This window comes from Pelobates fuscus, chromosome 4, assembly GCF_036172605.1.
Source record: "Pelobates fuscus isolate aPelFus1 chromosome 4, aPelFus1.pri, whole genome shotgun sequence".
Taxonomy (NCBI): domain Eukaryota; kingdom Metazoa; phylum Chordata; class Amphibia; order Anura; family Pelobatidae; genus Pelobates; species Pelobates fuscus.
The window spans coordinates 311,135,565-311,279,743 of NC_086320.1; the positions used below are offsets into that span (position 1 = coordinate 311,135,565).

The 144,179-nt window shown below is 42.3% G+C and overlaps 1 protein-coding gene across 1 annotated transcript; it reads left to right on the top strand.

Annotated features, from left to right (window-relative positions):
* Positions 1-20,581: 20,581 nt before the first annotated feature.
* EFHB (EF-hand domain family member B) lies at positions 20,582-94,143 on the top strand. The gene is made up of 13 exons (XM_063450694.1): positions 20,582-20,733; positions 25,177-25,239; positions 33,641-33,784; positions 39,495-39,675; positions 41,218-41,328; positions 43,145-43,274; positions 49,945-50,028; positions 57,541-57,608; positions 65,528-65,679; positions 68,272-68,479; positions 90,349-90,561; positions 92,966-93,147; positions 93,919-94,143. Exons 1-13 carry the CDS (start codon positions 20,647-20,649, stop codon positions 94,081-94,083), a joined length of 1,788 nt encoding a protein of 595 aa, XP_063306764.1. The 5' UTR covers positions 20,582-20,646; the 3' UTR covers positions 94,084-94,143.
* The last annotated feature ends 50,036 nt before the right edge of the window (positions 94,144-144,179 follow it).

The window sequence follows — 144,179 nt, forward strand, 5'->3', positions numbered from 1 at the left end:
CCATATTGGGGAAAAAAGTTCAACAAGCAGGATAGGTCCCTCAATATATCATTAATAACGTCCTATAATTATGTCAAAATAATACAGAACTATACAGGTAGAATTATATTATATATGTAAGTGTGTGTATATTTATTTAAATGGACACTATGGGCACCCAGGCTACTTCAGCTCATTGAAGTGGTCTGGGTGCAGTGTGCCCGGTCCATTAAAGGGACTCTCCAGTGCCAGGAAACTGTTTTGATGGCACTGCAGGTCCCCATCCCAAGTTGCTGAAGGGGTTAAAACCCTCGGCGCTGGGTCAGGCTCCGCCTACGCTCCTCCCCCATGGCGGGGAGACCTAATGCGCATGCGTGGCAATGCCGCGCACGCGCATTAGACCCCCCGTGGGAAAGCATTGAATAATGCTTTCCTATGGGGATTTCGGCGATGCTGGAGGTCCTCACGTAGCGTGAGGACGTCCAGCGTCGTTATAACACACTACCGTCACATACTCCCCCCCCCCCCCCAAAAGTAGACTAACCAGGTACCAGACCTCCAATGAGTTAGTCGGGTAACAAGTCCCAAAAAGTCAATCCATCCTGGCAGCCTCCTCGACAAAGTTCCACATAGGTTCTAAGTTTGTTCGTGGATGTCTGATTTGGGCAGGCTAGACTGGGCTTCCTGGTCACCCTGTGCCCCTAATAAGTACAGGGTGACTTAGACATAAGAGGGGACATGGAAGTGGAGAAAGGGAGTTCCCAGTAAATCTGCCATGGCCCCCCTCCCAAACTCAATCCTATCCACAAATGACTTCACTCTTAGGGGGCCACCATGACACCCACACATCCCAATAGCAAATCTGGAACTTTTTGGAAGAGGACCAATATAGGAAACCCCAGATGGGTTGACTCTGAAGTTAGTCAGTACATCCAGCCCACCAAGGCCATCACCAAATAGGTACACCAAACAAATTGCCCATGCAAGAGCAGCACTCACCCAGCCAACCTCTGCATCTCCTAAAGCATATACCTGCCTCTGGCGATGCGTACCCACTGTCCCGTCTCCTTGGATTTCTCTCAGCCACTGGAGGGAAGGCAGGGTGGCTGGGCCCCCTCTGACATGGGGTTGGGGATCGGAGCTCACTATGCTGCCTCCCTGGGGACCACAGATAGAGACCATAATCCTAACCACCTGTACTGGATAGAGATCCCCCAGTGCTTGTGGAGAAGGGATGAGGTTAGCTGTGCTTTGCCCTGGTATCTGCTCTTCCGTGGGGCCAGCTATATCTGATGCCTCAGGCTCGTGGATTACCAGTGGGTTTGGGCAGAGGCCAGTGGCGCTCTGCCTTGATGCCAGCGCTTCAGCTGGGGGAATTTGCGCACTCCTCGAACTCCACCTTCATCAGAAGGTTGATCTCCTTGCTCTCCAGCATTGGCGTCACTGCAAGTTGGGGGCAGAGGCCAGCGGTGCTCTGTCCAAATGCCAGCGCTTCAGCTGGGGCAGTAGTGTACTACGCTAGCTCCACTATCACCAAAAGGCTGTCCTTCCCGCTCTCAATTTCTGGCATTGCTACAAGTTGAGGGAAGAGGCCATTGGCACTCTGTCCCAATGCCAGCGCTTCAGCTGGGGTGGAACTTTGCCGCTGGGGAGGGAGACAAACTACCTCTATTCCCAGTAACTCAATCTGCTGCTGGGGGGGAGGGGGGCTGACAACCTCTACGCTCCTTGGGTTTTCATGCCAGGGGCTTGGGGATCAGGGCTGCATGCCTATTATCCCTGTGATTAAGATGTGGAGAATACAGTTCCTTCCACATCTACATGACCAACATACTCAGATATAAGGTCTATTAAATCCCCAGTCTCTGGTACCTGCTGCTGTGCATGTCACGATTCGGGAACCTAACACGCTAACAGGTCACAGAAAGTAAAGGGTGCAATACCGGTCCTTAGAATGGCCGGGTTAAGCACACTAAGAATAGTCAGGAGACAAGCTAAGCAAAGGGAGCCAGAAAACAGGAGAACGAGAAACAAGCCGAGGAGGAGGACGCGAGCGGCGCATAGAGCTGAGAGGACGCCGCTCGCCGACAGGTAGGGGAAGGGGAGACCGCGGGCGGCGAAGGACTGAGGGTGAGTGCTGCAAGTGGATTGCAGCCTCCCCTTACAGCCACCTGCGGAGCCCTGACAGTGCAGAGTCAAACAATTCCCTGTAATCCTGTTCAAGCTCCTACTCCAGGGTGGCCAGGTAGGTCAGATCAGGTTCCAGGTCAGTAGCTTCAGAGAGATCCATGAGGTCTCTCCTAAGTTCCTGGATGTCCCTGAGTCGGAAAACAGCAGGGCTCCCAAAATCAGTCCCCTCATTAAAGGCCTCGCACAATAGGCCAAGGACAACATAGTCCTCATCCTCTGGAGGGTTGTCACCTGCTAGCCACGGGTAATGCTGGACTGCATACCATCGTAAGACCCCGTAACCAATGTCCACCCACAATTCCATCCAGACCAATCGCTCAAGTTCAACCACCCATTCCTCCTGGGGCTGCTCTCCCAGGAAATGTATCCGAAGATCCAGTTCATCCTGAAGTTGTTGTTCTGGGGTTGGGAAGTCATGCCACCGCTGCCAACCAAATTGGACGCAGCTCTAGTACTCCAACTGAGTACCTCTGCCAAGTCCGCTCCCTCATAGCTATCAGGGACCCTGGAGCACTTCAGACCCAGTCGGCGAGGCTTGACTGGGATCACTGAGAGCCTTTTCCACCCTGTACCAAACACCAGATGACACTTGGTGAAGGTTAAAGCAACAACTAACTTTAATAGACATAGGACACACATTTAAGCCCCAAACAGCCTCTTTTACATACAATAGGGTACATAGAGCACTATAGTACAAGGAAGGGTGGGGTCAGACAATAGCAAAGGCTGATGGGATAATGATAAAACGTTGAAATTTGTGTCACTACTGAGACAAGTGGACCCTGTATCATTTCATCTCACAAGGTCTTTTTCAAGATTAGGTCTACTTAATATGCATATCATCTAACTACATAGAGAATTACATATCACTGTTCAAGGGTCAGTGTAAAAACGGTAACTTTTCAGTATTGCAAAGGTTTTGATGTTGAAAAGTATCCTGTACCGACTATCAATGCTGAGATTGTCTCTCTAAAAACCACTACAACAAAAACTGAGTCTTTATTTACTTCTTTCACTGTGTTACGTCTGTGTACTACAATAAGATGCCCTCCGAATGTAAAGCGGCACTGTCATGACCACATCAGCTGTTTTTTTTTTTTACCCCTCTCCTATTTACTGTACTCTTCATTATGCCTAAATCACTTTGCCATTTCAATTTTTTCAGTTTTTTTACTCATTTAAGGTCTGGATCTTTTATATTGGCACTGTCATTTCAGTATTCAGTGAAATTATGATTACTGGATCATCTTCTTCTGCCCACACTGCCTCCCCATGGTCAAACTCTCATGCATGCCCACTTCAGACCACTTCTCTAGTGTGATAGGGACTGCCTTTAATCTTATCATCACCATGTGATGTTTAGCACTCTCAGCTGCACTCACTGAGTGTTGCCTCCTAAGTCCCTGGTCTTCCTCTTCGAAAATGAGAAATGTAAAAACTGTGTTCAAAGCTACTTGACAAACAGTGGCCACAATTGACTAATACACCACAAATGGTGTACCTGTTGATACAAAGTATTGTATTATTATTATTGTTATTATTATTATTTTTACTGTTTATCTACTTGGCCTTTTCTTGCAATCTTTTGTGTCACATTGTACATGGAGTGTTCCTTTAAATAATTTCATTCATGAATGAAATTTGGAAAAAAAACGAATGTATTTTTAACCCCTCACCGATTGCAGCAGGAGGGTTGTTTCCTTACAGCATTTGACAAATTGTGTGCACAATTTTGCGAGTGTGTTAGTAAACAGTAGATTGTATCTATCACAGCTGAGCATTCGTAGGATAGGCATAAGACTATCCTAGATATAAGATAAGGCCAGGGACTATAACAAATATTTAGAAAAATTGACAGACTAGATGGGCTGAAGGTTCCTGTCTGCTGTCACATTCTATGTTTCTATGAAGCCAGTGTGCTTTCCAAAGGAACCTCGGTGCATCAATGTCCTCCTGAGTCCAGTGCCATGAGGGGTCTTCAACCTGAACTCAGTCCACAATCTCCTGGAGTTTGTGAGCACCATACTAGGTTGGCTGAGAGTGGGGGCGACCAGTGGACAAACATAGAAACATAGAATGTGACGGGCTTGGGCTCTTACCAAGGCTCAAGGGCCAGAATTGTGGAGCTCTGACTTTCTCTTGTGACCCTCCAGCTGGAGCCCTAAGAATTCCAACTTTATTACCACACCCCAGGAAAGGTCGGCTGAATTTGGTCTGACCAAAGCTGTGCTCACTCTTACTGACAATGGCTACATGATTCTTATTTTTGTTATCATGTCCATAGTTTTCTTGCTATGCATACACTTACCTCTCCGGTGGTTATATTTCTACTTGTGTTTGATCCCTGTGCATATTGTCCTGACTACTTATTCTGTGTTGATATTGGTGCACTGTATACTTTACCGTTTCATAAACAAAAAATAAGGTATAACTAATCTTTACCACAACTGAAATGCAATACCGTATTTGTGAACATATGTTCTGCATTCTATGTGCAATATTTCTATTGTATATTTTTCATTGTTTTAAGCATGCCTCAATAAAAAAATTGATTGACAGAAAAAAAAAACATTAAAGCAGCTAAAATGTGACAGAGATCTGGCCAAATATCCCCTCGCCATTAGGAATGAAAGGACAGTTGGGAGAGAGGCTGACAAAACCTTGCAAAAAGTGGAGCCTACACTGCCAAAATTTGTCAACTCCCACAGTTACTAAAGATGACTGTAAAAAAGATCTTATTGCACATTGCAGGAGTAGATCTATGGAGGATCCCACAACCTTGTAATGTTAAATAAAAACTTGTATTTAATGATATCCTTTGTATATTTTGTACTGAATACATATACAGTTGTGCTCAAAAGTCTGCATACCCTTGGAGAATTGGTAATATATGTACCATTTTTAAAGAAAACATGAGTGAGCAGGCAAAACACATTTCTTTTATTTCCTATGGGTTTCATATTTAACAGTAAATTATAACAGAATGGCACAATCATAAAACAAAACATGGCAAAAAGAAAAAAATGAAATGACCCCTGTTCAAAAGTATTTATACCCTTAGTTCTTAATACTGTGTATTGCCGTCCTTAGCATTAATGACCGCGTGCAGTCTTTTGTAATAGTTGTCTATGAGGCCCCTAATTCTTGCAGGTGGTATAGCTGCCCTTACATCTTGGCAAAATGCCTCCAGGTCATGCAAAGTCTTGCACGTTTGAGATCTCTCCGGAGTGGCTCGATGATATTAAGGTCCAGAGACTGTGATGGCAACTCCAGGACCTTCACCTTTTTCTGCTGTAACCACTGGAGAGTCAACTTTGTGTCACGGCTATTAGTGTGGTCCAGCACGCAGAAACTATGTAAACATATACATAAATAAGGAAAGGAAAATAACAGGATAGAGCGTAAACCGGACCTTAGAATGGCCGGACTAATAAGCTAGAGACAGAGAATGGTCAAAGGGAAAGCCGAGGTCAAGGAAGCCAGAAAATACTCAATACCGTTTAAACAAGCCAAGTCAGGGAAACCAGAGATCAGAATAACCAGGGAAAAGCCAAGATCAGGATACCAGGAAATCAGAAACACGAAAATAGCACTCTCAGGAAACCAGGAAACGGAAACCACGACAGGGCAAAGTACTGGGGTGAATTAGGGGTTTAAATACCCCTCTCTATGCTATGATTGGTCAGAGGGCGACCTCTGACCCCAAAACGTGCGTGCGACCTCTGACCCCAAAACGCACACGTTGGTATAACTCTCGGGGGCGGGGCTATCCATAGACGCGACCACGTGGTCGGCGCCATGTTGGATTCGGGCGTGATGCCCGGAAGAGCTGAGTGAGCGGTTCCCGGCTCGCCGACGAGCAGGTAATCTCGTGTTGTCGGCGCGGTCGTGCCGGTCGGGCACGGCCATGAGGCTTGGCGGGCCGGTGACCGCAACAGTACCCCCCACTCGAAGACCGCGCACCGGGCGGGAAGGACCCGGCTTAAGAGGAAAGCGGTTGTGAAACGACCGGACAAGACGGGGCGCATGAACCCGGTCAGCAGGAACCCAACAACGTTCCTCGGGACCATAACCCTTCCAGTCAACAAGATAGGACAAGACACCTCTGGACATTTTGGAGTCCATGATAGAACGAACTTCGTATTCCTCTTGGTCACCCACTACCAAGGGTGGAGGAGGTGTGGAAAACCTGGTGTATCGATTGCAAGTAAGGGGCTTGAGTAGAGACACATGAAAAGTATTCACAATCCTCATATGAGCCGGAAGTGCCAAGGAATAGGTCACTGGATTGATACATCGGATGACTCGAAAAGGACCTATGTATCGAGGGGCAAATTTCATGGACGGAACCCTAAGTTTGATATGTCTTGTGGAGAGCCACACCCTGTCACCTGGAAGATAGACAGGATTAGCACCCCGTTTCTTGTCAGCTTGGACCTTTGCACGTAATGAAGCCTTTTGCAGAGCCGAATGGACGGAATCCCAAGTATCATGAATCGATTCTAAACGGGTGTTCAAAGCAGGGATGTCCGTGTCTGAGAATTCAGAAGGGAAAACAGTGGGGTGATAACCCTGATTTACAAAGAATGGGCTATGAGTAGAAGATTCATGAGTGGTGTTGTTCCTGGCGAACTCAGCCATGGGTAAGAGCTCATACCAGTTAGACTGATTGGCATTGATAAAGCAACGTAAATAGGCTTCTAAAGACTGATTCGCCCTCTCTGCTGCTCCATTTGTTTGAGGGTGATACGCTGACGAAAAGGAGAGTTCGATGCCCAATTGTTTACAAAAGGAACGCCAAAACCTAGAAATAAACTGGGTACCTCTGTCAGATACTATGCTTTTGGGTACACCGTGCAACCGAAAGATCTCTCTCAAGAATATTTGAACTAGATCTTGAGCAGATGGTAGTTTTTTAAGTGGGATAAAATGTGCCATCTTCGAGAATCTATCAATAACCATAAGGACTGTATTAAACCCGTTTGAACTGGGTAGATCCACAATGAAATCCATGGCTAAATGGGTCAATGGAGCATTAGGTATGGGCAGTGGTTGTAACAGTCCAGGGGGCGATCTAGGAGGAACTTTAGAAACGGCACATATTTGACATGCCCCAACATAATCTTTGATATCGTTTCTAAGAGCAGGCCACCAAAACCTCCTGGAGATAGCAGAGAGTGTTTTATGGACTCCAGGATGGCCCGCTGTGAGGTTGTCATGGAACATATCTAGTACCTTTTTTCTGAACGGAGGTGACACAGTTTGTCCGGAGGTTTTCCCATGGGTGCCTGAGTTTGGTCTGCTATTATGGCACAGAAGAGTGGAGAAGACACTTCGGAAACTGTAGTGGCAATGAGGCATTCAGGAGGTATAATAGGATATATCTCCTGTTCAGGAACTTCTTCTGTCTCAAACTGCCTAGAAAGTGCATCTGCCTTGGTGTTTTTAGTTCCAGGCCTATACGTAATTACGAAATTGAATCGGGAGAGGAACAATGACCATCTAGCCTGACGAGAGGACAATCTCTTAGCGTCCCCAATATAAGCCAAATTCTTATGATCAGTAAAGATCAAAAGTGGCTCTTTGGAACCTTCCAAGAGATGCCTCCATTCCTTAAGGGCAAGTACAATGGCCAAAAGTTCCCTATTCCCTATGTCATAATTCTTCTCTGCAGGTGTGAGTTTGCGAGAGTAAAATCCACAGGGATGTAAAGGCGTATCAGGACTTTCTCTCTGAGACAGAATGGCTCCAACTCCTGTCTCTGACGCATCCACTTCTAGGATAAATGGTTTGGTTGGATCAGGATGAGTCAGGACAGGTGCTGAGGAAAATAAAGATTTTAACTGTTCAAATACCTATTTTGCTTCTTTGGGCCAAGATATACAATTTGCTCCTTTTTTGGTTAAATTGGTTATAGGGGAAATCACGGAAGAAAATCCCTTTATGAATTTGCGGTAGTAATTCGCAAAACCTATAAAGCGTTGAGTAGCTTTAAGGCCCTTGGGCAATGGTCACTGTAAGACTGCCTCCAGCTTGCGGGGATCCATCTGGAAACCAGACGGAGATATAACGTATCCAAGGAATTGTATCTCCGTTTGGTCAAACTGGCATTTCTCCAGTTTACAGTAAAGACCGTTCTGTAACAAAGTTTTAAGTACAAGTCTCACATGTTCGTGATGTGTCTCTAGGTCTGGGGAATAGATGAGAATGTCGTCCAGGTACACTAGAACGAACATGTGAAGGTACTCTCTTAGGACATCGTTAATAAAATCCTGGAATACCGCTGGAGCGTTACATAATCCAAACGGCATAACCAGGTATTCGTAATGTCCCATTCTTGTGTTAAATGCGGTCATCTATTCGTGACCGTCCTTAATCCTGACTAGATTGTACGCACTTCGGAGATCGAGCTTAGTGAAGACTCGAGCTCCCTTCAATCTGTCAAACAGCTCTGATATAAGGGGAATAGGGTAGGCATTTTTTATGGTAATCCTATTCAAACCCCTATAATCGATACAGGGGCGTAGGTCTACCTCTTTTTTAGAGACAAAGAAGAACCCAGCCCCGGCCGGTGAGGATGACCTTCGGATATGACCCTTTCTGAGAGCATCCTTTATATATTCTTCCAAACAAAGATTTTCCTGGGGTGACAAAGCATATACTCCTCCCTTGGGAGGCATAGTCCCAGGTAATACATTTATGGTACAGTCATAAGGTCTATGTGGAGGTAACCCCTCTGACTGGGCCTTATTAAATACCTCTTTTAAATCCATATACTGCGGCGGTATCTGTGTGGTCAAGGGAGGTGCAATAGGAACATTAATGGTACCAATTGGTTGTGGGATTTGCTTAAAGCAAACACCTTTGCATCTCTCACCCCAACTCACAATCTCTCCTTCAACCCAATCCAAACATGGATTGTGTTTCAGGAGCCAAGGGAAACCGAGTATTATCGGACATGTAGGTGAAGATATGATTTGAAAGGTCATCTCTTCAGAGTGGAGAATACCCACTGAGACAGTGATTGGCCGAGTTTCGTGTGTGATGAAAGGCTGGGTAAGAGGCCTTCCATCAATGGCCTCGACTGCTATAGGATTCTCTTTCTGTCTTAAGGGCAGGAGATATTTTGCAGAGAACTCTTTGTCTAGGAAATTCTCCGTTGCCCCAGAGTCAATCATAGCCTCACACTGAACAGTGGTCTTCTTAAAAGACAAGGTAACTCTGACAAGGAAACGGTTCTTAGTCAATTTAGGGGACATATACATCACACCTAAGGTCGGTCCCCGTACGTGCCTTAGGTGTGCAAGTTTTCCGGCCGAACCGGGCATGACAATCTTTGATGTCCCTTCTTGCCACAATACATACATAGCCCTTCGTTACGTCTGTGTTGTCTCTCTGCCTCAGTGAGTTTAGCGCTACCCAATTGCATGGGTTCAGGTTCTGGAAGAGGCGCTTGGCTACTCACCACTGGGTTAGAGAAACGAGGAGCTATGGACAAATTAGAACGTCTATTACGTTGTTTGTTTTTCTCTCTTTCTCTGAGCCGGTTATCAATGTCTATCATGTAGGCAATAAACTCATTAAGATTAACCGGAAGGTCTCTAGCTGCGGTCTCATCTTGTATACTCTCAGCTGGACCTTCAGAGAAAGCAGCCACCAGACCACTATTGGTCCAATCAACTTCAGATGCCAGTGTTCTGAACTCTATGGCGTAATCGGCTACAGAACGACTGCCTTGTTTTATTCTCATAAGGGCTTTGGCCGCGTTCTTCTCCCTGCCTTTAGGTTCAAACGTAGCCTTAAAAGCTGTGAGAAAGGCGCTGTAATCACGGGCTACTGCGTCTCCACTTTCCCATAAGGGGTTAGCCCAGGTTAAGGCTTTTCCAGTTAATTGGTTCATCAGATAGCCTATTTTTGATCTATCTGTAGGGAATGAACCTGGGGAGGCCTCAAAGTGGTATTCAATTTGGTTTAAAAAACCTCTGAATTCTTTAGAATCACCTCCATAACGAGGGGGAGGTGAAAGGGTTATGGACGGTGGTTTATGTGGTACGGGAACCACTACAGGTGGCGGAACCACAGGTGGTACAGGAGGGACCTCTAAATAGGCAGTCCTCTGGAGCAAGGTCTGAAATGCCTGGGCAAATTGGTCTAACCTGTGGTCCATATCCTCCACCCTATTTTCACAGGCAATCATATGTTTGCATAGTTCTGCAGGATCCATGGCCCAGTCGTAATGTCACGGCTATTAGTGTGGTCCAGCACGCAGAAACTATGTAAACATATACATTAATAAGAAAAACGTTACCTGCGCTTTCTCCTTAATCCCTATGTATATTTAGACAAATGGAGGTCATTTAGTTGCTCCAATGGCCATTGGAGGGAATGCCCGCCTGCCAACGTCAAGGCAGACCCCCCTAAGCGGGTCCTAACACTGACCCTTCAGCCTGCTTCCTTGAGCTTCTGGCAAAGATATCTCTAATGAGACAGAAAGGGGTATTTTTTATATACACCCCTATACTTATTAACCCTTAATAGGGAACACATGGGATGGGTAGCAGCATTGTAACCAGGCTGTGTGATACAAAGTAAATACAAATACAAAAAGAGAAGTCCTGCGCTTAAGCAGCAAGGACTACAACACACATCAGCCCCAATATATAGTAAAAACCAAAGAAAAGAAAAATGTTACCTGCGCTTTCTCCTTAATCCCTATGTATATTTAGACAAATGGAGGTCATTTAGTTGCTCCAATGGCCATTGGAGGGATGCCCGCCTGCCAACGTCAAGGCAGACCCCCCTAAGCGGGTCCTAACACTGACCCTTCAGCCTGCTTCATTGAGCTTCTGGCAAAGATATCTCTAATGAGACAGAAAGGGGTATTTTTTATATACACCCCTATACTTATTAACCCTTAATAGGGAACACATGGGATGGGTAGCAGCATTGTAACCAGGCTGTGTGATACAAAGTAAATACCTGCGCAGGTAACGTTTTTCTTTTCTTTGGTTTTTACTATATATTGGGGCTGATGTGTGTTGTAGTCCTTGCTGCTTAAGCGCAGGACTTCTCTTTTTGTATTTGTATATACATAAATAAGGAAAGGAAAATAACAGGATAGAGCGTAAACCGGACTTTAGAATGGCCAGACTAATACGCTAGAGACAGAGAATGGTCAAAGGGAAAGCCGAGGTCAAGGAAGCCAGAAAATACTCAATACCGTTTAAACAAGCCAAGTCAGGGAAACCAGAGATCAGAATAACCCGGGAAAAGCCAAGATAAGGATACCAGGAAATCAGAAACACGAAAATAGCACTCTCAGGAAACCAGGAAACGGAAACCACGACAGGGCAAAGTACTGGGGTGAATTAGGGGTTTAAATACCCCTCTCTATGCTATGATTGGTCAGAGGGCGACCTCTGACCCCAAAACGTGTGTGTGCGTTGACGTCGTGACGTCACGCACACGTTGGTATAACTCTCGGGGGTGGGGCTATCCATAGACGCGACCACGTGGTCGGCGCCATGTTGGATTCGGGCGTGATGCCCGGAAGAACTGAGTGAGCGGTTCCCGGCTCGCCGACGAGCAGGTAAGCTCGTGTTGTCGGCGCGGTCGTGCCGGTCGGGCACGGCCGTGAGGCTCGGCGGGCCGGTGACCGCAACACTTTGCCTTGTGCTTAGAGTTATTGGCATGCTAGAAAGTCTATGAGCGTCCCATGCCCAGCCTTCATGCAGCAGTCTGCCAGTATTTTCTGAACAGGCTGCATTCATCTTGCCATCAATTTTCACAAGATTCCCCATGCCGTTGAAGCTCACCCTCCCTTCCCCCCAAAAAACATCAGTGTGCCACCACCATGCTTCACAGTGGTGATATTCTTTTCACTATAGGCCTTTTTGACCCCTCTCTATACATAGCGCTTAGACCATAAAGAGACCATAAAGCTGTATTTTGGTTTTGTGTGCCAGAAGCTGTGAGATGTGTCAAGGTGTTGTCGGGCATATTGTAACCGGGCTTTTTTGTGGCATTGGCGCAGTAAAGGCTTCTTTCTGGCAAGTTGATCATGCAGCTCATTTTTGTTCAAGTATCGTCATATTGTGCTCCACAACAACACTGTCTTTTTCCAGAGCAGCTTGTATTTCTCCTGAGGTTACCAGTGGGTTTTTCTTTTTATCCTGAACAATTCTTCTGGCTGTTGTGGCTGAAATCTTTTTTGTTCTACCTGACCTTGGCTTGTTATCAAGAGATCACCGAAATTTTAACATCTTAATACGTGATTGAACAGTACTGACTATAATTTTCCCGGCTTTGGATATCTTTTTATATCCTTTTCCATCTTTATAAAGTTCCATTACCTTGTTACACAGGTCTTTTGACAGTTATTTTCTGTTTCCTACAGCTCAGTATCCAGGGCCGGACTGGGAATTAAAAGCAGCCCTGGAAAAAAAATATTTACCAGCCCCATAATGCGTTGCGCCAGCATAGTGTGCAGATAGAAAAGATAACTTAAAATTAAAAATTATTACTCCAACGCGGAAAAAAAGCACACATAAGCTTAAAAAAAAACAAGAGTGCAGATTTATTTTAAGCAGACGTGCCTTTGCATGTAATCAATGTTTCAGTCCAACTACCATGACATATTAAGGGAACCTTGGTAATGGGACTGAAATGGTGAATGTATGTAGGGCACAACTGTGAAAAATTGACGTTCTCTTGTTTATTTTGAAGTCCTGTGGGTGCGCTCTTCACTTTAAATATGGTATTGTGCTGGAGTATGCACCTAGCAACAAGACTCGGCCAATATCTGCTCATTACATATAGTACATATCAATGACATTTCTCTGTGTATTATGCATATATAAATGTACATTAATATATGTGTAAATATTAAAGGCATAATTATTATATATATATATATATATATATATATATATATCTTTCTCTCTCTCTTGTGTCTCTTTCTCTCTCTCTCTTGTATCTCTTTCTCTCTCTCGTGTCTCTTTCTCTTGTGTCTCTCTTTCTCTCTCTTGTGTGTCTCTCTCTCTTTTTCTTGTGTCTCTTTCTCTCTCTTTCTCTTGTGTCTCTTCCTCTCTCTCTCGTGTCTCTTTCTCTCTCGTGTCTCTTTCTCTCTCTTGTGTCTCTTTCTCTCTCTTGTGTCTCTCTCTCTCTCTCTCTTGTGTCTCTCTCTCTCTTTCTGTGTCTCTTTCTCTCTTTCTGTGTCTCTTTCTCTCTTTCTGTGTCTCTTTCTCACCTTTCTGTGTCTTTTTCTCTCTCTCTTTCTGTCTCTTTCTCTCTCTTTCTGTGTCTCTTTCTCTCTCTTTCTCTGTCTCTTTCTCACCTTTCTGTGTCTCTTTCTCACCTTTCTGTGTCTCTTTCTCACCTTTCTGTTTCTCTTTCTCTCTCTCGTTCTGTGTCTCTTTCTCTGTCTCTTTCTCTCTCTTTCTCTGTCTCTTTCTCACCTTTCTGTGTCTCTTTCTCACCTTTCTGTGTCTCTTTCTCACCTTTCTGTGTCTCTTTCTGTGTCTCTTTCTCACCTTTCTGTGTCTCTTTCTCTCTCTTTCTGTGTTTCTTTCTCTCTCTTTCTGACCTTTCTCCTACCTCCCCCCACCCCCCACTTCCCCATTTACCCGAGAGGAGTCAGGGGGGCCGGCCGTGCTCCACGCTGGAGCTCCTGGGCTGCAGCCTCGCCGGTCCGGCGGCACTCTTAATGTTGAGGACTGAAGGAGGAGGGAGCATGTCTCTCTACCATGCTCCCTCGCGGTTCCCACAATTCACAGCGGCTGCTGTGAATTGTGGGAACCGCGAGGGAGCATGGTAGAGAGACATGCTCCCTCCTCCTTCAGTCCTCAGCATTAGGAGTGCTGGCGAGGCTGCAGCCCGGCTGCTCCAGCGTGGAGCACGGCCGGCCCCCTCTAAGTGTGCCACCAGACCGGCCACCCGGTGGCACATACCTGCGCAGCCCCCAGATGCCGCGGCCCACCGGGAAATTTCCCGGTATCCCGGTGGCCAGTCCGGCACTGTCAGTATCTACATTGCTCAGTACATCCGGGTGAGAGCTAACAAACTCATTGACAATCTATACAAAGAAACTAATAGAGATTTGAAAAGCCACAGGTGTGGGAAATTAACCTTTAATTGCCATTTTAACCTGTGTGTGTCACCTTGTGTGTCTGGAACAAGGGCAAACATTCAAGGGTATGTATATATTTGGTATGGGCTTTTTGGGTTATTTCTGTTATCATTATGATTTACAAAGGAGCCAAACAACTATGTGATGATACATGGCTTCATATGATCACTATCCTTCCATAAAAGAACACAATCAATGCCACAATTTCACAATTTCTGCCAGGGTATGCAAACTTTTAAGCACAACTGTAAGTAATCACCTTGTGTCCATGTAGCTCCCTTATGCAAGTAATAAAGATCATATGTGTGATTGTGAATTCTGTCATCAAGTGCAGGTACCATCCACATATATTATATATAGTTTATAAAGGACACATTATATATATATAACAAAACATTATTTCTAAATAAAAGAAACAACATTTTTGATAGTTTGGCTCATAATACATTCAATATAACTATTGCAATTAAAACAATACTGAAAACAAATTAAATCAGTCTTGATTGTTGAAATGCTTCATATGCCTATTATTTTTATTTTATTATTTATATAGCGCCATCAGATTCCGTAGCGCTGTACAATGGGTGGACTAACAGACATGTAATTGTAACTAGACAACTGGACGTACAGGAACAGAGAGGTGGAGGGCCCTGCTCAATGAGCTTAAATTCTAGAGGGAGTGGGGTATAGTGACACAAAGGGTAAAAGTAGGGGTATGAAGTAAGGTTGTTAAAAAAGTATTCACTGAGGGCTTAGTAGGTAATTTTGACAGTTGCAGGAGAGGAGTCATGGGGGTGGTGGATAAAAACCTGCTAACAGTTTAATTGATATGCTTTCTTGAAGAAGCGAGTTTTCAATGATTTTTTGAATGAGCGGAGAATGGGTGAAAGTCTTATGGAGAAGAGAAGGGAGTTCCACAGAAGAGGTGCAGCCCTGGAGAAATCTTGGAGGCGAGCATTAGAGGTGGGAGTACGGACAGAGGATATACGGAGCTCTTTGGCAGAGCGCCGGGGCCTCAACAGGACTTGTGTATTAGGGAGGATAGGTAGGTTGGAGCAGCATTATGTAGGGACTTGTAAGCAAGCGCCATAATTTTAAATTGAGCCCTATATCTAACTGGAAGCCAATGCAGGGACTGACAGAGCGCGGAAGTGTGGGAGGTGCGAGCGGGCAGGAAAATGAGCCTTGCCGCCGCATTCATTATAGAATGCAGCGGTGCAATCCGGGAACACGTAAGACCACTGAGAAGGACGTCAATACATTTTTGGAAGAATAGGGCAAAATATTGCAAGTAGTAAATTTTGATTTTGAAGCTAAACTTTTTCAAAATTTTGTATGCTAAGACTTTGACTTTAATAACAATTACCGAATACAAAATAGTTACACAAAAGTATATATTTATAGAAAACAGACCTCCCAAGAAATCTAACTCAAAGCATTTTACCACTTTTCATTTAAAGGGGATCTATCACTTTTAAATATTAAACTGAAGAAAAGAGTTAGGCTTACACCTAATGGCCATTGGAGTGAAAAAATACCCTCAATTTATTTAAATATGCATATGGATTTGGGCTAGTGCACACGTAACTCTTTTCTTTGTATTTTTTTATTGTATGTATTGGGGCTGATGTGTACTATGATCATTGCTGCCGCGCTGGAGTAGTGAAAATTTTAGTGTAGGACTTATATTTGTGTATATGTATTTACTTTGAAGTAGTTCACTAGTATATATATTCATTATGAAATACTGATCCAGACTGCATTGGAATTTCACTGTCTCGTGGTCAAGCCAGACATTGACAGCTGGTCAAGCCAGACGTTGAAAGTTGACAAAAGACTCCCTCATGGAGAGAGGTGGAATTTCAAATAGGATACCAGCAATTAATGGAGAAACAGGTATATAGAAATCTTAACATGACAAATATACACACCAAGATATGGGAACCCTGGATAACCGAGACAACCATTAACCAATAATGTAGAGCATACTAATAAAAACTGGTCCTTAAAGTTATAAACTTTCCTCAGATATTCTCTTATAGCTTTGGTGCACTGTTTGAATGAGTAGTTTGTCTTGTATGTATTATATGTTAAGTTTTATAAGACATGACTATAGAGGAAGCAAGGTCTCAACATACTGGCTAATATAGATTACGAAGGTAGAATAGGATAGATACTGATACCCTATATCCGGTCTTACATCCAATAAAATTAAGTAAAATTTTAATAGAAATGTAATTATATATAACAACATATGATGAATTGGTATTTATTATATTACTAAGATACAATGGCGCAAATTTATAGGATAAATACCTTTCTGATGTTTAAAGAAAAAAATAAAAAAAGTTGACAAAAGACAGAGCTCCGCAGTCAACTTTTCCCAGTAGTCCCAGTACACATCCCAGTAGACATCACAAGTGTGGGATTTAGGCAGGGCTCTATGCAGACATGGTCAGGGGCGGACTGACCGGTCGGGCACTTCGGACATGGTCCGAGGGCCCGGCCGGGAGGGGGGCCCGCCATCAGGGGGCCCGGCCGCCCCTTTAAATGCTGCAGCCGCCTGAGCGCTCTCTTAAGAGCGCTCAGGCGGCTGCAGCTTCTCACCTCCCCTCCCCGTAGCGTGGCCGAGCTGCTCTGCGTCCGCGGTGCCGGCCGGAGTGATAGGAAAGTGCACACACACTGAGTGTGCACCTTCCTGTCAGTCCGGCCGGGTACAGGAAACAGAAACTCCTGTTCCGCGCGGAACAGGAGTTTCTGTTTCCTGTACCCGGCCGGACTGACAGGAAGGTGCACACTCAGTGTGTGTGCACTTTCCTATCACTCCGGCCGGCACCGCGGACGCAGAGCAGCTCGGCCACGCTACGGGGAGGGGGTAAAAAGAGAGAGGGAGGGAGGGGGGAGTTAAAAGAGAGAGGGGGGGGGGTTAAAAGAGAGAGGGGGGGGTTAAAAGAGAGAGGGGGGGGGTTAAAAGAGAGAGGGAGGGGGGTTAAAAGAGAGAGGGAGGGGGGGGGTTAAAAGGGAGGGGGGGGGTTAAAAGAGATAGGGGGTTGTTAAAAGAGATGGGTTAAAAGAGGGAGGGGGGTTAAAAGAGAGAGGGGGTAAAAAGAGAGGGGAGTAGGGGGGGTAAAAAGAGAGAGGGAGGGGGGTATGAAGAGAGGGGGTAAGAAGAGAGAGGGAGGGGGGTAAGAAGAGAGAGGGAGGGGGTAAGAAGAGAGAGGGAGGGGGTAAGAGGAGGGAGGGGGGTAAGAAGAGAGAGAGGGGGTAAGAAGGGAGGGGGGAGTAAGAAGGGGGTAAGAAGAGGGGGAGGGGGAGTAAAAGAGGAAGGGGGGAGTAAAAAGAGGGGGAGGGGAGAGTAAGAAGAGGGGGGAGGGGGGTAAGAAGAGGGGAGAGTAAGAAGAGAGGGGGGGAGTAAAGGGGGTAAGAAGAGGGGAGGGGGGAGTAAAAAGAGGAAGGGGGAGTAAGAAGAGGGGGGAGGGGGGTAAGAAGAGCGGGGAGGGGGTAAGAAGAGGGGGAGGGGGGAGTAAGAAGAGAGGGGGAGTAAGGAGAGGGGGAGGGGGGAGTAAGAAGAGGGGGAGAGTAAGAAGGGGGGTAAGAAGAGAGTGGGAGTAAGAAGGGGGTAAGAAGAGGGGGAGGGGGGAGTAAGAGGAGGGCAATTGCCCCCTCCCCTGTCCGCAGGCACCGTGCAGGCAGCCAGCAGGCTAGGGAGGAAGAGAGGACCCGGGAGCTCAGCCTGCAGCTCCTCTGGGTCCTTCTTGCGCGAGCACAGATCGTTGCCGCGGTTACCACGGCAACGTTACGGCTCTTGCGAGAGTAAACTCTAGCCCTGGAGCTACGGGCTAGAGTTCACTCTCAACACTGTGACCACCAGGGATTCCTGGTGGTCGCAGTGGTGAGAGTGAACTTTAGCCCCATAAACACACTGCCCCCACACACCATACACATTCACACACTGCCCCCCATACACACACACTGCCCCCACACACACCATACACATTTACACACATTGCCTCACACACACACACATACACTGCCCACCCATACACACACAGCCCCCCATACTAACATTGCCACACACATACACAGCCCCCTCGTACACACATTGCCCCACACACCCTACACATTCACACACTACACCCCCTCACACACACTGAACCTTTCACACACACTGCACCCCTTACACATTGCACCACTGCTCCTATACCCTACTACAGCCTCATATCCCAGCAGACCCCAGGTAAGTTGTCAAACTGTTCTTAAACGGTTTGACTACTTACTCTGGGAGGGGGGCCCGGCCCTCCTGGCACCATAACGACTACACAGAGTAGTAGTGGTTATTGTGCATGGATTATTTCTTTGAATAATCTACGAGTGCCCCAGTAGCCAGCAAGCCAGCCAACCCACAGGCCAGCCAGCCTACAGGCCACCAGTTAGGCTTAAAGCCAGCAAACCCACAGCCTGCCAACCGCAGCCAGCAAGCCACAGCCTGCCAGCCAGCAAGCCACAGCCAGCAAGCCCACAGCCTGCCAGCCGCAGCCAGCAAGCCCACAGCCTGCCAGCCGCAGCCAGCAAGCCCACAGCCTGCCGGCAGTAGCCAGCAAGCCCACAGCCTGCCAGCAAGCCCACAGCCTGCCAGCCGCAGCCAGTAAGCCCACAGCCTTCCAGCAAGCCCACAGCCTGCCAGCCGCAGCCAGCAAGCCCACAGCCTGCCAGCCGCAGCCAGCAAGCCCACAGCCTGCCAGCCGCAGCCAGCAAGCCCACAGCCTGCCGGCAGTAGCCAGCAAGCCCACAGCCTGCCAGCAAGCCCACAGCCTGCCAGCCGCAGCCAGTAAGCCCACAGCCTTCCAGCAAGCCCACAGACTGCCAGCCAGCAACAGTAATTAAGGTAAGAGGAGCCAACTTGGCCTAGGTATCAGCGAGCTATTTTGTGTTGCTATATTGTGAATAGGAACCAGAGTGTTGGAGAGACCCCCCTCCAGGCCCCATTAGACTCCATTGTAGTCTCTAATGGGACCTGGAGGAAATTCTTCCTAACACACTCTCTAAAGGACACTGCGATAGCCTCTGCTAGAATGCTCCCCCCCCTCCATGGCCCATTAGCCCTCAATTGTAGTCTCTACTGGGGCCTGGAGGCGACTCTTTCCAGCAGGGACACTGAGATGGCCTCTGTTAGAAAGACCCCCTTCCAAGCCTATTAGACTCCATTGTAGTCTCTAATAGGGCCTGGAGGGGATTCTTTCTAACACACTCTCTAAAGGACACTGAGATAGCCTCTGCTAGAAAGACCCCCCTCCATGGCCCATTAGCCCTCAATTGTAGTCTCTACTGGGGCCTTGAAGGGATTATTGCACTTTTGTTCCTTGTGTCTAAAGATTGTGTAGGGTGTGGCTGGAGGCGGTGCATGGAGGCGGGACATGGGTGGCGCTTGCTGCGGAGTATGGGTGGGGCCTGTAAGGGGGCCCTTGATTTATTTTGCCCGGGGGCCCTGAGGGTTCTCAGTCCGCCCCTGGACATGGTTACTGGCAAATGAAGTATCAGGAGCTTACAAGGACCAACAAGAAGACGATGATGGCGACTGTGAGGGACAGCTCCAGATAAATAAAACCTACCTTCCTCTGTATGCTGTGGCCACCAGACCCACATGGAATTGGCCACTTAAGGGGTTCTTTGCAAAATATGAACTTGTCACTCTGAAAATGACAAATTAGTTCTATACTCCTACTGTCCCTGGGTACAGCAATAACCCCATGGAGACCTTTACCTAATTTTTGAGACATTATACGGTTCTGTTTTGAGTTCTTAGACAATAGGGACAGCAGGCAGCAGCATAAAAATGGGAAAGATGAAACTGTAACTGAAAGAACCCCATGTAACTGTAGGAAAAAAAAAAATAAAATAAAAAAAAAATCAGGCATGCAATATGCCAGTCAAAGTTTGTAATAGGATAAAGTATTGCTTTAACAAGGGAAGGAAAAAAAACATTATCTCATTTAAGCAAACATTCACATGCAAGTATGTAACGTACAGCAACTTAGCCTGCTCCCCACCTCCTACCTATACCAGTTACCATAGTCCAATATTTACAATGCGTGCTATGTTTGTACATTAGCCAGTGCAAACGTGATCATGAAGTAATAAAATGATGCTCCTCTATACTATTTGACAGTAAATCCTCCATATCCCATTGTAGCGTGATAGATTGTATGAAGAAGCTGGGAGGGTATCAGGCGCCGTGACGTCACGAGCAGGCTTGGGCTCGCCGGCCGGTAACATTAGAATGTCAATGTATACAGTTGCGGTTGCTAAGAGCTGAGGAGTGAAGGAGACTGAAGCTCTGTTACTGAGATACCATGCTAGCTGATCCTGGGAACACCATGAGAGACCCTAACCCAATCTACCAGGGGAGATACAAAGATCACTTTCCGGACATCCGCTCTGTGAGTACCTTGCAGCCTATGGACCATACTATATATTGATTATATTTGGTGGCAGGGTAACTTCCTTGTAATGGATGGCGATTATGTACAATAAATAATAACCAGAATAAAAACAAACGTCATCGTTAGCCCCCCCCTCCCCCCTTTTGCACTTATTGGCATGCTCCACGGTGGGGTTATGTACTAAACTGGCTGAGATTAATTAAAAACAAAATTGCAAAGTTTAGACAAGAATGGGCATGGTGGAAATTTAAGTGCACTGGGGGATATTTCCTTTTCTGACATTATTGACTTAAAAATGTGCAATTCATTTATCAGATCATCACATTTCACTGTTTATAAAATAAACATGGTAGAAATAGAAAAACTGAAAAAAAAATCATATAATAATTGCACATGAAGCCTTCACTGTTTGCAAATGGCTTTCAGCTATTTGTAATTACACCGTATTCACCCCTAGTTGAGTGTGTCCTTATAGATCAGAGGTAGGTAGGCATACTATACAAGAATAGAGGGCCCAAGGAAAATTAAGAATTGAACAGGCATTCCTTGATGGAGTTGCCCCTATCTTCTGTTACAGAGATAATAGATGAAGAAACATGGAAAACAGGAAACTGTTTAAAAATACAAATGATACACATTTCTTATCTTGCCCAGGTTGCCTAAAATTTTCAGCTTCTTTAGGGACCAGGAAATGAGTTTTCCCAGCCAGTCCCAACTCTTTCACATTTTAAAAACGAAAAAGGAAGAAAGCATATATATATATATATATATATATATATATATATATATATATATATATATATATATATAAATAAATAAGAAAAAACCCTGCATTTATGGAACGTATAGAATATGTAATTGAGCTTCCCAGAGTAGTTTCATTCATGAAAATAAATGAATGAAGCTATTATGCAAGCAATTCAAGCCAGCTACTCACTAGCCAGGGCAAGCTATCGTTTGGCAAAAGTAGCAGGATTATTAACTAAAACTCTAAATTTTTGTGAATTAAATCCGAATGCAAAATACGGGCAAACATAGCTGATTTGGAGAAATTCTAAAATGCAGCTCTAACCATAGATTTTAGTGAATAATTCAGTGGATGTTTCCGTATGGAACTATAGAGACATGACAAAGTATTTGCTCATTTTTGGGCAAATCACTTGGAAGTATAGAGGAATCCCTGTACCTTAAGCCTTAAGGAGCAGCCAGGCGTATCGTAGCTTGCCTTATTGTTTTTTTTTTTCACCATGAATTTGAAGCCACGTGTGTGTTCAGCTGCAGCTCTCATAGAAATCTATAAAGGAGCCTATGTAGGTTGTTAAAGACTTGTTCTGCACTCACATGTTTTGGGTGCACCTGTTGAGCGATTTTCCCTCTAAATTTTCTTTGTTAGTGTGCGCAGAAATTTTCTCTTGTGTAAAATTTTTCCTGATTCAAAATTTTGTGCGCACTGTATGTTTGTGCGAATGTACACATGAAACTTTTACTTTTTCTCGATTGTTTTGGTACAGCGCAGCCTCTCTCTCACGGTTTAGAACACTACATTACAGTATTACTACGTGATAATGTAATATTAGTAGTTACACAACAGTATTACTGTAATGTCAGCCATTCAGACAGACAAGCCTCTCTGGTAATTGCATTTTGGTATGTCAAACAGTACATAGAAAGCAATAGGGGGCAACTGCACAGGAAAGGGTACACAAAATTAAACATTTTCAAGAGCAATTTTCCAGCTTGTTGCCTATATACTTTGCCACAAAGTTTCAGCCCCACCTTCACAACATTAAATAGCAATCTAATCCATAAAATAAAATGACTTTTTACTCAACCAAAAGATAATATTGGTAGATTGTTGACTGTATTTGGGAAAGCATGTTAATTCCCTAACTTTGGTAGAAATAGTGAATGCAGTCCAATAAATGGGGATATATACATAATAAATGCTTCTTACACATAAATCAAATTCATCTAACACAAATATTATGTGGAAAGGAGAAGATATGTCATGTCACCCACAGAATTGGCAAAACGTGCCCAATAAATGGTGAGATATATATTAATGTTTCTCAAAAACAGAAAAATTTAATCTTGATATGATGGGATATGTCCAAAGCACACATGAGAAACCAACAACCCAATTTAGCAGACACCAAACATTATATGGAGAAATGTTGCCCACATATATTTCAAAAGGAACTCTTTGCCTAATAAATGGTATTAAGCACACTCTCACTGATTTGAAACACACACACTAACAGACACACACACACACACACACACTGACAGACACTCACTGACAGAAACACTCACTGACAGACACACTGACACACATTTTCAATGACAGACACACAATCTCACTGATCTGAAACACACACAGGGACACATACAATGACAGACACACTCACTGACAGACACACACACACTGACAAACACGCTCACTGACAGAAATACTCATTGACAGACGCACAGGCACTCACTTTCAATGACATACACACAATCTCACTGATTTGAAACACTTGTTGACAGACACATTCACTGACATACAAACATAATCATTGACAGACATATTTACTGACAGACACACTTACACACAGACACACACACTGACAGATACACGTATGTACTGACAGACACTCACACACTGATAGACAAACTCACTGACAGACAAAATACAGATATACACACACTAACAGACAAACACATTTTGCACACACCTCTAAATAATTTTTTTTCTTGTTATTTTATTTGTTTAGGCCCATCCAGCCTCCCTACCTGGTGTGGGTCCTCTCCCTGGGGCCAGTGGGGATTTTATCCCTGTGGTCCAGTGGAAATTTTATCCCTGGGGTCCAGTGGAGATTTTATCAATGGGGTCCAGTGGGTATTTTGTCCCTGGGGTCATGTGCGGATTTTCTTTATGGAGTACAGTGGGCATCTTCTACTTGGAGTCCAGTGAGGATTTTCTCCCTGGGGTCCAGTGGGAAATGGATCTTCCAGTTTATCTCTGCTCCCTTGTGTGCCCTCTGTAGTGATGCTGTTGCTGAAGTGACGTCATATTCTGGCTCCCGGCATCACTACAGAGGGTATGCGAGGGAACAGAGAGGATCTGGAAACATGTCAGTGCTCCCTCCCCGCTCCCCCGCCCCTTGCCGTCCCCGCCGCCCTCGCCGTCTGCCACTTCTCTCCTTTTTCCTGCTGGTTATATATCAGCAGAGTAGGCATCTGCCATGTGGGGTAAGCATGTACCTACTCTGCCTTGCTGAGTAAGTGTCCATCGTCCTGCTCCCCATGGTGAACCCCACCTTCTGGCGGACACTGCAAGGAGCTGTGGGGAAATCTGGACCATGTATTGTACAGGCGGGGTAAACTTTAATGTCGGTGATATGATGTCACCATGTGAAGAGTGGATTACTTTGCTCCATAGTTGCACTTTATTTATATCAATCAAATTGTGTATCACAAATATCTGAAAGTTTTTAATCAAAAAAGGTTAGATTTCTGTACCATGTAATGTCTGTTTTTTGTACTGCAGCAGGTTTACAAATATAGTTATGTATGCACTGAATTACCTGTCTCATAAATCTCTTAACAGCAGAGGATTGTGGGATATGCCCCCCTAGAAAACTATTGTAGAACATGATTTGTAGTCTGTCAAGACCTTACTACAACTGCTGCAGGCTCGTTATAATGTTTCTTGCGTTTTTCTATGTGCATTAAGTATATAGTGCCATAACTTGCAGAAAAATAAATTAAGAATGAAGAAAAAGTGACAGAGATACAATCCAGTTCTGATGCACAAGTCTGATCACTGTTGGGGTTAAAAATGGAAAGATCCCCATTGATATATCCCTGAAGCTCCTTGTAGGGTTGGTGTTAAGAGTCAAGTTAAGGGTTAGGTCCCTATGGGTTCATATGGGTTTGTACGTCCATGGTCACAGGGCGATTCAGAATAGAGACCAGGGGGCTTGTGATTCAATTTTGTTGGGGTTGGGAGTTCATTGCTGTAGGGACAGATGAAGAAACTAGTGGTATTAGGACAAGGGGACTAAGTTCTCTAATCATTATGCTAAGGGTGTAATCATAGTTCTAAAGGTTATGATAATGGGTAGAGGAAGAGGAAGTATATATATATATATATATATATATTTTTTTTTTTTTTTTTGTATTATATGTAGTGTATTTTACCTTTGGCAATTTGTTGATAATACAAAGCTCTATCGGATTTGTGGCACATGGTAAACTTAAAGAGCCTTCTTAAATTCCCTTGGTAATTATAAAACGGAAGAATATGGATTGGTCCTATGCTTTTTATTTATTTTCTTAAAAACAGTAAATCAATGTATGCATATTTTCATGATCAGATGAATTCTTGCATGTTTGATTACTTTAATTTGCAATAACAATTACTCTTTGTGCTATAACATATGCTTTTCGTTGCAGGCTGGGAAACTTTTCCCCATTGGAGAGAGAGCTTCTGGCTGCTTGACTGAAATTTACCCCAGGGTATGTAAAGTGGCATGTCTACTGAGTTTGCTATTTTTGTTGACTAATTATGAAAACCACTATATTCTTCAGTAGTTTGAGCTCTTATTGTTTTAAAAGATAACACTTTCTAGTAAGTACCTTGTACACTACATTTTAAAGTTTAGATTTTTGAGGGCACCCATGTTCAAGTGCTGAATATATGGATATTTAGGGAATTGGTTGACAATGCTAGATTAGATGACTAAAATGATTTTCTTAGCAGCACTAGAAGCAATAATGTCTCCATCTGTTTTTCAACTAATGTTTGGGTTCTATCATTTGTCCACCTATATTCTTACCTATGTTTATAGGCATGAAAGAAAAGACAGCAAATTCATGATTGTACCATAGGACTGCACATTCCCCTGGCATTATAAGCCTGACAATTGCTTTAGGGTGGGTTTGGACGGTTAATTGCCATGCTGGAGAACAGAAATCACTAATATAGTTATTCGTAGATCCCAAACAAGGGAAATAATATCCAAGGGTTCTATCTTTCTATCTATCTATCTATCTATCGTTTTAAGCAGGTCTAAACGCTTTTCATTTGCTATGAGTCCAAAATCCCAGTTTGGTTCCAGATCCATCTATCTATAAAATGTTTAGTGCTAAATGTATAGTTTTTCTTTGTGCAAAACTTTACTGCATATGCAAAAAAGCCATCTAGCATTAACAGTAGCGTAGTAGAACTGACTTAATTTTATCACTTTGCCCTTATCTCGCACAACACTTGTGTTAGAATAAACAAAAGGATAAAACAGGATCAGTGCTAATACACCTAACTAAAAGATATATATATATATATATATATATATATATATATATATATATATATATATATATATATTTATATTTATATATATATAATTATATATATATATAAATATAAGAAAATTTATGAAAGTAGGTGACACACCTTATAACATAAGGCTCCCTCTAAGCCTTATAAACAACAGAGATAAAGGTAGCACCAGAAAGTATAAAAATAGAGATGTGTTGTTTTATATATATATATATATATATAAAAAAAAGATATATATATAAAAAAGCCTTATATATATATATATATATATATAAAAGCACAATATATATATATATATATATATATATATATAAGCACAATATATATATATATAAAAGCACAAACAAATAAAAAGCAAAATAAATTTCAAATATAGGTCCAAATATGAATCGAAATGAAAAGACTTGCCAGAAGATAAAACCTCAAAGAGTCAGGGTAGTTCCTCTGGAATGGGGTCAGATCAGAGTGTTCTTAGCAGCCATATATGCTATCCCAGGATAGCATAAAAGGAAATAAAAAAGTCTATGGTCCTACTCACAATTGATAGAGCTTAACCTAGCTCTAGTCCGAATGGCGTACAGTGGTACAATCCCCACTTATAGGATACATGAGAAAGTGTAAGTAGGCAGATGTATCATCGGTGTGAACATCATAAAAAATATAAAAGAGACAGCAACAGTGCTCACAGTATAAAAGGTACCAGGAGTATAAGGTTAAGAATAGGTACTCACATTTAATTGGGCAGACCAACTGCTCAATGTGTAGGCGTAAGTGGTAAAACAAAAGGATGGTCACTGTATGCTCTGACGTACACAAAACACCTTAGGTTAAAGTGTTCCCTAGAGACACTCAAAATACAAGTAATACAAAGAAAAAAACAAAAGAAAAGAATTGTGTGTAAAACCACCAAAAGTGATAGTAAATCGTACAACCTGTATAGTAGTTGGTATTATCTACCATAAGCAACGTTTATCTGGTGGAATAAAACACAAATATAGTGCAATACAATAAGCACAAGCAGGGGGTGTGTGGTGGTAGAAAACTCACTAGTAATTAGCAGATTCAGGCATGGTAATTGTGTGATTGTAGGAAATCTTCCAGCCATAGAACTCTTGGTATAGGGCAGGGTTAGGCAACCTTCGGCTCTACAGATGTTTTGGACTACATCTCCCATAATGCTTTTACAGCCATATTGCTGGCAAAGCATCAAGGGAGATGTAGTCCACAACATCTGTAGAGCCGAAGGTTGCCTACCCCTGGTATAGGGGTATCTTCTTGAATAACTCAAAATATAAGGAGAGAAGAGAGATAGTGCAGACTGGATAAAAGTATAACAAATGTATTTTTACAAGTTGCACTTACAGTGTGTCAGCAGACAAACAGCATGTCTCCACAACAATGGTGGTATCCAAAAAGACAGCAGCAAATGTAGCAGCATTCAAAGGCACAGAACAATATTAAAAGCAAATGAAAGTCTGTGCAAAAGTAGGGTTAAAATCCAACGCGTTTCGTCCCATTCTGGACTTCCTCAGGGATATATAGGTTAGATCTGTCGAGTGTCTTCTTATATATCGGCACAGTAACATTTCAAACTCACGACAGCTGTTGGTGTGCATTCCACTGTGGAACGCATTCGGCGCTTTCGTGTGTGTACGTCACTTCCAGTTGGCGAACAACCCGTCCAGCAGTGGAATTATAACGTGTATACAAGAAATAGCATAACAATAAACAATTTTCATGAGAAAATGGAGTCTTATCAAGAAAAAAGACTAATTGACCAAAGAATAATAGACCATAATACAATTATGCATAATAGCATTAAGGCAAAACATGTTGGCTGTAGATACTCTTAAAGAAATATACATATGTAGATGTATCACATTAGATATCTCTTTATAATGAAATAGTTTCACTTTACATTTGTTATGTGTCTAATGGAAAAAAAATTAATATGGTAATTACAAAATAGAAAAAATAATTGTAAAAAAATTTATATTAGACAAAAATAATAATCATGAAAGTAAAAATGAGAATCATGAAAGTAAAAATAAAAATGAAAATAATGAAAAATATATTCTTTAACCATAAATCACAACTGCCATATTAAGCTTTTTACAGAATATATACATATGCATAGATATCAAATACAAATGTACAGTATAAGAACATCTTTTATATAAAAGACCAGAAAATATATATACAACAAAGATTATATATCAATGTAATTTGGAAAAAAGTTTAGTTTCGTCTAATTATACAATAGGAAGTATATATTTCAAAATTGTACATTAAAATAAAAAATGTAAAAAAATAGAAGAATGTATAAAAACTGAGAACTAGTCATCCCAAAGTCCAAAAGAAACCAGAATACCATTATATACCAGAAAAAAAATGGAAGAAAAGTGATAGAATTAAATAAGTCCTGCTACATCTATTTCCTGATTAAGACCACATCTTAAATTTTTCAAATTAAAGATCCATTGGGCTTCTTTGGTGTTAAGTAAAGTTTTAATGTTACCCCCTATCCAATGTCTTTCCACCTTGTCTATTCCACAGGCTAAAATGTGTTCCATTGGAATTGTGGACAAGAAATACAGTGTCTGGGTACACTATGATCTAATTTTTATTTCTTAGATTCTGAAAATGTTCTAACAATCTGACGTGTAATTTGCGGATAGTGCGTCCAATATATTGCGCACCACAACCACACTGTAAATTACGTGGGTTGTGGAGCACTGTATACATTTCTTGATATGGTAAGTTTGATGTGTGTATGAACCTGTAAATTAGTTGATGATTTTCTTTTGAAAAGTACATGTGGAGCATTTACCACAACGGTAAAAACCCTGTAATAATTCTTTAGAAAAAATATGTGTGGGTTGTATGGATATAGTTTTTTCTGAGGGCAATAGACGTGGGGCTAATTTGTTTTTTAGATTGTCCGCTCTTTTATAGATCACTGTGGGTTTTTTGGGTACAATTTTATTCAAAAATATATCTTTCCTCAATATGTGCCAATGTTGATTAATTATATTTTCAATATTTTTAGCTTGGGAATTATATTTGGTTATGAAAGCAAAATCAAATTGATTCTTATTTTTTAAAATGATTTGTTCTGGTTTTTGTGAGTAATTCATTACGATTGGTGTTAATCAAAGAAAACTCAGCGTCTTCGATTGCTTTTAAATCGGAACCTTTTTCTGTGTATCTATTTTTTATGATTTTGGTCTGGGTCTTAATGCTATCTACATCTGAACAATTGCCTCTTAAGCGTGTTAATTGTCCTTTTGGAATATTCCTCAACAAAGAAGGGTGGTGAGAACTAGAATAATTTATGGCCGTATTACAGTCAGTGCTTTTGAAAAAAATGTTAGTTTTAAGAATGTTATTCTCAATATAGATAATTAAATTGAGAAAATCTATACTCTCTGTATGACAAGTAGAAGTAAATTTCAAGTTGTATTCATTATGATTGATATATTGGATGACATTGTCAAGGCTGGTCTGATCCCCCTCCCAAATAATAAGAACATCATCTATGTGGCATCGCCACAGGACAAGACTCCCCCCCCAGCGTCTGACCCAACCCAACATGTCGAGATTCCCAATTGGAGACATATAGGTTGGCGAAGCTGGGGGCGAACCTCGTTCCCATGGCGACACCATATAGCTGCAAATAATATTTGTTATCAAACCAAAAAAAATTCCTCGTTAAGACAAAATATATACATTCAACAAGAAATTCTATTTGCATGTTGGTTTAGAAGATCCTTAATTGCCAATAGTCCCTTTTGGTGCAGGATATTAGTATATAGCGAGACCACGTCTACCGAGGCTAAAATATAACTAGGTTTCCACTCTATTAGTTGTAAATCATTTAATAGATGCTTCGTATCTTTTATATATTAAGGTATAATGGGTACATATGGTTGTAGAAAAGTGGTATAATCCCCACCATGGATTCTTTTGGAGTAATCCTCACTGGAACTTAGAATTGGATGCCAGATAGAAAAAAACAAAAAATAAAATAATAAAAAAGTAGCATGGCACACTCACAGTGGAAAGAGGCCAAAATACCTTTATGAAAATACAATGTAAAAGAAACAGTTTAAAACATCCACAATGCGTTTCACCAAAGTGGCTTTCTCAAGTGGAAGTAGAAAAATCAGACCTGGCAGGCTTAGGTTTATATAGGGTATGATGGTGTGGTATCGTTAAATTTGGCGCCCAAATGACGTCATAATTAATATATATATTTTTTTTTTAAAAAGATGAAAAAAAGGTCTAGAATCGTAGTAGACCATTATGGGGAGTAGTGTAAAATCTGGAAGCAAAACAAAGCTTCTAAAGGTGAAAAAATTAGGAAAATAGCGGGTCACCTAACCGCGGCTATTTTGAATCATTTCAGGCTGTGTCACATGACCGCGCGCAATTGTGCATGGGAAATGTACTGCGGCCGGACTCCGGTCGCATCTACAAACTACAAAAAAGAGGGAAGCTCCTCCTAGAAGGGGCAGGGAGCTAGTAATGAATATCCTCCTATACTTAAATGGAGGATAAGTAGCATTATGACTCCATATGCTAGCAGCCATGTTTTTGGAGTCTATTAATAAGGAAACCATATGTGTAAATGAAGGGGACTTGGCAAATAGAAAAAGAATGTGAATAATACAAACAATATCATATATCAAAAAATAAGAGGGCAATACATAATATAAACAGATAATATATATCTTAATATATATAAATAATTAATAAAAATGTATCACATAGAGACATATCAGAGACAGATAAAGCACATTATTGACGTTGGTAAAAGGGAGAGGATATACATACATAATTGTTAAAAAAAAAAAAAAAAGGCAGTTATAAGAAATTGAAAAGATCAAAATCAACATTAAGACCATCTGGCATAATAGTTTTTAAAAGGAAAACCCAATATATTTATTTTTTGCCAAGAATTTTCTTAAAATCTCCACCTCTCCAAGGAATTTTTAATTTTTGTATACATATACATTTGAAAAGTTTGGGGTTTTTATTATGTTTTAAAAAGGGTTTGGATACGGAATGGTTGGGATAACCCTTAGTAATATTCCGGCAGTGTTAGGCCAATCTTGTTTTTAGAGGTAATTCCTACACATTGGAGGCCGCATGGGCACTCCAATAGGTATTTGACATTTTTGGCGTTTCAGCATATAAGATCTTAGCTAGGATTTTTTTGTATTATTCGATGTAAAGTGAGTGTTTTTTGATCTTATGCTGGGATCTGTTCTTTTACATACAATACATTGATTACATTTAAAAAAACCTTTTGATTTGGATAAGAAGGACCTGGTTGACCCGGTTATTGTTGACCCGTTTTTTTTGTGTAATTCTTAGTAAGGATCGTTCTAAAATTTGGGGCACCTCGAAAAACAACATTGCGTGTATCTGGAATAAAATCTTTTGACCAGTTTACTTTTATCTTTAAAGTTAAATATAACCGGCATAAAGTTGGAATTTTTTTTGTCTCTAATCTTGCATTCTAAAAGTTCTTTCCAAACTTTTTTTGTGATGGTCTCTAGAGTATTGTTGAGATTTTCCAAAGAGTGATTTTTGTTGGTGAATTTGTTTTTTAATTCTAAGGCTTGTTTCTCAAAGTCTGTGATGCGGGAACAGTTTCTACGTAAATGTAAGAATTGGCTTTTAGGAATCCCTTCAAGCCAAGGTTTGTGATGACAACTAGATTGGTCAATTACTGAATTGGTGCATACTTTTTCTAAAAAGTTTTAGTGTTGATTCTGCCATTATGGATAAAAATATGTACATCTAAAAAATTAATACAATCTCGACTGTGTTTTGAAGTTAAAATAATATTATTGCTGTTGTTATTAAAATTATTTTAAAAAAAGTTCAAGATAATCTTCTGGGCCTATCCAAATAAAAAACAAATCGTCCATATATATAAAATAGGAGACCAGGTTTGTCCTCCAAACATGCTGGCCCCTGATGGCCATGTATTCACAATTGACCATGAAGAGGTTAGCATAGCTCTGGGCAAACCTGGTCCCCATCGTTGTACCTTGTTTTTGAATATAAAAGGAATCTAAAAAGCAAAAATAATTATTGTTTTAAGTGATATAAATACCTTGTATAATAAAATGGATCTGTTCTGCTGGAATAGAGTTTTCGGCTGTTAAAATGTTAAAAACTACTTCACAAACCTTATTATGAGGAATCATTGTATATAAGGATTGTACATCGCATGTAACTAAAATGTAGTCTGGGTGCCAGATAAAATTTTCTAAAAATTGAAGAAGTGTCATTGATTCTTTAAGATATGATCTCATACGTTTTACTAATCGCTGGAGAAGGATATTTATATATTCTGATAGGATAGGTAGTATAGAATTTATCCCGGAGACAATAGATCTACCTGGGGGATTGGTCTAATTTTTGTATATTTTTGGGAGGAAATAGATAACGGTAATTATTGGACAAAGGACATTTAAATAATCATATTCCTTTTTAGTTAAAATATTATACTCCAAACCAGTATTTAAAAATGTTCTAAGAGTTTCTGTAATGGTGGGGGTGGGATCTGAGGTTAATTTATTGTAGACGTTTTGATCATTTAGTTGCCTGAGTGCTTCGTCTATGTACATAGTTTTAGATAATATAACTAAGCCTCCACCTTTATCTGCTGGTTTAATAATAAACTCATCAACTGCTTGCAGTTCTTTTAATGCTCACTGTTCTTGATGAGTTAAATTATAGTGTTGATGTTTGTGTTTTTTAATATTATCGAGATCTTTAAAAACTAATTTCTGAAACACCACTATAGGACCAGATATACAACCTGATGGATAAAAAATTTACATTTTTTTAGGTGTATTCTTACTATCATGGATTCATTTGATGTGGTAGGATTGGGAATATCTGAATTGCTCTGGTGGTGTGTGTTGTAATGTCAAATGTGTTCGATTTGCTGATAAAAAAATCTTCAAAATCTTCAATCCTACCACTTCAAATGAATACATGATAGTAAGAACACACCTAAAAAAATGTACATTTTAATCCATCAGGTTTTAAATCTTGCCCTATAGAGGTGTTTGAGAAATTAGTTATAAAAGATCTCAATAATATTAAAAACCACAAACATCAACACTATAATTTAACTCACCAAGAACAGTGAGCATTAAAAGAACTACAAACAGACAATGAGATTATCATTAAACCAGCAGATAAAGCTTAGTTATATTATCTAAAACCATGTACATATACAAAGCACTCAGGCAACTAAATGATCAAAACGTATACAATAAATTAACCTCAGATCCCACCCCCACCATTACAGAAACTCTTAGAACATTTTTAAATACTGGTTTGGAGTCTAATATTTTAACTAAAAAATAATATGATTATTTAATTGTCCTTTGTCCAATAATTACTGCTATTTAGTTATCTATTTACAAAAATTAGACCAATCTCCCAGGTAGACCTATTGTCTCCGGGATAAATTCTATACTGTCTGCTGTATATTAATTTATCATATTGAATAATGCTTTTTGTTTTGACTCATTTTTTTCCCAATTACAGCCCATCACCCCACCAGTGGTTCAGAAGTTTCTAAATACAAGGCGTCCTGGTCCGGGTTCTCAGACTGTATTCTATGGCAGAGCAAATGATCCCAATATTGGAAAATTCATGACACATGGAGTGAGCACTCGCTCCTCATACAGTGTAAGCATTTACAGGTTTATTAAACACAATAATAGGTGAAAATACTTATGTCCTTATTATGAGTGTTGTTTTATATTTAACTTTAATTTATATCAAATTTGGTAATGCTCTGCAGTGTAAAACCATAATAAATTCAAGTAACAGGAAATAGAACATGTAAACAATATAAACAGATATGCTAAAAGTAGCAAATAGCTAACTACTAGTATATAACATAAAGACAATTCATAATATATATTTTACTAACCCTTTAACCAGGCATTTTTAGGCCTTTGGTTTCCTATGTAAAGTACATCCATCTTGCATAATTATCAATTCATTGTAACTAGAAAATACACAAATATAAAGGCACCATGTCATCAGAAAGTACGAGAACTACCCACATATTTGTGAAAGGCAGATAGTTGTACGTTAAAGGGACACTGTAGGCACCCAGGCCACTTTAGCTCATTGAAGTGGTCTGGGTGCTGTGTCCCTTTTGCACTTAGTGCTGCAATATAAAACACTGCAGTTCAAGAGAATTGCAATGTTTACATTGCAGCTCTAAGTCTGCCCTCAGCGGCTGTCTATCAGACAGCCACTAGAGGACTTCCGGAATCGAAACGGACCTTTGGTCTCTTATCTGAAGCTGGACATCCTCACGCTCTGCATGAGGACCTACAGCGTCAGATTTTTCTCCATAGGAAAGCATTGGTTAATGCTTTTCTATGGGGAAATCCTAATGCGAGCGCGGACATTGCCGTGGATGTGCATTAGGTCTCCCCTGACGCCTGACGCGGGATGGGGGGGGGGGGGGGGGGCGAGGGAGGGGTCACCATAGAAATCTATAGTGCCAGGAAAATGGCTCTGTTTTCCTGCCACTTTAGGAACCCTTTAGTTGAGTACAGTTATGGTATGGTATAAATGACATATTTAGCAATTTCACCTACATATTGGATTTATCATGGCAAAGTGGAGAAAGGAGAATGTTCTTTTTGTTTTTTTTTTTTAATCATCATTTTCTTAATTTTGGGATGGCATTGCTTTAAGGTACCTTATCAATTATGTCTAATTTGTCAAAATTTATATTTAAATACAAGTAAGCCTGGAACTGAAGAGTAAGATTGAAGGCACACTACAGGCACTCTAACCATTTAATTGAATTTATTATAGTGCCTGAAATCTGCTGGCACTGTCCCTCCATTCAATCTTAAATCAGTTTTGAGCTATTAATACTGAATAAGGGTCACTGGCCACCCACAGCCTGGCCCCCTCCTGGAGGTATGGCTAAGGCAGAGCTTGCACACTTAGTTCTAGTCATACCAATTCATACCAGCTATGGCAGCTGTGATAGACTAAAAGTGGTCAGACGTCACTCTCAGCCAATCACAGTCTTCCCATTGCTGCTCAAGCTTATTCTTCCTCAATTGCCCAAGCAGCACATAGTGGATGATCTGTTGTGGACTGTCTTTAGTATTAAAACATTTAAAACAGTTGAATGTCCCTTGGCGCCATTGTTATATGCCTTAAGTATAGAACCACTTGCCTCCGCTATCAGACAAGAGGGAAAAATTAAAGGGATTCCTATGGCCGGCAAACAAGTCAAGGTCCTACTATATGCGGACGATATACCGTAATTCTAACATTAACCGAATGTGAACAGTCACTATACGTATTTCTGGATTTAATTGAGAAGTATAGACTTATTTCTAATTATAAAATCAACATAAATAAAACACAGGCAATATACACCAACCTACGTGAACAACAACTTCTATCTTTAAAATCTAAATTCCAATTTACTTGGTCGAGTGAGAGTATAAAATATTTGGGAGTTAAAATAAGTTTTGATCGGAATCAAATAATCAAAATGAACTATTACCCATTATTGAAAGATATAAAAGATACGTTACTTAAATGGAACAATTTATACGTATCATGGATTGGGAAATCAAATGCGGTTAGACACTATTTACTACCTAAACTCGAATACATAATGAGAACCGTTCCCATTAAAGTTCCAAAAATTATATTAAAAGAATACCAAAAAATATTCTCGCCTTTTGGGAAAAAAAATAATCAAATATATAACTAGAAAATGTATAGATGGCGGAATATCGTTCCCAGATGTGTATCAAGTCCATGACACAATCATGCTTTCTCATATACTAGAATGGAATAACTATGACTTTAAGGATAATTTGTGGATAGACCCAAGAACAAATTTCGAGTAATATTTCTGACATTAAATTATTATACTGAATTGATCCTTCAACATTTTATAAATTAAAAATAAGATAATTTTGGATATTTTTTCTAATATGCAAATGCTGAAGAAAAAATTAGAGATTATTGAACAACTAACTATAAATTCACCAATTGAAATTTTACAAATATATGTTGAGGATATTAATATTAAAAAGTGGAATGAGAATGGTTTGGTAAAATTATTTTAAAGTCGGATCTGCAAATAAAATCGTTTCAACAAATTCTTACAGAAACAAAAGGTATTGATAAAGAACAATTCACATATATTAGAATTAAGCATTTTATTCAATCTAACCCAATATATAACACCTCAGTTATAGATAATATCCTTAAGATAGAACATAAGAATAATATGGTCTCAAAAATAAATAAGGTTCTATATAGCAGGTATAATAAGGACAAAATTAAATCTACCGGTATACTGAAGTGGGAAAATTATATTGGAAGTGAGTTTTCATTGGATCAATGGAAGGAATTATTTGATTTGCTTAAAAAAGAAATACATTGTATAAGTTTATATGAACTACAGATTAAATTGGTTCATAGGTGGTATATGGTCCCAGCGAGAGTTGCAAGATTCTATCCCCCTACAGACTCAGTTTGCTGGAGATGTCTTAGATATGAGGGAACTCTGAAACATATTTGGTGGGATTGTTATATTCTTGACTCGTTAAAGCAAGCGACATCTGCAAAAATCAAGAATATTTAAAAAAAACAATGAACCTCTCTCCACAATTATTTTTGTCACATATGAATATTCCTACTAAAAGTAAACATGTAAAATATTTAATTATTCATATATTAATGGCGGTTAAAATTTGCATCGCCAGATATTGGAAAACAGTAAATATTCCCCCATGGAGAGAGGTGGAATTTCAACTAGGATACCAGCAATTAATGGAGAAACCGGTATATAGAAATCTTAACATGACAAATATACTCACCGAGATATGGGAACCCTGGATAACCGAGACATCCATTAACCAATAATGTAGAGCATACTAATAAAAACTGGTTCTTAGAGTTAGAAACTTTCATCAGATATTCTCTAATAGCTTTGGTGCACTGTTTGAATGAGTATTTTGTCTTGTATGTATTATATGTTAAGTTTTATAAGACATGACTATAGAGGAAGCAAGGTCTCAACATACAGGCTAATATAGATTACGAAGGTACAATAGGATAGATAATGATACCCTACGTCCAATAAAATTAAGTAAAATTTTAATAGAAATTTAATTATATATAACAACATATGATGAATTGGTATTTATTATATTGCTAAGACATAATGGCGCAAATTTATGGGATAAAATACCTTTCTGATGTTTAATTAAAACCCCCCCCCCCAAAAAAAACAGTTGAACGCTGAATGGTAGGACAACAAGAGATGTTGTCAATCTTGTCCTTAGTGACCTGAAGATCTTCATCTTTTCAGTCATCCACCAATACCTATTTTACATTTCTCACCTATCAGTGACTTTTCTTATTTTTATTTATATATAATTTGATTGTTATGAAAACATAATGTACTTTACTTATAACAGACCCCATCAAATTCCGTATGTGCTTATAGAAGGTACCGTATATACCCGAGTATAAGCCGAGTTTTTCAGCACATTTTTTGTGCTGAAAAACCCCAGCTCGACTTATATTTGAGTCAATAGTCTGTATTATGGCAATTTACATTGCCATAATACAGACTGGGGGCTGTGGGGGCTGGCAGCGAGCGCTTACCTCTCCTGCAGCTCCTGTCAGCTCCCTCCTCCTCCGCGCCGGTCCGTTCATCACCTCTGTCAGCTCCCAGTGTTAGTCTTGCGAGAGGCGCGGGGTCATAGTGCGGCTCTTGCAAGACTTACACTGGGACTTGCAGAGGTGCTGAACGGAGAGGTAAGTAAACTCTCTGCCAGCCCCCTCCTACACAGTGCACACCACTGGACCACCAGGGAGTGAGAGCCCCCCTCCCTGGCCAGCTAACAAGCAGGGAGGGGGGGACGAAAAAAAATATATACATAAAATAACATTTTAAAATAAAAAAAATAATAATAATTAAATAAAAAAATATTAATAATAAAACAAACAAATTAATATTAAAAAATAATAATAAAAAAGGCCCACCCCCATCAAGGCTCTGCATCACACACACACTGCACTCATACACACACTGCACTCAAGCACACACAGACTGCACTCCTACACATACACTGCACTCATACACACACTGCACTCAAACACACACTGCACTCAAACACACACACTGCACTCATACACACACTGCACTCATACACACACTGCACTCATAAACACACACTGCATTCATATACACACACTGCACTCAAACACACACACTGCACTCATACACATACACTGCACTCATACACACACTGCACTCACACACACTGCACTCATACACATACACTGCACTCATACACATACACTGCATTCATACACACACTGCACTCATACACACACTGCATTCATACACACACACTGCATTCATACACACACACTGCACTCATACACACACTGCACTCATAAACACACACTGCATTCATATACACACACTGCACTCATACACACACACTGCACTCAAACACACACACTGCACTCATACACATACACTGCACTCATACACACACTGCACTCACACACACTGCACTCATACACATACACTGCACTCATACACATACACTGCATTCATACACACACTGCACTCATACACACACTGCATTCATACACACACACTGCATTCATACACACACACTGCACTCATACACACACTGCACTCATAAACACACACTGCATTCATATACACACACTGCATTCATATACACACACTGCACTCATACACACACACTGCACTCAAACACACACACTGCACTCATACACATACACTGCACTCATACACATACACTGCACTCATACACGCACACTGCACTCATACACATGCACTGCACTCATACACACACACACTGCATTCATACACACACTCTGCATTCATACACACACTCTGCATTCATACACACACTCTGCATTCATACACACACACACTGCACTCATACATACACACTGCATTCATACACACACACTGCATTCATACACACACTGCACTAATACACACACTGCGCTCACATACACACACTGCGCTCACATACACACACACACACACACTGCACTCATACACACACACTGCATTCATTATATACACACACTGTAAATAAATATTCAATTAATATAATTTTTTTAGGATCTAATTTTATTTAGAAATTTACCAGTAGCTTCTGCATTTCCCACCCTAGTCTTATACTCGAGTCAATAAGTTTTCCCAGTTTTTTGGGGTAAAATTAGGGGCCTCGGCTTATATTTGGGTCGGCTTATACTCGAGTATATAGTTCTACACATTTTTACTACAGCAAAAAACAATATTAGTTTTGACATTATTTATTTATTATTTACTTTTCAGGCTGGCTTATTAGTAAACCCACGGCCCAAATCATTATTTCAGCAAAAACAAACTGAAAAGAAGGAGTCGTTATATTTCAGCCATCAGTGGAAACCTCTTGGAAAATCACACGACCAGCTAGCAGCTTTCCCTTCTTACTTAGACCTGAATGGATTTCCATTTGGACAAACAATCAAAAGAGGTTTGATAATGACGTTCTCATAAACATGATTTCATGTCCATTTTTTTTTCAACTTTCAGAATGATTTGACTTCTTACCTAGGGTCTGTTGAGTGTTACTCTCCATTTCATCTACATCAACCAGTGGACTCCTTGTGTGCAGGGCTTGCTCATTGACTGTGAGCATGAGATGATTTAGCTGAGAGCATAATGCTCCCACATGTGTGGCTAATGTAGAGGAGTTGAGGAGTGGGGGACTCTGGACTATGGGTTTTGTAATGTCCCTTTAATTGTTACATTCTGTTATTTAGGCTAATGTACAGACTGTTACTACTGCATATTCTTCACGTAAAGTGACACTATAGGCATTCAGACCACTTCAGCTCATTGATGTGGTCCGGGTACTTTGCACTTAGTGAAACTGGAATGTTTACATTGCAGCACTAAGTCTGCATCCAGAGGTGCTTCCTGGATGTTAATGGACTTTTGGTCCGGAAACTGATGATGGACTTCCACATGCTCTGCAGGAGGATATCCAACGTCAGCTATTTCCCCATAGGAAAGCATTGATTCAATCCTGTCCTATGGGGAGAGCCAATGCACACACAGCACGCGCCCGTCGAGGGGCTTCATAGGAGGCGGAGCTGTGACGCAGCCCTGAGGGACATCGGCGCATGGGTTGGGTAAGTAAGTAAAGGATTTTAACCCTTTATTCACCGCCTGGGGTGGGCGCAAGTTAGGAGGTAGGCAGAAGGAGCTTAAGTGCCAGGAATACAGCTTTGTATTCCTGGTACTACAGTTTCCCTTTAAGTAAAGAATAGCATATGCAGTGACACAACTACCAGGGGTGCAACGGTTACTATTGTGACTGGGCATTAGAGTTCTGCATATCAAGATGGAGCCCATGCCAGGCAGGGGCACCCTCTGGCAAAACCATTATGTAGTATATTGATCATTTGGCGAAGTATACAAAATATACCGGGTTACTGTGTCAGTGCTCTCATTCATTCAATGAGCACCTGACTGGAAGCATGTTTAATACATGTGGTCAGCAGCACCACGGGACCGTCACGGTTCATACCCGTTCTGGACTACCAGGAATTATATTTACACTTCCTGAAAGGTAAGCAGGAGGGGTAAAAACATGTTTGTTTGTTTTTTAAATAATATTAATAACATATTATTTGCAATCTTGTAATATATTAAACACACAATCACACTCAACCAACTCCACGCAGATTGTATTTAGCCAAACTCCACAAAAAGTCATTCGTAGCCAGCTTCATGCACAGCCAAATTGACACATACACACATAACACTAGAGAATTCCACCACAATCCCACTCAGCCAATCCCCGTACAATCACACTCAGCCATCACACACATTCCACTCAGGTGTATTGCTTAGGATTTAGCAATGAGGGGTGTCTTTGTATTCTTGCAATGGGGCCCAGTGGTTCCTAGTTATGAACCTGAGTATATGAATAAAAATTACATGTTATGTTAATATTTTGCTTGTTTTTTCTTTTGTGTTTTTGTCTGATTTTCCTGATATTTCCATGTAGGTTTATCAGCAGGAGAAGTTCTAAATCCTCCTAAGAGCTATCAAGAACTTGACGAAGAGTCAAAGAAAGGACATGAGTTGTATGTGGTGACACATAATGATTATAATGTTGGTGAGTGTAGTTATTGATAAATAGTTTTACAATTTAACACAAGTCAGTTGCTAACTTACATATCATTTAAAGGACCACTCCGGGCACCATAACAGCTTCATCGTAATGAAAGTTGTGATGGCGCAAGGAGGTCCCAGGTAACTTTTTACCTGACTGGGTTAAAATGACAATGAACAGTTTAACCCCAAATTCTGCAAAACAGTGCCTGATTGCTCTACCCCTGAACTTACTGTGAAAGTCCAAAGGGTTACTGATAGGCACTCCATTCAGAAAAGTGTGTGAAAAAGATATGTACCTCAAACAGTGCACAATGAAAAAGATTAGCCCCAAACATATATTCATTTATTTATAAAGCTCAATTATAGTCTCGAAACAGGTTGCGCCTAGCAGTAATCAAAAGTATATAGACTATGTAGCTATACAAAATGGGAAAGTCCAGAAATATTATGAATTTTGCTTTATTATAATTGTCCAGGGTAGGTATTTAGGAAGAATGAATTATTATGGGACAGTTTTCGGTGACGATCAGTTGTCCTTAATAGGCTAGTATGTGGAACGAAAATAAACACAGAATAGTCCTCTGATAGTGTAGTATTTCCAAATTAGTGTATTAATGGAAAAAAAAAAAATGGAAATGCACTTACAAATAGAGAGCTACCATCTAGCTCATGACCAACATTGTGTTGCAAGATATATCTTGCTTAGGAACTGGCAGATGTGTATACATGCAGAACAAGAAATGTGAGTAGGTGTGATCCCAACCATAGACTGATGGAATGTCTTATAAGTGATATGTGGACATAAACACACGGAGGAGATGCCAATAGTGTAGTATTTTTATATCAGGTGGTCTATGTGATAAAATAAAAAAATACACTTACAAACATGGAGCCTCACAATCTGCTCTACCAGCACGGAGCCCTGGGATATAAGTATGAAGTGTCCTTCCAAAACGGTTAGTAGAATATGGAATACAAGCACAAAAGAGAATATAATGCTCTCTGCTCATGACAATGCGTAGGATAAGAGGAAATGTACTTAAATTTTCTGGAGCAAAGTATTTGTTCTGTAATATCAGCATATATCACCCATCAGCATGGGTGGTATAATCCCACTCAGGGAATTTTCAGTGTAGATAGCAGAAAATTGACAAGAATTGAGCAACGAGACTGCAGGGGCGTGATCTATACACCAAAACGTCTTCATTAAACTACATTTGTTTTGGTGCCTGTAGTATCCCTTTAAGAAAGTTAACCACTGCATAGCTGATGGAAAATGAATTCTAGTGATTATTGTTATTATTGCCATTTATATAGCGCCAACAGATTCCGTAGCGCTTTACAATATTATGAGGGGTGGCGGGATTTTACTATAAATAGGACAATTACAAAAAACTTACAGAAATGCTAGGTTGAAGAGGACCCTGCTCAAACGAGCTTACATTCTATAATTCTCAGAAGTCCTCCCAATGGACCTTCCACTGAAGTCACCTGAATTAATTGAGCAAAGGGACCTCTCTTACTCCATTCAGGTGGCCAGCTGGGCTTCATTTTGTTTGACTGTATTAATTAATACACAGGTGAAAATGCTCTGCTTATTACGCTGTAATGATCATATCACTGATGCATGTAGGCCGCAATGTTATACATAATCCCAATAAAATTATAACATGACTGGCATCTACACATCTCTTTCATGTGCATTGCTACAATAGAACCATCTCAATTCTACATGCAATGTCACGTCCTATTAAATCATTTTAATTTTGCATTTTTTTTTTTATTGTAAATGTTTTATTCATATTTTTATCTTGAAGGTGAAATAAGAAACCGAAAATATGGTTCAACACATTTTCAAACAGATAAAACGTTTGGAATGAAAACTCCACACTTCACTGATGGCAGGAACGTGAGACGCTCGATGCAATGGCTTTCTGAAAAATATGGGTAACTTTTTTTATCTTAGCATTTAAGAAGATCTCTCAGTCAATAATTTATATCATTTATGAAAAAAGTTAACAATGAAGTAGAAATACATGATAAGGATGGAGCATATTGCATACCCCTACTAGTAAACAGAGCTTGCAGAAAAATGCAGGAATATTTTGAATTATCTCATGGCCAGTTGTGTTGTTTGGATGCATTAGAACCAGCAAATTGGACATACAAGCGTCTCTAAATTTGCTTATGATGGAACCGCGTGGTTATTCCCAATCCTTTTAGGTTCAAGGCGCCCTTAATATTTCAGTATTTTTCCATAGCACCCCAAGTTAAAATTTCTAGGTTGTATATCTGTACAGTCCTGTGACATTTACTGGCACTATAGTGTAATGTACAGTGTTGGTGTTTGAAGGGATGCTTGTATACATTTATTGTGTTTTAAAACAGGGGTGTGTTTGTATGTGATGTTTGCGTTTGATTGCAAGATGTCACCTCCTCCCAGCCAGCTGACATTACAGGGGCCCGGTCGCTGTCTTAAAGGACCGAGGCACCCGACCATGTCCCTGTTGAGCCGTAATGTTTCCCCAGTGCTATAGTCATAGCACCGGGAAAATATTCTGCGGCACCCCTGGGTGCACGTCGCGGTGCCACAGGGTGCCACGGCACACAGTTTGGGAACTGCTGATGTAACACATAGACTGAAATTCCTTTCTGAGATATTATAATTTTTTCTGAGCCACATAGATATAGCGTGCTCCTCTCTGATTTATGGTGTTACTGTGGTCCCTAAAATTTGTATTATTTAACTCACCCTGGAAATCTTTGAGGCCCCATTTTAAGCTTTGCTTTTGATCTAAAAGTAATTAAATACTATTAGGTTAGGTTTTATTATGTTACTTTTTGACCCATTTACAACAAGTCACTTGTCAGAACTGTCACAAAATAATGTGTTACTAGATGAGCAGTAATGCAGTTGGCACATTATACAAAAATGATTTGCTAAAATGCCAAAGTAAGTATATTTCTAAGGACTCTAGGCCCATTGCCATTAGAATCCACTACCTACACAGCGTTTTATGTATGTGATCTCTTTCATAATCGAATAAATATGAGGAAACTGTGAGCAGACATAGGAAGCATAAATGAGTGTTTTCCAAACTTCCCTCTATTATATTTGTGAGAGGTAGAGTGAAAGTCGTGTGCAGACCCTGCTCAAGGATTCTCCAAATGAACATTTTATACTAAAGTTATTTATATCCCCTTAATAACTGTTCCTGTACTGTGAAGGAGTAATTATAATGATTGTGCTTTTAATCATTACGTTTGGTTTACATAGTTTCATAGTTACATAGCAAAAAAATATTAAAAAAAGAGTTAAGTTCATCAGATTCAGTCTTTTACATATCTCTATTTCTAATGTTTGTGCAAAAAAAGACAAAAAAAAAAAAACCCAAAACAGTTTACAGCGATTTCCATTTTAGTCACAAATTGGGAGAAAAAAAAAATCTGCTGACTGGATCATTTTTGCCGTTACATCATTTATTGACTGTTTTATCCTTGAATATTATGTTTCTTCAAGCATCCAGATATTTTTTTTTTAAATCTGTTCAAAATCTGAATACATTTTCTCTTTAGGCAGTGAATTCCAAATTGTTATTGTTCTTAATGTACAGAGCCCTTTCTTCTGCTTTAGGCAAGATAACGTCTGATGAAGTCTACAGTCAGTGGGTGACCCCATGTTCTTTGTACAGTGCTATTAATGAACAGGTTGCCAGAGAGCTATTTGTACCTAGTATATATTTGTATAATGTTATTATATTTATTCGGAGCCACCTTTTTATAAACATAACAAGTTCGTGTTTTCTAGCCTCTCTACGTAGCTAAAACCTTCCATTACATTTATTATTTGTATCCAGCCTCTGCACTCTTTCTTAGCCAATAACATTCTTCTTCCAGGCAATTACTAAAAATTTCACAGCATGCACATTTAAATAAATATGGTAGGTGTTTACCTTTGTAATTGATCTATTTAAGTTGTTAGGTAGCCAGAACAGTACATAGTTGGGTAGTCAGGTAACCAAACGTAAAATATAATAAGATTTGTTAGCTAGTAACAATGTACTTGATGTAGGTAGTTAGGTGGTTGGATTGACTGCATCCTGACAGGTGGTTAGCTTGTAAATACATTTATTTATTGAGTTGAGAAGGCAAAGACTATGGGTAATTATATTATTGTATGCAATTGGCAAACTGATTTGGGGTGTCTGGTAGGATTCTAAGTTAATTACGTAAATGAGACAGGGTTGCATAAAAACTAACTTATATGAGGATGAACACCAATTTCATAGGCAATATACAACACCACCTTTATTAATTATACAAAATTGCAATAAAAGCAATAATCACAACAATATTTGCATCAATTACATAGGCCTAGTACATTTACATTAGCCTTAAAAAAGAAATCCTGTATATAAAAAGTGAAAATAATAAACATTAATTAAAACTAATTTTGGTAAAAAGCACATAAACTATAATTAGAACTTACTATCAGTATATTATATATTATAGTACTTCACTGCTCAGTTGCTCAGTTGCTCTGTTTGGGTTGCTTTTTTTCTTAATTTATAAATATATCTTGAATTACCCACAATCCTAGTGGTTTTTTAACGTTAAAACACAAGCCTAAAAATTAAAAAAAACAAAAAAAAAACACAAGCCTACCATCAGGCTGAAACCTTAATGCCGCAAATCCTATTCAAACGTTTCAGCATTAACTAATGCTTTTCTCAAGGGACAAGCATAAAGCCTATAAAACTGTATTGTGCAGGTCTCAAATTACTTGTCTGCTTTTGTGTGGGTAATTTGAATTGGTTTACTAAATAATCATAAACAAGACATGGGTCCAGCAGCAATCTGTCAGAATTCCAGGTTTGGAACATGGGATGTGCATTTTTCTCTTTTGGCTCTGTAATATCGCAAAAACCTGGCAAACTTATACGTAAGGACAATGCTGCAATCATATATTTTTTTTGCATCCACAAACTAGGATTACAAAATTCCCAAGAGGAATTCACACACAAAAAATACATATTTCTACACAATTTGACAGACGTAAATTATAAAATGCCTACTTGAATAGTATTGCAGTACTTGTGTGAAATACCCCAGGGTGTATAACTTTAAAACAATGTTGTACTGCAAAAGAGAGAACATTTTTGTATTAGAGCACTTTCTCAAATCAATATTTTTTTTCATGAGCTTCTTTAATTATGTATAAAATATGATAGGCAAAGTTTTGAAAAAAAAGTGTTTCATATTGTGACTCTTATATTCTGTTCATACTAAGTAATGATATATATATATATAGTATATATATACAAAATATGAAATATTCCTGCACTCACGCTTGAATATCCCTTAGAGATCGGGTGCTAGCATGCCATGGCTAGTATTATTCATCCATCCAAAGTAGGCAGGAGCACTCACGTGTTAAAAGTCCAAAATGTATTATAACATAGTATAACAACGATCAACGTTTCAGTCCTGCATGGAGGACTTTCATCAGGATATGATGATCATATATTTGATCCTGAGGAAAGTCCTCTATGCAGGACTGAAACGTTGATCGTGTTTATACTATGTTATAATAAATTTTGGACTTTTAACACATGAGTGCTCCTGCCTACTTTGGATGGATATATATATATATATAGTATATTATATTAAATTAAATATTCTGAACTTGAAGGTGAGGTCAAAGGCCTAAACTCTCCTGGAAGTCCGTCCACATTGGGTTCAACTCAGTGTGGTATCTCAAAATAATGTTCCCATTCATGTAATTAAAAAATTGACATTATAAAGTTCTTTGCTACGTTGATGTTTCTTTGGGTACTTACATAATCATCTGGTTGATTTTCAACAAGCTATTCAGAAGCTTGAAATCTAACTTGTATGGATATATATATACCGATTTACATCGATATATCACTAGTGTGTTATAATTGTATACACTATCTAAACTACATTGTCATCTATCTTACTGGTCTATTTAGGTCTTTGCTTGCAGTGGTCATGCCACTTCACAAACCCTTTAATGCTTGTTTTCATGTTGGCACTTACATACTGGGTCTGTAGATGTAATGGATCTCAAACAAGCCTTAAAGGGACACTCCAGGCATCCAGACCATTTCTGCCCATTGAAGTGGTCTGGGTGCCAACTCCCACTACCCTTAACCCTGCAAGTGTAATTATTGCAGTTATTTATAAACTGCAATAATTACCTTGCAGGGTTAACCCCACCTCTAGTGGCTGTCTACTAGAATGCCTCTAGAGGGCACTTCCTGCTTCACAGCACAGAAAACCTGTGCTAGAGCGTCGCTGGACGTCCTCACGCTGTGTGAGGACCTCCAGCGTCACTCAATTCCCCATAGGAAAGCATTGAAAAGCCTTTTTAATGCTTTCCTATGGGGAGCTCTAATGCACATGCGCGACATTGCCGCACATGCGCATTAGGTCTCCCCGTCCGGTGGGCGGGATCAGTCTCGTTATACAGAGGAGGAGCGGTGACGGAGGAAGAAGCAGCGACGTGGGACATGTCGCTGCCTCTGGTAAGTCACCAAAGGGGTTTTCATCCCTTCAGCAACCGGGGATTGGGAGGTGGGAGGGAAAGGGGACCTGCAGTGGCTGGTTTGTTTTCCTGGCACTGGAGTTTCCCTTTAACTGATTTTCTATGGAAAATGAATCAGATCAAATTCATAACAAAAATACCAATGTTGTTTTATTCCTGAATGTGCAGGTTTCCCAATGAAGATGTTGGACGTTTGGACCGATCTTACAGAGATCAGCCCATGTAAATTCTCATTCCATACTCACAGTTTCTGTCACGTACTGTGACCGTTAACCCTTGATAAGGTTTGATAAAGGTCACAATAGCTGACCAAAACATTGCCGATGTGTGATATGCAGTGGTGTATCCTGGTTTTGTGCTGCCCTAGGCAGGACAAAACTCAGGCGCCCCTCTCCCCCCCCCCCCCCGCGCCACCCCCACCCAACCCTTCCCCCGCCTTCTAAATACACACACACACATTCACTGACAAATACGCATACACTAGCTAACGGAAACACACACACACACTAATAGACACGCTCACTAACAGACACACACTCACTCACTAGCAGACACACATACACTCACTAAAAACACTCTCACAGGCAAACACACACACACTCACACTAACAGACACACACACACACACTAACACACACACACTCACACTAACAGACACACACACACTAACAGACACACACACAGTCAGACACACACACAGTCAGACACACACACACACACTAACAGACACTCACTAGCAGACACACACACACTCACTAACAGGCAAACACACACACTAACAGGCAAACACACACACTAAAAGGCAAACACACACACTAACAGACACACACACACATTAACAGACACACACACATTAACAGACACACACACACACATATTAACAGACACACACACTAACAGGCACACACACATTAACAGACACACACCAACAGGCACACACACACGCACACACTAACAGGCACACACACACACATTAACAGACACAGACTAACAGACACACATTAACAGACACACACTAACAGGCACACACACACACACACACACATTAACAGACACAGACTAACAGGCACACACACACATTAACAGACACAGACTAACAGGCACACACACACACACATTAACAGACACAGACTAATAGGCACACACACACACACATTAACAGACACACACTAACAGGCACACACACACACATTAACAGACACACACTAACAGGCACACACACACACATACACTCACTCAGATTAACACTTTTATTTTTTTTTTTATTTTATTTAACCCCCCCACGCCTCCTTACCTTTGGCAATGCTGGGGGGGTCTCTTTCTCCCTGGTGGTCCCAGTGGCTGCTGGGCTGGCGGGCGGCGCTGGCGGGCAGCGAGGGAGCACTTCCCCTGAGCTGTCTGCTCAGCTCCCTCGCGCGCCGCAGAGTGAGGCTGGGAGCTGTAATATGACGTCATATTCCGGCTCCCAGCCTCACTCTGCGGCGCGCGAGGGAGCTCCCTCGCCAGCCGCCCACCAGCCCAGCATGTCAGTTAGCCGCAAGGCTAACAAGGCATTTGCCCTGGGCATTTGGGGGCGGGTTTTTTTGCCGCCCCATGGAAAATGCCGCTCAAGGCAAATGCCTTGTTTGCCTCGAGGCTAAAACGTCCCTGGTGATATGTTCCATTAAAAAGGCTGTCACAATTAAGAATGCCGGATGCCTTTATTTCCTTGCTTTGTGTACTATGTATAACTGGAGATCATGTGGCCACCTCCATATTCTGGAGTACTGTGCTCTTGTGTTCTGTGCATTATTTAAACGATACCATTTTTTGTAATTGGAGTTCAGTCCCCTTTATTTGATATTGATGTAGCTGTAGCACTAGTGAGACACATGTATATACAATATATGAACGTAGTGTTCTAACTAAAAAGGAAATCTTAGGATATCTTGTTTTTGTAGGGAAACAAATAAGAAGCAATCCATTTTATCCTTTCATAAAGCAATTCTTATGTCTAGAAAAAAGTATTTTTGTAAGTCTTAAATTATTGTATATACCTTTTTACAGGAAAGAAGGTGCAAACATTGTTTTTAAAAGGCTTGATGACTTCCGAGAGCGTACACAGCCTCAGGTTGGAAAAGGTCTTGACCCGTAAGTAGAATACTTTGCTATGGAATGTTCTATGACATTAATTATATTTCCAATTTACCTTACAAGATATCCCCATTTATTTAATGTTGATATGTCATTGATATTAGCTTAGACAGCTATGAATGAGACCCTATAAGTTACCTAAGACCTAAGGAAACATACCATCCAGTTTGGCGATAAAGGTAGAAAGTTGTTTAGTTGCGCAATGAACGTCTTCACCATCCTCTCTTCTCTAGTGGATGAATGGATGAACCATGCAATTACCCACCCCACATACTGTTTATTACTATATATATATAGTAATAAAACATGTCTATCTATTTTATTTCTCTTTTAACCCTTTTTAACAGAATACCAATACCTTGCAGTGGTAGCTGTACAAACCACAATCCCTCTTATCCTTAAAGGTTTACTCCAACCACCAAGACCACTTCAGTGATTTGAAGTGGTCATGGTGGTAGGAGTCTGGATGTGCAGCTTTTATGCTTGAAACACTGCTCATTCAGAGATATCTGCACTTGTGTGTCGGGCGGGTAGTTACACCCCCGGCACATGTGACTTTGGCAGCCTGGAACTCTGTTCAGGACTGCCAAATGTCAATTCTGTGCATATTTCAATTCTGTCGTCAGTGAGCAGTGCATGCTGGCAACAGAGATAGCCATTTTCTCTCTTGCATCATGCTTGCAAAGGGTAGCTCGCTATCTCTTCTTTTCCTCCCTCCTTTGTGTGGGAGAGGGAATAAAATAAATAAAAGATAAAAAAAAAAAAAGTTAAAAATCCTAACTCCCCTAACTGTGCACTGTGTGAGGATATGGTGCTCCTCATTTGTCTGGCAGCTGAAGAGCAGATGATGTGAGGATGTGATGCTCCTCATTGGCTTGTGGCTGCCATTTATAAATGGATGCTGAAGTCAGTTCCGCAATTACGTAATTTCTTTCTCCTACCCCTGGGGGAGCTGGTTAGTACCCCTGGGGGTACACGTACTACAGGTTGGAAACCGCTGATGTAGAGCAATCACCGTGCACATCCTGCATGGTGATATATCTTTTTAAGGGATACATGGATTTAGTACAAAGTCATCAAAACTATTCCTCACATTCAATATTCCGTCTCCATTAAAACAATCCACACTCACAGCAAGTGCAGTTGCCATTAAACAAACAATAAGGATTCCTTCAGTTTTTAATTTCAAAACGCTCACTGTTATAAATAATTAAAAAAAAAGAATCACTCCATTGACAGGATTAATTTTAACTTATTGTGTCTATTTTTTTTTTGTATTCTCTAAACCTCATCCCAGGCACAACTATTGTCTCTGTCGGAAAGAGATAATTTGGAGTCTAATAGTACACACTAAATTATGGCATATAATATTCCCATTATATGGGAATGGTCACTACCCAGGATTTTAAAATAATGCTTATGTGTCGTTAAACTTACCAAATATTTTTATGTGTAAATAAATAAATACATTTAGAAATCCAAACTGTGTTGTTTAGCTCTGTTCTAGAACTGGGAGTCTCAATTATGGCTCTCTGCCAGTCATTGTTATACATTCAGTTTTTTTGCAAGGCTGCATAAAGAGAACATAAAGTAGAGCACTGTTTACCCTTCTCCATTCTCTGACTTTTCCTGGAACGAACTGCATTGTGATATTGAATGCAAAATCTTGAATATACATTTTAAAATAAAAGAGATCATGCTATGTTAAAAAAAGTTCATTTTTACAATTATTGCTTCGTGTTTACAGCCAAGATAATTTTCCAAAAAAAACCTTTAAATCATAACAAAATTAATTTAAATACTAACATAGGCTCCTCTCCCATTACTTCCAGACAGAAACAAATTCACTGTGAATTATGGGAGCTATAGCAACAGATCATGATAACAATGAATGCTTTGTACCTTCAGCAGATTTACAGGTTTCACCACAGTGTAGCCAACAGTTCAACATCATACCCCCCAACATCACTTTCCCATGAATAGTGAACCATATGTCACCCAGGCAGACTGCCCCCCACCTCCCCCATTTGGTGCATTACTGATTGATGCCAACTATTACTAAATAACAACAAAGTGAAATCCTGTCAGTTATGCCAAATGTAATGATATTGTAGCCTAAAATATTATAGCATTCAGTATATTTATTGATAAATGTGTTGATATACAAGTGTATCATAAGTACAAAAATCACCTATTTCACTATATGTGTCTCGGTGGGTTTTTAAAGGTATGTATTAATATTGATAGATTTTATCAACTTAAAGGAACACCATAGGGTCAGGAACACAAACATGTATTCTTGCCTCCTTTTAACCCCTTAAGGACCAAACTTCTGGAATAAAAGGGAATCATGACATGTCACACATGTCATGTGTCCTTAAGGGGTTAAAAAGATATTAAACTCTGTGGGAGAACTGGGGGAGTGGGTGGGGGAGGGGGCGAGGGTGAGGGAGTGGGAGTGGGAGCTGGGAAAGGGATGATTTCCCCTCAGCCCAGGAATCAGAATCCCGGACCCCGCTCCCAACACGTAGCTTTCCGGACAATAGAGTCTGTCCCCGACCTGTGATACGAATGTGTTGATCCCAATAGGTGGAAACAGTAAAATTCGGACCTGGCACCATGTGGTGACCTTATCCTCTTTCCTCCTTCCCCAATGTCCCATTTACTCCTTCTTATGTCCCTAACCCTCTTTCCCCTCTTCTATTGCCTTTAATCCTCACAGAGGTGTTTTTTGGGACTTGGTATGGAGCGACCTAGGGTCGGTATCATTGCCATGGTCTGACCATCTAGGTCAGTAGGGAAGCGTTGCAAATATGAGGAAGAGAGTTATGTCCGGGGGCTACTTCACCCTCTATGTTTACTGTTTACCTTGTTATTCCTTTCCCCATTATATAAAAAAACAAAAACTTGCTGACGGTTAGTTTATTGTGCTTACTATTTTTTTCGTTTCCTTGTGCCTCAAGTTGGGGTCACCTGTAATTGCACTAAATGTCTTCATATTTGTGCTGTATTCTTGGTGACCATGTTGTAACTGTAGTACTGTTTGCTTTTTGTGCTTCAATTGCTGTCAGTGTACTTCAATAAATAAAGAATTAAAAAAAAAAAAAAAAAAGGTATTAAACTCATCTTTTTTTCCAGTGACACGCTCGCTGTGGATGGCCCTGCTCCACTTCCATGGCTGAGATTATCATTTAAATGATATCAGCCAATCCAATGCTTCCCCATAGGAAAACATTGGTAGGCTATTGCACATGCATGTCAAATGCCACGCTGCTTTAACCAGCATCTCTTTGCATTGGATCAATGCATCTCTATTGGGAGCGTTTATTGTTTACATGCCGAGCACGGAGATGCTGACCATCATTGCAGAACATTGTGCAGCACTGATCCAGGAAGCACCACTAGTTGCCATATGAGTGATTGCCACTGGATGTGCCACTGAGCAGTAATGTAAACACTGCCATTTCTCTGAAAAGGCAGTGTTTACATTACAAAAACCAGCAGGGACTGACTATAGACACCAGAACAACTACATTAAGCTGTTGTTGTTCTGGTGACTATAGTGTCCCTTTAATATCAATGTATGTTTCAGTAATGATATATAGTCAGGTGAGAAGTCCAGCTGACCAGGGATCTAAATATTGTTTGGCATTTTAATATGTATTTATTTAGAAATAGAACAGGCATTCTAGTAAATGTAATCGGATTCATTTTTACTGACAGGGTTAATCACAAGTAACTGATTACCTTAAAATCACTAACAATGGGTACATCTACAAGCGTACAATGGTAAAATGCCTGACTAGCCAAGGCTGGTTTGTTCTAAATGAAGCACGATCAGAATGAATCTAACATAGTATTCATATCACCACAATCTTATGTTGAGAATACAATAAATATATGATTACATCAGATTCGAATAAGTATCTATCCTTAACTACTATGATGTGTATATTAGTAATAATTGGCAGATATAGCTCTACTTTAATGCCAATGCTAATATTCTTGGAATTAAAAATTAAGCTATTACCCACACATCCAATTAATCATCAGGAATGCAGATAATCAATGCTACCAAAGGGTGGTAAGATACCACCAACTTATATATAATTAATTGTATATATAGGTAATGCTTTTATTGTCTGCCAGATGCAGTATCATACCATCAATTTATTAATTAGGTCTTAAAAATACTTCAGTGAGTACAGTGACTTTTAATTATTTAAGATTTTTTTTTTATTCACATTTTATTTATAAGAGTTAATTTCATATAAAATTTTATGCGCATTAATATCTTCATAAGGTCAACTAATTCAGATAATTACTAAAAGTATAATGGCTATTTTCATATCCGTTAAGGTTTATGTGCATTGATCAGCGGCTTTTTTTCTGATCATTAAACCCATAATATCTCACATTACTGTTAATCTTATTAAGTAAGTCACAGTATATTGTTTTAGATAATTGTGTAAAATACTCGACAATAATGATTCTGGCTTAGTTTATAAACTGGTATTTTGTATGGTAAATTCAAATACTATTAACTCCTTAACGAAGTTAGGATGTTTCATGCTGTCCTCCACACAGTGGGCTTTAATGACATTCGAAAGGTATGGAACGTCCTAACGTTTTGATGTAAGCAGGATTATTATTATTATTGCCATTTATATAGCACCTGCAATTTTCGTAGAGCGATAAACCTCTACTCACACCAGTGATACCCAGGTATCAGTTGATACCAAGGGCATACCCTGTGAACAGAGGCAACATTTAATGGCCCAGACTGACAGATGAGCTATATGCAGCACTCAAAGTGCTAAATCACAGAGGCTTTGGGCAATAGGTCAGGCTCCACATCCTCTTCATCTGGACTGTTTCGGGCAAACAGCAAAAACTGTAGTGACTTGCTCCTGGTACCCCTTCAATATATTGACATGGACCATGCGCTTGAGGTGCCGCTGGTGGTCCTTGGTTACCATGTAATCTGTGTCGCTAACACTCCAGACAATAGTATGCAGATCGTGCCATGCAGCTGGTAGCTTATTGGCTGGGGAGGGTACCAGGCTCGAGCTCCCCGATCATACTAAACCATTTGTTTTGTCTGAGGGGCATCCATGTTCTTCTGGACCAATCCGCAGGGGCCTCCAACCTGTTCCTCAGCTTTAACATAAAGGGAACTATACAGACTTTCTCATGGTCATTGTCTCCCTCCCAGAACTCCCAGAGCAAGTTCAAGGGCCCCCGCACCCACCAACCATACAAGAACTCAGGTGTAAATCCTGTAGATTTTTGTTGAACTTTGTGGTATGTGAAAAACAGCAGAGGGAGCAACTTCTCCCAATCTGGTTCCTTGTCCACAAAGCTTCAAAGCATAGCCTTCAGAGTGCTGTTAAAGTGCTTGCAAAGGCCATTGGTGTGGGAGGGTAGGGGCCGGATCAGAGCTGCTTCACACCGCCCTGCTGCCAGAGTTGATAGACCAGTGCAGACATGAATTAGGTACCCTGGTCCAACAATATCTCACTTGGAAAACCAATGCGGGGGAACACGGTCACCTAGGTGTCTGCAACTGCGTCTGCTCTATTTTGGGAAAGAGCCACAGTCTTAGGGAACCAGGTGACATAATCCACCACCGTGAGGATGAACTTTTTCTCGGATTTGCTCGGGCAGGCCAAGGGTCCCACTATATCTATTGTGACCCTTTGGAAGGGGGTTCCCACTGTGGGCATATGTTGGAGCAATGCCTTCCCCTGTCCCTTTCCTTTACCAATCCGCTGACATGGATCACAGGAGTTACATAACTGCGTAATGGTCTACAAGGCGTGGCCAATAAAATGTCTTAGTTATTATGGCCCTGGTCTTACTAACCCCCATGTGAACCCCGTTACCCTCTTCCCACTCCTCAACACACTGGACCGGCCATTTCAAAGCATTCAGGACCTGAGACAGGGAAGGACAATCCCTCACAAAGTGGCCTGGATGCTGGCCCCCATGGAAAACAATGGGGTTCCATACTCCAGGATTCTGTGTGGATTTGATGGGAAAGCTTTCTCCCTTTCAGGGTCAGCAGACCTCTCTCTTGCTGAGGTTGCTGCTTGGGTATGGAGGTTTGGCTAACGAAATCACCTGGTCTGGTGCAACGGGCTTACTGGAATTTGTTGCGGATGCTCTTCGTGCTGGAGTTGCTGCCCCGGGTCTGCCAGTACTGCTTTGCATGATCAGCACTGGCAGTGGTGGGCTTCCTGTCCTGGACCCACTGCTTTATGCCAGCAGGGCAAACAGTATAAAGCTGCTACAGGTAAAATGCCTTAAGAGCCTTCTCAACACAGTCCACCCCCCCCCCCCCTTTCCACCAATCCACCAACCCGCAGAGCATGCTCACTCCTCCACATGTATTTCAGGGGTAGCATATAGGTCTTGACCGCATCCGGCAGGCCTTTGGGGTGACAGTGTACAGGGCAAGAAGGGCTCGCTTGAAGGCTAGTAGTCTTCCTGTTGCTCTCGGGGGACAGCAATGCAATCTTCCCTGGCTTGGCCTGTCAGCCAGTTGTACAACACAGGAACCCACTTATGATGGTAAAGGCTGTTGATCTCGCACTGCTGCTCAAATTTCTGGAGAAACCCATTGATGTCATCCTTGCCATCCTTGAACATGGAAAAGCTGTGGATGGACACTTTAATCTTGGGTCCCTCTGCTAGGGCCACACAGGGGGAGGTGACTTGGTGTGGTGCCTCCCCAACTCTGCTCTCTTTTTAGACCACCTTCTACAGTGGTGGACTCACCCAGCGACATCCGATCACCTAGAACGGCACCCACTCCTGAAACTTCTTGGCTAACTACCCTTAAGGGGTGTCCTTTGTTTTTATCCCACAACACAATAACCTTGGACATTCCAAGGGAAAGTTTATTTTGTCACACTGAGCAATTGCACTCAGCCACAGTGATTCTCATGTGTTCTTCTGAAAAACTTCTTGCATTCTTCACCTGACAATTCGTGCTTGTCTTTTCCAGCTGCACAGCACCGATCACAGTGTGATCTGCAGGACAGAATGCTGATTGCAATGTTTTAGTGTGAGCAGGGTAGCTTCTTGCCTTAATGCTGAGAGTGCACCTGCAAGTGTAAGCCTCTCCTTACTTTGGTGCACACTTTCTCCACCTCTCTCTAATACTATTTTAAATCTTATATGGCTACTCAAAATCTTAGCGAACAAATATGGGGACTCAGTCACACTATATAGCCATATTGTGTTAAGCCCACAACTATGTCACAGTACCCATAAATATTGGGCTTCTGTGATGTAGTGGTAGACTTAACACAATATGGTCATGTGGTGTAGATGAATCCCCATAATTGTTTGCTAAAATAGTTGATTTTAAGTAGCCTTGTAAGATTTAAAACAGTATTTGTTTGTGTGTGGTGTTTTCTTAATCTGTATTTTGTACATTTCAAGTGAAGCAGACAGTAAAAGATACACAGTTTGAAACATACTAATATGTGTTTCTTATTGCAGTATGGCAGACACTAGGAATCTTCCAGCAGATCATACATTTGGTGCTCCTCTCCAACATGAAAAATACGGTAAAGTTTTATTGCATTGGGACTTTATTTTTTGGAGCAAATGTTTTGACATTTTCCAACAAAAATAAACAAGGTGTGCTTACATTGTTACATAAAAACATAGAATGTGACGGCAAATAAGAACCATTCGGCCCATCTAGTCTGCCCAATTTTCTTAATATTTTCATTAGTCCCTGGCCTTATCTTATAGTTAGGATAGCCTTATGCCTATCCCACGCATGCTTAAACTCCTTTACTGTGTTAACCTAAACCACTTCAGCTGGAAGGCTATTCCATGCATCCACTACCCTCTCAGTAAAGTAATACTTCCTGATATTATTTTTAAACCTCTGCCCCTCTAATTTAAGACTATGTCCTCTTGTGGTGGTAGTTTTTCTTCTTTTAAATATAGTCTCCTCCTTTACTGTGTTGATTCCCTTTATGTATTTAAATGTTTCTATCATATCTCCCCTGTCTCGTCTTTCCTCCAAGCTATACATGTTAAGATCCTTTAACCTTTCCTGGTAAGTTTTATCCTGCAAATGCCCGGTGGGCCGCGATGGCCTCGGGCCGAGGCCGGCGGGGGGAGATCCAGCTGGTCATTGAGGCAGAGCCGGTGCTATGTTTTCCATGAAGGGCCGGTGGGGAGATCAAGGATTCCACATGCTGTCAAACGCGCCCGCCGGCGGGGAGAGAGGGAGGTAGACAGCCAACCTGGAGAGAGGACCCGGCGGAGCTCTAACTTGCAGCTCCGCTGGGCTTCTCTCGCGAGATCCGGGCCGTTGCCATGGCAATGGTCCGGGTCTCGCAAGAGTGAACTCTAGCCCCACAGGCACTCTAGCCCCACAGGCTACAGTTCACTTACTACGAGGACCACCAAGGATGGATGTCAGCAGCACGATCCCCCCCCCCTCCAGGCTACAGGTAAGAATGGCGGGGGGGTATAATGTCTGTTTAAAAAAAAAATAATAATTATTATAAAAATAATACATCAATATTGGCATTTACCTTCCTCCCCCAACACACAATCCTAACACCCTAACACACATCACCCTCATACAGCACCCTACCACACATCACCCTTATACATCACCCTAACACACATCACCCTCATACAGCATCCTAACATACATCACCCTAACACACATCACCCTCATACAGCACCCTAACACAAATCACCCTAACACACATCACCCTCATACAGCACCCTAACACACTTCACCCTCACACACCACCCTAACACACATCACCCTAACACACATCATCCTAACACACATCACCCTCATACAGCACCCTAACACACATCACCCTCATACAGCACCCTAACACACATCACCCTAACACACACAGTGCCCTAACACACAGCACCCTCACACATCACCCTAACACACACAGCGCCCTAACACGCAGCACCCTCACAAATCACCCTAACACCGAGTGCCCTAACACACAGCACCCTAACACAGCACGCTAACACACACAGCGCCCTAACACACACCACCCTCACACATCACCCTAACACACACACACCACCCTAACACACCCACCACCCTAACACACACAGCTCCCTAACACACAGCTCCCTAACACACAGTGCCCTAACACACACAGCTGCCTCACTCACACACACAGAACCCTCACACAGCACCCTAAAACACACACATCACCCTCACACAGCACACTAACACACACAGCACCCTAACACACACATCACCCTCACACAGCATCCTAACACACACACACTGCACACCTCACACACACAGCAGCCCCCAAACACGCTGCACCACTCTCACACACACACACACAATACTACACACCAAACATATATGTATATATACTACAGAACCCCTCACACACATACTGCACCCCTAAACACATTAAATTCCAGACAAACACTAGATTCCTACCCAACTCTGGATATCTGCAGATATACACACACTAGATCTCTATATACACTCTGAATCCTCAATACACGCGCACACACACACTCACTAGATCTCCTATACACACTCCTGAGTCCTTCAAACACACACTAGATCCCCTACACCACCTACACACACACACTACATTCCTGACATACACACTCTGGATCCCCCATGCACACACTAGATTCCATTTAAGCAAAAACATAGTGTCTCCATAAATGGGATACAGTGAGTATCCCAATTATGGAAACCCCTGAGACAAGTTTCAAGCAAACAATGCAAGCATGTTATTAAATTTGCTTGCACTGTGCAGAACAAATACGGGGCCCTTTTCTCATGCCCTGGAAGAGCATTGAACCAACATGCTCACTTTGAGATGAGGCGTGCTTGTCATTGTGGATGACAAAACACACCCTATCTGGCCCTGCCCCCTTTCTAAACTAAAGAGGTTAAAATTTGTTGACATTTCTTCATAACTAAAATTATACATTCTAGTGCCATAATATCCTTCTTTAGAACAGATGCCCAAACAGTATATTCAAGGTGTGGCCTTACCAGTGATTTATAAAGATTTGTAAAATTATATTCTCATCCTGAGAAATAATGCCACTTTTTATACATGAGAATACCTTACTGGCCTTAGCCACTGCTGATTGACATTGCACATTGTTGTCTAGTTTGTTGTCTATAACAATTCCCAAATCTTTCTTGTGTGTTGTTATCCCTAATTCACTAACATTTAGGGTGTAAGTTGCCTGGGCATTCTTTACCACTAAGTGCATAACGTTGTATTTTTCTACATTAAATATAATTTGCCATTTGAGTGCCCAGTCCTGCAATCTATCTAAATCCCACGCTAACCTATTGTGTGTAACTGTATTAAAAACACCTTGGCAAAATTCAAGTAGATAACATGCACTGTCACACCCTGATCTATACTTCTTCTTACTTCTTCTAAGGATGCATTTAACTTACTTTGACATGACCTATGTTTCATAAAACCATGCAGATTTTTGCTAATAAAAATGTTCTTCTCAATGAATTCCTGAATATTATCCCTTAATAACCTTTCAAATACTTTCCCAGCCACAGAAGTTAAGCTCACAGGTCTATAATTTTCAGGCAAAGATTTTGAACTCTTTTTTTTAATATAGGAACTACATCTGCCTTCCTCCAATCCTCCAGTAAAAATACTGAAAGAAAATAATCTTGCAAGATTTAGAACAGAGGTTTACTTATTTCCACACGCTCCTTAATTACTCATGGGTGAATACCATCAGGCTCTGGAGCTTTGTTTATATTAACTTTCTTTAGTTGCTGCAACACCTTGTCTCCAGTCATTTAATCACAATTTTTCTGCACATTTTTGCGTCAATACTTTGCATAGCTCTAGCCATAGGTTCTTCATTAATATATATGGAGGAGAAACATTTATTTTAAATCTCTGCCTTTTCCTTGTCTTCATTATATCCTGGTGTTACAAATCGCTATTTGTAACTGGCCCTTTAAATGGAAAATTGCCCTGCTTCCCTGGATTGTGGAGAAGCCTATTTGCCAGCCTCCTTCCTCATGACTATGGCCCCTGGAAGATTGTGCCCCTGAAAACGTATTAACTTTTATTGGGTGTGTATGGCCCTTTAAGAACCGTCTGGGGACATATTGTGACTTTGCTGAACAATACCCCTTTAAGACTATGTCCCCAGACCTGTAAAATAACTTGCCCCTGGCTCTCTCCCACTTGGTTCAGTAAATAGGGCTTACTGAACCAAGTATTACACAGGCGGACCACCCAGAAGTTAAAGTGTGCAGGCAATTTACCTCCCAGGCTGTGAGGTTACTGCAGGTTAATTGCACGTGGCGGCGGCCATCTTTGTTCATTCAAATGCGGCCAGCGGTGTATGCTAAAGATTCTGTGGAACTGAAATCGGCTACACATTTTACCGAACACCGCTGACCCTTACCTTCTCCTACACTTCGTTTTTCAGCTCCAGAGACTAAGTCCCGTTCGAAATGTCGTTTTTCGGCATGAAATTGACCGACCGAACAGCCCAAATCTATGGAACTGTTTTGGGCAGGAAATTGTGCTTGCGGTCGGTCATAAAGGGACCTCCGGCTAACTTTTGATCCGCTGGAGGGATTTGGCTGATTTTTGGAAGTGTTTATGTTTGATGTATGCTGAGTTCAAATATGTAATTTTTATTGAATGTATAGTTTTAAAGCTACAGTGTATGTGTGAAAACTGTATTCTTACTGTATGCTATAATTATGTTATGTGTTTATCTGAGGGGAGGAGACATGGGAGTGGTATCATGTATGTGATTGGTTAATTTCAACCTCCCCCTGGGAGTGTCCTGTATGTACCCTTTTGTAATAAAAAGCAGGCTGGGTGTCCCAGTCCTCAGTTCTTCTTGACCCTTCAAAACGTAGCCTTGTCTCGTTATTGGAGGGAATTGCTGTATCACACTGGGGATTTCTATGCTCTACATATTCCCCTGAGCTTAATCACTTAGCTCTTTTAAGAGCTTGTTCCGGATGCGCTCTCCTGGAGGAGAGGTCTTCCCCACACGGTTCTGAATGCTGGAGGTTCATTCCAGTTAAGCTACGGCGGTTGTGGAGCGTGCGGTGGTTGTGGTGTTGTCTGCAGTGCTTGGAGTCCTCTGTAAGTGCTAGGAGCATCCATCAACGGAGGGTACTCGGTCGGAGTACACGGAGCTCCGTTACACCTGCTTACACACTTTCATTTTTTTTTTTTTTTTTTCTTTAGCATTTATGTACTTAAAACTGTTTTGGGGTTGGTTTTGCATTCTTTGGCTATTACTTTTTCCTTTCGTAGTTTATCGAATCTAAACGCCTTTTGCATGCATTATAGGCTTCATTATACATTTTATAGGATGCCTCTATAATGTTAAATTTAAATGCTTTAACTGTCCTTTTCTTATTTTTAATGATTTACTTTCCCCACTAAGATATAGGTTATTACCCTATGGTACATACTGAGAAATGTACCTTTTTAATATTTGTTTGTAGATATCATTCTAAGTGGGGTTTTTTTCACTAAAGAATGTATGCCAGTCAATATATTGTAAAGCTGCCCTAATTATCTTGAAATTAGTCTTTAAAAAAAATGTTTTAGTATACCCCATGTGCATTTGCTTTTTTGAGTTTATTTCCAAGGAAACTATTTTGTGACTATTGTCTTAATCTTTCCAAATAACCATGTGAAGCATGAATTAGGATAAATTAAGTCCCATAACATAACCTGTTTTTTTAACTTAAAATCACAAACGTGATTTGCCAGCTTATAGCATTTCATATCATCTAGTAGTGGTAGGTTATTTCTTAACAGCAGAAGGTACTAAAACATTTGCTCAGAGCAAAATGGAACAGCTGGAGCCTGAGCTTGGTTTTTCTCACCAAAAGTAATTTTACACTATTTATTGTATTTTTATTTCCCATAATCACCTGGTCTATTACTAACGAAATCTCCATTCTGTTACGCCGCCTGCCGGGTCCGCACCTGTCAGAGAGCAGCATGGGTCCCGGAGGGCGCGCATCATTGCGGCGGCATTCCCACACACTAAGGAGAATACCGCCGATCTCCTACCCGTCACGTCTCAGTCCAGCGGCATTCCCACATGGTTATGGGAATGCTGCCCGTCACTCACCCATAGTGGTGGCTCCTCCTCCTCTCACAGCGGCCGGCTCTGTAACCATTAGAGATTCCGGCCGCTGCAACTTTGAAGTATTTAAAGGGTCTCCCTGTTTAACCCTTAAAGGGCCAGAGCAGTTTTAATCTGTATTAATCATGATGGTGTTTCTTATACATGCCCATGATCACATGCTTCCCTGCAGCCTATCAGGGAGCACCTTAGGCTATATAAGACGGTTTTGTCTAATTCTCTGTGCCCTGTCGTGGTTTCCATAGTGGTTATCCGACTACGCGTTCCTTGTATTGATTCTTGTGTATTTGACCTTGGCTATCCTTTTGACTATCCGATCTCTGTATTCCTTGACCCATGGCTTGTTCATCGTTTACGTTATTTCTACATCTTGTCTTTTCCCTATCTTGTGTTTTTTTTGCTTTTTGTGTTAAATCCGGCCATTCTAAGGCCCGGTAATACGTCTTAGGTTTTTTCTATTTATCCACTTAAGCTCTGTGTGTTGGGCATCTACAGTAATCCTGACACATTCTGAAGCATTACTACTTTCCATTTTTACATTTTTTCTTTTAACTGTAACTCCAACTGGGATTCAATTATGCTAGATTGAACCCTTCTATTTCATTGTTTGTACCCTTAACCTACTCTCTGTACTTACAGAAATTTCTTAAATAGATATTACTTAAAAAATATATTTTAGGGGGCGGGGCCGGACCGCCATGCCGAGAGGTCGCACACAAGGCGAGCTCCTGCAGAAAATCGTCTTTAAAGCCTGAAAAAAAGCTCAAAACTACCTACCTGCAGTCTGGCAGAAGCGGTCCTGCGGGCAAAGAGGCGCTGGTGCTGAGGCCAATCTAACTACAAGCGATCGGACACTGGAAAAGGCACATCGGCACAGCCACATCTGAGGCCTACACAGGCGGTGAGTGAGGTGGACGGCCGCCGCCTCGCTATCCTGCCCTGCGGGTTCCACTCGGACCTCTGAAGCCACGCGGTAGAGGCCTCGTTCCCCCCCCCTTTGGACCGGTGGGGGTCATCCCGGTCCCAGGGGACTGTTCCCGCGGCCCGAAGAACCCAGAGTGAGGAGGAACCTCCGCTGCCAACATGGCGGTTTCTGGAGCAACACTATAATGGCGGCAAAGAAAGGAACCACCAGAGCACAGCAGATCAGCACCGTTAGGAAACCACGGATGACGGACAGGCAGAGGGGTTCCCCTAGACAGCTACACCCGACCTGCAAACATGCGGGAACCCTGAACCCAGCGGTGACATACAGCCGGTATCTACTACCCGACCTTACACCACACAACGCCGACAACCCTGCTGCCATATCGGACACCCCAGTGCTCTAAATCACCCCCTCGGGAGGATTGAACAGCAGCAAGGGACTATAACCGAAAGGCACACTAACCCCTCTCACCACCTTCCATGCTGGTCAAATTATGCTGAACAAATCCCTACCACACTGAAGGCCCAGCAGATCGGGACTCGGGTAAGCCTGTACCATCTGGGAGTACCCCCGAGGAACTGGGCTGCGGGACTGACTCCTGACCCCCTTATCATCTACACAAGCGGTGAAGCACTCTCTACACCCCAAGCGGTTAACACTAAAGGCATGAAACAAGCTCATCAGTTGTCTCACATTAATGTCGCCCACACCATACACCACGCTACCTGGACTGTATATCACCTATGCACCCAGCAAGGGGACTAAACACACATAAGTTGAGCTTCAAAGCTATACCTAACCTGAACTATCAGAGGCCAGGTCCGTTGCTGGTACATAAAATGCAAACCTCTCGCCTGGACACATTTAACCCTCATAGCGCTGCTTTGTCTAGTGTAGCCTGACATGTTTAAGCTCTCTTTTATTTTAAATTTTAATTTTTTTTTTCTTTTCTAAGGATCCAAAGCGACATTGAAGTATACTGGCGCAAATGCTTATTATTAACCTCATGTATGGTTGTATTACCAGAATCAATAGCTTAAACTTATATCTTTAATACAAAAATGTGCCGTCATATCGCATGCCATGCTAAATCTAATGTTCCTAATCGACTTGCTAATGCTGTTGTGGCATCGCAAGAAAATGTAACCTGTCTCTCCATGCACAAGAAAAATAAAGAATTAAAAAAATAAAAAAAAAATAAAAATATATTTTAGAAAAATCTTACAAAAACAATGCTAGACTAAATGTTTTACATGAATACATTTAACAAATAGTTTCAATAAAATAATTATACATTTCATTTAAGTGAGAGGTCATCATCACTTTTTTTTTTCATTCTGTCCTATCTATGCCAGTGATTTTTTCTAGTGCAAATGCATTTTAAACTCCTTTTAATTTTTCATTCAGGAGTTGGAGATCTCATTCAATACAGGACTACAAATTATCTGCGTGGCAAAGAGCGACTTAGAGCCAACCTGGCAGCTGTTCAACAACACTTGAAGAAAGCAAATTATCAGAATTTTGGGTCACTAGTGGAAGCATTTAGACATTATGACAAGGTTAGCGGTCAGCTGCAATATTTATCCATCTGTTGATATTATTTTTTTATGAGGTACGGCCCTGTATGTGAAAAACAGGTAGAAGAAAAAAACGTACAGGTCAAAAATAGTTTTACTATTATGCTCTATCTTCATAGAAACATAGAATGTGACGGCAGATAAGAACCATTCGGCCCATCTAGTCTGCCCAATTTTCTAAATACTTTCATTAGTCCCTGGCCTTATCTTATAGTTAGGATAGCCTTATGCCTATCCCACGCATGCTTAAACTCCTTTACTGTGTTAACCTCTACCACTTCAGCTGGAAGGCTATTCCATGCATCCACTACCCTCTCAGTAAAGTAATACTTCCTGATATTATTTTTAAACCTTTGTCCCTCTAATTTAAGACTATGTCCTCTTGTTGTGGTAGTTTTTCTTCTTTTAAATATAGTTTCTTCCTTTACTGTGTTGATTCCCTTTATGTATTTAAATGTTTCTATCATATCCCCCCTGTCTCGTCTTTCCTCCAAGCTATACATGTTAATAACAGGTGAGTGGTCTACTGGAAGTGTAGAGACAACAGATAACTATACAATTTAAAAGTCCCCATTATTTAAGCATAATTCTTAATAGAAGGATACACATCGATTGGTTTACAAAAATGTTTAATCAAATGGGGCAGTTGACAGCATCTGAAAAAGGTATGTCTTGGAAATTTGATTGAGTAGTTTATAGCCAACAGTAGATCTCCAGGGAGGTATTTCCAATTTTGTCTTTCATAAAGTGGACACATGCAGTCTAACAACAAACTAAACCTGGCAATGAAATTGTGAACACAACACATGCAGATTATACTCAAAATGTTCATTTTATGCTTCATGCTTAACCCCTTAAGGACACATGACATGTGTGACATGTCTTGATTCCCTTTTATTCCAGAAGTTTGGTCCTTAAGGGGTTAAAGGACAACTACAGTGCCAGGACTATAGTGCCCTGAGGATACCACTACCCTCATGGCCCCCCTCCCGCAGGGCTGAAGGGGGAGGAAGGGGGTTAAACACTCACCTTTCTCCAGCGCCAGGCTCCCTCGGCGCTGGGGACTCTCCTTCTCCTCCCGACGTCATCGTCTGAATGCGCATGCGTGGAAAGAGCCGCGTGCACATTCAGCCAGTCTATAGGAAAGCATTCTCAATGCTTTCTTATGGACACTGGCGTCTTCTCACTGTGAAAATCACAGTGCGAACCGCGGAAGCACCTCTAGCGGCTGTCAATGAGACAGCCACTAGAGGCTGGATTAACCCATATGTAAACCTAGCAGTTTCTCTGAAACTGCTATGTTTACAAGCAGGCAGGGTTAATCCAAGATGGACCTGGCACCCAAACCACTTAATTGAGCTGAGGTGGTCTGGGTGCCTATAGTGGTCCTATCAACATTGCTTTGGAACACTACCGGTTGATGACATATATTACCGATTATTGCCACTACTGTACTATAAAAAGGGTTAGGTTGTTTCTATTATGCTACATTGTTTCTATTATGCTACATACAACTATTTTGTTTCATTGTTTGTACCCTTAACTTATCTTCTGTACTAGTTGAAAAGTTCTTTAAAAATATTTTAGAAAAAAAAATTGTCACAAATTTGGAGTATCGTTAAAATTTTTACAAATTTACCAGATTAACAAAGACATCTGAAATTAAGCTCAGTTTTAAGTCAATTACAATTTCTAACTTCAGTGATGTTACCGGCAGAAAATGGTTGTGACATTTTTGGTTTGTAATATCATATGAAGCCCTCATTTAATACCAGAGAAAAATCAGAAAACATGAATTTATTACCAAAGCTGAATTGTAATTAATGCCAGTGTCTAGTCTAAAAACTTCGAGAACTGATTTGTGCTTGTCACAATTAATAACATATTACAACAAAGTGTACTCAGGAAAGACTCCTGCAAATTTAGAACAAAAGCACAAACAGATGAAAGAAAGGCTGAACTTGATGGATTCAAGTCTCTTTTCAGCCTTTCTAACTATGGACATTTCTTACTTACCCATTTGGTACAATATAAGATGCATTCTGTCTGCAAGCCAGTTTTAAACACGATTGTAAGCATATTTCTCTCAGCCTGATTAAATTTGTTTTGAAACCTTCTATGCAGATATATCAAATGTTGCAGAAAAATTTAAGTAGATCCCATCCACTACAACACTCATTCTTATCTATGTTTTACTGATTTCATTACAGGATAAACCTAACTAAGTTTGACATGAGCTGGCTATCTAAATTCCACACAAACAAACAAACAAACAAACGACACAATGCCGTATTTTTTTTTATTTACTAATGCAAGGTATTGCATATTTCTACCTGTGCACTTGAGAATATTTAAAAAAAATCTGAACTTTTATTTAGCTTGATTAATGACATGTACAAATTAAATTACACAGGGTTTTGTTAAAGACCACTGATATCTGTAAATATAACAAAAACGATATGAAAAAGCATGCTAGTGTAGGTATAGTCTACCTTTAAGCACTTACAATATTTGTATTTGATGTTTAATCGTATTTGTACATTTTTGTGTTTTTTTTTTCTTTTTATGTTTCAGAATGGTGATGGAAAAATTGATAAGGATGATCTAAAACGAACTTGTGATCAGTTTGGGCTGGATTTGGATGTTGAACTTTTAGATTCTTTACTTGAATACTGTGACGTAGACAACGACGGCCTGATTAACTTTGTTGAGTTTGCAAACTTTCTTAACTGGAAAGATAAAATGGGTATTACAGAACTGGAAGAAAAAATACTTACACAAGGTAAAGACTGATCCACAGCATGATTACTTACATATTAACCCCTTGAGGACACATGACATGTGTGACATGTTGTTACAAAAACCTTATTGATCTATGTGCCTTTAAATGTTATCTGCACTTGTCTGACTTATTTGCAGTCGTTGGTATGGTTCAGCACGAATCCTTTGTGTTAACGTATAGGTGGCCGCCATTTCAAGACTTTGCACGTGTTCGCGGCCATCTTACGTACGACCAGCGGTGTTTGCCAGCAATCGTCTGGAACTAAAAACGGAGACGCACCCAGGCGAACACCGCTGAGACCTCCAGGATAGTATAACTTCGTGCTGGACCTACCGAACGGCTCACCGTTCGGTAGGACGATTACCCTTCGCAGGGAGAGTACAGCGACCCCCAGGATACCTATGGATGTCAATGGGTTCGTGGAGTTTCACCGTACGAACGGAGACCGACCGCAAGGCCTGAACGTGTGGAACCATTTTCGGCCAGGAAGTCTGAGCGGTCGGTCAAAACTTTGAAAACCCATAACTCTCGAACCATTCAGCCGAACTGGTTGGTTTTCGGATATGTTGCTCCCCGGAACAAGATCGGTACAGCGGTGTAGAATTGAAAGGGGTACCCCCTGGTTTTGGGGTGCATCCAGAACTTGGTTAAAATATGTACTGCATAATCATGTTAACTGTTTATCTGAGGGGAGGAGATGTGTGGGAGGTATCCAATATGTGATTGGTGATTTTATGCCTCCCCCTGGGAGTATACCTTTTGTATGTAACGACAATAAAAAGCAGGCTGGTCAGCCCAGTCCTCAGTTCTTACTTGACCCTCAAATCGCAGCCTCGACTCGTTTTGTTGGGTAGAAAGGTATCCTAGCTATGCTATAGCTAGTGGGATTGTTCTACACTTACAGGACTCTTATGGAATATTACGGAAAACCTCTCTCTCCTCTTCAGCCACTAGGAATCCAGACGACTAAGCGGTCCAGCTCTCAGCAAGCCTAAGGGTAACCGTAACATTTGGTGGCAGCGGCGGGATCATCCTGGATTTCCTAGGAGAGGTACGGAACGGATGGAGAGCACCTACACAAAATTGAAGCGTACCACCCTAAAAGATTTACTGGAAAGCAGAGGAGGGTACGCCAGCAACCGGCCAAGGAAAGAACTGATCGCAGAACTGACCGAACTGGATCAAAGATTCACAATGGCGGAAGCACCAACCACGAATGGTGATGAAAAGGCAAGGATTGTTCGGGAGAGGCTCTCCCTATACGGGCCAAACCCACCTATGGAACTAGTACAGCAGTTGATGGCGGAGGCAGACGAGGATATACGAAAGGCCCGAGCCCACGCACTTGACCTAGTAAACGCACAACGCAATGCTGAAGCCCCGCAGGTAATCGTTCCTGTCGAAAACGCTGGGAAGCCCAAGATACCCTTTGCGGCATTTAGATCCTTTCTAGAGAGCGAGACAGGAATTGATGAATACTTGGCGGACTTCGAAAGGCAATGCGCCCTGCACCAGATTCCCATCAGAGAATGGCCCACGATCCTGTCTGGGAAACTATCCGGGCGAGCCCTGGAAGCCTTTCGTACCTTGGGTACTGAGGAAGTGACACAATATGAGCGAGTTAAAGAGACACTGCTAAAACGGTACGCTGTAACTCCAGACACGTATCGCCGGCAGTTTCGAGGCACGAAAAAGAAGCCTAACGATACCCATATGGAATGGGCACACCGAATGCGGAGAGCGGCAAATCACTGGATGAGCGGGAGTAAAGCGGTGACTGGTGAGGAAATTTTACAATTGTTTCTCTTAGAACATTTTTATAATGGCATGGAACAGCAGGGGAAGGAGTGGCTGCGAGACAGGCGACCTTCCACCCTCGAAGAAGCAGCCAAATTAGCGGATGAACATTATGACTCCCGTCTTCACGAGCCAACGAGCTACCGGGCTCCAGCACGGGTTGAGCCCAGAGAGGTTTACCGTGCACCCCCTCGTACGGAGTTCCGAGCCCCGGTACCCGCAGGGCCCACCCGACACTCAGGGCCACCCAATAACAATTCTGATCGTCCCAGACCAACTTGCCACCGATGCAAGCAACCAGGGCATTTCATGGCTAACTGCCCTCTTAACACGCACCAGACACCCAGGAATTACAATTACCCCTCGGGGCCATACCGTTCTGCCCGCGCCCTCTGTGTTAACCAAGAGGCCTCGATGGAGGAATATTTGGGGCCGCTTCACGAGGCAGACCCTGTATATGCTGCTTCAGATAACCGCCAGCACCATCGGCAGAAGGTATGGCTCGAAGGGCGATCTACCGAGGGGTTGAGAGACACAGGGGCTACCATCACACTGGTGCAGAGTCATTTGGTGCCAGAACACAAGCGGTCAGGACAGACCGTGGCCGTTAGAGTGGCGGGAGGGGATGTGTACAAAATTCCGACCGCTAAAGTATACCTTGATTGGGGAGCGGGAAAGGGGGCTGTGAACGTGGGCATAATGGATAATTTACCTGCGGAAGTACTACTGGGCAACGATTTGGGCCCCATGACTTCTGCCTATGCTCCAGCGTACAACAACGAGGCGAACCCAGTGACTACCCGAGCACAAGCCCGAATGGACCGAGAACCCTCACCAGTGCGGGAGACCCAGGTAAGACCGACCCCGACTGTCCCTGACATGTTAGGCCCCATACCCTGGGACACCCCCGATACTTTCGAGACCGAGTCTAGGAATGATCCGACTTTACAAAAATACCGGGAACGAGCAGAGACCGGGGGGAGCGGGGCAGATCACGAAACTTTTCTATGGGAAAAAGGCAAACTATACCGCCTGACGGAGAAAAAGGGGCAACGTAGGCGACAGCTGGTAGTGCCCCACAAATACCGTCGAGAAATCCTCAAGATAGGACATGACATCCCCTTGGCAGGTCATCTAGCTGTGACCCGTACGTTACACCGCATTACCCACACATTCTTTTGGCCAGGAGTACACGCTGATGTTAGGACTTATTGTAATACTTGCGATGTGTGTCAACGGGTAGGAAGGCGAGGCGATCACCCTAAAGCCCATTTAGTCAATATGCCCATCGTAGAGGAACCCTTTAGCAGGGTTGCTATTGACCTAGTAGGACCACTGGCCACCCCTAGTCCCTCCGGTAAACGTTACATCCTTACCGTAGTGGACTACGCTACCAGGTACCCCGAGGCTGTCGCCCTGTCCAACATCCAAGCGGATACGGTAGCGAATGCACTGGTACAAGTGTTCTCCCGGGTAGGATTTCCAAAGGAAATCCTGTCTGACCGAGGCACCCAATTCACAGCCGAATTGACCCAACAACTCTGGCAGGTCTGCAAAATTAAATCCCTTCTGAGTTCCCCCTACCATCCCCAGACGAACGGACTTTGTGAGAGGTTCAACGGAACCCTCAAACAAATGCTCAAAACGTTCACTCAGGAATACCGAGATTGGGAACGCTTCCTGCCGCACCTCCTGTTTGCCTATCGGGAGGTGCCCCAGGAAACGACAGGGTTCTCTCCCTTTGAGTTGCTCTACGGAAGAAAGGTACGGGGCCCCCTAAACCTGATCCGGGAGCACTGGGAGGGAGAGACAGAAACTGACGGTGTCCCCATTGTGCCATACGTGCTGGAACTCAGAGACCGAATGGAGCAGCTAGCCAGATCCGTGCAGGCTAACCTCCAGTCGGCCCAGAGAAGACAGAAGGTATGGTACGATCGGGGGGCCCGAAGGAGAATCTTTACCATAGGACAAAAGGTGTTGGTACTCAAGCCGGTAAAGACAGATAAATTGCAAGCATCCTGGCAGGGCCCCTACCAGATTGTAGAGAAACGGGGCGACACAACTTATGTCATAGCCAGTTGCCACGACAACAACCTTAGGAGGACGTTCCATGTAAACATGCTCAAAGAATACTTGGAACGACCCGAGAACGTGACAGCCGTATGCTGTCCTCCCCAGGAAGACCCCGACAGTCTACCCATCCCCGACCTATTAGAAAAAAGTCCCCCCACAGGGATAGTATCCCAGGTTCAGATAGGAGACCGACTTAACCCCACTGAAAGGGAGCAGCTCAATACACTCCTCCGGGCCAAACACCTCACCTTCTCCCAGAAGCCAGGGTACACTACCCTAACTACCCACCAGGTCGACACTCCCGGGCAAACGCCCTTACGCCAGCCCCCGTATCGCATCCCCGAGGCAGTTAGAACAGGAATGAAGCAGGAGATAGATGAGATGCTCCAACTCGGGGTGATTGAGCCCTCCGATAGTCCCTGGGCCTCCCCGGTTGTCCTGGTACCCAAGAAAGATGGGACGACCCGGTTTTGTGTAGATTACCGGAGGCTCAATGAAAAAACAGTGACGGACGCGTACCCGATGCCCAGGGTAGACGAGCTACTCGATCGTATAGCCAGGGGAAATTACCTGACCACTATCGACCTCTGCAAGGGTTACTGGCAGATTCCCCTGGCCCCGGAGGCTATCCCCAAGTCGGCATTCGTCACCCCATTCGGCTTATACCAGTTTAAGGTAATGCCGTTTGGGATGAAGAATGCCCCAGCTACATTCCAGCGCTTGGTGGATAGGCTCCTGGATGGCTTCCAGAGTTTTGCCTGTGCATACCTGGACGACATAGCGATTCACAGTGAGTCCTGGGAGGACCACTTAGCTCATGTAGGAATGGTTCTGGATCAGATCCGGGCTGCTGGCCTGACTCTGAAACCAGAAAAATGTCACTTTGGGATGGCCGAGGTACAGTACCTGGGTCACCGGGTGGGGTGCGGAAAACAGCGACCAGAGCCAGCCAAGATAGAAGCTGTTGCCAATTGGCCCACCCCCATCACTAAAACTCAGGTTTTGGCCTTTCTGGGCACGGCAGGGTACTACAGACGATTTGTACCCGACTACAGCACACTTGCCAAACCTCTGACTGACTTGACCAAGAAAAACTTACCTCGACAGGTCCTGTGGTCTCCCCACTGTGAAAAGGCTTTCCAAGCCCTCAAAAACGCTTTGGTTAATGCTCCGGTCTTGGCGGCTCCAGCTCTTAATAAACGTTTTATCGTCCATACAGACGCTTCCATGTTCGGGCTGGGAGCCGTCCTCAGCCAAGTAGGTGAAGATGGAGGGGAGCATCCAGTGGCCTACATCAGCCGGAAGCTCCTACCCCGCGAAGTCAGCTATGCAGCGGTCGAAAAGGAGTGTTTGGCCTTGGTGTGGGCATTAAAGAAATTGACTCCCTATTTATATGGACAAGAGTTCACTCTGGTCACCGACCATAACCCGTTGGTGTGGCTAAACCGGGTCTCTGGAGATAACGGCAGGTTATTACGTTGGAGCTTATCATTGCAACCCTTCAATTTTACCATTACCTACCGACCCGGGAAACAGAATGGCAACGCGGACGGGTTGTCCAGACAAACGGACCTCAGCCCAGCATAACCAGCGGTCTGGACAGCCTTAGTCTGCCCCGAAAAGGGGTCAGACGGTGTCTGCCAGAGTGTTCCACAAAAAGGGAGCACTGTTACAAAAACCTTATTGATCTATGTGCCTTTAAATGTTATCTGCACTTGTCTGACTTATTTGCAGTCGTTGGTATGGTTCAGCACGAATCCTTTGTGTTAACGTATAGGTGGCCGCCATTTCAAGACTTTGCACGTGTTCGCGGCCATCTTACGTACGACCAGCGGTGTTTGCCAGCAATCGTCTGGAACTAAAAACGGAGACGCACCCAGGCGAACACCGCTGAGACCTCCAGGATAGTATAACTTCGTGCTGGACCTACCGAACGGCTCACCGTTCGGTAGGACGATTACCCTTCGCAGGGAGAGTACAGCGACCCCCAGGATACCTATGGATGTCAATGGGTTCGTGGAGTTTCACCGTACGAACGGAGACCGACCGCAAGGCCTAAACGTGTGGAACCATTTTCGGCCAGGAAGTCTGAGCGGTCGGTCAAAACTTTGAAAACCCATAACTCTCGAACCATTCAGCCGAACTGGTTGGTTTTCGGATATGTTGCTCCCCGGAACAAGATCGGTACAGCGGTGTAGAATTGAAAGGGGTACCCCCTGGTTTTGGGGTGCATCCAGAACTTGGTTAAAATATGTACTGCATAATCATGTTAACTGTTTATCTGAGGGGAGGAGATGTGTGGGAGGTATCCAATATGTGATTGGTGATTTTATGCCTCCCCCTGGGAGTATACCTTTTGTATGTAACGACAATAAAAAGCAGGCTGGTCAGCCCAGTCCTCAGTTCTTACTTGACCCTCAAATCGCAGCCTCGACTCGTTTTGTTGGGTAGAAAGGTATCCTAGCTATGCTATAGCTAGTGGGATTGTTCTACACTTACAGGACTCTTATGGAATATTACGGAAAACCTCTCTCTCCTCTTCAGCCACTAGGAATCCAGACGACTAAGCGGTCCAGCTCTCAGCAAGCCTAAGGGTAACCGTAACACATGTCATGATTCCCTTTTATTCCAGAAGTTTGGTCCTTAAGGGGTTAAAACATTTCTTCGGTGTTAGATGGAAACGTGGATGTTTAGTCCCATGACCATCTACACTGCTGTGAACTTAACAAACATGTTCAACCTGTGATATTGGAAATGATAATCTTAAAGTGATCAAGAAACGGATGTCATTTATATATCATTATGTTTTTAAAAAAATATTTATAAGTTATATACTTTGATTGTTTAGTTCATTTTTATGCATTATTTACTTCTACCCATAGCCCTCAGCACCACCATCAAGCAGGGTTTGTAGGAGTTACTCCAACCCATTCCAGTGCCTCCAACCTGACTGGCCTTGCAAGATACATCTCCATATGAAGCCAAACACAGGCTTACTTAGTGCATTGGTGTCTGAAGAGTGACAGTTGTCACCCTTTTCCTATATTCCTGTGGGGGAATGAAAGATACTCTTGTAGGAGGGATAATCAAATCAACTAGAGCTCATGTGCTGTATGTCCTGTACAGAGAACAGAATATCTACCTGTAAGAGAGTTCTACAACATTCTGTGCTCTTTACATAGACCTCTATACTGAGCAATGATTGCCTGGTGAGGAAAGGGATAATATATATCCCAGTGAGGGGAAAAAGTATTTAATCCCCTGCTGATTTTGAACATTTGTTTTAAATATTTTTATTGTTATCACAACATAAAAGCAGGTTTCAAGTGTAAAACTGTTTAAGCAGGTAGTTGCCTTCGCAGAGGCGTGCGTATTTAAGTTTCAGTTAGCATGGGGCAAATTCGTCTGAGTATCATGTATTTGCCTACGCAGAGGCAATTGAGTCATTGTAGGCATGTATTCACAAATATTACGTTTATATAAGCTTTGCAGGGTTGGACATCGATAAACAAGAATATTCTGTACTGAACTAGTATAACAAAGGTAGCGAGTTAAGAAGAAGAAAAATGAACAAAGAACTATTAACTGAAGAGTATGTCTTAGTTATGCGTTTTAGACCATTGCGCATTTGTGTGCTCCAGCATATTTCCAGTTGCCTGTAAACAGTTGGTCGTGCTGTCTGGTATTTAACGTAGTTGGCCTGCTGACTTGGCTAGCGTCTTAGTGTGCGTTCTATGTAGGCCTGTGTGTGTGCCCCAATCCTGTGGGTCGTATTTGTCTGAGAGTTCGGTTTGGGGTCTGGGGTCTGTACGTGTGTGTGTGTTTGTTTAGAGTATTGTCGTAACGTATTTGTGTGTAGCCCTTTTGTATATTTCTCTCTGCGTCTCGGTTGTTTGTTTGTCAAGGCCGGGACGTGGTCTTTGTGTCCTCGTGTTGGGTTGTATCGTGTGTGTAGTGTCTCTAGTCCGACATGTTCAGTGGGGGGTATCTCTCCCCTGTCTGTCTGTCGCGTGTCGCTGCCGTGTCCGTCTTGTGTGACATGGTAGTAGGTCTGGTCCAAGTTTGGTGGGGGATGGTGGGTTGGTGTAAGGGTATGGGGTCATTTGTGGCTCCTTCCCCTGCTGCTGCTCCACTCCGCCGCACCCCTCCGCCCCCCCTCTGGTTTCCCCTGCTGCTCTCTCCTTCCTCTCGTCTCCCCCGGTTACTGCTGGACTAGGCGTAGTTGAAAGTCGTTCGATGTGGTTATCCTCATCCAGTGAAACCAGCGTGAGATGTAACGGTCTCTGAGCTTCGGGGTGTTTGCCTTTATATCTTCGTACTTCCTGGTGGTTTCCACCTCTTCCACCCACCGCGATATCGGGGGTACGTTTCCCTGCTTCCAATAGATGGGGATTATAGCTTTGGCTGCGTTTAGCAGTCGCGGTATAACGGACCTGCTGTATGTTTGCACTGCTATGGTGGTATGATGGAGGAGGAAGGCTGCCGGGGTTCTTGGGAGCATCTCGTCTGACACCTCTCGTATGACGTCCCTGACCGTGTCCCAAAATGGCGTTAGCCGTGTGCATGACCACCAGATATGTAAAAATGTGCCTGTTTCCTCCCCGCATCTCCAGCAGGTATCTGGCATGTCTGGGTTCCTAGCGTGTAGTGTTGTTGGTGTCGAATACCATCTGGTGAGTATCTTGTAGGAGTTTTCTTGTAGGCGTGCGGAGCTAGGCGTTTTTTGTACTAGGGTGAGGCATTTGTCCCAGTCTGCCTCTGACATGGGCTCGTCAAGGTCTTCCTCCCAATTCCTTATACAAGGCGGCGCCAATATGTATCTGCTGGTGATCAGTATGGTATATATCTGTGAGATGGCTCGGGGTGTTTCCTTGTCTTGCATGCAGATTCGTTCGAATTGTGTCGTCTCCCTCGTCAGGGACGGTTTTTGTGGAATCGATCTGGCGTATTGGGAGAGCTGTGCTCTGGCCAGCGTATGGGAGAATGTGTGTGGTCTGTCTGGGAAGAGTTCTGGTAATGGCCGAATGTTGAACGGGTGCACAAGGACGTCCTTCATGCGGGGGATAGCCGTGTGGCCCGTTGGGCCCGGTCTGGGACCAAGGTCTCCCGCTGGGAAGTCCGGGTTGCCCCTCAGTGGCAGCAGCGGACCTGGGTCTGTCGTTAGGTATTGTTTCAGCCCCTGCCTGTGCCAGATTTTCATGGTTGCCGCCACGAAGGGGTTGGTGATGCGTTTACTTCTGTATGCCGCCGCGGGTATCCAGGGTAGCGTCCGAAGGTCGCAGTTGATGGTGTCGGATTCCAGTTGGGTCCATGGTTTTGTGCCGCTGGCTATCGTCCAACTGGCCACTCGTGTTAGGTGTGTGGCGTGGTAGTATTTTTCAAAGTCAGGGAGTGCCAGGCCTCCTCGAAGTTTAGGTAGGATTAACTGGTTGTGTGCTATGCGTGGGGACCTGCCTTTCCATATAAACTTGCGGACCTCGGCCTTCAGTGCCTTAAAGAATGTTTGGGGGGCTTGGATCGGTACTGCCTGGAACACGAACAGCAGCTTGGGCAGTAGTGTCATCTTAACCGCATTTATCCTCCCTAGCCAGGAAATGTAGAGGGCATTCCATCCGTGAAGTTCCTCCATCGCTTTTTTTAATATAGGGAGATAATTTTGTGCGTACAAGTCTGCCGGGTTGGTGGTGAGCCAAACCCCTAGATATCGCATGCGGTGGTCGCACCAGCGGTATGGGTGTTGTCTCTGAAGGGTCTGTCTATCCGCGTGTTTGATGGTCAAGTTCAGTATCTCAGATTTTGTGTAATTGATTTTAAGGTTGGAGACCCGCCCGTATTCCTCGAATTCTTTCTGTATCGCTGGTAGGGAGGTTTGCGGGTTCGTGACCACGAATAGCATATCATCTGCATACGCTAGTGTTTTGTGATGTGTGTCCCCTATCTTGATCCCCTGGATGTCCGCATTGTGCCTGATCCTGTTCAGGAATGGCTCCAGCGTCAGCGCGAATAGTAACGGCGAAAGCGGGCAGCCTTGTCTGGTCCCATTGTGGATCTTGAACGGGTCTGTCAGTGCGCCGTTGATCCTGATTCGTGCCGTCGGGCAGGTGTATAGTGCCCTCGTCCAGGTGCTGTATTTTGGTCCTATTCCTATGGCGTGGAGGGTTTCCATCAGCAGGTCCCAGTCCACCCGGTCGAACGCCTTCTCCGCGTCCGTGGACAGAAGGAGGGTTCCGTGCTGCTGGGTCCTGACGTGTGCTATGATATTCAGGGCCCGAATCGTGTTGTCCCTCACCTCCCTGCCTGGGATGAATCCAGTTTGGTCCGGGTGGATCGTGGCCGGCAGTAGTGGCGCCAGCCGCGACGCCATGACGCTGGCAAGGAGTTTAATATCGGTGTTTAGTACCGATATCGGGCGATAGCTTGGGCACACTGTCGGGTCTTTTCCTTCCTTCGGCAGCAGGGTGATATTCGCCGAGGTGAACTGCGCCGTTGGCGTGGCCCCCTCTTGAATGGAGTTCAGGGCTCGCAGCAGTTTCGGAACGACCTCCTGTGCGAAGACTTTGTAGTATTGAAGAGGGAGTCCGTCCGGCCCCGGCGCTCTGCCCGTCTTCGCCTTCTTCATCGCGTACGCCAGTTCTTCCGTTGTGATGGGGGCTTCCAATGCTTCTCGGTCGGCCTCTTGTAGTTCCCGCATGTGTGCCGAATTCAGGTATCTGTGTATGGCATCGGTTTTGTCCGGTTGTGGGTTTCCCTGTTCGTCTCGCCTGAGGTGATATAGGCCCTGGTAGTAGGTGTGGAATTCTGTCGCTATCTGGTCTGGGAGGTGCTTGAGTCGTTGCTGCGTATCTTTTATCTTGGGGATGTATAGTTGAGTTTTTCTTTGTTTCAGAAGGTTTGCCAGCAGTCTCCCGCATTTATCGCCATGTTCATGTATCATGTGTCTGTAGTGTTGGTATGAGCGTTGGATGGCTCGGTTGAGGTGTGTTGTAAGTTGGGTTCGTTTGGCTGTTAGGTCTCTGTACGTCTGTGCGTCAAGGGTTCGTTTGTGTCTGGCCTCCAGGGCTGCTATATCTTTGCTGAGTTCGAGCGTCTCCCGCATCGCCGCCCTCTTGCGGGCTGCGCATATGGCGATGATCCGGCCTCTGACGACCGTTTTATGCGCTTCCCAGCACGTCAGCGGTGTCACTTCCTCCGTTTCATTGGTTTGAAAGTATTCTCTTATGGTGTTACTGATCTTGTCTGCTTCCACCCCATCCGAAAGGATCGATTCATTTAGTCTCCATGACATTTGCCGGGGTCTGTATAATGGCGATTTGAGCCGCATTCGTATTGGGCTGTGATCTGACCAGGTCATTGGTAGGATCTCTGCGTCTCGGAGCAGGTTCAGGTTGTGATGTGTCGTCAGGAAGTAGTCCAATCTCGTGTATGTCGAGTGTGTCTGTGAATAGAAGGTGTAGTCCTTGGTTGTTGGGTGCAGTGCTCGCCAGCAGTCTGCTAATTGGTGGGCATGTAGAAGGCGGAGTGTGTTGGCGTGTTTGTCGCGTGGTGTTGTTCCGCGTGGTGACGTGGAGTCCTGATCTGGGTGCAGTGCCAAGTTCAAGTCTCCCCCGATGATCAAGGTGCCCTCCGTGAATTTCATCAAGGTGCTTAGGGCATTCCGGAGGAAGTAGTGCTGTTTCGTGTTTGGAGCATACAGGTTGGCGAATGTGTAGGTCTGATCTACTATTGTGCCTTTTGTGAAAAGGTATCTGCCTTGTTTGCACCTGAGGGTGGCTATCTCCTTGTATGGGGTCCCGTTTGAAAAGAGAATGCAGACTCCTAGTGTTCTTTTATCCGGGTTGTTACTAAAGTACCCTGTTCGGAAGTTGCGGTCTTTCAAGGCTGGCGCCCTGCCTTCTTGGAAGTGCGTTTCTTGGATAAATGCCACCGACGCCCTGTAGTGTTTCAGGTCTCTCAGGAGCCTTGTGCGCTTCTCTCTGACGTTGAGGCCGTTTACATTGTAGGAGAGTATGCTCAGGTCTTCCCGGGTGTACCCGTCGGGGCTCGGGGTCGGCATCGTCAGGGCAGCCGCAGGGGGTGGATAGGAGGGTAAGGGCAGGAAGGGGCGGAGGATGAGGTTGTGGTTAGTGTGTTTGTATAGTGTGGTGCGGTTCTGTGTTTAGTCTCTCCTTGTGCTAGTGCTGTGTGGGTCTACGTAATCCGTAGAAGTACTGTGAACTTTAGGTTAATGGACAATCGTCCCGGTGGATTGACCGTGTAGCTCCACCAGTTGGTGGGCTTGGGTCGTTTCCGGGAGTTGTATGGCCCCCTAGTATCGGGGGTTTCTGTGTCCTACACCTGTGGGGGTGTCGGGTAGTTCGTCCGTGGTGGGTTATCCCTCCGCTTGTCGTAAATAGTAGTTAGTTCTAGTAGTAGTCTGTGGTCCTTCGTCTCCTAAGTGGCTGTGTGTCGGTAGCGTCTGCTCGGTTTCTCTGTGTGTGTTGGGTTTTATACTGTGTGTGCGCGGTGCGCTGTGCCGTGTGCGTGTTGTTACTGCCGCGCTCTTACAGCTTTTCTGATTCTGAATTGTATTGCCTTGGGTACGGTGTGCCGTGTGGGGTTGGGTCTTGCGTGCTGTTGAGTTTAGGATCAGTCTGGGCTGGGCTGATCATTGTTGTGGGGTGGGGGTGAGTCGCTATTCTGTAGTCTGCTGGTGGTGCATGTCTATTCGGAGTTAGGGGTTTGGACACCATGTGACATGGGGGGGTTATATTGTTTCCTGGCCTGCGTCTTAACGTCTATTTCTGCTCAGCGTGTGGGTGGTCTGGCATCTATGTGTTGCTTCTCACGGTATGGGCTATCCCTCTGTTGTGGCTATGGTTCGTCTGGGTCTCTGAGTTTTACGCTTTGTCATGTTCATCTCCCTTAGCTTGTGTTGCGTCCCGTTTTGTCGTGTGCGTACGCCGTCTGGTGCTCTGGGTACCACAAGTTTTGTCATGGGCATAACGTTTCATGCAGTACATCTTAATGCCATGTCACACAATTTATATACATAACATATACACCATTCTCAGTTTCCCTCTTTCTGCCGGTAAGTGTCGTGGGACCTGGGCTGTAAGGATCGGGTGTCTGCCTAGATTCTTGCTTGCCTCTACCCTTTCGCGTGGTCTGTATCCCCGTGTTCAGTGGCTGAGCGCATGTGGGTCAACTTTTTGTACTTCCCCCCCCCTCCCCCTCCCCCCTCCCCTCCCCTCCCCTCCCCCCTCGTGTGTTTGGGAAAGTTTTGGAGCTTTTATCTTGTCGTTTCCCCCCCTCTCCTTCACCTTTCTTCCCCCTCCCCTCCTTCCCCCTATCACCCCCAGTTGTTAACCTACATGTCTGTATTATTGTTTCTTCCCCCTGCGCCAGCCCTCCCCCCTCCCCACTGCCTTCCTGCGACCCCCCCTTCTGCCACTCTTTCTGTCTCGAGTGCATCCCGTCTTCCTGCTCTTACCGTGCTTCCTTCATTCCCTTCCCTGAACCCTTCCTATGCTCGACTCAGCTTTTGTGCCCCGTGGGTCCCGCTCCCCCTCCACCTCAGGTGCCGTCCCTCAGGTTCCAACCCCTCTCCCTCCCCCTGTGGGTTGTTAGTTGGTATTGCAACATGAGGTGGGTCCCAAGCGTCTGTCTGAGTTGCACCTCAGGTAATAGTTCTGCTGGGATGTTTGCGTATCTGTTTGTGCTGCTGCTCGCCATCTTCGTTGCCCACTGTGGCTGGGCTGCCCGTCCCCCTCCCCAAAGTGTCCAGTCTGCCCCCCCTGCGCCTTATCTGGCGGTATAGGTGTTTCCATTCGTTCGTCTTTATGCAGGAACCCCCCACTGTGTGGAGCTGATGTGGCTGGTGTCCCCTGCGTCCCTTAGCTCCCCCGTCCCCCTCCCCACGGCTTGCTGACAAGTGTAGTATGAATTGGTCTGTACCCACTGCTTGTACTCACGGTTTCGTTGAGCTGTGTAGTGATTCCCATGTCCCCACACCCGTTCCCCGGCTGCGCTGCTTGGTGTTTGGTTACCGCTCCCTCCTCACTGGGTCCTGGTTCCCGTCTCGTTGTTGCTGTTGCTGGGGCCTTTGTTGGCCTGCGTTAGGTCTGCGTGGTGGTTGTGGTCCCGGTGGTTGCTGAAGAAACGATCTCGCCAACCAGTCAGGTACCTGTTGAGGCGGGAGGCCTAGGCTACGTAGGAATCCTGGGACGTCACCTGGCTTTCTTATGAACAGTTGGTCCTGACCGTGTCTCGCAGAAAGGGAGAACGGGTAGCCCCAGCGATATTGGATTCCCGCCTGTTGGAGGGCTGATGTCACTGGGCGTAAGGCTCTCCTGGCTTGTAGAGTGTACCTGGATAAGTCTTGGTATATGGAGATAGTTTGGCCTGCCATGCGGACATTTCCCATGCGGCGGGCTGTGCGTAGTATTTCTTCTTTGAGATGATAGTTGTCGAGGCAGCATATTATGTCCCTGGGTTGGTCTTCTGGTGCTGGCATGGGTCTCAGAGCTCTGTGCGCTCGGACCAGACCTATTCGTGGCGTGTGTTGGCCGCCCAGGACTTGGGCAAAGATTTGCCTCAGTAGTTCCGGTACGTTCTCCGAGGGGCCTCCCTCCCGTACCCCACGGACTCGCAGGTTCAGTCTGCGGCCACGGTTGTCCAGGTCGTCGACCCATGTCGTAAGGTATGCTATATCAGCCTCCTGGTTCATCACTGCCGTGTTTGTCTGCTCGACGTCTGTTCTCAGCGCCTTGGTCTCGGTTTCTGTTACCGCCATGCGTGCCTCCATGTTCACTAGGTCGGCACGCAGTTGGGCTACCTCCTCGCGGACCACACGGCCCAGGCGGTCTGATAGGGCTTCAAAGTCTGATTTTTGGAGCAGATTGGGGAGAATGTCTCTCCACTCACCTCCTTGCTGCTGCTGCTGGGGCTCTGACAGTGTTGGGGAGAATCTGGCTGGTGTGGATGGGAGTGATTCGTCTGCCTGACTTGCGGCCTCCATCTCCCGTTGTGGTGACTGTGCGCGGGTTGCTGCCTGGAGGTAGGACCGGATTGTGTGGTCTCCCCCGGGTCCCGAGGGTCTTGGGGTGCCGCCGGGGTCTGTCTGCCGTTTTGTGCGGCCCATCTGTGGTGTGAGAGTGTGCCGGTTTCGCTTGTTGAGCGGTATTATTGCGGGCGCCACGAGGAGCTCTGGAACTAAGCCGCCATCTTCGTCGGCTGCCGGACACGCCTCTCCGATTTTGAACATTTGCCCGCTGACAAAGAAATGATCAGTCTATAATATTAATGGTAGGTGTATTTTAACAGCGGAGACAGAATGACAAAAAAAAATCCAGAAAAATGCATGTCAAAAAAGTTATAAATTGATTTACATGTCAATGAGTGAAATAAGCATTTGACCCCTTTGACTTAGTACATGGTTGCAAAACCCTTGTTGGCAATTGCAGAGGTCAGATGTTTCTTGTAGTTGGCCACCAGGTTTGCACACATCTCAGGAGGGATTTGGTCCCACTCCTCTGCAGATCCTCTCCAAGTCTTTAAGGTTTCGAGGCTGACTTTTGGCAACTCGAACCTTCAGCTCCCTCTACAGATTTTCTATGGGATTAAGGTATGGAGACTGGCTAGGCCAGTCCAGGACCTTAATGTGCTTTTTCTTGAGCCACTCCTTTGTTGCCTTGGCTGTTTGTTTTGGGTTATCCACATACTCATCCACAACCAATTTTCAATGCCCTGGCTGAGGGAAGGAGGTTCTCACCCAAGATTTGATGGTACATGGCCCCTGTCCATCGTCCCTTTGATGCGGTGCAGTTGTCCTGTCCCCTTAGCAGAAAAACACCCCTAAAGCATAATGTTTCCACCTCCATGTTTGACAGTGGGGGTGGTGTTCTTGGGGTCATAGGCAGCATTCCTCCTCCTACAAACACGGCGAGTTGAGTTGATGCAAAAGAGTTCGATTTTGGTCTCATCTAACCACAACACTTTCACCCAGTTCTCCTCTGAAACATTCAGATGTTCATTGGCAAACTTCAGATGGGCCTGTACATGTGCTTTCTTGAGCAAGGGGGACCTTGCGGACGCTGCAGGATTTCAGTCCAACATGGCGTAATGTGTTACCAATTGTTTACTTCAGTGGTAGTCAACCTTTTTCTACCTACCGCCCACGAATGCATCTTTTTGGGTGAAAAAATTTCCTTACCGCCCACCAGTTTTCGCGCAAATGCAGAATATTTTTAAGAAAGGAGGGCGTTTTAAAAAATAAATAAATAAATGTATGTACATTTATCTTTTTATTTCTACTTAATGCAGGTTTATAAGGTTTTTAACTTTATAAAGTTTAATGAGAAAACAATAAAGTAAATTGAAATTACCTTTACTAGTGATTAATGAGATCCTTGAGTTTGATGCTGCAAGACTAAATATTTGATATCTGGTTCGATTTTCGTAAGGAACAAACGAAGGTCTCTTTCAGTGATATTCAGACGACTTCTCTGTTTGCGCATAATATGATTTCTCATTTGTGCGTCAGCTCATCTCCTCTCCCTCCTCAATTCCCCTACCCACCTTTTTTCCCCCCTTTTTTCAATTTTTTAACCTTCCTTATAGCAATGCCCAGTAGGAAGGCTGAGCTAGGTAGCCCACTTACTATAGTCCACTATAACAGACAGGCACACATACAAGACACACATACAAGACACACATACACACACACACACAAGACACACACACACATACAAGACACACACACACACACATACAAACACACACACACATACAGACACACATACACACATACACACACACAAGACACACATACATACACACACAAAGACACAGACAGGCACACATACACACAAACAGACAGGCACACATACAAACAGACACACACAGACATGCACACACACACACACACACACAAGACACTCATACGACACACACACACACACACACACACAAGACACACACACCCGACACACACAGGACACATACAGACACAGACAGGCACACATACACACATACAGACACACAAGACACATACATACACACACACAAGACACATACATACAAACAGACAGGCACACATACAAACAAACAGACACACACAGACATGCACACACACATGCAGACACACATATAAGACATACATAGACACACACATGCAGACACACAAGACACATACAATGACACATACATACAAAGACAAGACACACATATATACAGACAGACACATACACACACACAAGACATACATACAAAGACACATACAGACAGACACACACACAAGACATACCTACAAAGACACACACACACAAACAAACACACACATTATATTTAAGTCACTCTCCTGTTTCCTACCTTTAAGGTGCAGGAGGGTGACTTTTCCTGGGGTCCAGTGGTGGCTCAGGTGGATGGGAGTCAGAGTTCCCACTCCGACTCCCTCTGCTTCCTCCCGCGCGGCTCTCAGTTTTAGCTGGGAATAGTGACCGGGGAATCACTTCCTCCCAGCTCTGTGATGTCATCACAGGGGGCCCGGTCGCGCTGTTAAAGCGCCCAGCGCTGACCGGGCCCCCTTACAATCCGCATCCATCGGGTGGCCCTGACAGCATGGGCCACCCGATGGACACTTTGGAAGGCGGCCCTGGCGGTTTACCGCGCGGGCCGGAGCCGCAAATGGTCACAGCGGTACCCAGTCACACGGGTACCGCCGTCTCGCACCCGCCCGCCCGCACTATCAACCTGGAAATCCCTACTGCCCACCTGGAATCCTGAAACGCCCACTAGTGGGCGGTAGGGACCAGGTTGACGAACCATGGTTTACTTAGTGACTATGGTCCCAGCTGACTTGAGATCATTAACAAGATCCTCCCGTGTAGTTCTGGGCTGATTCCTTACCATTCTCATGATCATTGAAACTCCACGAGGTGAGATCTTGCATGGAGCACCAGAACAAGGGAAACTGAGAGTTATTTGGTGTTTCTTCCATTTGCGAATAATCGCACCAACAGTTGTCACCTTCTCGCCAAGCTGCTTGGCGATGGTCTTGTAGCTTATTCCAGCCTTGTGTAGGTCTACAAACTTGTCCCTGACATCCTTGGACAGCTCGTTGGTCTTGGCCATGGTGGAGAGTTTGGAATCTGATTGATTGCTTCTGTGGACAGGTGTCTTTTATACAGGTAACGAGCTGAGATTAGGAGCACCTTTAAGAGAGTGCTTTTAATCTCAGCTCGTTACCTGTATAAAAGACACCTTGGAGAAAGAAATCTTGCTGATGGATAGGGGATCAAATACTTATTTCACTCATTTATAACTTTCTTGACGTGTGTTTTTCTGGATTTATTTTGTTATTCTGTCTCTCACTGTTGAAATACACCTACCATTAAAATTATAGACTGATCATTTTGTTGTCAGTGGGCAAACGTTAAAAACCAGCAGGGGATCAAATACTTTTTCCCCTCACTGTATATATATGTAAATATTTTTTCCCTCCCTGTATATATTTGTAAATATATATATATATATATATATATACCGTATATACTCGAGTATAAGCCGACCCGAATATAAGCCGAGGCCCCTAATTTTACCCAAAAAAACTGGGAAAACGTATTGACTCGAGTATAAGACTAGGGTGAGAAATGCAGCAGCTACTGGTAAATTTCTAAATAAAATTAGTTGAATATTTATTTACAGTGCGTGTATAATGAATGCAGTGTGTGTATAATGAATGCAGTGTGTGTGTATGAATGCAGCGTGAGTGTATGAATGCAGCGTGAGTGTATGAATGCAGTGTGAGTGTATGAATGCAGTGTGAGTGTATGAATGCAGTGTGAGTGTATGAGTGCAGCGTGTGTGTATGAGTGCAGCGTGTGTGTATGAATGCAGCGTGTGTGTGTGTGTGTGTTGCAGAGCCTTGGTGGGGGATGGGCAATTTTTTTTTTATTATTATTTTAATATTTTTTTTATTATTATTTATTATTTTTATTTATTTAATTTATTTTTTTATTATTTTTGTTCAAATATTATTATTTCAAATACTTTTTCCCCTCACTGTATATATATGTAAATATTTTTTCCCTCCCTGTATATATTTGTAAATATATATATATATATATATATATACCGTATATACTCGAGTATAAGCCGACCCGAATATAAGCCGAGGCCCCTAATTTTACCCAAAAAAACTGGGAAAACGTATTGACTCGAGTATAAGACTAGGGTGAGAAATGCAGCAGCTACTGGTAAATTTCTAAATAAAATTAGTTGAATATTTATTTACAGTGCGTGTATAATGAATGCAGTGTGTGTATAATGAATGCAGTGTGTGTGTATGAATGCAGCGTGAGTGTATGAATGCAGCGTGAGTGTATGAATGCAGTGTGAGTGTATGAATGCAGTGTGAGTGTATGAATGCAGTGTGAGTGTATGAGTGCAGCGTGTGTGTATGAGTGCAGCGTGTGTGTATGAATGCAGCGTGTGTGTGTGTGTGTGTTGCAGAGCCTTGGTGGGGGATGGGCAATTTTTTTTTTATTATTATTTTAATATTTTTTTTATTATTATTTATTATTTTTATTTATTTAATTTATTTTTTTATTATTTTTGTATTATTTATTTAATTTTTCTTTTTTTATTATTACTAATTGGTTTTTTTTCATCCCCCCTCCCTGCTTGATACATGGCAGGGAGGGGGGCTCTCCTTCCCTGGTGGTCCAGCATTGGCAGTTCATTGGGGGGCTGTGGGGGCTGTAAGAGAGTTTACTTACCTCTCCTGCAGCTCCTGTCAGCTCTCTCCTCCTCTGCGCCGTCCGTGCAGCTCCCTCTGTCAGCTCCCAGTGTAAGTCTCACGAGAGCCGCGGCTCTCGCGAGACTTACACTGGGAGCTGACCGAGGTGCTGAACGGACGGCGCGGAGGAGGAGGAAGCTGACAGGAGCTTCAGGAGAGGTAAGTAAACTCTCTTACAGCCCCCACAGCCCCTGTCTGTATTATGGCAATGCAAATTGCCATAATACAGACTATTGACTCAAATATAAGCCGAGTTGGGGGTTTTTAGCACAAAAAATGTGCTAAAAAACTCGGCTTATACTCGAGTATATACGGTATATATATATATATATATATATATATATCCATATTTGCTAGCAATTTAGATAGCAGCACAATGTTAAAATGTATTTTATATTTAGAATTTTATTTACCCCCAATTTGTGTACAATGAACATCTAAAACAATCTCATTCAGCTATTATTTCTATTGCTACTATTCCTCTCGTACTACATATACATTTGTTTTGATGAATGTTTCTCTGCAAGACTGAAACGTTGACTAAATTATGCACTAGCTTAATAAACAGCAAACACTTTATTTGATATACAAATCCTATCCTGTATATGTGGCTGGAGGATTGGCCCTCAGGTAACTACCGTATTTTTCGCTCCATAAGACGCACTTTTTTTCCCCTCAAAAGTGATGGGAAATGTCTGTGCGTCTTATGGAGCGAATATGAAGCTTTACTTACCTGTCTTGCAGCGTTGGCCGGCAGCACAGGGCGCACCGCGGTACTGGAACTTGAATTTCATGTTCCGGTTTCCGGCGGGACTGAAAGGAAGTGCGCACAAGCTGAGTGCGCACTTCCTTTCAGTCCCGCCGGAAACTGGAACATGAAATTCAAGTTCCAGTACCGCGGTGCGCCCTGTGCTGCCGGCCAACGCTACAAGACAGGTAAGTAATTATGGGACAAGGGGAGGGGGACAGTATGGGAGAGAAGAATATGGGGAGGGGGATGAAGTCTATGGGGAGGGGGGGGGATGAAGTCTATGGGGAGGGGGGGGGATGAAGTCTATGGGGAGGGGGTGGGGTGAAGTCTATGGGGAGGGGGGGAGATGAAGTCTATGGGGAGGGGGGGAGATTAAGTCTATGGGGGGGAGATTAAGTCTATGGGGAGGGGGGGGAGATGAAGTCTATGGGGAGTGGGGGATGAAGTCTATGGGGAGGGGGGGAGATGAAGTCTATGGGGAGGGGGGGAGATTAAGTCTATGGGGAGGGGGGGAGATGAAGTCTATGGGGAGGGGGGGAGATGAAGTCTATGGGGAGGGGGGGAGATGAAGTCTATGCGGGGGGGATGAAGTCTATGGGGATGGGGGGATGAAGTCTATGGGGAGGTGGTGCATGAAGACTATGGGGAGGGGGTGAGTGAAGACTATAAGAGAGAGGAGAAGACTATGGGAGGGGGGGACACTATGGGACAGGGGAGAAAAAAAATATTCTGTACAAACTGTCCCATAGTAAGAAACACTATGGGACAGTTTGTTCAGAATATTTTTTTTCTGGGTTTCTTCCTCTAAAAACTAGGTGCGTCTTATGGTGAGGTGCGTCTTATGGAGCGAAAAATACGGTAAATGTTGGTTATTTAAAGGCCGTGCTCAGCCCGTGGATCATATTTACATAAAACCTACATATACTTTAATAACCCATAATTTGGTGCGCAATATCAGTTACAACAGTGCACAGTTATCTTACAATATATATCATGCACATAAAAACCAATCAAGGCACATAAGTGACCACTCTTTATTCATACAGTAATGGTACACAGATTCATTTAAGTGCAAAAAAACGTGCAAAAATTTCTTTATCATTCTCTACTGCAGTTGTTGCTCAGGATGGCCTAAGTAATCTATTACAATCTGTACAGGAAATGATAGCTACTTGTTGGTTACTCTGATCTTTACTGCTTTTTTATAAGGATTGAATGTGAAAGCAAAACTGCACTGAATTAAAAATGCTATTCACAGCTACTTGGGATCACTTTCTGTATTTGTTCAAATTTGTTCAGATATATATGAGAAAATTACAATATAGTATGATCTATCAGTTAGTATGATACCAACAAGTCAGGTGCTAATCTTAAATCACGAACTAAAATTAAACATGTCACTGGAATGTGAACATAAAACTGAATTAGAATTTGTTTTTATCTGAATTAAAATAAACTTTGTATGTTTTGTAGGGTCTAGAAATGTCAATGAGATTGTGGATTCTTCCACAAAAAACAAAGAAGAATTTTCCGGTGAAGGTCTGGTAAAGCAAACAGATCTTGAATTAAAAGAAGAAGGGTTTGATAAAACACCTAAAATCCTCCCGAAACCAGAACCTGTTAAAGGCTTTTATTGTACATCATCATCAAAAATCAGCGCTGTTGTGGGGGGCCCAAGTTCTGTCCGTAAGTGTTTTAAGCTCAAAATTTAAAATTTTGCAATAAAAGTAATCAATGTATTAAACATGTATGGTGCTGTACAGGGCTCAATTTTCTAAAAGTATTAACTCCCGTTCTTCCCAGACTATTATCTAACAAAGAGTTTTTGACTATGGTTTTGAGAAATTATTCATTTTTTTGCAACAGACCTTGATGTGCTGTGTGACATTTATTCAAGGTACATATTTTACTGCTGTGCAACTTTTTCGTAATGCAAAGATTAAAACATTGTCCTAGACCAGAGGTGCCCAAAAGGTAGATCCCCAGATATTTTAAAACTACATATTCATGATGCTCTAAAGGCACGCAAAGTTTCATGGGAGTAGTAGTTCTACAACATCCGGGTATCTACCTTTTGGGCAACTCTATTCTAGACACTATTGCTGTGAGAGATTTCACAACTTCCCTAGAATGCCATACAAAATGTTCAAATAGGTATATTTCAGATGTGATATTTCTGTAGAGTCCTTTTGCACTGAACTTAAATTGAAATGCAGAGATTTTTCTGCCAATGCCCAAATTGGTAAAATAATTAGATGTTCAGCCACATCATGCAGAGCTGTTTGTGGGCTCAGGGTCTTTCAAAGTTCAAAGTGCAAAGTTCAAAGTTTTGCTTACAATATTATTTGTGCTTATTGCATATTCTACATTGGAATTCTAGTAAAATTGTGGAAGGAAAAAAATCTAAAGACTCCCGTCTCTGGTGCAAGTTAATTTGTGAAATTTGTAAAATTTGTCTTATGCACAACTTTTTAAGAATTACCTTTCTTAGCAGCATTATATGTCAGAATGTGAAAAAAATAAAATTAGTTACGGCGCTTAGCAGATAATCCCTTAATTAACAGATGTAGGGACAGAAATGATTGATCTCTCAATATGATAATAAGTATTATAGATGAAATGTCCCAGAGTCAATATTCAATAGAGATAAGTCCAAAAATCAATATTAGTTAAGGATATCTCCACGTTGTAAGGGGAATTATGATGGTTAGAGAATAGCCTGTGTCCTCTCTGGCTGTGTTCCGTATCTGCTGTGTTATTGTATCCAACCTTAAATCAAAAAGGATACTGACATAGTGTAAAAAAGTAACAGTTTATTTCCCATGCATAAAAACCCTCTACATAAAAACTCTTACAGGATAATGTGGTGAGACTTATTTCTAAGTGTCACAAATAAAGCATTGGTAGAATACCGTGTACTTGCGGGTTGATGATTGTTAACTGCTCCGCTGTGTCAATGTGCTGATCGGTCCAGTGCACTCGAACCGATCTTGCTGCAGAGATACCGGCTGACAGGTCTTACCGTATTGGTTCTCTCTTATTAAAAAAAGACAATCCCGCCAAAATCATCTACGCGTTTCGCACGTTGAACCCGGGCTTTCTCAAAATGGATAATCTGGGGGATTGGGATTGCTTATATACACCCTTTAATTGCCAATCCTCGATGTGGGTGCATATTATAAAATATATCCGATATGATATTTCAACGTACATTATAGTAAAAGGAACAGACTCTCCAATATATTAATTTGATTATATAAACTCGTAAACAAAAGCTTGTCATCATTATAGCATTTCTTATATATAAACCTTGTGTAACGGCTTTCTGATTGTGATGGTTTATGTCTTAACAAGCGTTTTATTATTCAGCCTGAGTTGTCTTTGTTTTCATATGTACATACATTAAATCCAACTAACAAAATATCTAGATACATATCAAATCTACAGGATATGTTACAGCAAACATTTAACTCGACAATAAATACTTCGGTATCTGTATGGAGAGACATTAACCCAATCCCAATATTATAAGTCACTTATCTCTCCAGAATCAAAAATAACCCGGATGGCTATGGTCTTTAAACCTAATATGTCAGAATGTGTATACATACGTGAGGAATTTGTTCTCACTTTACTTAGAATACAAGGGACGTATCAGTCCTCCCTATTTGTGTATTTGTTCAACTGTGATTGCAGCAAAACACCATTTTCCTTTGTTCCCTATAACGTTCCCTTTTTCATTATTTCCTACTTGGTTTATTGTATTTCACGTATACACCCTTTATCTATCCATAGTATTTGGTAAATCCCATTAATCATAGTTGATTTTGTATACACCGAAAACATTACTGATCATGGCTTCAATATGTTGGCATTACATGGTAAAACCAGTTGTGGTTGAAAAATGGATGCTTCTCCATATGATGGGAAATATTGCTATATAATAAATAAATTACTGCTAGACAATGCCAGAAATCATCTTTATTATCAGTGCTGTAAAAACAAAGATTTAATTAAGACAGTATTGCAGGAAAATAAAAATGTACATTTTTTGCCCGTTTTAATTTTTATTGTTAACTTTATTTCTCAGGTTATCACACATGTGGAGTGCCTAGTATTCGCAGAGATCTTGTCCCTCCTCACATTCGCAAAATTAGTGATAGATACAATTATGGAGATGAGTCTGGTGCCTTCAAACTGATACGCCCATCTATCTTTGAGCAAAACATGGTCAGTGAAAGAGATCTTTTAAAGCCCCGCTCAAAAGAAGAGGTAATTTACAAATTATTTATGATGTTAGTAGAAGCATTATCTTTGTATTTTGATATATTAACTTTAAATAGCATTTATTAAATAAAAGCTAGCTTTCCCTGAGCTTGGGACCTAGGCATTTATTGCTTCCTATAGATTACTACATTCACATGAATTCTTCTAAGCGTTGGTCAAACCCTTTCATCAGCAGCCGTAGCACCCAGCCATATTTCAACATCGACCCCAGACATGTTTTTTTCATCCCTAATTACTGTCGCTCCATCAATTCCCCTTTTTTTTGGGTTCTACTGTCTGAAGATGATGTTGTTTGTTGGCCCCTGTCACCCAGTTCTACTTCGCCTAATTATTGGTGAGGGTAAGGAGTTTGCAACTTGTTGTCTAAACTTCATACATCTATATATTTACGTTACATGCTGCCATGTAAATTATTTGTGGAACAAAAAAGTCGTAAAATTGGAGTGTGAAAAAATAAAAACAAGCTGAAGTAATTATAATTACTGAGAACTTCAAAATCTGACATGACGTGCCATTATTTCTCAAGTTTAAAAAAAAAAAAAAAAAATCCAAAAGTCTTTGTTTGACAGAACTGGTCCCCGTAACAAAGTTCTGTTCACAACAGTCCCCTCTCATTCTCTCTTGAGAGTTTGTAGACAATTCTGAGGTAAACCATAAAAAAATGTTTTGCAGACTTTCCTAGCTTTGAGACCGTTAAGTCATCTCTTTTTACTATACTGCTGATTATTAATTTCAAATATTTTCTTTCTCATATAGATTACAGAGATACTGCGTAACATTGGTTTTAGTATTTCCAATGACAATTTTGACCAGCTATGGAATTTGGCCTCAGATATTCATCCAAGAGGAGACGTTTGTGTTGAAACAATAAGAAATGCGTTGGATCATATGCAGGCACCTCAAATCATAATGGGGTCTTGAACAGAAGACTTGTGTTTGTGTTAAAAATCAGAATAAAATTGGATCTTGAGCACTGTTGAACTTGTTACAGAATTTTTTTTTGCAATATTAAACGATATTTTGAAAATAAATTCCATGTGTCAGGTTCTTGATCAGGTTAACTTTAGGTTCTTTATTTAAAAACATTAACATAGTTTGTCAAGAAAAACAATAAGTGTAGCAGGACTCAAAGGGAAGTGGAAATAATATAGATGAATGAGAGTAATAGGGAGAATACAAAATAGAGGGTTAGGAAATAAAGCCTATAAAGGAAGATATAGGACAAAGGTAGAAAGCAGAACCTGTAAGCGAGATTATAGGTAAGTACTTGAGGGATATAAAATAAAGAGTTCAGGCAATAAGCCCCAGGCAGTTAATTAAGGAGCCGAAAAACCTTTAAGTGAGATTATAGGCAATAGATAGAAGTTATAGGTTGAAGGTAGTAGGAGAACCTATAAGTGAGATTCTAGGTAAGTATAAAGAGATATAAGAGAAATAAAGAGTTTAGGCAATATGCCCCAAGCAGGTTATTAGGTAACAGGGAAACCTATAAGTGGGATTATAGGTAAATAAAGAGAATGAAAACCTATAAATGAAATGATAGGTTGCAGGTAAACAAAATATAACAAGACAGAACTACACAGAATATAAAGGTTTAAGGAATACAGGTTAGTTAGACGTTTAGGCAGCGGCTTACATACCGCGTTTACAGGGGTCGCAGCTGCGACCGAGCCCAGCACTCCAGGGGGCCAGCCGCCCTGCGGATCCCTGTGACCGGGTATTTGCCGCCATCATCTACTGCTGCCCCGGCCCACGCGGCAAACCAAAGGGGGCGCCCTCCAAGGGGTCCATCGGGTGGCCCATGCTGTCAGGGCCACCCGATGGATATGGATTGTAAGGGGGCCCAGTCAGCCTGGGCGTTTTAACAGCACGACCGAGCCCGCTGTGATGACATCACAAGCTGGGAGGAAGTGACTGCACGGATAATTTCCAAAAACAATAAAGAATATCTGTACAATAAATTCCCAATTATTCCCATTTTTTATTTCCTCCCTAAACTACACAAACACCCCACAGCACCACCAGGCAGGCCCATTATTAGCGGCATAAATTCCATCTCTGCCCACCTATCGGAATTTGTCGACCATCATCTCCAAAAATATGCCCAGGAAGCACCTTCCTACTTAAAAGATACGGCCCACATTTTGAGGATTATGGAGAATGTGACGTGGAAACCAGATTTCATTTGGGTAACCATTGATGTTGCCTCACTGTATACTGTAATCAGACACAACAAAGGTCTGATTGCAGTAGAACGAGTCATGGAAAAGGATGAGAATGTAGCATCTGATTTCCGTAGGTTCATTATAAAAAGTATTCACTATATTCTTAAACATAATTTCTTCTTTTTTGATAATTCATTTTATCTTCAAACAACTGGTACAGCCATGGGGACCAGGTTCGCCCCCAGCTATGCAAACATATATATGCGGGATTGGGAATCCAACCACATATGGAGTGGGCATGGCTGGGCAGCGAACCTGGTCCTATGGAAACGTTTTATCGATGATATTATAATGATTTGGCAGGGCCCACGAGAAGAGCTATCACTGTTTCTGGACTACATTCACCAAAATAAATATGGTCTAAAATTTACACATGAGATGAACACTACAACAATTAATTTTTTAGATATATGCTTTTTTGTGGAGAATAATAAGATCGAGTCAAAATGTTTTTTTAAAAAAACTGAGGGCAACAGTTACATACATAGGAAAAGCTGCCATCAGGAGAGATGGCTGGAAACAATTCCAAAAAGTCAACTAATACGAGTGAGGAGGAACTGCACAAAGAAATCAGACTATAGGGAGCAAGCCAGGCATCTAAAAAATAAATTTATAGCAAAAAAATACGAATCCACTTTGTTGGATAAAGAAATTGGAGAAATAGAAAAAAAGAATAGAAAAGACCTAATGTCATCTAAACCCAAGAAGATCCCCCAGAGGGACTACAATTTCTCCTCACACAGTACAATACCCAACATTGGAAAATCAAAAAGATTTTCAATAAACATTGGAACATTCTGTGCAGAGATACAACATAGTTTATAATATTCATGTATATAATTTTGATACATATGAATTGTTCAGCTTTCAGTAGAAATATAATGGATATTTTTATCCACAAATGTGCTATCCAGAGTCTTCTTTTAACTTCCTTCCCCCTTATATGTTTTGATTTGCCCATATATCTCCGGGAGAACTGAAGATTCATAACTGCCATCCATTTCCGGTTATTTGGAACGCACGTCTGGAACGCAAGGGACGTGCGCACGTGATGACGTCATCGCGTCCAAACAGGAAGTGCGACCCGAACGGAGAAAAAACACCGGCCGGGAATAATTGAATAATGAACTCCGGGAGGGGATATATAAGAACGGGCGGGGGGGTATGTTTTTTATACACATTTTCTGTTGTGATTGATGCACCAAGTCCCTGAGGAAGTCCCATCTTAGGAAGAATCAGAAGAAAAAAAAAGATTTCACTCAAGGCTGATTTACATCTGATAATTTGTGAGTGGCCAATTGTAAATTTTTTTTTTTTTTCAATTTGACAATTTTTATTGTTTTTCAATTTTTTCTCGACAAAAAAAAAAAAATAATAACAACGGGGTACAGAAAAGAAATGGGGTAGGGGTCAAGTTTTCGACATACCATGTCTTGTCAAACAAAAGTATTTTACATTAACATTGTACAATAACACATTAATATTACAATCCTTACATGGTTACAGAAAGGAAAATTGTTTGGGGTTAGAGTGTTGATATACCATGCTTTAACAGGCAGAAGTGTTATACCTTAACTTTATACATTAATACATTAATACAATGACATTACCATTCCGTGTCCCTTACAGTCTCTCGCTATGTTTTCTGCTTAGTGTGATGACCAGCTGTTATCTAGCTCTATTCCTGTTGTTGTGGTCCGTGCCCTTTTCCTTAAGGGTTCTCATGGACTTAGGGGTTATCATCTACGTTAGTATAGCGTTATGTATTATGCGTTTCATGTTTCCCTCCACCTTCTTCCCTTTTTAACTATCTGCCCCTCCTGTCTTTTACGACCCACCTCGATCCTTTACCTTGCTATTTCCCCTATACTCTTCCCATCTCTCTATGGCTGGACCTACGTGTTTTTTGAATCCGATATGTGTGTTAGCCATTCTTTCGTATTGCCAGTTTATTGATATTTGCTGCATGAGAGCTTCCCTAGTGGGAGGTGTTGGTGACCTCCATGATCTGGCTATTAACGTCACCGCTGCTATCAGCAGGTGAAACAGTAGGGCCTCCTCAACTCTGGTCATTGCCTGTGGTAACATGAACAATATACATTGTTGGATGGAAAGTTTCCAGTGCCTACCCAGTAAGTCCTTAGCTATTCCTTCTACCATTCCCCAGTAGTCCCTAATCTCCTTGCATGACCACCAGATGTGGCTCATTGTACCCTTTTCTGTCTCGCATCTCCAGCATACATTGGGGGTGTTCGGATATATCTTAGCTAATTGTTCGGGTACCCTATACCATCTGTATTGCAATTTTCTGATTGTTTCTAAATGCGATGTGCATCGTGTGTTGCCCTTGTGTATTGCAAACGCCCTTTGCCACTGTTCTTCATCTATGTCGTGCCCCAATTCTGTATGCCATGTCTTTTGGAATGTCATGTCCGGGTCTATCCTGTCGTCTATAAGCGTGTTATAGATCTTTGAAATCGTTTTCTTGGGAGGTTTATTAGAGAGGCACAGGTGTTCTATAGAATGGTTGGTGGCTGACCCTTGGTGATTTATTGGTGTCCCTGTAAGTAATGATTTAAGCTGCAAGTATGAGAATAGTGCATTGCCGGGTATGCCGTATCTCGCTTGGAGGTCTGGGAAGTGCATTAACTGGTCCCCCTGGTACATGTGGGCAATTGTAGTGCACCCCCTTTCTGACCATTTTTTTGCGTCAAATGTCGGGATCCCTAGTGTTAAGCATGAGATTGGGGCGTCCTTAGAGAGTGTCCCCTCATTTCCTTCCCTCTTCCTATTTTCGTCCCAGAATTGCAGTGTTAGTTGGGTGGTGGCTAATGGGAGTATGTGTCGGGGTCGAAGTTTTTGTGGTAGCCATAATAGGTCTTTGAGGGATGCACATTGTGTCCAGTATGCTTCTATCTTTGTCCATTGTGGAGCCTCCCCTCCCGCCGTTGCTACTTTGATCGCTGACAGCTGGGCCGCCCTATAATAGTCACGTACGCTTGGCATGCCTAATCCCCCTTTTCTGAGTGGTATTTGTAGCGTTTTATTTGCTACTCTGGGTTTCTTGTTCGCCCACACAAATCTGGTTATCAGTCTCTGGAAGGAGGCTAGGTACGCTAGTGGCAGTTTTATGGGAAGGGTTCTCAGGAGATATTGGAGCTTTGGGAGCAGCATCATTTTTAGCGCTGTAATTCTTCCTACCCATGATAGGTATTTCCCTTCCCATGAACTCAGTGTGGCTGCTGTTTCTTTCAGGAGCTTGGTGTAATTGAGTTCTAGCAGTTTGTCAGTACTCGGTGGAATGCGTATGCCTAAGTATGTTAAGTGGTCCCCTCGCCAGTCGAATGGAAAGGCGCTTTTGAGTCTAGCTAGTGTTTCTTTCGGCATCCCCAATCCCATCGCCTGCGTTTTCGTGACATTCAGCTTGTAGTAGGAGTGTTTCCCATACTCTGTGATGGTAGCCATGAGGTTGGGAAGTGATATGTGGGGCTGTGTCAGTGTTAGAAGGACATCATCCGCGAATAGACTCGCCTTGTATTCTTTATCCCCTATTGTTACCCCATGTATGGAGGAGTGTTGTCTAATTGCTGCTGCTAGGGGTTCTAATGCCATGACGTATAGGAGGGGCGACAGCGGGCAGCCTTGTCGGGAGCCGTTTGTGATCTTGAGAGGTTCCGAGACAAACCCTGCATTGATGACCCTCGCTGTTGGTGAGTGGTATAGAGCCTTGACCGCTGAGATGAATCCCTCTGGTACCCCGAACTTCCTAAGGACCTGCTCCAAGAACTCCCATCCCAGTCGGTCGAAGGCTTTTTCTGCGTCTAAGGACACTAGCACACCTCCCACTTTTAGCTTTTTGACACTGTGAACAATGTTTAGTACTTTTCTTGTATTGTCGCCCCCTTGTCTATTTTTTATAAACCCTACTTGGTCTGTATGGATGATCTGTGTGAGCAGCTCACTCAGTCGCCTTGCATAAATCTTTGCATATAGCTTGGCGTCAGTATTGAGCAGGGATATTGGGCGGAAGTTTTGAGGGCATGTGGGTGGTTTGCCTGGTTTTGGAAGTGTAATGATGTGTGCCAGCAGAGATTCGGCCGGTAGCTGTTGTGTTGCTGTGGCCTCGTTAAACGCTTTCGTTAGGTGGGGCGTTAGGATTTGGGCGAACTGCTTATAGTAGCAGTTTGCGAACCCATCCGGGCCTGGTGCCTTGCCCGATGGTAGTAGGTTAATAGCTTCCTCCACTTCCTTTGGTGTTATATTAGCCGCTAGTATGCGTTGTTGTTGCGGTGTGAATGTTGGCAAGGGTATGGCTTGTAGGTAGGAGCTAATCTCTTGTGGGGTGGGCTGGTGTGTGTTCGCATCCTCTTTTAAGTTGTACAGAGAGGCGTAGTAATGTGCAAATGTGTTACTGATATCTTTAGGTGCTGTTATTTTGTGTCCCTCTGGCGATGTTAAGTAAGCTATTTTCTGTTGTGCTTGCTTCGATTTGAGGAGGTTAGCTGTTAGTTTGCCTGCTTTATTTCCCTGGGAGTATTGGTTGGCTTTTAGTTTTTGCAGGTGTAGCCCTGTTTTTTCTATGGCTTTTGCGTGTATGGCCTGAGTTATCTCTATAATGCGCTTTTTTAGTTCTTGTGTGGGGGCTTGTTGGTTTTGGGTGTTAAGGTCCTGCAGCTCCTTTTGCCACTGTCTCATCTGTGCTTGTGCCAACCTTTTTAAATACGAAGCTCTTTTTATCAAAAGGCCTCTGGCTACTGATTTATGCGCTTGCCACAGTGTGTTTTGGGATATGTCTCCCGTATCGTTTTCTGTAAAGTAGTGACCTAGCTCCGTTTCTAACGTCTTCCTGAATTTGCTATCCGTGAGAAGCGAGGCGTTTAGTCTCCATGGGCTTCTATGTGTGGAGTCATATAAGTCTGTCAATGTCGCCACTACTGGCGCATGGTCTGACCACGTTAGTGGAGCTATATTGCAGTCCCTAACTTGTTCCAGATGTTGGCCTGCAATCCATATACCATCTATGCGAGAGTATGTATTGTGTACAGTGGACAAAAATGTGTACCCCCTTTCTCCCACATGTAAAGCTCGCCACACGTCATAGTAATGGTTGTCTTGGAGCAGTTTTTGTATTGCTCTGCCTCGTCTCTTAAGCGGTTTCAGTCTGGCTGGTGTATGCGGTCCAGTGGTGTCTATCGAAGGGTCTAGTACATGGTTAAAATCTCCACAAATTACCCCTATGCCTTGGCTTATAGACAACAATTTTTTGAATACCTTGTGGAGGAAGTTTCTTTGTTCCTGGTTCGGAGCATATACACTAGCAATGGAGTATACGACCCCATTAAATTTCCCCACTACCATAGCATATCTGCCCTCTGTGTCTACCTCCGAACATATTAGTGTGAACGCCACATCCTTACTGATAAGTATTGATGCCCCTTTCGATTTATTCGAGTACGTGGCGTGGAATTGGTGGGGGTAATCTTGACGAAATAAGGGTGAATGTGCGTTGGCTTGGAAGTGGGTTTCTTGTAGGCATACTACGTCGGGTTTTAGTTTCTGCAAGTCTTTTCGAAGCAACCCACGCTTCGCTGGGTGGTTAAGCCCTTTAGTATTATGAGAGTATATTTTCATGGGGGGTTATACAGTCGAATTACGATTTGTGGTGTGTTAGTGCTATCTGATTTGGGGAAGGACACCGTTCCCAGCTCAATCGAACATGGTGTCCGCTCCCTAAGATGCTTACAGAGTCTGGGGTTATTCCCATCTGGAGGTGGAGCTATAGTGGGTGTTAAGGTGTGAGGTGGTATCTGCCATGCACGTGTACATAAAAAAACATGGATGTCTAACAGTTGAACATAAACAAATAAAACTAAACATATTGCCATGGTAATGGCTTGGTGCCTAACTTTGGCACTGTGGGGTAGGAAGTAACCTACTTCCATGCCTGTCCACAATGGTCTTACGGCCTGTGTTGGGTGGATCTTTGGTGTACGCACCAGTTATCTTAAGACTTTAAAATTACCTTTGACATTAACATTAACCTTCCCATTAGGAGTCACCTGGGTGGTGAGATCAAGTGAGTCGCCCTCAGGCCCCGGTTTTACCTTGTTGGTTAGGAGTGTAACCGCAATAACATGGTGGTTTTACCGACCTTGGACCCCTTGGCGGGCGTTGTCCCCTTTTAGAGTCCCAGTCCCAGTGTCTCTATGAGGTACCTGCCACAGTCTTAGGTTGCGGGCTACAGCCCTATCTGTTTCTGGTGATCTTCTTCCACGTGGGAGGTAGCGTGGTTCGTCCTGCGGCTTGGGTTGGTGTCTTCGGTGGTGGTAGGCCCCAGTCTTTCAAAGCTTGAATACCCGCTTCAGGAGTCATGATGGCTGTCATCTTGCCTTCGTGCATAACCAATAGTTTGACTGGGAATCCCCATCTATATGGCTTCTTATGTTGTCTCAGGCTCTCCGTGATGCATGCAAAAGCTTTCCGTTTTTTCAGCGTCACTGCCGATATGTCAGCATAGATTGTAATCCCTTGGTAAGGTGATGGTAGATTCGGGCGTTGTCTGTTTGCCCTCATGATATCTTCCTTTACATGGAAGTAGTGGAGTCTCACTAGGGTGTCTCTGGGCTCATCAGATGTAAGGAATCTCGGTTTGGGAACTCTGTGGTACCTGTCTAGTAGGAGCATGTCTTGGTGCATGTCCGGGATAAGAAGTTTAAACAGCCCCTGTAGGTATGCGTGCAGATCTGCTGTGCTGACCGCTTCCGCAATCCCTCTCAGGCGCAGGTTATTTCGTCTGGATCTATCTTCCATGTCTGCCAGCTTGTTTTCATAGGCCACCATTGTGTCTTGCATTTCGTTCATTTCAGCCCGCATGGCATTGTAGGCTTCGGCGTGGTCCGCCATCTTGTCTTCCAGTGATGACGTGCGTGTGCCCAGATCATGGATTTCAGACTTAATTTCGTTAAGTGATGTGTGGAGGGTGAGTTGTATCTTTTGGTGCATATCGTCCAGCATTTTTTGGATCATGCTCTGAGTTGCGGGCCCGTCCTCTTTTGAGTGTCCCTGCGGTGCAGAGGATTCCTCTTGGGCGCCATCTTGGAGCTCCTCCGGTCTCGCCGGCAATTTCCCCTGGGCATTCCGAGCGGCAAAAAAATCATTTTTTTCGCTCCTTTCAGTCTGTCTGCGACCCTTGGACTGTGACATCGTCGCTGGTGCAGTATTTTCCGCCTTTTAGGTGCTCGTTCCGCTGATTTTAGGCCGTGGTAGCACGGAGCTACATCAACATGCGACCGCTGCGCTTGAGCTCCAGGCCACGCGCCAATTGTAAATTTTAACACCTCACTTACTCCCACACAGTTAAACGCTATGTCTCTCCATTTTATCTGTATTTAGCAGATGATCCCCTATTCTATATTGCATTTGTATTGAAGACAAGAGGAAGTCTTTGGGGACTTTGTTCTGGAAACTTAACCCCACGAAGGGAAGTTTCATTTTGTTTATATACCATCACTGTTTTTTTCACTGGGGTTGTGTGCACATATTCTGTTTTGTTTGTATATATTTCTTATAAATAATAGTTATTTAGCTTATATAGTAATATCCTAGATATGCATAGCCTGTTCAGATTAATGTTATGCTATATTTTTATTTTTAACAAAACTAACTTGGCAGTGAGGGAGTTATTGGCACGATTGTTAAACATGTTTTTATAATATTTACTGAGAGCTTGTACATATCATATGAGATAAAATGGTATGTATTACTTGCGAATTGTCTGTATAGCAAGAAAAAAATACCCTAAATAAATCTTTACTATTTTTGTTTGAAGCAGAAGTGGTCATATGCTGCTGTTCTAATTGTTTGATTCTTATTCATCTATTAGCTCGCTGGCAAATTTACTTGTTTTCCTCCGCCAAATTTTTCTAGTCAATTCCACTGCTGAGAAAAATAATACTGTTCAGACAGTCTGTCTGGAAAATCAAAATGAGGACTAAATAAAAAGAGTCTCATTCCGTTTGCCAGTATGTTCTTGCTGAGTGAATAGAGGCTTCCTGTTGAAGTCAGATTTGAAGAGAACTTGAATCAATGCTTCTCCAACCTTTTCATCACTCTAAAATCCATTATGGTAGGTCTCAGAACAGGCTATTGAATTCTGCCTTGCTTTGACTCACAATATGCACAGTCGTGTAGATATGAGAGCTTTGTTGGAATGTAAGCGACTTTATCAAATTGTAGCACTGAAAGAATTTTGGAGGGCTTTCCTTATGAATACACAACTTATTGTTTGCATCTATAGAACCAAATAAACTTTTTTTTATTGCAATCCTAGTAATCAAATCAAGCTTTATATATAAATATTTGTTCTTTTCAAAATGTGTTTTTTTTTTTTTTTTTTAAGGGACACATCAAATAGCTAAGGTGCTACAAGTTATCTGTAGTACAAGTACCAATGCTGGAATTCGCAGACATGAGCATTCTGGCACTCGTCTCCTGGGGTAAACATCTGGATTCTGGGTTAACAAAAGTAGAGAGGAAATGAGTGCTTTGTATGGAGGGAAGAAAAAAGGGAAATGGGTGAAGGGGACAGAGACAGAGGATATACATCAGGTGAAACACAAATGTAGACAAGGGAATAGAAGAGAAAAGAAAAACAAAATTAGTTCTGCTCTTAAAGGACCACTATAGTGCCAGGAAAACATACTCGTTTTCCTGGCACTATAGTGCCCTGAGGGTGCCCCCACCCTCAGGGTCCCCCTTCCGCCGGGCTCTAGGGGGTGGAAGGGGTTAAACTTACCTCTTTCTTCAGCGCCGGGCGGGGAACTTTCCTCCTCCTCTCCTCCTCCTCGGCTGAATGCGCATGCGCGGCAGGAGCCGTGCGCGCATTCAGCCAGTCTATAGGAAAGTATTCTTAATGCTTTCCTATGGACGCTGGCGTCTTCTCACTGTGATTTTCACAGTGAGAAGTGCGGAAGCGCCTCTAGCGGCTGTCAATGAGACAGCCACTAGAGGCTGGATTAACCCTATTGTAAACATAGCAGTTTCTCTGAAACTGCTATGTTTATAGAAAAAAGGGTTAATCCTAGCTGGACCTGGCACCCAGACCACTTCATTAAGCTAAGGTGATAAACTAAGGTGTCTGGGCAGCACATATTATCCCAAATCCCAAATACTTATTTTTAGTTATAATATAATATCTGTGCTATTATTCTCTGTAATGAATGTTTAATAATACATAGATCTAACTCCCCCAATACGTGTTGGAGATGTCAGACAGATGTTGGAACTATGCTATATATCTGGTGGACCTGTCCGGCCATAAAACCATTTTGGAGAGTGGTTAAGAGGGACCTTTTGGATCTTCTACAGACCCCACAACATCTCACACCTGAACTATGCCTACTGTTAATGGGCTTAGAACAAGAATCCCAGGTACACTCTAAACTCAAATTCCAGATCCTAATTGCAGCAAACACCCTTATAGCACATGCATGGAAGGACCACAGGCACCTGACAGAAAGACACTACATGCACAGGTTACCACAAACTGGTATTCTGAAACCATGTGACACAACCATATGACCCCTAACAAGGTCCCCATAGAGGCCAGAAAAGTGTAGGAAAACTACTTATCCCGTTAGGTAAACACGGGGACCTATAAGTGGGCATATCATAGTTACATAGCTGAAAAGAGACTTGCGTCCATCAAGTTCAGCCTTCCTCACATATGCGTTTGCTGTTGATCCAAAAGAAGGCAAAAAACCCAGTCTGAAGCGCTTCCATTTTTGCAACAAACTAGGAAAAAATTCCTTCTTGACCCCAAAATAGCAGTCAAATGTCTCCTTGGATCAAGCAGCTATTACCCCACTAATTAGAAATTATATCCCTGTATGTTATGTTTTTGCAAGTATTTATCCAATTGCAGTTTAAACATCTGTATAGACTCTGACAAAACCACCTCTTCAGGCAAAGAATTCCATATCCTTATTGCTCTTACTGCAAAACAACCTTTTCTTTGCCTTAGATGAAATCTCCTTTCTTCAAGCCTAAATGTGTGACCTTGTGTCCTTTGTATAGCCCTGTATATGAATATATTTCCAGATAATGGTTTGTACTGGCCCCGAATATATTTGTATAATGTTATCATATCCCCTCTCAGGCGCCGTTTTTCCAAACTGAAGAGATTTAAATTTTTTAACCTTTCTTCATAACTAAAATGCTCCATTCCTTTTATCAATTTTGTAGCTCGTCTCTGCACTTTTTCTAGTGCCATGATATCTTTCTTTAGAACAGTTGCCCAAAATTGCACAGCATATTCAAGGTGCGGTCTTACCAGCGATTTATAAAGAGGCAAAATTATATTTTCATCTCGAGAATTTATGCCCCTATTTATACATGACAAAACCTTACTGGCCTTAGCAATGGCAGATTGACATTGCATATTGCTACCTAATTTGTTGTTTATAACAATTCCCAAATCCTTCTTGTGTGTGGTTATCCCTAGTGTCAGGATCGGGACAGGGATCCAACACGCAGAGTACAAACAGTAGAAAGGTACGTATACCGGGCCTTAGAATGGCCGGACTAACGTACAGAGTATAACAGAGAATAGTCAGAGACAAGCCGAGGTCGAGGGAACGAGAAGACAGGTAAGCGAGAGACAAGCCGGGTCAGAGGGATAACAGAGATAAGCAGAATAGTACAACAAGCCGGGTCAAAACCAAAGAGAATACTAGAATACAAGAGCACTGAGTGACTAGACAAGCTAGAACCACGACAGGGCAATGAGCTGACGAGAGAAGCAAGCTTAAATACCCTGAGTCCGGAGAGTAGGCACGCCTCAGCTGGGTGCTGATTGGATAAAGCCAATAGAGTGGCAGGTCGCTCGGGATAGCGTCAAGACGTCACGTATCGAGCGTCATGTTAGAAAAGGAAGCGGATCCCTTGCGGCCAGCGTTAGAATGACTGGATGGACCGCGAGGAACGTGAGATATGCCGTGTCTAGACGGATAAACAGCTAAGTCTCTACCCTTCTCAAAGGTAGAGACCTCAGGTACCCTGACAGTACCCCCCCTCTCAGATACGCCCACCGGGCGGAAGGAACCGGGACGAGATGGGAAGCGGGAGTGAAACGCCCTGCGGAGACGAGGAGCATGGACGTCCTCCTGAGGTACCCAGCTCCTCTCCTCGGGACCATATCCCTTCCAGTTGACCAGATACTGTAATCTTCCCCGGGAAAATCGGGAATTGATAATGGAGTTGACCTCGTACTCTTCCTGACCGTCCACCTGAACCGAACGAGGTGAGGAAACCGTAGAGGAGAATCTGTTGCAAATCAGTGGTTTCAGCAACGACACATGAAAGGAGTTGGGAATGCGTAAGGCCGACGGCAGAGCTAGGCGATACGCAACCGGGTTGATACGAGACAAAACCCTGTAAGGACCTATGTACCGAGGCGCAAATTTCATAGAGGGAACTTTTAAACGAATGTTCTTAGTACTCAGCCATACTCTATCCCCAGGAACAAAAACTGGAGCCGCCCTTCTGTGTTTATCAGCGTGTTTTTTGAACAACATAGAATTATGCAGAAGAATTTGACGAGTCTGATCCCACAACTTCTTCAGATTGGCGACATGATCATCAACCGACGGTACTCCTTGGGAAGAAGAGACCGAAGGAAAAATGGAGGGATGAAAGCCATAGTTCATGAAGAAGGGGCTGGAACGAGTAGAGTCACAAACGAGATTATTGTGTGCGAACTCTGCCCAAGGAATCAAACCGACCCAATCATCCTGGTGTTCGGAAACAAAGCAGCGCAGATATTGTTCAATCTTTTGATTAGTACGCTCAGCGGCTCCGTTAGACTGAGGGTGATATGCAGAGGAAAAGTTCAACTTGATACCTAATTGAGAACAGAAGGATCTCCAGAATCGTGAGACAAATTGAGAGCCTCTATCAGAAACGATTTCAGAAGGTATCCCATGTAAGCGAAAAACTTCTCTCGCAAAAATCTCCGCCAATTCAGGAGACGAGGGGAGTTTAGGCAACGGTACAAAATGAGCCATCTTAGTGAATCTATCCACCACCGTGAGAATAACAGTCTGTCTCTTGGAGGCAGGTAAATCCACAATAAAGTCCATGGCCAAACAGGACCATGGTTTCTCAGGAATGTCCAAGGGGAGCAACAAACCACAAGGAGATGCGTGAGGCTGTTTAGTCCTGGTACAAGTCTCGCAAGCTGCGACGAACTCCTTAATATCCTTTCGTAAGGAAGGCCACCAGAAATCCTTGGAGATCAGGGAATAAGTCTTGCGAATGCCAGGATGACCAGCCACCTTGCTTTCGTGGAAACACTGTAAGAGCTCCAGTTGGAGTTCAGGAGGAACAAATTTTCTTCCCTCAGGAGTCTGTCCAGGTGCCAGATGCTGTAAGTTCAAGATCTGGGCAAGCAACGGAGAATGGATTTTGAGACTTGTGTTAGCAATAATGTTGCATTGGGGTACTATAGAGGACAGAACCGGTTCAGAAGAAGCCAAAGGTTCATATTGGCGAGATAGAGCATCGGCTTTAGAATTCTTTGAACCAGGCCTATAAGTAAGAACGTAGTTGAAATGGGTGAGGAATAACGACCAACGAGCTTGCCTGGAAGACAATCGCTTGGCCTCTCCAATATAGGACAAGTTCTTGTGATCCGTTAAAATAGTAACAGGATGTAATGTCCCTTCCAATAAATGTCTCCATTCTTTTAAAGCCTTGATAACAGCTAGTAGTTCTCTGTCACCAATGTCATATCTGCTCTCCGCACCAGACAATTTTTTAGAAAAAAATCCACATGGATGTAATGGTTTATCCACACCTAGCCTTTGGGATAGGATAGCACCTACGCCAGTCTCCGAGGCGTCTACCTCAAGTAGGAAAGGAAGAGTGGTATTAGGGTGAACCAAAATTGGGGCGGAAGCAAAAAGCTCCTTGAGAGTTTTGAAAGCAAGGAGAGCTTCCGTAGACCAATTCTTAGTATCAACCCCCTGTTTAGTCATATTGGTGATGGGCGCAATAATAGAAGAATAACCCTTAATAAAGCGCCTATAGTAATTGGAGAACCCAATAAATCTCTGAACGGCCTTGAGACCCTTAGGTAGAGGCCAATCCAGAATGGACTGGAGCTTATCCGGGTCCATCTTAAATCCCTCCCCAGAGATCACATAACCGAGGAAATTTACTTGGGATTGATCGAAACTACATTTCTCCAATTTGCAGTACAAACCATGTTGAAGAAGTTTGTGCAAAACCCTTCTGACCTGTTCGTGGTGAGTCTCAATCTCTCTAGAATGTATGAGTATATCGTCCAGGTATACAATAACACACTCCTGCTGAAATTCCCTAAGAACCTCATTAATTAGATCCTGGAATACAGCCGGTGCATTACATAACCCAAAAGGCATAACTGTATATTCATAATGACCGTAACGAGTATTGAACGCCGTCATCCACTCGTGTCCCTGCTGGACTCTCACCAAGTTATATGCCCCTCTGAGATCTAACTTGGTGAAAATGGTAGAACCCTTTAAACGATCAAAGAGTTCGGTAATCAAAGGAATGGGATAAGCATTCCTAATGGTTATCTTGTTCAAACCTCGATAATCAATACAAGGCCTAAGTGAACCATCCTTCTTTTTAACAAAAAAAAATCCAGCCCCGGCAGGGGAGGAGGATCTTCTAATGAATCCCTTGTCTAAATTCTCGTGAATGTACTCCTCTAGAACTGAATTCTCTTTAGTAGATAACGGGTATACATGACCCCTGGGAGGCATGGTACCAGGGAGTAGGTTAATCTTGCAATCAAATGATCTGTGTGGAGGTAAAGTATCGGCTCTCTTTTTATCAAATACTGCCTTTAAATCCAGGTACTGAGGTGGTATTTGAGTCTCTGTAGGATTAGAGGAGTTAGCCGACGTGTTCGCCAGGCAAAGGGGCGAGACCTTCCGCAAACATTTCTCTTGACAATTCTGACCCCATGAGATTATCTCCCCTAACTCCCAATTAATGATAGGGTTATGTCTCTTTAACCAGGAGTACCCCAGGACTATGGGAATAGAAGGAGAGGAAATGATCAACAGGGATAGGTCTTCCTCATGCAAGATACCAACAGTTAAATTAATAGGTATGGTCTCACGGAAAATAACAGGCTCAAGTAAAGGTCTACCATCTATGGCCTCAACGGCCAGAGGTATCTCCCTTAACTGGGATGGGATAGTATGCTTGTTAACAAAAACTTGATCGATAAAGCTCTCAGCAGCTCCAGAATCAATCAAAGCCATGGTTTTTACTACTCCCTTCTCCCAAGTCAAAGAAACGGGTAGCAGAAGCCTGTGATCTTTATAATTGTGAACAGAGGACAAAATAGATACACCCAAGGCCTGTCCTCTAGAGAAACTTAGGTGCGAGCGTTTCCCGAACGATTGGGACAATTTAGGCGTAGATGACCTCTGTCTCCACAATACATACATAAACCCTCCCTTCTCCTGTACTGTCTCTCCTCCTCTGTGAGGTGAGTATTACCTATCTGCATAGGCTCAGGGAAACGTGAGGTTTCGATCTCAGAATTTGGAAATGCAGGAGCTAGTTTAAAGGAGGGTCTACGAGTCCTATCTCGAGTGTTCTGCCTCTCTCTTAAGCGTTCATCAATGCGAGAGATAAAAGAAATTAAATCCTCCAAATTCTCAGGGAGCTCTCTAGTAGCGACTTCGTCAAGGATTACATCTGATAACCCATTTAAAAATACATCTATATAAGCCTGTTCGTTCCACTTAACCTCTGCCGCCAAGGATCTGAACTCTAGTGCATAATCCACAAGTGTTCGATTTTCCTGTCTAAGGCGCAACAGTAATCTAGCTGCATTGACCTTCCTACCAGGGGGGTCAAAAGTTCTTTTAAAAGCAGCTACAAAGGCATTATAGTTATAGACTAACGGGTTATCATTCTCCCATAAAGGATTAGCCCATCGCAGAGCCTTCTCAATGAGTAACGTAACAATAAATCCAACCTTCGCTCTATCTGTAGGATAGGAGCGGGGTTGTAATTCGAAATGGATGCTGATCTGGTTCAAAAAGCCACGACACCTCTCAGGAGAACCGCCATAGCGTACTGGTGGAGTAATACGAGAAGAAGCACCAACAGTAGCTACTTCTAGACCTGAACTTACAGGAGAGATCGAAGGAGTACGTGTCTCCTCTGGTGGGTTACTAGCACGAGACAATAGCGCCTGTAGTGCTAGGGCCATCTGATCCATCCTGTGTTCCATGGCATCAAACCTGGGGTCGGAAGAACCAAGCTGACTGTTTGTACCTGCAGGATCCATTGGCCCTGTCGTAATGTCAGGATCGGGACAGGGATCCAACACGCAGAGTACAAACAGTAGAAAGGTACGTATACCGGGCCTTAGAATGGCCGGACTAACGTACAGAGTATAACAGAGAATAGTCAGAGACAAGCCGAGGTCGAGGGAACGAGAAGACAGGTAAGCGAGAGACAAGCCGGGTCAGAGGGATAACAGAGATAAGCAGAATAGTACAACAAGCCGGGTCAAAACCAAAGAGAATACTAGAATACAAGAGCACTGAGTGACTAGACAAGCTAGAACCACGACAGGGCAATGAGCTGACGAGAGAAGCAAGCTTAAATACCCTGAGTCTGGAGAGTAGGCACGCCTCAGCTGGGTGCTGATTGGATAAAGCCAATAGAGTGGCAGGTCGCTCGGGATAGCGTCAAGACGTCACGTATCGAGCGTCATGTTAGAAAAGGAAGCGGATCCCTTGCGGCCAGCGTTAGAATGACTGGATGGACCGCGAGGAACGGGAGATATGGCGTGTCTAGACGGATAAACAGCTAAGTCTCTACCCTTCTCAAAGGTAGAGACCTCAGGTACCCTGACACCTAGTTCACTACCATTTAGGGTGTAAATTGCTTGTGCATTCTTAACCCCGAAGTGCATAACTTTGCATTTTTCTACGTTAAATTGCATCTGCCATTTTAGTGCCCAGTCCCCCAATCTATCGATCCAACTAGGTGAATTGTCTGCAATTCTGTTACAGAGGGCCCTCTGGGAGTACTCTAGGTCAAGGCTAAATACAAAAAAAAAAGGTCGTAGGTCTACGTGTGTATATATATATATTTGCGAACTGCTCTACCACCAGTTAAACAATATGAGAAGAGTACCCCTAGACATGGCAGCAAACGTTTCCCCCTTCTTTTCCCTGGCAGCCCGTTTTAATGCAGCCCGCACCCAAAAGCACAGGTAGCCACAGCCTCCAGCAATGACTGGGTTAAACAATGGCTAGCACAACCACTACCCTAGTGATTCTGACCCAGGCGCTGGCCATAACAGACTACTAGGACATAGTTTCAGTCTATATTTCTGCACTGGGGATCTATTGAACATGGGAAAGTACCACACAACAGTATAACGGAATGTGCACCTCAAGAAAGACACAAACAACCTGTGTGTTACAGATACTGTGTTGTTTTCTCAACTGTGTTCGATGATGCTGCTTACCCCTCCTCCCCCCTTTTATTTCTTCTTTCTGTATCTGAAAACTCTAATAAAAAAGTGTCAAACTGAAGAAAAAATAATACATAGATGGCCTGTGAAAATTGGGGGCACTAATCTTGGGCAGACTGTAACTTCCAATAATTTTTGATAGTACCCTCAGAGTAAAGTCCTCCTGTTAACTCCTAAACTACTATAACATACTACACTATCACTAAACATAAACCACTACAATGCAGATTAACACCTACACCAGGCATAAACACTTACACTACACAAACACTAAACATTAACACCAAACATTAACCCCTACACTAAACTAATGCTAAACATTAACCATTACACTATCCTAACAAAACCATTAGCAACTACACTACCTTTACCCTACGTGTAAACCTCTAGACCTTTGATCTTGATGCCTCCAGAACTCATCAATGTCATTTTCTTACACTGCACAATTCACCATTATATACCACCTACATTATAACTGGAAGCATTTGAGGTTTATGATATACAACTTTAAAATAATCTTGCAAAATAAATTAGAAATATGACAATTTAAAGGTGTCTGGACAATCTGCTTGGTCTGGGCACTGCCTTGAGAGAAATACGGTTCTGCTAGAGACGTCGTCTCTAATGATTTTGTAAGAAGGGAGAATTAGTGCCACAGAAGGTCCTTTGATAGAGCTCATTCTTCCAACTCATTACCAAGCCAACACTGCATTTAACATTGAACTGTGGTGAATTGAAAATGAATTGCGCGTCTCACATCGAAATAGCTGAGATAGAAAAATTCTCTAATTCAGTTCAGAAGCAATGAGTCATTTCAAACAAGCATCCAGATCCGAAAGTGGGACCTATTTTTGTCATTGTGTGAAATAATAAACCTCCTATTGCTTACTTCACTACTGCACCCCTACTGCGCTCCTACTTTTACATGATTAAATGTAACATTATATTTTAGACATTTTACGACTATACCTTTTTCAAATGCCAGATTATGCAAAATAGACGTGCTGCTGTGTTTTATAGAAGAAATATTTCCATGATAATATGCTGATATTTCACTTCATGCAGAGCTTACCTACAAAGCCCTGACTCAGTCAGCACAGTTTTAACACAGTTTGGTTTAGTTCGCTTTTCTGAGTTGAGTTAAGTCTGTCAAGATGGAATAATGGAATGTTACATGAAACATTATCTTCCTGACATCAACATAGTGGTCCAGTAATATTATTGTATTATTCAATTAATTTAATGGTCTACCGTAGTTTAATTGCTTTCGGAAACCTAGGGATCAACATCTTAGTTGACACAAATTCACTTGACGTAGAATGGGCATTAACCATAAAGTGACCTTAAGAGACTGCTTAGAACCCAAAGGTTATACAGGAGCCATGGAGCCCTGGCCCTCTTCACCATTCCTATGTGGAGAATGAAGGGGCCCCAAACTGGTAATCTGCCTAGGGCCCTTTTGGATTTTAATTTGTCTCTGGAAATGTGGGAAGCTTTAACCTTCAGTTCTAATGCATCTCCTTCAAGCGCTATTACTATTTGTTACATTTTCTTTTATCACCTGCTGAAAAATATTTACAACATCTCTAGAGATGTTCCTTCTTGTTCTTCTGAGCTACTGGTGCCCAATGTACATCAATGTACAACAATGTACACAGTCTAGCCACTACCAAGATACAACGATCAGCCACAAAATTAAAACCACTGACAGGTTTTTTTGACACCTCTCACCCCCCCCCCCCCCCGTGTTTTCTCTTTTGTACCCCATCTCTGCTTCTTTTATGACAAAACAAAAATTGTCAAATTGAAAAAAAAAACCTGACAGGTGAAGTGAATAACATTGATTAGATTGTTACAGTGGCACCGGTTAAGGGGTGGCAGAAAGTGAACAATCAATTCTTGAATTTCATGTGTAGGAAGCAGGAAAAGTACCTGCGTCAGGATCATGGACACCCGAGGTTCATTGATGCGCATCGGAAGAAAAGGATAGCCCATCGTGTCTGATCACACATATGAGATACTGTAGCTGAAAAACTTAATGCTGACCATGAGAGGTGTGAGAACACACAGTGAATCACAGCTTGCTGTGTATGGAGCTGTGAAATAGGAGCCCCAACAAGCTGTGTAGGTGCAGACTAATCAGAGTGCCCATGATGACCCCTGTCCACCACCGGAAGTACCTTCAACGGGAATGTGAATATCAGAACTGTACAATGGAACAATGAAAGAAGGTTGCCTGGTCTGATGAATCATATTTTTTTCAGATCAGGTGGATGGCTGGGTGCATGTGTGTTGTTTACCCAGGGAAAAGATGGCAGCAGGATGAACTATGGGAAGAATGCATGCCAGCAGGGGCTGTTTTATGCTCTGGGCAATGTTCTTCTGGGAAACTTTAGGTCCCACTTACCTAGAGATTGATGCTGACAATGTATACCCTTTCATGGCAATAGAAGATCCATATGGCACATGCAAGACAAGAAATACATCCTGCTCTTCCCTATGAGAAACCTTCACTTCTGATTTCACCAGGTGCTCAAAGCAAGTAAGGAAGAAAACCCTCCCAGCTATGTCACTAAAGGAGGAAGAAGTTTAATGGCAATGGCCATTGGGTTGCTTTCCGACACATATCCCCCTGCTGGCTGATGGGAGTATTATTAACATGCAACTGTGAAGGTATGGAAAAGGACAAACATATGTTACTGTTTTTACAGTTTTACTCATTTCCGTATCAGGTTCCAGACTGTGCATTTGTTCACATCTCACTGCATATTTTATTATTTAAATTGATTCTAATTCCTGACATGAATCAGGATAATGCAAAGCTTAAGAAGCATAATCACAACTGACACATTTTCTTGGAAATCACCCAAAATTACAATAAGCCATGTTGACATATTAAGCAATTTTGCAGTCTGTCAGTTTTCTTTTCTTTCAAAGCAATATATCATGCCAATTTTGGTTAATGAGTGAAAGTTGTTAACTTGTTACTGCCATTGCAGAACACTAGAGCTGTGGGTATATTTTTGTATAAATGTATATGTATTTTCATTTAATGAAATAGATTTTTAACTGTATTTCGTGTACACTTTACAAGATTTGTTTATTGAATGTAAATTGCATTTATATGTAATGGCAGACAATGTCAAGCAGGGTGGGAGTGACTGGAGCTGCTATTGGTGTAGTTCATATTGGCCGAATGGCAGCAAAGCAGAATAGGGTGTGTGTGGAAGAGAAGACTCAATTGTACTTTCATTCTCATCTATCACACATGGGAGTTGCCCTTGTCGTTATACAGGGCAGGTATCTAGTTACCACTATGAGTCTCTGTGTTTTATCCTTAACAATAGAGATACAGTTGTGATCAAAAGTTTGCAAACCCTTGGCAGAAATTGTAAATCTTTGGCACTGATTTTGAAAAGATGACTGATCACGCAAAAACAATTAAAAAAAATTATTGAAGGATATTGATCATATGAAGCCATTTATTAGCACATAGTATTTGGTTACTTTTTAAATCATAACGATATCAGAATTCACCCAAATGGCCCTGAGCAAAAGTGTACATGCCCTTGAATGTTTGGCCTTGTTACAGACCCGCAAGGTGACACACACAGGTTAAAATGGCAATTAAAGGTTAATTTTCCACAGCTTTTTAAATTGCAATTGGTGTCTGTATATAAATAGTCAATGAGTTTGTTAGCTCTCACGTGGATGCACTGAGCAGGATAGATACTGAGCCATGGGGAGCAGAAAAGAACTGTCCAAAAGCCTGCGTAACAAGGTAATGGAACTTTATAAAGATGGAAAAGGATATAAAAGGATATCCAAAGCCTTGAAAATACCAGTCAGTAATGTTCAATCACTTATTAAGAATTGGAATATTCGGGGATCTCTTGATACCAAGTCAGGGTCAGGTAGACCAAGAAAGATTTCCACCACAACTGCCAGAAGAATTGTTCAGGATAAAAAGAAAAACCCACAGGTAACCTCAGAAATACAGGCTGCTTTGGAAAAAGACAGTGTGGTTGTTTTAAAGAGCACAATACGACAATACTTGAACAAAAATGAGCTGCATGATCAAGTTGCCAGAAAGAAGCCTTCACTGTGCCCATGCCACAAAAATGCATGGTTACAATATGCCCAACAACATCTTGACACGTCTCACAGCTTCTGGTACACTGTAATTTGGAGTGACAAGACTAAAACAGAGCTTTATGGTCACAACCATAAGCACTATGTTTGGAGAGGGGTCAACAAGGCCTATAGTGAAAAGAATACCATCCCCACTGTGAAGCATCATGGTGGCTCATTAATGTTTTGGTGTGTGTGAGCTCTAAATGCACTGGGAATATTGTCTAAATAGATGGCAAGATGAATGCAGCATGTTATCAGAAAATACTGGCAGACAATTTGCATTGTTCTGCACAAAGGGTACACATGGGACGCTTTTGGACTTTCCAGTATGACAATGACCCTAACCCCAAGTTAAGTTGACCCTCCATTGGTTACAGCAGAAAAAGGTGAAGGTTCTGGAGTGGCCATCGCAGTCTCCTGATATTAATATCATCGAGCCACTCTGGGGAGATCTCAAATGTGGTTCATGCAAGATGACCAAAGACTTTGCATGACCTGGAGGCATTTTGCCAAGACGAATGGGCAGACTGCACACTGTCATTGATGCTTAAAGGGGTAATACACAGTATTAAGAACTGAGGGTATGCAGACTTTTGAACATTTAATTTTTTTCTTTGTTGCCACATTTTGTTTTATGACTGTACCCTTCTGTTAAAATCAACAACTGAATATGAATCCCATAAGAAATAAAATAAATCTGTTTTTCTTGCTCACTAATGTTTTCTTTAAAAATGGTATGTGACAAACTCCCCTTCTCCTGTGAGTTTGCCACTAGTTTTTGGAGGGGCCTGTTTGCCAGCCTCCTACCCTGTGACTATGGCCCATGTATTCGACCTTGGTTCAGGACTGTGGAAAGGCTTTGGTCGTGCCTTTTTACTTCTATGATTCAGTATACGGGGCTTACCGAATGGATTATGTTTATGGTGTTCGTATACCGAACGAACAACCGAACAGTCAGACCACCCACACATGAAGTGTACAGCCTATTAACCTCCCAGACTTATGGTTATCCGCAGCTTAATGGGCGAACGGCTGGGTGCTCGCCGTTCGTATGTGCGAACACGTGGCTGTGGCCATCTTGTTTTCTCGAATGCATCCAGTCATCGAGTGCATGGAACTATAATCAGACACTCGATGACATGAACACCGCTGGGACTTCCACCTCCAGTTAGGTTCAACTAGAATTGTACGAACGGAGTGCCAGATACACTCCCTGACTCTGTGCACCAACGGCTCCATTCGACTATTTAAACGTTACTTCGACTGTTGAAATAGACCGGCCGCACATCCTAATTTTCTGGAACTATTTTGGGCATGAAGCCATGCGTGCGGTCGGTCAAAAAGAGACTTCCAGGAAATTTCGGAACCCCTGAACTGATCTAGGTGATTTTCGGATATGTTGGCCACCTAGATCAGGGCTATCAGGGGATGTTGTGGGGACATTATGTGTTTTGGGGTACTTTTGGGAGTTTTTAGAAATGTGTGTTTTTTGTGTTTGGAGATAATTGAGTTTAGTATAGTGCTTGACTCAATTATCTCCTAAGTAAAGGGAAAGGCTTATTGTATTGTATGTGGGAGTGTCGTACATTTAATTACTGTTGTCTGATTTGTAAGCTTTGTGTCCCTGTCCCCAACAAGGTCCATGTGGGCGTACACCTTGCTTGGTGACTTGCATAAAAGGCCAGCTGTGGCTTCAATTAAACAGAATGCTTTACCCCTTCATGAAGTCTTGGCTCATGTTTGGGGGATTGGAGAACTGCATACACTCTGGGGATTGCTATATCACAATACTACCATGAGTATAATCACTAGCTCTTCTAGAGCTTTTTCTGCTACGCTCTCTGGACTAGGAGGGGTCTACCCAATGGAAGCTGGATTCTGGTCTTGGGTCCAGGGTGGGTGGAGAATGTCGAGACCGCAACCAAGCTGCGGTGGTTTGTGGGGTTTATGGTGTTCCAGTACTGTGCTTATGGTGCTCGCAAGTACTAGGAAGCAGCGATTGACGGAGTTACCCGGTCGGGGTGCCAGGCGGTCTGTCACATGGTACTTATATTACCAATTCTCCAAGGATATGTAAACTTTTGAGCACATCTGTAAGTGTTATGACTAATGTACATAAGGTTGTTCTTAAAATTAAAACAACTGTGGTGTGAGGGTTCTGACTTTCTGATTTCTGGACAACCTCTGATTAGGGTTATTATTATTATTATTATTGCCATTTATATAGCGCCAACAGATTCCGTAGCGCTTTACAATATTTTGAGAGGGGGGATGTAACAATAAATAAGACAATTACAAGAAAACTTACAGGAATAATAGGTTGAAGAGGACCCTGCTCAAATAAGCTTACAGTCTATAGGAGGTGGGGTATTAGAAACATTAGGATAGGAAATATCAAGTAGGAGTGAAGCAGAGCTGGAGGAGAGAGCAAAGCACTATCCCATAGGAGAGCAAGAGACAGGTATGTAAGGGAGAGATTACTCTGGGAGGCCATACGCTTTGCTGAAGAGATGGGTTTTAAGGCCCTTCTTAAATGATTGAAGACTAGGGGAGAGTCTGATGGCAGTAGGCAAGTTATTCCATAGGAGAGGAGCCGCCCGTGAGAGGTCCTGCAAGCGTGAGTTGGCCGTACGGGTGCGAGCAGCAGTCAGGAGGTGGTCGCGGGCAGAGCGGAGGGTACGAGGAGGGGCATACCTCTGGATCAGTGAAGAGATATAAGAGGGGCTGGAATTGTTCAGTGCTTTAAATGTATGGGTTAACACTTTGAATTGACTCCTATAGGATACAGGGAGCCAATGTAAGGACTGGCAGAGGGGCGAGGTGTGAGAGGACCGACTGGATAGGAAAATCAGTCTAGCTGCAGCATTCATTACAGACTGTAGCGGGGCAGTACGGCTTTTGGGGAGACCAATCAGGAGAGGGTTACAGTAATCCATGCGGGAAATTACTAGAGCATGGACAAGCTCCTTGGTAGCATCTTGCATAAGAAAGGGGCGCGCCGGGCTATGTTGCCACCTATCTTGGAAAAAAAATACTGGGCATGCTAATTGGCATAATTAATGATATAAGAATTGTATATCATATCACAGGATATGACATCACAGGATATTACATCACAGGATGTAAATCACAAGAAGGGACATACGAGAAAAAATACATTTGGAAAGGAAATAACTCTGTAAATCATAAATAGCTTGCAGTTTGATTCTGCTGAATAGAGGGATTGCTCTGCAGTTTGGGGAGATTGGACTGTTCTTCTGAGTGCTCTTACAATGGACCCAGCAGTAGGCTGTCTAAATCACATCCATGTCTGAATCAAAGTCAATATATACATGTGCATGTTTGTTTATTAAACACCAAATGGCACTGAATTCCAATCCGTACCGCAAAATGTAGAGTAACTTAGCCAAGCTTTTTTTGTCTACAATTTACAATTTGTTCACAAAATTTCACAGTTTAATTATTAAACCTCTGTAGTTTATTCACTAAACAAAAACAAAACAAATAGTATAGAGAATAGAAAAACAAACTACAATGTTAAGGCCAAAGTAGCTGATTTGTAAAAATTCCCCAGTACTACTATAGTCCCATTATGGCTGTTTATGGCTTGAACTTTGCAATTTGTTTTTGCTGTCTCTTTGTGCATTTGTATATTTAAACAATTTGAGCATGTGGGAGTGAATTTTACAAGGCACGTTATAGGCTCATAAAGTGAATTTTATAAGGCACGTTCTAGGCACATAAAGCAATTCATGCATGCATGGCTCCAGCACAGAGGCATCTCTCTGATGATCCTCTGATTGGAGTATTCCCCAGCACAAACACCTAGGAAATAGGAGATGGCTTGCAATGGCTACAGACATCAAATCTACAGCCACTACAGGCAGTCTTAACCCTACAATGTAAAACATTGCAGTTTTTCTAGAACTGTAATGTTTACATTGCAGTGTTAAAGGAATAGTGACTCTGCAACCAGAACACTTTAATAAGGTAAAGTTTTCTGGGTACCTATAGTGTGCCTTTAACAAGAGAAAGCAGCAGCCCATGCCCTCTATGCTACTTGGGCTAATTGGCCCATTAGCCTGAGCAGCAATGGATGGCTGTGATTGTGTGAGTGTCTATAGACCACTTTCAGCCTATCACAGAGCCTATTGCTTGGACCAATTGTTATGGCTTGCGGGGAGTGTGTAGTCTCAGCCTTAGACACACCTCTATGGGGCCAGGTACTCTTATTTAGTGTTATATTTCTCAAAAATGTTTTAACACTAAGTGGATGGACTGTGTCAGTGGACTCCAGAAACCATATCCAATTCAATGAGATGAAATAGTTATAGTGCACTCACCTGAACATGCATACGTCATAATGGTGCAACTGTGACTAAGAAATGCAACATACAAAACTCACATGCAAAACTCAATGCACTTGAGTGTGATTAATGTTTTTGTTTCTCTTTTCTTTAGAAATAATTGCACCAATTTAGATTTTCAGTTATTTTACTTAAAAACATAGAAACATAGAATGTGACGGCAGATAAGAACCATTCGGCCCATCTAGTCTGCCCAGTTTTCTAAATACTTTCATTAGTTCCTGGCCTTATCTTATAGTTAGGATAGCCTTAAGCCTATCCCACGCATGCTTAAACTCCCTCACTGTGTTAACCTCTACCACTTCAGCTGGAAGGCTATTTCATGCATCCACTACCCTCTCAGTAAAGTAGTACTTCCTGATATTATTTTTAAACCTTTATCCCTCTAATTTAAGACTATGTCCTCTTGTTGTGGTAGTTTTTCTTCTTTTAAATATAGTCTCCTCCTTTACTGTGTTGATTCCCTTTATGTATTTAAATGTTTCTATCATATCCCCCCCGTCTCGTCTTTCCTTTTACTTTTATGAGTAAGAGTCTAGCTATTCTTAGCTAGGCCACTAGATGTCAGTATTTTTGCACATTAAAACCAGAGAGAAAGCAAAATGGGAAACAACTGTTAATAGTAGATATAATGTCATCTTGCAACAGTGTTATCTAATAATCAGTTATACATGCATTTAATGCACTATCAGAATTTTGGAGCCTTGAGCTTCATTGTTCCTAGGTCATAAATCCATCCTGGAATGGTTCTAGATAATGCTTTATTAATCCATTCACTGCTGACTTGCAAGAATAATATTTATATGAAAAATGAAATGCTTGCCAAGGTCATAAATTTAGAGCAAAGCATGAAGACGCTATATAAAATGGACATATTCTTCTATTTGTATTCATTCATCCTTTCCCAAAATTCTGTGGGACTTACTATAGTTGAGATTATATAATAACCTTTGTAAATAAAAATACATTAGGTTGGGAATGAAAATTAAAATAGTCAAATACACTGCTTGCTTATGCTTCTTTTTTTTAACAGTTCATACAGTATTTGGGTATACTACCTCCACACAAATAGAGTTACTAGACTAAAACTGTATTATACAGAATATTCCCCTTCCTCTGCTGCTGATTACTCAACACTGTACTGCTTTGCATGCTCTAGTACAAAGCATTTAAGTATTTATTTCAAGGTCCCACTGGATGACGGAGCATATACAGTTAGGTCCGGCAATATTTGGACACTGGCACAAGTTTCGTTATTTCGGCAATTTACGAAGGTAAATTCAAGTTAAATAATGAATATATGGGCTTAAAGTGCGGTTTCTCAGCTATAATTTGAGTGTATTCACATCCAAATTGGAGGAAGAGTTTAGGAATTACAGTCTGAAATGTTTATATATTTTGTTCTTCTCAATTAAACATTGGGTATCACAAGGTCACCCTGTATAGCCTATTTGCACCTATTGCTTGTCCATGTTTCTGTATATCTGTATGATGTCACACTTTCAGGAGCAAGCAATGTACTGTAGCTTGCTGGGTAGCAGAGATGCTAATATTTTTTTCCTTTACACATTGACTGCATTCTGCTGCTCCAATTTGTTTATTTGATTGAAGGTCATATATTTGGCATATTGAGATAGGTATATATGACATGTTTTACATAGTAAATCCTCAAGGGTTAGTTTAACCAAAAAAAACAATGTTTTAAGAAAACATTGTTTTTGATCAGAAAAGCCCTTGCTATATTTGCCCCCTCCAACTCCTTCTTGCTGAGGCCAAGTACTACCTGATCTTTCTCAGTTGACACCACTCTACCTTGCCAGAGGGGGACAGATGTTTGGGAGGGTAGGCTGAGAGGAAAACATGGGCAGCATGAGGGGGAGGTCGTGCCTTCATTGGCTATTTGGTATGCGCATGTTTTGTGTACTGGCGGCACAGGATTCACATTAGACACCCAGTACTTTTTTCCCAGGCTTGGCTAATAACACCCCAATGATGCTGCCGTAGGTGGTTACATCTAAGGCAGCATATGGGTTCATCTCCGTATGTGCAGCATTTCATATTGAAATTCTGCACATACAGACTACAGGCACCATGACCACTTCATATTTCATATTTATGTTTTTGATGTAGGGCACTCTAAGCAGAATGTTGCCTGCAGGCTAAGGGCACTTTCCCATTTTTATTGCCAAACCGTTTTGATAAAAACCCCGGCTCTCCACGGTACCCATAGCTTACCCGGTTCCCAGCTGACTTGAAAATATGTGAACTACATTTTCATATATTCAGTATAAATTTGGTCCAACCTGGATGAGAGATCTGGGGGTGGGTTACGTAAATATACATACAGCCACTGTATACAAAATACAAACCACCTGAAAACAGTAACATTTACATTTAACTCTTGATTTCCTTTCCCCCCCCATTAAACATAGAGTTTCATCTGTGTGTTCATACACACGTGTATATATAAACATATGAATAATAATGAATCATGTTTTACGTAAAAAGTGGTCTGAAACCATTATAATAAATAACAAGATGAAAGACTTACTGACATATGGATGTCTCCAGAAATAACTAGAGCTAGGGCTAGGATAAGATTATTTAGCATAAAACTTACATATGGTTTACCTTAGGTCATGTTACATGTGCAGGTTTATAATTTCAACTGAAGGGGGCAGTAATGGACTGCATTGCTGACATTAAGCATAGCAAAACCTATTAATATAATGCATCGTGGGATTACTTGTATTATCAAAAACTAAACATTTCAGAGAACAATCTTGTACGTTAAAGAGGACAGCTTTCAGTTGCTTTTTGCTCGTTAATAATCTTTTTCACCATTGCTCTCTCGAAATAACTAAATATACTGCACACACTGCAAAAACTATATTATTCCTTAAAGTTATGCTTTAACTATAAAAAAACAACACATTTTAATATTTTATTCTTAAATTTAAAAAAATTAAATGAAAATAATGACCTCTTATTTTCTACCAAATCTATTTTCCTCAAGTTATAGCTAATTCCAGGTATATGTTATTTGAATTATTTATTGACACGGACTAGGCATATCTTATAGCGGCTCCTATTTTGCAATTCATAGCAGACAATTATTATATTGCATATTCCATGTTCTTTGTGTTCTGTGTTTTTTTTGTTCAGGTGTACGCAGGTGTTTTCTTACCTATCATCTGCATCATATGTAGTGATGTGCCGTATTAAATGTCGGTTGGAAGAATACAGAAGAAAAGAGTTGAATGAAGATGACAAACTAGGTCACGCTAGCTTATAATCTGTAGAATTAGTGGAGGGTTTGACAGCCATAAGTTGTTAAACTATATTATACGGTTGAATAACACTCAAAATTGCAGTAATTCTTGCTTTCCTTTGCCATTTTTTATTTCTTTAGTAAGCAATACAGCCTCCTAACTTTTTAGTAGTAATGTATAATAAATAGGATGGAAATTAATTATTAAATCCATTTTTAAAAGCAAGTTAGTGGAAAGAACTATGTGAATATATCTCACCTGAGTGGATGGTTTAACCATTTATTAGTGTCCCCACAACGCAGGATATACATTTTTAATCCAGGTTTCCTGCAGTAAAGAAAAAAAATAGATGTGCTCTGTACAGCACAGGCTGGAAATGTATTCAACCTATTTATAGGATAGATTGTAGCTTAAGGCACTATTGTGCATACAATGGAACAGGAGATATTGCAAGCAGAGAGGGATATCTGGACCAGTTATAGCGTTTGTTCTTATAAAGCCATTTCAAGTTGAAAAAACGTTATATTTGTATGCTAATGGGTAACAAAATTAAAACCAGTGCCTTAAGAATGAGTTCCTTGGACTGCTGCATTTGGTAGCTCTCTCTTTTTTTTCTATATTTTTTTTTCTCTGTTTTATTTTTATGTACAGACGAAGAGCTCTCATCCTGTGAGAGATGGTCAAGAAAGCATAAACTGTCTGGAGTGTTTGTGTGTAATGCATGTCCTTGTTATCATGTGGGCTGAGGAAAAGAGATCTATGCCCCTGATGGTATGGACCTATATCACACAGCACTCATGCTATATCAATCACTGTACAAGTCAAACTGAGCTATCAAGTACATCACACTGTATCCTTGCAGCCCCAGTAATTAGCACCCACAAAGTGTGCAAGACTTACAGTGGAGCTGAGCAAATATTATGTGTAACAGCCAAGGTTTCCTCATCTTTGCTTTGCTACCATTAATCATCAATCAGCAGTTGCTAAAGTCAGTAAGGTTTTGTCATGTATAAATAAGGGCATTAATTCTTGGGATTAAAATATAATTTTGCCTCTTTATAAATCACTGGTAAGACCACACCTCGAATATGCTGTGCCATTTTTGGCACCTGTTCTAAAGAAGGATATTATTATTATTATTTACAAAGTGCCAACAAATTCTGTTGTGCTGTACAACGGGTGGACTAGCAGACACGTATTTGTAACCAGATGAGTTGGACACACAGGAACAGAGATTGAGGGCCCTGCTCGATGAGCTTACATGCTAGAGGGAGTGAAGTATAGAGACACAAAAGGTAAGGGTAGGGTAGAAAAGTAGGTTGATAGGATATTATGGCACTAGAAAAAGTGTGGGCTACAAAATTGATATAAGGAATGAAGCATTTTAGTTAAGAAGAGAGGTTAACACATTTAAATCTTTTTAGTTTGGAAAAACGGCACCAGAGAGTGAATATGATAGCAATATATAAATATGCAAACCATTGTCCGGAAATCTATTCTTAAGTAGGATGACACAAATGATGTGTCACACATTTAGACAGGAATACAGGAGATTTAGTCTAAGGCAAAGGAAATTATTTTTTACATTAAGATCAATAAGGATGTGGAATTATCTGCCTGAAGAGGTGGTTGTATGAGATTCTATACACATGTTTAAACAGCAATTGGAAAAAAAAAACTTGCAGAAACATAATAGAAAGTGATATACATTTTAATTGAGTGGGGTAATAGCTTCTTGATATCTGACTGCCATTTTGGGGTCAAGAAGGAATTTTTTCCTAGTTTGTTGCACAATTGGAAGCACTTCAGGTTGGGTTTTTGTCTTATTTTGGATCAACAGCAAAAATCAAATGTGAGAAAGGCTGAACTTGATGGATGCATCTCTCTTTTCAGCCTATGTAACTATCAGAAAATAATGATATGAGATGGAAGTTGTGCCAATATATCCTATGACTTTCTTATGCAGAACACAACTCATCTTTAATGAACCCTTGAAAAGACATTAGGCAATGGAGACAAAGCTAAACTTTCTCTAGATACTGAGTGAATGAACTAAGGAGGGATCATCTTGTTCAGATCTATTAAACAGAAGCAGGTTTACAATACGGAACTTATTCAAATATACTCTCTAAGTAGAGATGCTGCTAAACTCACCATAGATACTAATGTAAGTAGATATGCTGTCAAATTTACCAAACCTTAAATGGTGATGTAGCAAACAACTGATAAATATATATTGATTAAAAGGGGAATGGAACAGTACCTAGGTAAAGTTCTCGGATCCAAGTTGATATGAAACAAGAGAAAGAGGACATAAAAAGGGCACATAGTGTAATAAGTTAGTTATTGAGTGTAAAGAAAAAAAAAGGGGAATTGCACTTACAATGTGTGGAGCTACAAATTAGCTCAACTTTATGCACCTGGGTGGTATAATCCCCTCTATTGGAATCTTGGTCCAAAAGAGGGTGGTTCTGCTATATGGAAAGAAAGCAGACAGTGACGCTAATATAGTGTAGTATGTCGGGTAACTTAACGTTAATATATGCAAAGTGCACACTCACATTTATTTGAGCCTTCTGATGGATCCTAGTGTTTAGTGCAAAGTGGAATGATCCATACTCTTAACTATGCGTACGTTTCCCCCTCTTGGATGTATGTAGAATAAAATACACCTAATGGCTATTGGAGTGAAACAAAAAAACAAAATTTGTCTAAATATGCAGAGATATTTTATTGCATGTATTGGGGCTGATGTGTGCTATGGTTATTGCTGCCGGCCAAGAATAGTGGGAGTCTGAGCGCAGGACTTTTTGTGTATTTGTATTTACTTTTGTATCACACAGCCATGTTAAAATGCTGCTCCCCAGCTCATGTGTTCCCTATTAAGGGTTTATAAGTATGTAGGGGTTTAGAAAAATGCACCACTGTGTCTCATTAGAGATATTTTTGCCTGAAGTTGAAGAAAGCAAGGTCAATTGTTAGTGTAGGACCCACCTAAGAGGTTTGCCTTGACGTGGCAGGTGGGCTTACACCTAATGGTCATTGAAGTGAAATAAAAAAATTACATTTTTCTAAATATATATAGAGATTTCGGGTAGTGCGCAGGTAACTCTTTTCTTTGGTTTTTAGAATAAATAAAATACAGTGTTCATTGTTTAATAAAATAAAATTAAATAACAGGTAATGTGCTCACTGACTAACAGCAAAAAGTGGTTTTGCTCAATCCAAAAGGCGTAGGTGCTATATTCCCCACAAAGGAAGATTATGTTCAAATGTCAGAAAGATTGCAGGAAGATCCAAAGGTAGTAAAAATACACTAGCTTTATTGATAAATAATCATAAAAATAATAAAAATAGACCTAAAACACCAACGCATTTTACCCAATAAGTACTATTTCTCAATAAAGCTAGTGTAGTTTTAATACCTTTTGGACCTTCCTGTTATTCTTGTTATTTCTCTGCTTCCTGCATTGACCTTCTTAAAGTTAGCCTTCTGTATATCTGTTCCTTGCCGGTATTGATTGGATATGTCTTACCAGTTTCACAAGGAATACAATGGACCATCAGAAGGTCGCATGGCTGCACAGTGTCAAGGATTCACCCAGACAGCACACTCTCTGGATGTTTCTCATAGTTTGTAAAGACCTTGTAAATACCTTGGAGGACTTTTCTATATTGAGCAAAGTCATTTTTTCGACCCATTATTTAACTACTGGTATGCTACATTTACCTAAACTAATTGGAAATTTAGTGGTATTAATAAAATATTAATATGAGTGTAAATATAGCCACCTATAGTGTTGAACCCTACACACGATTAAGGCAATATAGACAGAATGTTACCGCTTTGCTAACTCTCCTCCAGTAAAGGAACATGGAGCTCTGTAGATGTTGTTGTATTACTCTAGTGAGCGGAACACATACTTTTCTAAAGTAGTATTAGATTTGATTGACAACAGTAACTCTGATCTGATATGATGCACTGGAATGTAGCTAGCATGTTGGTATCATGAAGGAGGTGGTTGGGAAGCGGTCATAATCATGGATGAAGTGGGAGGTAGGAGGAAGCAGGCTAGACCCTTAATGATGGTTATACTGTTGTCACTAAATGGGACCATTTTATTAATATTTTCTTAAGCAGATAAATCATACATTTATTTCATAATGAGATTATGGTTTAAAGGGATTCTATCATACCCATAGGTAAACACATAGTGTGTTCCCAGGCACACTTTAATGCAGGATTAAATTGACCTTTTGTCCCTGTTTAGGTCTCTACGGAAATTTTTCCATGTTTCAAGAAAAACAAAATCACAACTACCTCTGTTTAAAGCTGGTTATCAATAGAGCCAAAAAAATGTAACTAGTTTTTTAAACATAGAATTTTTAAGTAAAGTTTAGATTACTTTCTCTGAGTGCACACTCTAATATTATGTGCTGATCATGCCTATGTGAGTGACAGTGATCAAAGGTAGATTTAGTGATCATTATAGGCACCTAAAAATAGAAGAGGATTTTCCTTTGTTTTATCTGCAATAAGCAACAGTTTCAAGTATTCGTGTGAAATTAAACAGTCCCAGTGTAGAGACGAGTGTTAGGAACCAAATAGTTGGGGTTGAATTCCAGCCTGGAAAAAGTTATAGCCTCTGCAGGTCCATTGAGGGTGAAGGCATGCCCAGAGTCTATTTATTTATATTTATGGGGAGATCAATATTGGGACTACAGAGAGGTTTGGTTTCGCTGTACAATTATTCACTTGGAATGGGAGAAGGACCACAGACCATCTGATTTGAAGGAGAGTCAAAACTCACATTTCTATATTTTATGAATCATTTAATTCATATGTAAATGGCACGACATTAATTTAAAAACCTATATTGACATACGCTAGATGTCTTCTAGAAACGATGGTTGGAGGCTAAAAAATCTCTTTGTGGTACCTTAGTAATAAAACCTTTTTTTGACTAATGTATTTTTTATTGACTGAATCAAAATTCCACCTGAAGATTTACCAAATTTTATAGATTTGTCACAGTTGCATCTATCTTTAAATAACATTTTCAACTATTTGTGGATTTCTTCTAAAACCACTAGCATGCCAGCAATGGATATCATAATGCAATAGTGCTCTGAATTAACAATGTTAAATTAAAACATTGTTATGCTGGTTATTTTCTTACTTAATCAACAGTAAATTGTCAGTGACTTTGAAAATTAGCTGTTCCTTTAGTTACGCTCTACTAAAAGAGACCCAAAAAACCCCTTCTTGGTTCATGCAGGGGGTCTTGAGTACAGTACAATGGATGTCAATTCTTTCTTTATGAAGTTTATAGGCCACTCTTTGTCAACAGACGTTTTCAAAAATTCAATTGCACCCCAAGAATCTGACATTTAGCACATTTTAATATTGTTCTTTCAGATATAATAACATTGAGCTTGGAAAAATAAACATTCCGGAGGCACAACACACAATCATTTTGAAATAAGTAAGTATATATTAATCTGTGTCAATCACTTTATTGGGACTCTTTAACTTAGTAAGATATATATAAAATATATATATATATAAGAATAGATAGATAGTTAATGCAATGTTAACCCCTTAAGGACGGAGGACGGTTCAGGACCGTCATCGGCATTTTTGCGTTGCCGACCGGTGACGGTCCTGAACCGTCCTAACCGTCCAATGTACTTACCCGATCGCAGTCGTTCCCCCGGCGGCGATCGGCGGTGCTCCCGGTGTGGGGAGACTGCCTGCAGCCCAGACAGTCTCCCCATGGCGGTTTAGGACCCCTGTGGCCATGTGATCGCCCAACAGGGCGACCACATGGTCACAATAGGTGTCCTAGTCTCTGCCTGCAGGGGGACTGTCTGTGCTGACAGGCAGTCTCCCTGCAACTGTAAAATCAGTGTAAAATAAAAAAAAAATTTAGTTATAGTTAATAAAAAAATAAATATTATTATATATGTGTATATATATATGATATATAGACATATATTATACCTATATAATATATGTCTATATATCATATATATAATGTCATGCTAAGTGTATTTTTATATTAATATGTACATATATTAATATAAAAATACACTTATAATTAATTTACACACATATATATATAATATATATAATAACTATATATATTGTATATATATATTATTATAAAATACAAATAATAAATAATTTAAATTAAATTAAAAAAATTAAAAATAATAATAAAAATTAAAAAAAATTATATATCTATACGAAATTTTATTCTAACTGTATTTTGATATTAATATATATATTTATATCAAAATACACTTAGAATGAAATTGTATATATATCTATGTATATATAAATAAATAAAAAGAATGCGAACTATTCATATGTCCATATACAAAATTACATAAATAATTATATAAATATACACGTAGACTTCAAATATATAAATATGCATATATATTTAAATTCTACGTGCGTATTTATGTAATATTTTTACATAATTAAGTTATTTTATTGATTGCAATTTAAGGGACCTGCCTGCCAACCCAGGCCGAAAGTACAGAGAATTTAATTTGCTATCACTGTATTTTACCCTGTAACGTTCTACAACACCCTAAAACCTGTACATGGGGGGTACTGTTTTACTCGGGAGACTTCGCTGAACACAAATATTAGTGATTCAAAACAGTAAAACATATCACAGCGATGATATTGTCAGTAAAAGTGATTTTTTTTCATTTTTCACACACAAACAGCACTTTTACTGATGATATAATTGATGTGATACATTTTCCAGTTTTGAAACACTAATATTTGTGTTCAGCAAAGTCTCCTGAGTAGAGCAGGACCCCCCATGTACAGGTTTTATTACGTTTTTGAAAGTTACAGGGTCAAATATATGGGTCAAATATTTTTACATTGAAAATGGCCAGGTTGGTTACGTTGCCTTTGAGAGCATATGGTAGCCCAGGAATGAGAATTACCCCCATGATGGCATACTATTTGCAAAAGAAGACAACCCAAGGTATTGCAAATGGGGTATGTCCAGTCTTTTTTAGTAACCACTTAGTCACAAACACTGGCCAAAATTAGCGTTCAATTTAGTTTTTTACTTTTTTCACACACAAATATGAACGCTAACTTTGGCCAGTGTTTGCGACTAAGTGGCTACTAAAAACGTCTGGACATACCCCACATTGAATACCCTGGGTTGTCTACTTTTAAAAAAATATGTACATGTGGGGTGTTATTTAGCAATTTATGACAGATAATAGTGTTACAATGTCACTATTGATACATTTTAAAAATGTATGTTTTAAAACCGCAATATCCTACTGGTACTTATAGCCCTATAACATGCAAAAAAATAGCAAAAAGCATGTAAACACTGGGTATTTTTGAACTCAGGACAACATTTTGAATCTATTTAGCAGTTTTTTTCATTCGCTTTTGTAGATGAGTAAAAGATTTTTCACATAAAATTCAAAAAACGTGTATTTTTTTCAATTTTTCATCATATTTTTTCATTTTTTTTAAATTAAATTACATGAGATTATATAAATAATGGTATGTAAAAAAAGCCCCTTTTGTCCTGAAAAAAACAATATATAATTTGTATGGGAACAGTAAATGAGAGAGCGGAAAATTACAGCTAAACACAAACACCACAAAAGTGTCAAAAAGATGCCTGGTCGCAAATGTACAACATCGCAAAAACAGTCCGGTCCTTAAGGGGTTAAACACAAATACACACACCAGGCAATCCATAAGACTTGCTTTTACCACAGAAATCTCCCTTTAACAGTGCTCGCACTACTGCAAAGGGTTCTGGGTAGGCGCGTGCAAATGAGCTCAACAAAGAACCACATTTTTGCCTCATAATTCCACTTTATACATGGATTCCTTGGAGTATATGTCTGCTGCATACAACAGCTTTGAAACACAACTCAGGAAGAGGTGCAATGCCAGTGAACCACTCATGGACAGCTGTTTCGTTGTTATTTCAACTCATCAGCATGAGATAGGTTACTGGCTTGCTATGGGGGGCTTGGCGTTACTTGTTAAGCATATACCAAATAAGTTGTGGTGGGGGAAAAGTGTGGATGTTTAAACAAGTGGATAATTAATGCAAAGTTAAACACAAATACACACGCCAGGCAAGCCATAAGACTTGCTTTTACCACAGAAATCTCACTTTACCAGTGATCTCACTACTGATAATAGAGAGATAGCTTACTGGCTTGCTATGGAGGCTTGGCGTTACTTGTTTCTCATGCTGATGAGCTGAAATAACAACGAAACAGCTGTCCATGAGTGGTTCACTGGCATTACACCTCTTCCTGAGTTGTGTTTCAAATCTGTTGTATACAGCAGAAACATACTCCAAGGAATCCATGTATAAAGTGGAATTATGAGGCAAAAATGTGGTTCTTTCAAGGCGATTACGGCCCTCAAAGGTAACAAAGCCCCAGGACCGGACGGTTTCGACGGCTCCTACTATAAACTGTTTAGGGAAACGCTGACGCCAAAACTGGCGAAAGCGTACGCCGAATGGATGGAAGGTGGACACCCCAACCCGGAAATGCTCACAGCAGATATAGCACTGATACCCAAACCAGGAAGGGACCCGACAGAAGCGGCAAACTACAGACCCATTTCCCTAATCAACTTTGACGTAAAAATCTTTGCAAAAATACTGGCGACGCGATTGAACCCCCTACTGGGCACTCTGGTCCACCCGGACCAGGTTGGCTTTGTGCCGTCACGACAGCTGTATGAAAACACCAGGAGAGGGGCGGACGTCATATGGTGGGCGGTGAGGACCCGGACGCCTTCTCTGATCCTATCTTTGGACGCGGAGAAGGCTTTCGATAGGGTGCAATGGCACTACCTCTTCGCATTGCTCGACCGACTACACATGCCAGAAACATTTGTTAAAGGAGTGAGAGCCCTGTACACTGAACCGAGGGCACAGACTAATGTACCGGGAACGGCCCCGACCCCATTTGCGCCCGCTAACGGCACCAGACAAGGCTGCCCCCTTTCCCCCCTGTTGTTCGTCCTCTCGTTGGAACCTCTCCTGCAGAGAATAAGGGAGGACAGGCACATATCAGGCATACAAGCAGGGGGGGAAGAATTCAAAGTCTCCGCATACGCGGACGATGTCCTGGTCACTCTCACCAATCCAAGGGAGTCCCTGCCCCGACTGGTGGCACTCCTGGAGGATTACGGGAGTGTCTCGGGTTACAAGATTAACCTAGACAAATCTGTGGCCATGCCTATAGAAATGGACACGGAGGGGATTAACTACATCAAAAACACCCACCCTCTCAGATTCACTAGAACAGACATTAAATACCTTGGAGTCAAACTCACTGCGGACCCGGAGAAACTATATAGCGCCAATTACACGCCCGCTATCCAGGCACTCAGCCGTGATCTGGACAAATGGCATGAAAAGCCCATATCGTGGATTGGAAGATTGCACGCAATCAAAATGACACTGCTCCCACGACTGTTGTTTCTATTCCAGGCCCTACCGACTAAAGTGACTAAACAAGATCTACAGACGCTTCAGAGGCATATAGATGACTTTATCTGGGCACGGAAGAGGCACAGGATCGCTCGACTAGTCCTGTACAGACCAAAAACGAGGGGCGGGCTGGGACTCCCAAACCTATACCTATACTACCTGGCGGCTCAACTGGCCCAAATAATAGCATGGCACACACCGGAGGGTTCACATAGGTGGGTAGACCTGGAGACGAAACTAATGAGTACAGACCTCCCACAGTTCTGGATATGGGTGCCCAAAAAAGACAGACCTCCACTACGCACCACTTGCCCGGCAATCCTTAACTCCATAAGGATCTGGGATCTCACGGCCATTAAATATGCATTAAAACACACACCCTCACCGCTAACTCCGTATCTACGGAACAAAGCATTTGAGCCCGGGCTGAGCGCACGAGACTTTAGGGGGATAGAAAACACAGGTATACAAAGATACGGGCATATGTACGACGGAGACTCCTTTAAAACCTTCGACACTTTAAAAACCATGGCACCCTTAACAACTAGGGACTTCTTCCGATACGTACAACTACGTGACTTCGCCAAAAACCCTGTTGTAAAAAAAGCAGCCCAGACCCCAATGACATTTTACGAACAACTATGTAATACGGAAAGGATTCAAAAGGGTCTGATCACGGCCATTTATGCGCAACTCAGCGCCCCGGAAAGGGGAGCTACTGACCCCAGTTACATACACCAATGGGAAGCAGACCTGGGGGGGGCCATAGAGGGAGAGGAATGGGTAGATATATGGGAGGCGACGGCTAAAACGTCGATCTGTGTAACGCAACAAGAACAATCCTACAAAATGCTTATGAGGTGGTACACCACACCTGTTCAGCTGCAAAAAATGGGGAAAACCTCAACAGACACATGCTGGAAGGGATGCGGAGGTAAAGGTACCTTCCTTCACATGTGGTGGGAATGCCCTGAAGTAACCAATTACTGGAAGAGAATCCAGTCGCTGATGACAGATGTTCTCACACGCCCCATTGACTTAGACCCATGGGCGATCCTATTGTCCCGACCAACAGACGGCCTCCTTAGGAAAGAACAACAACTGCTGAACAAACTCACCCTGGCAGCAAGGAGAGCCCTTGCACAGGTATGGCTGAAACCCACGGTCCCCACTGACAATGACGTAATAGTTAAAATCAAAGACACATACCTGATGGACAAACTTACAGCCCAAATACGAAACACAGAAAAAACATTCCAAAAAATCTGGCAACCATGGGAGGCATACACTTCAGACTGAGACCACTCAGATTGATCAGGGGACCAGACGAGAGCTGAGACCAGTGCCCGCCGGGCGCCCCGACGACTCATAACCCTATCCCTCTTCCCCCCCTCACTCCATCCCACAGTCCCATCCAACACCCCCCCCTTCTCCCATCTCACCAGATACGAGATACACTAGAACAGACAGACAAACCGACCTTCACGACTACCTGAATGCTAAAGGGAGTCACCCAGAGCAACCCAATTGGGCAATAAACTAAGGTTATCTAGCGCAGAACACTTAAGGCTATGATAGCCCACGATGGCACTTAGACAAACTCAAGCACAGGACCCGACAGGCGGTCCTCCGGGGACCCACCCCACGTCAGAGACGAACACCACAAACAGGCTGCTGACACCTCCAAGGTGATCGCCCCCTCAGGGGAGATCGCCTGACGAGGACACAGCTGCACATGACCAAAGGGGTCTGACCCACGAGGCGTCCGCTGCCAAGACAAATTGAAGCCAAGCTAGACGCTCTAACACACACAACCGGTACACACCAATGAGAACCGCTCTGAGTGAGACACACACGACCACAACAATGTTGACCCTGAAGCGCGGACACCCGAACCGCACAAAACTTGTAAGGTTTTAAAAGAAAAGTTAATTTGCCAAGTATTGCATTGACTGGACTCAATTTATGTTCATGTTCGAACACAGGGCCTAAAGTGCCCTACAATTTTAAAATTTAAAAACAACACCGAACGGCGCTAAGAAATTATATATGCTGTACACACTTATTTGTTTCTATGTAAAAAAGAAATTTACTATATGTCAATGATCGGCCCCTGCGTGGGCCTTCTACTGTTTTTGAGCCGCATTCGGTGTTGACACAAAAATAAAGAATTTAAAAAAAAAAAAATGTGGTTCTTTGTTGAGCTCATTTGCATGCGCCTACCCAGAATGCCTTGCAGTAGAGTTTCAGAGATTCTCACAGTCTCCTGCATTCATGTCTGTGGATAAATGGCTAACAATCATATGTACTGTCTGCAATACCATAATCATTCCCCCTGATCACATTTCATGCAGTATATTATTCTTTACAAATGGTCATTTAATAGGGGATTTGAAGGGACACTGTATGTGGAAAGGGGCATAGTACTGTGCCAAAAGTAAGATCCTATTAAAGGATGAATGGCCCGGAAGCAGGTTAATACAGATATATTACTACCTAAGTCATTGGCAAGGCCAAATTTTCCCGGGCTCATCACACGTTCGCCAAGCACTCATATGACTATCATGACATATAAATAGATAGTTCACTCGGACAATATGTACTCGATGGGCAGGAGGATGTCTTATAAAGTCAACTGAGAAGTAAGGATTAGGCCATTAGCATAGTGGTGTATTATGATGTCTGATAATCATTTATTTGGCCTACAAATACGTGTGATTTTTTTTTTTTAATTCTTTATTTATTACAAGGTTTCAACACCATATATAACAGTAGAAATAGTGTACATACAAAGAACTGAACATTTTCAGGCATCAGCGAAGATAGGAATATGGCAAAAGAGAACAACAAAAAATAAACAGTCAGTAATGGTGGGTATGGTGAGCGAACATCGGCCATGAAGGTTCATACATAGATATGGTGTTCCACCTAATTTTATATATATATAAAACAAAAAAAAAGAAAAGAGAAAAAGGAACATTTGACTGGCAACATCACGTGGGTCATGTTAATCAGATGAATACTGACACAGTTTCATTAGATTCAAGGTATATTTAGGTATATTCCCCTCCTCCAGCCTTGAGCGTGTGCTTGCCTTTATAAATGCTACATCAAATCCACGGCAAACCCTAGGCGTTATACGTGTGATTTATACCTCAGTTTATATGTTTCTCGTTAGGTCCGGTGCTAACGGTACAAGTCACGTGACTCTTTCCTAAGCATAACTTCAGTACTAAGGACACAGGTAGCTTAATGGCTGGTCCACCTACTATATATGGGCCAGGCACTCATAAAAAAAATAACATTTTTTTTTCCGTATTTACCAAATACCTTCATTACTGTCTTAGGCTTCCCATGATCATATCCCCATCCCTCAAAGAACAGTGGAACCTGGCATATACAGCCAATTAAACTGCAGGTAATACTTCTCCATAATTAAATATTACATTTACAATGACCCGCAACATATTTATATACCCTAATTTCATAGGTCCTTACTGCTCCAATATCCTGGCTGATAAGTCTAATCCTGATTTAACATGCACAATACTATCCCACCACTAGGCATAAAGGATACAAATGTCCAATCACACCACAAGTTAAGAAATCCCTTTTGTACCACAAAATTATACACCCAACTCTCAGGCACCACCGAGATAGATCATCTGGCGTTAGATTAAAAATGAATTCTACAATTATTTTCACAGCAGAGTACAACACACTCCCTTCCATAAACAAAAGCATGAACTACCACACATAAGTAACATCACTCGCATCCCGAAGCACGGTCATTATTAGGTTTATCCCTTCACGCCCAACTACATCTCAAAATCTTTATTTTTTTATATCATCAGGAAGCAGACCTAACTGCCATCCCTAATCACAACTGACACCCACCGGCCAAACCTCAATTAAGCCAACCCTCATTATCCCAATAGAATACTTGATTTCAGCTTTCCAAGCCTTTTGGCATTTTAGCAAATACGCCAGATGGTACAAACGCGAACTCCCACCTAACACTACGTATAATTTCCCTTTCCAAACTGTCTCACGGTTCGGACATAGCCGAGGATATCTCTCTACCACGCAGAGATAGCAAGCCCTGGTTCTCTGCGTTCTTGGACAATATCCAAGATAGCGGGCAAACTTAGGTGAAGGGACATCCCATTCACAGCTACAGCACGTAAAGCGGAGCATTTTCGTCTTGTGAATGCTAACCCTGACAATACACGTCCAGGAACTAGCACACAAGGGAACAGCTTTGAAAACGTGGCAGGAACACAAGCCACAATATCATCCCTACTGTCATCAGTCAACATTATTAATGAGAGACTGGAAAAGTTGTAAGCCCATATTGCCGTGATCACCCCAGTTGTCACCCTCACAACACTCCCAACGACAACCCCATCCCAGGGTAATTGCTCTACAACTACCCCTGCACTAACCACCACACACATCATTACACCTGCACATTTCGTGCCCCAGACCATCAAAAAAAGATATACTAGAAGGGAAAGATGTCAATCTAGTCTCCTTTCTGAGTGTGTCCCAAGATTTGATGGAGAACAAAGCATGCTGTTATGGAGATGTGTCTGTGGTACTTACAGCTAGAGACCCTAAGCTAAATAAAAAAATGATCTATTCCTGAATTCATGCTAGAGTTCGGCCTGTACAGGGACGTTATTTGCTCCACATTCCCCCCAGTGTAGGGAAGAACTAGACCTATATCTCCACACATTGGTAGACCTGGGGCCATTCTCTCTATGAATATTATAGAAAATATTCAGTCAAAGTGGCGGCAGCACTGATCTAACTTAATATACGCTCCGACTGGAGCCAACTTGATACGGAGCTGTTCTGCTGCCACTTTTCAGGGCTCAAACATCCGTCTTGTGCCTTATGCACTTCAAATGCACACTCTACTAATTTGTGTCCCAATAAACCTAGCTTGCCTAGTACCAGTCATGTTGCACCCACTCCCATCAAATCAGAAAGGAACCTTAAAAACAAGCTAGGTAGACCAATTGTATTTCTGGGTAAGGCATAGATATGCAACAACTTTAATGCCGGAGGTTGCAGCTTCAGCACATGTAGTTGCATGTCTGTTCCCTATGCTTCAGAGCCCATGCGAAGACCATGTGCCTCAACCAGTTGTTCCCCAAGCAATGAGTCATAGACATTAACATCCACATTTTAGCTCATTATCTAATTAATTACCCCTCTATGCACTTGGTCGATTTCCTCATCAAGGGGTTCACAGAAGGGTTCCACACATGGCTAGTGGCATTCCCAGGGGGTACTATAGAATGTAAAAACCTTCACTCAGCTATCTTAGATCCAGACACCACGGAAACACTGATTACAGTACTAAACCACTGCTTCATGATAGGTCCCTTTAAACATCCTCCCTATTCCAATTGGAGAACCAACTCAATCAGCATTTCGACAGGCAAGTTCAATAATAAAAAACGTTTAATCATTGACCTCTCTGCACCTCATTCCTCCTGTATACCGAGGTAAAATTCACTCATACCTTCGGAAGAATTCTCATTTCAATATGCCACAGTGGACAATGCCAACTTACAGGCATTTTTCAAGCAACACCCCACGGCAGTCAGTACACCTTAGATAATCCCCGCTTTCCAAGACCCGATAATGGACTAAATCAACTAATGCAACATGCCCAATCATTAGCAAAAACTGCCTTGTCAGACAATACCAGAAGAAATTATGACAGAGCAATGACAATTTTCAACAGGTTCACAACAGATCACCTATTAATGACACTTTCTCCATTGACACAATAGTAGCATTTACTGCCCACTGCCGTTTACACCTGAAACTGGCACACAACACAATTAAATTATATCTGACAGGAGTACAACACTACTTGATTAGCTCATTCCCCAATCACAGACCGTTCATGTCATCCTACCATCTGAAAAATATTCTTAAAGGTATACAGCGATCCGAAGGCCCCACTAATGCTAGAAGACATTGTAGACATGTGCACCAGTGAATTTTTTGTTTCATACAAATGATTTCGTACTAAATAAAAATTTAATTTGTCAATCCCAAATTTTGTCCATAAACCATTCGTGTTCCAACGAAATTTGGTAAAAAATAATTTGTTATCGTCCATTAGGACGAAAATAGCACTGTTCTTGCACACAAAAAAAAAAAGTAATGAGGGAGCCAACAACGCTACCAGTTCCCTCCTTGAAAAAGAAACCATTCCTACACCCAGCCCCCTGCATTAAAAAAATATTTTAAAAAGGGGCATAATAAAATGCCGTGAGTAGGGGCATGTCGCCTAAACAAATATAAAACTACTAGTGACTATTAGTTGCTAGTGCAATAAGGGGGGACCTGGCACAGGTTAAATCATCCCCTACCTGTGCCAGGTCCCCCCGTGTAGTAGGGGCACGTCCCTTAAAACTGGATATAAAAATTAGTATTTTATAAAAAACAGCTGCCCAGTTGCTAGTGCAATGAGAGGGGACCTGGCACAGCTTAAATCATTCCGCATTTAAAACTATAAAAATGTGTGTTTTATAAATACTGGATTTAAAAATTAGCTATTGCTGCCCATACGCTAGTGCAGGGCTTCCCAAACTTTTATGGGCCGAGACCCACTTTTCAAAATGGTAATTTTTCGAGACCCACTTGCTTTTAATGCGTATTTTAAAAAGTGAACACCATGGCAATCCGCTTCAGAGGCATACAATTGGCAAACTATAGCAATCCGCTTTAGATGCATACAATTGGCACACCGTGGAAATCCGCTTTAGATGCATACAATTGACACACCAATGCAATCCGCTTTAGATGCATAAAATTGGCATATCATGGCAATCACTTTTAGATGCATAAACTTGGTACATCATGGCAATCAGCTTCAGAAGCATACAATTGGCACACCGTGGAAATCCGCTTTAGATGCATACAATTGGCACACCATGGCAATCCGCTTAAGATGCATACAATTGGCATACCATTGCAATCAGTTTTAGATGCATAAAATTGGTACATCATTGCAATCAGTTTTAGAGGCATACAATTGGAACATCATGACAGCTTAAAATACATAAACTTGGCACACCATGGCAATCAGCTTCAGAAGCATTCAATTGGCACACCATGGCAATCAGCTTTAGATGCATAAAATTGGCGTATCATGGCAATCACTTTTAGATGCATAAACTTGGCACATCATGGCAATCAGCTTCAGAAGCATTCAATTGGCACACCATGGAAAACAGTCAGATGCATACCATTGGCACACCATGGCAATCAGCTTTAGATGCATACACTTGGCATATCATGGCAATCACTTTTAGATGCATAAACTTGGCATATCATGGCAATCACTTTTAGATGCATAAACTTGGCACATCATGGCAATCAGCTTCAGAAGCATTCAATTGGCACACCATGGAAAACAGTCAGATGCATACCATTGGCACACCATGGCAATCAGCTTTAGATGCATACACTTGGCATATCATGGCAATCACTTTTAGATGCATAAACTTGGCATATCATGGCAATCACTTTTAGATGCATAAACTTGGCACATCATGGCAATCAGCTTCAGAAGCATACAATTGGCATACCATTGCAATCACTTTTAGATGCATAAAAGTGGTACATCATGGCAATCAGTTATAGAGGCATACAATTGGAACATCATGACAGCTTCAAATACATAAACTTGGCACACCATGGCAATCAGCTTTAGATGCATAAACTTGGCATATCATGGCAATCACTTTTAGATGCATAAACTTGGCACATCATGGCAATCAGCTTCAGAAGCATACAATTGGCACACCGTGGAAATCCGCTTTAGATGCATACAATTGGCACACCATGGCAATCCGCTTTAGATGCATACAATTGGCATACCATTGCAATCAGTTTTAGATGCATAAAATTGGTACATCATGGCAATCAGTTTTAGAGGCATACAATTTGAACATCATGACAGCTTTAAATACATAAACTTGGCACACCATGGCAATCAGCTTTAGATGCATAAACCTGGCATATCATGGCAATCACTTTTAGATGCATAAACGTGGCACATCATGGCAATCAGTTTCAGAAGCATTCAATTGGCACACCATTGCAAACAGTCAGATGCATAAAATTGGCACACCATGGCAATCAGCTTTAGATGCATAAAATTGGCATAACATGGCAGTTTTAGAGGCATAATTTTGATATATCATGGCAGTTTTAGAGGCAGAAACTTTACACATCATGGCAATCAGTTTTAGAGACATACAACTGCTTACTCACAAACTCAGAATCAGAAATTTTGTTGTCCTGCTCTTTCATCCAGGCACCTCACGTTGATTATCCTAGTGGTGGAACTAATGTAGAGAGGACCGTGGTGCAAGTATGTTTTCTGGGCCCCCATCTAGTGAAAGTGTGGCCAAAAGGTAGATCTCCATCTGTCGGAGAACTTCAACAATAATATGCCAGATGGAGATCTACCATTTGCACATCATTGCAGGGTTATATTTGTGAGCAGTGTTTGAATGTAAGCATGTTTTTGTATTAAGTATATGTGTGCATGTATGAGTGTATTTGTATGTACTGTTGCTATTGGAATGTAGTGGTGTACTTGTTTGTAATGTTTGCATCTGAATGCAGGGGTGTTTGTATATGTAGTGTAGGACTTTAAATGCAGGTGTGCTTTTTGTGTGTAGTGTTGGTGTTTGAATGAAGGGGTGTTTGTAGATCATTTTAGTGTTTTAATGCAGGGGTGTATTTGTATGTAATGTTTGCGTTTGATTGCAGTGTGTGTGTGTGTGTGTAGTGGATGCAGTGTGTGTATATTGTGTTTATAAAATATACATATACACAATGTGTGTTTCAATGTAAGCATGGTTTTTGTATGGAGTATGTGTGCAGTGTATACACACAAATACACACATTGACACAGCGATACACACAATGACACTTAGTTTCCCACACACAGATACACAGACACTCATGTACACAGATACACACAGACACACAAATACACACACACACACTGACACAAAAGGACACGCAGAGACAGGAGGTGAGGGTGACAGTGTGGGAGGGAGTGTGTGTACTGGTAACAGTGTGGGGGGCAGTGTGAGAAAGGGTTACAGTGGGTGGGCAGGGGGAGAAAGGGTTACAGTGTGGGGGGGGCAGGGGGAGAAAAGGCGACAGTGGGGGGGCAGGGGGAGAAAAGGTTACAGTGTGGGGAGAGGGGCAGGGAGAGAAGGGGTTACAGTGGGGGGGTAGGCAGAGAAGGGGTTACAGTGGGGGGGAGGGGGGCAGGGAGAGAAGGGGTTACAGTGGGGGTAGGCAGAGAATGGGTTACAGTGGGGGAGGGGGCAGGGAGAGAAGGGGTTACAGTGGGTAGGGTAGGCACAGAAGGTGTTACAGTGGAGGGGTAGGCAGAGAAGGGGTTACAGTGGGGAGGGGAGGCAGAGAAGGGGTTAGAGTGGGGGGTAGGCAGAGAAGGGGTTAGAGTGGGGGGTAGGCAGAGAAGGGGTTACAGGGGGGGAGGGCAGGCAGAGAAGGGGTTACAGTGGGGGAGGGCAGGCAGAGAAGGGGTTACAGGGGGGGGGCAGGCAGAGTAGGCGTTACAGTGGGGGAAGGGGCAGGCAGAGAAGGGGTTACAGTGGGGGGAGGAGGGCAGGCAGAGAAGGGGTTACAGGGGGGCAGGCAGAGAAGGGGTTACAGTGGGGGGAGGGCAGGCAGAGAAGGGGTTACAGTGGGGGGAGGGGGGCAGGCAGAGAAGGGGTTGCAGTGGGGGGGAGGAGGGCAGGCAGAGAAGGGGTTACATTGGGGGGAGGGGGTCAGACAGAGAAGGGGTTACAGTGGGGGGGAGGAGGGCAGGCAGAGAAGGGGTTACACTGGGGGGAGGGGGGCAGGCAGAGAAGGGGTTACAGGGGGGAGGGGGGCAGAAAGAGAAGGGGTTACATTGGGGGGAGGGGGTCAGACAGAGAAGGGGTTACAGTGGGGGGGAGGAGGCCAGGCAGAGAAGGGGTTACAGGGGGGCAGACAGAGAAGGGGTTACATTGGGGGGGAGGGGGGGCAGAAAGAGAAGGGGTTACATTGGGGGGGAGGGGGGCAGACAGAGAAGGGGTTACATTGGGGGGAGGCGGGCAGGCAGAGAAGGGGTTACATTGGGGGGAGGGGGGCAGGCAGAGAAGGGGTTACAGGGGGAGGGGGGCAGAAAGAGAAGGGGTTACATTGGGGGGAGGGGGTCAGACAGAGAAGGGGTTACAGTGGGGGGGGAGGAGGGCAGGCAGAGAAGGGGTTACAGGGGGGCAGACAGAGAAGGGGTTACATTGGGGGGGAGGGGGGCAGAAAGAGAAGGGGTTACATTGGGGGGGAGGGGGCAGACAGAGAAGGGGTTACATTGGGGGGGAGGGGGGCAGGCAGAGAAGGGGTTACAGGGGGGCAGACAGAGAAGGGGTTACATTGGGGGGGAGGGCAGGCAGTGAAGGGGTTACGGGGGAGGGGGGCAGACAGAGAAGGGGTTACAGGGGGAGGAGGGGGCAGAGAAGGGGTTACAGTGGGTGGGGGTAGACAGAGAAGGGGTTACATTGGGGTGGGGGGGCATTGTTTGGGCTCTGTGCCCTACCTTCTTTAAACATCCCTGGTGGTCCAGTGTCTCCCTGGTGGTCCGGTGGGTTACCTCTCCGGTCTGCAGCTCCGCCGGGTGCTGAGCTGCAGACAGTGTAATAAAAGTCTCGCGAGCTCCCTGAGTGTTGCCATGGTAACGTTATGGGAGCTCGCGAGACTTCTATCACACGGTCTGCAGCTCTGCACCCGGCGGAGCTGCAGACCGGAGCTGCTGGCAGACTGACTGGAGGGAGCCCGGCGGCATACAGGGCAAGCTGCCGGGCTCCCTCCTGGTGTCAGTCTGCATGCCTGACTGCCCGGCGGCC

Excerpts from the sequence above, each read along its gene's own strand:
- EFHB (XM_063450694.1), top strand. The coding sequence starts at position 20,647 with ATGCTAGCTGATCCTGGGAACACCATGAGAGACCCTAACCCAATCTAC. Across the intron at positions 25,240-33,640 it reads TGACTGAAATTTACCCCAGG|CCCATCACCCCACCAGTGGT; the intron begins GTATGTAAAGTG and ends TCCCAATTACAG. Across the intron at positions 93,148-93,918 it reads AGCCCCGCTCAAAAGAAGAG|ATTACAGAGATACTGCGTAA; the intron begins GTAATTTACAAA and ends TTTCTCATATAG.